Here is a 126,135-nt window from a genome sequence, read left to right as displayed (position 1 = left end):
ACTAGCAAAAGTATAGTCCTTGTGTATTTTGTCAATTTGATTCATTGTACAATGTTATAAGCAAAGCATCTCCATAATCAGGTCCTAAAAATGTAAGTATTTCCTTAAACAATATCCTGTATTCAAGCAGTTTTTCGACAAATTTACTTACAATTTGTTTCGATTTTATACATTTGTATTCTGATTATCCAGCTCTGACACTCTACAAGTGTCAATTTTAATTTGTCTTACCGTTTTAGAGCTTCGCATTTATGGAAGTTGTCATTTTTCTTATATTAAGATTAAGTATTTTAACCTAATGTATATATGTTAACTTATTTAACAAATTTATTATTATTTAAAATTATCTTATTATCGCTTATATTTAAGCTAATATCTCTACAAAACAATGAGTTTGTGTAGGCCAGTTTTCTGTGTTTATGAAAGTTGGTTGGTTGTATTTTAGCTGGTCGCAAAAGAGGTATGAAGTGAACCCTGACAATATAGTCAGAAATACAGGTTTAGGTAAAAGTAAAAAAAAGTCCGTACTTCCATTTTAAAAATATTGGTCTTTTTGGAGAAAGCCCAATCTGTCCTGATTTTGTATCTTTGTAACTTTGAAAAGTGCGATTCCAGTTACCTCATATATGTTTAATGGGGGTTATTAATCTAAAATCCTCATTCAACATATTTGTCTATTTATAGTATAAGATTACTATTATGAAGAAAAGCTTCGCTTTTACTATTGGTGATTTAAAAACATTGTCAGCTTGATAGAATATTATTTATAGCTATATATTTAGTATAATATAGTACAGTATTATTTTTATAAAAATACATTTTACAAAATAAAAAAAATAATTTAAATGTCGTAAATGAAGGCTTATATGTATATTAATTTATTAAAATCTTTTAAAATTTGAAGTAAATACGTATTAAACCTATACTCTTATGTTAGGTTGGGTTAAAAAAGATTACTCAGCAATAATTTTTTTGAATAAGAATAAGTCCATCAAATTCAGTGTCCGATTTTGTACAGTAAATATTCTGTACATGTGGATTTTTCGAGTTTTAAACATGTACAAAACAAAGATATTTTTAAAGCTATATATTAAAGCAGTGGTTATTTGCATTTGTACTTTTAAAAATTGAGTACATGTTTTAACTACTGTATATCCGTCATCGGTTAGGGGTATTTTGGAAAATAATATAGAATTTACTCCAAATTTTAAATGAGAAAAATTACAAGAAAGTTTGGTTTGTATTCTGCAAGCGGTTAAAATATTTTCATATATTTCATACGGCTTCATTGTTCAATTAATACCCACTGGAATAGAACCGGTTCTAAGCCATACTGAAAATACATGCATCGTATCGTATTATAGCAAGTTTTCTACGAATAAAAACTAAAATTAGTTTTGATAGTCCGGGTCTTCGGCCCCTCAGGGCTAACAAAACTGGTTTTAACTTATAATTATTAATCTTAATTTAAGCTGTATATAATATGATGCGATCAATAACTATTACATCAAAACTATACTTGAACCCTGCGGGAGACCTAAAACAAACTTACTTGAAAAATTGCTTGCGTATTAGCTAAAGAAAAATACATGTTTACAAATTTTCACCCTTCATTTTATAAAAAAAACATCTCTCGACACATAATCGTTTGGATAAAACATTTACAATTTAAATTATGTTGAACATAAAAAAGTTGAATTTTGAAAAAGAGCTTTATGAAAATTTTATTTTTACTATGTAATTGTAGTTTGTATTGATACAGTGATATATGTTTAAAATAAATGTTGTAAATTAATTATTAATAAAAAATGTAAAAAAATGATTTTGTTTTATTATTTGTTGTAGTTACTCTTTTTTTAGTTAACAGCAGTATATTTCTAAATTCTTTTTAGAGGGTAAAAGAAAGAAAGCCTGACAAACAAACTGACGAACCAAGTAAATTATTTAATTGATGAGCATTTGAAAGAGACATCTAAACTGAAAAATCAACAGTTTACCTTAAATAGCAGCCGAATAAATCAATGCGTTACGGACGGACAGAAAGACCAAATGAACTATATTTTTGTAAAAAACATATTTATACAACATTATTATTAAACAATTATTGATGTATTAGATTTCATGTGAAAGGTAAAATTGGAAAACAGCTCTGCAATGTTTTTTTTAATTTCATAGATAAAAGTTACCAATATTGGTTGTACTTGTTACACCTGTCCAAGGTTTAGGAGAGGCTTACATCTTTCAGTTGCTACACGTGGAGTCGTGGCCATTGTCTTCCAATTTAATTAAGTTTAAACATAAAAGCGAAGCACTGAAACGGTAGGACAAACGGACATTAACACTTGTATAGTGTCAGAACAGAATAATCATAATATATGTAAATGTATAAGAGTCAAAGCAAAATTGTAAGTAAATTTGTTGAAAAACTGCTTGATTCAGGATAATGTTTATGGACATACTTACATTTTTAGGACTTGATTATAGAGTTGCTGCGCTTATTACATTGTACTTTGTTTTCCCAGGAATCAATAAACCAAAAATGAGATCAATCGGATGATGAGATGACATAAAATTTGGTGTTAAAAAAGGAAAAAAAATCAATATGTTTAAAATATGCATTGCGACCCAAAAAATGGTCTGGAACTGTGTTGTTATCAATACAATGCAATGGAATGTTGGCTGCTAATTTATTGAAAAAGCAAGAAGTAAATATTTTTAAAAGCGAAGCTTTTCTATAATTAGGGTCGGTCCGTCCGTCCGTAGGTCCGTACGTCAGAACGTCCGTGCGTCCGTACGTCCGTAACGGATAGCTTTTTTCGTTAATTTAGGCATGTTAAAATTGTCCTATCGATTTCAAACTTTGCATGGTGATTCCTGTAGTAGTTAGGTACGATTTAGAAAGCATAGCAACTCTATAATAATTACCAAAATGTCCGTACGTCCATTTTAAACATGTTGATTTTTGTGTGATCTAATTATCCGATTGATCTGATTTTTTGTATACTGATTCCTGGGACAACAAAGAACAATATTATCAATATTATAAGCGAAGCAACTCTATAATTAAGTCTTAAAAATTCTGAATAATTCTGATAATTTAGTTGTTACACTATACAAGTGTTAATGTCCGTTTGACCTACCGTTTCATCGCTTCGCTTTTATGGATGTTGTCATATTTAAATGAACTAAAAGGTTTACTCATATAACTATTTTTGTATTAATCGACCCAAAATTTTAAGATATTTGTTTATTGACGTATATAACATATTTGCACTTTTTAGAAGCGAAGCTACTCTATAAAATTTATCTGTACGCCAGTCCGTAACACTATGTAGTAAAATTATAAGTATTAAATATAATATGAACATTTCTTTGTTCGCTTATCCATCAGTAATTTTTTTGTGCTTCGCTACTTATGGATGTTGTTTGGTTTAAGTTTCTCTCATGGATCTTAAGAAATAAAATAGAGGCTGATAAATTGATGTGCATATCTAATGATGATACACAAAATTACCTCTTTTGTATAATTAATGGTTAAAACGTTTAGACTTTCAACTTAATGAACCAACCAATCAAAACTAAAATAAAAGTCCCCAAAGTTGTTGAGCCAATGAATAAAAAATGTTATTATAAAACTTTGGGGACTAGTGTAATAAACAGTCCAATGTCCCCTCCCTCCCTGAGTTTATCTACCTTTCTGCGTCAATATCTTGCAAGGATCAATCAGCGCTGATTTCTTGTTTAATAAATCAAGCATATCTTTTAGCACATCTTAATTTCTCTGTTTAGAAATAATTTTTTTTTCATAGAAAAAGGAATAAGAAATGGATATAGAATATACGTAGATATTATTATGCGAAAATTGCAATTAATTAATGTTGCTAACATGGATCTGATTTATTGATCCGTTCGTTCATCCAGAAGAAGGATAGGGAATGGGGCAAAAGAGCCAGCTGCAAGTTTCAATTTATTAAAGTATAAGCCAAAAATTATTTAATCATTTTCATTACTAATTTATCTATGTTATATAATACAATTTATTTCAGCTATTTTTCATTAGTTTATCAATCTATAATTCTGTAGTGAAGTTACTCTATAATTTACTTTGGATTTTAGTCCGTCTGTAACGCTGGGTATATGTGATTCTTTGAAACCATATCTATTGTATAGATGTATATAGATAACAACATGTCCCATTTTTCAAGGACTTTTTTCGTCTTTTAGCAAATTGTTTTCTGCTATAAGGTCCATGAGATGGGGACATACAGTTATTCAACCCCTTCCCTCCCCTAGTGTTTTACTCTAATTTTTCGACTGTTATTAAGATAACCCTTACTAAAGAACATCCAGTAAATAACCTACTTTTCAGTAAGTCAACAAAAAATGAATTAGCAAGGTTTTATGATTTTATATTTTCATTTTATAATCATACATTATTTCTCTCTTTTTTTATCACTAAACATCCCCTCTACAAACCATTTTGAAGTTTTGTTATTATGTTTTTTCAACTTATGAATATTATCATCCTTTTTGTTTAATTAATAGTATATTCAGTGCATATATAGATAAATAAACAAGAATAAGAAACTACGTTGTGCGCAGCTATTACTCTAAATAAATGTATAAAGTATAGATGTTTAATCCAGACAACTACCTTGTCCAAGTGGTGGGGTTCTTTCTCGTCTGCTAGCAAATTGGTATCTGCTCTTTTGTAACGACTCGGCTGTGTTTATGTTTCAACGCTATTGGCTGATATTTAAAGACCAAATTGAAAGTCATCATAGGGTCCCCAACCTGTGGGTAAAGTTACATAAAGCTCGTGCCCACTCTATTTTTTTTACTTTTATACTCTAAAACTATGTAGATAGACACTTTTTCGTAACGCAGTATTTTTATGGCAAATATACTTTCTCCTAAGTTTTTATAAGATTGTTTTTTCAGTGCATACTGAAATAAATAAACATTTTTTGGTAGTAAGAATTCTTTATAATTCAAATTGTCATCCTGTCCAAAACGTTTTTCGTTGAAACGTGACTTTTAAGGCTACAAAACTGGTATTAATTTTATGATAGGATATACAAACAATTACAGAGATAGTTTACGAAACGTATTATAAACAGTTTTCTGCGGGTAGTAAAAAGAAAAAAATTGTGAAGTTAAATCCATCTTTGTTAGTTACTAGGGGCTGAAGGCCTGGATAACAAAACTGGTGGTAATTTCATGATTTTTTTTACTATTCGTGGAAAATTGTCTATAATGCGATGTTAAACAATATTTTTTAGTATGACTGAGAATCGGTTCTAATCCAGCGGTATGAACTAGGTTCGAACTAATGCAGATATATCACATATAATCATCTTTTTCTTATTTTTTGTACTGTGTCATAAAGTATTTTCTGTACAATATTATTGCATTTTTTCAAGAACAGGGAAAAATATTTCCAGTATGGCTTCGAAACCGATTAATATCCGCTGTAATTAATCTTCATTTTTCATGTTAATATCCGTGGAAAGCTGTCTATAATACGATGCGATAAATAACTATTATCTATCCCAAATTACGTTTGCTCATGTTTGAAATCAACTTTCTTCTCTTCCCTTTTTATTACTTTTAAACAAAAATTTAATGTAAAATAATTACAAAATTGCTGATGTTGAATCTTAAAAGTTTAGCTAGATTGTATCAGCACCTTGTTAAGATATAGTGAAAGATATCACATGCCAAAAATAATCCTTCATACTGTCAATAGGGGTGCTGCCACTTTTACCACTAGCAAAAGTATAGTCCTTGTGTATTTTGTCAATTTGATTCATTGTACAATGTTATAAGCAAAGCATCTCCATAATCAGGTCCTAAAAATGTAAGTATTTCCTTAAACAATATCCTGTATTCAAGCAGTTTTTCGACAAATTTACTTACAATTTGTTTCGATTTTATACATTTGTATTCTGATGATCCAGCTCTGACACTCTACAAGTGTCAATTTTAATTTGTCTTACCGTTTTAGAGCTTCGCATTTATGGAAGTTGTCATCTTTCTTATATTAAAATTAAGTATTTTAACCAAATGTATATATGTTAACTTATTTAACAAATTTATTATTATTTAAAATTATCTTATCATCGCTTATATTTAAGCCAATAATCTACAAAACAATGAGTTTGTGTAGGCCAGTTTTCTGTGTTTATGAAAGTTGGTTGGTTGTATTTTAGCTGGTCGCAAAAGAGGTATGAAGTGAACCCTGACAATATAGTTAGAAATGCAGGTATAGGTAAAAGAAAAATAGAGTCCGTACTTTCTTTAAAAAAATATCTTTAAAGTTTTCAATAGCAAAGCCTTTATGTAATAGACAGTGGCCAAATTAACGATGAAAGCTATCCGTTATGTACATACATATGAAATGATGTCCGTCCATTTAGAGTAAAACACTAGAGGTGGAAGGGGCATAGACGTCTAAGGGGGGGGGGTAATGGGGCGATTACCCCCCCATTTAAAATTTACCCCTACCCTGGGAGTGCCGTAGGCACCCCCAACCATTTAGGAGGGGGTATTTACCCCCCCCAAAACAATTTTTGGGGGGTAAATACCCACCCAAAACAATTTTTGGGGGGTAAATACCCACCCAAAACAATTTTTGGGGGATAAATACCCCCCCTAAATAAAAAAATCTCTAATAAAAAAAAATATTGCGCGCTTCGCGCGCATTTTTAATACTATATATTTAATAAAATTTAAATTACCCTCCCCAAAAATTTTACCCCGGGGATAAATTTTAGGGGAGGTAAACTAAATTTACCCCTGCCAACAGATTTCAGGGGGGGTAATTACCACCCCCAAGCAAATTTTACCCCCGGGGTAAAAATTTTGGGGGGGGTAAAAAAAATTTGCGGCGCGCTTCGCGCGCCATTTTACCCCCCCCCCTTCAAAAATTTTTATCCCCCAAAAATAAAAGGGAAGGGGTTAAATAACCTTATTTCAATGTCCCAATGACCTTTTGCCGATTCTTAATTGGCACTTTGAAAATCAACTAATGGTATCGGGAATATTAAGGCAGCCAAGTAGCAGACAACAATTTGCTTAGTTAGTTATCTGTATCTACATCTTTACTATAGATCTATTTTCAGGCCTACCCAAATTGTAGAAATATGACGTCGAATACCCTATGAATTAAATGTATATTAAACGTTAAAAGACGAGCCAAAGATCGTCTTTTTACAATTGTAAGTATTTTGGTTTGTTTTGAAAAATTTTTTTTCTTTGAATTTTATCCTTTATTTAGCAGCTCATAAAGTACACAATGATTTAACCCTGACATTAGATAAACATACAATTGATTATCCATTTTTTCCCTAATTTCCGAAGTTGTACGACAGATAACCCAACTATTGCAAAAGCTATTTTCAGCTACTCTGGTTAAAGGGAAAGGCGAAGTTTTGGGAAAGCGCTTTATACATTATAAATTGAAAATTTTAATTTTTCAAATTTAGATTTTTTTTTGGAAGTCTGAAGCTTTTTTAGCTCGTAATAAATATTGAGTTAGGATGAGGTTGAAATGTACAAAATCGGAAACTCAAATTCAGCTGACCTGACATTAGTTCGAGGAATTGAGATAATCTAGAGACATAATCTCTAAATCAGCCAATAGAACAACAGTAGAGGTACATTCCAGACATGTCATTGGTTGAAATTGTGTACAGATTTTTGAGGTATATTTTACAAATTTTGTTCACATAATTAGTCGCCTATAAATAGTCGCATTTCTTAAGATAAAGTTTTTCTTAGGTAAATTATATCGTGTTAAAATGTATTTTATAGTATGACGTGAAGCTCACGACAAAACCTAGGATAAGTTAACTATGAATAGTTGAAGCCTCAAAAAATTTCATCACTTGTTTAACTTAAATGCAAAAAATAAACAAAGGTGTTTGTCTGCTATGAAATCCCTCTTTTAAGTTTAAAGAATTTTGGGGTCAGATGGACCATCTAGAATATTATTTCTATTGTGTAAGGCAAATTCATCATAAATAGACACTAGTATAGTGTGATTAATTCAGCCCATTGATTCTTATTTAAAAGTAACAGGATGTCTTAAAGTCTATCTGTACCAAATAGTCTCACTAATCGCTGAACCAAAATGGTTCCTCTTCACAATTTAGCTTTTCATATGTCTTGGAAAGGTTTATATATATATTTTTTGGAGGTTACTACCACCCTTCAGGTTAAATAGACTCCCCCCCCCCCCCAACTAGCATAGCCGCTATAAAAATATAAATGGAGGTGCTTTTTGACTGGAGAAATTTTATAAATCTGTCAGAACAACATTATAATAAGTTTTTGAGGAGATGCCTACAGATCCGAGGAATCTCCACAGAAAAAAATATCAGTTATAACTTCTTTTTAGCAGCCAAATTATACAAATATCCAGGTTGATAGACTTTAGGAATCATAGAATAGTTTCACTACTAAAAAACTATTTATTAATTCAAATATCATAGTAATGGAATTTGAAGGAAGGGGACAATAAGCTGTTAATTACACTAGTCTCCAAAGTTTTATGATAATGTTTCTTATTTGTTGGCCCTACGACTTTTGAGACTGTTATTGAAATTTGATTGGTTGATTTATCAAGTTGAGTGTCCAAACGATTCAACCACTAATTGTAATCTACAGAAGGGGTCATTTTGTGTATTATCATTGTAAATACACATCAATTTATCGACCATTGTCTTATCCCTTTAGATCTCTAAGTATTCAGTAAACAAAAACTGAATAAACTATGAAGTTTTGGTTACTAAAATGTTATTTGTAAAATTTGTCAGATAAATCATCTAAAATGTTAAACCAACCAATTAAATATATTTTTTGAAGGTCATTAAAGGTAGCCCCTTCAAAAAAACATACATTACTTTAAATGGAAAAATAACAACAAAGTGTTATGCAGGCGATTAAAAACTGATTTTAGGATGGTTTCAGGCTATTTTCTGTTCTCTTTTAAGTCCTTTCCATACAGAGTCCCTAAATGCTAAGATCGAAGCCACTAGGGTGATATACGTCATGGAAGAATTTTAGAATCATTTCTCCATCCCTTTATCTCATAACCAGCGGCTACGCCCCTAGAGCTCTAGGGGCTCTTAAGGTAGGAGGGGGAAGAGTGGACCTCATCCCATTCTAAATTTGAGTTTCAATAGAGTAAAACTAATTTTTTTTTTTGGGGGGGGATGGGGTGAAGACACCCTCCTCAAAAATAGTTTAAACCCTTCCCAGGATCTATAAGAAGCTTCACTGTAAAGGAGAACAATATCGGTTCAGCGGTTAGCGAGATCCTTAGGGACAGACAAAAAACGCTTACTATTTTATACAATAGGATAGGATATACGAATTATGAACTATTCACAATTTTAAAAAGGTCAAAATTAATCTATAATTTTTAAGATAAAATGCTTCTTTTATACAGTTTGAAATGTTTATCTTTTTTAATTCAACAGTTATGTTAAACTACATAGAGGCTCTGTATTCAAAAGGGAAGGCGAAAAAAAGCATAAAACTATATAAAGATACTAGCGGCTTCGCCCCTAGCCTCTAGGGGCTTTGCCCCAAGAAAAAAAATTAAGGTGAAATTCGTAAAAAAAAACCAAGGAAATCTTCTACAAAAAAAATAGAGGGGATTTTTTTTTGGGGGGTGTCCCACCCCCCCAAGAAAATAGCCTAAAACCACCACAGGAGCAGTAGGTATATTCCCTGAAGAGTAGAATCCGATCGGTTCAGTGGTTACCGAGATCTTAAGCTTCAGACGGACGGACGGACAGACAGACATCAAGCTACTTTGTATTATTGATAAATCCAAAAACAAAATAGCCTAAAAACATCACTGGGAACTATGTCAAGCTTCCCTTATACAGATAACTCAATCATTTCAGTTGTTATTGAAATCTTAAGCTACAGACAAAAAATCTTACCTAAATATATAATAGGATATTTGGATATTTATCGGAGCTTAGTAGCGTCTGAACTAAGTTTCATTTAGTATAAAACTGTATTAGTATTTTTGTAAAATTTAAAGCAGTTCTAATAATGGCAGCAGTCTTTGGGTATACAACATTTTTTATGCACATACCCAATGATGATAAATAAATTAACACCTTCTGAAGATTAATGCTGCTAACTGTAAAGTTTGAATACTTTTATTTTAAATCAACCAATCAATATTTACTAAAAGTACCCATATTTTTGAGCCAACGAATTAGAAAGAATGTTTATAAAACTTTGGGTACCAGTATAATTTATAGTCCAATATTTTAAAATATCCTTCAGAAGTGGTAAATTTGTTCATCATTACTGTATGTACATCAATTTATCGTCCATTGTCTTACCCCTTAAGACCCCTGTATAAATTGAATAAAACTAGTGTAAACTGAAAAAAAATCAGAAATGTGTTATAGAGTAGTTTCAGCTCCTACAACATACAGGATGAAAAATTGACTAACTAGCAAAATAATTTTGTATTTCATTGAAAATTTTCATTTGACATTTAGCATTTATGTGTGTGCTTTACTTACTGTTTGTTTATTTAAATAACTTAAACGGATATATTTTTCACTTTAACCTTTTTAATAATTATATTTAGCGTTGATTTTAATTATAGGATTCCGGATTTATGTTATTATTTGCTAAGGATACTATTTGAGTGGGAATTTTACGTACAAGTAAACTTATATCCAAAGATGCGGAATTTAGCTAAAATAAAATATGATACTAGTATAATATTAACAGGATGTCTGTCCGTCAATGATCTCGATAACCTCTAAACCGATTTGTTTATCCATTACAGTGTAGCTCTACATAGGTCCTGGAATACTACCACCCTCCTAAAAGGAATCACCACTAGAAAACTTCTCTTTTTTACTCTTTTTTTTGAAAACTAATATTGAAAAGGAGGTACCGGGGGAGGGTAGACATTCCCTCCACCTACCTTAAGTGCCCCTAGTGGCCTTTAGCTTTGAATACAGTGCCCTTAGATGCTAGGGGTGCATATGCTATCCTTTAGTATAAAATATTAAGGTTTACCTGTCTGGGGCTAAAGATCCCGGAAATGGTCTGTCCGATTAGTTTGTGAAGCTCCGAAATCCTATGTATATGCTTTTGGATGGTTTAAGGCTATTTTCCTAACCTCCCCCAGCCTGCCCAGGAGGCTAAGTTCGCATAAACTAACTGACTAATAAGGTGTGGTTGTACTTACAGCATATTAAAAAACATATTAAAAACAAATGCAAATATAATTGTACAAAACGGTGAAGTCCCTTCCAAATCCGTTATAACTTTTAAGTATGTCTAGGATTTCTGAAAATAAAAATATTAAATGCATGTAAAGGGATAGGTGAATTTTAAATTATTTTAAATTTAGACATATCCTATCTATTCTAGTGTACATAAAAAATATTAGAAAGAAAACTAATCATCATTACTTAAATGTTTCGACTATCAAGGAAAAAAGAGGCACTTTACCTTATTGGATTTGCCTGGATTTTGGATGGATCGATCCTGTGGCCGCCAACGAAGTATATATATTTGTGTAATTTGATTTTCAATCACATTTCATGCATATAAAGGGGGGAGGGTCAGGATCAAAGTTTAGGTCCCTGTTTGATTGCATTACATGGCCTTGTATGAAATTTGGACTTTTTGGTATGTCTAATGTATATTGCATATAAATAAGTATAGGTGTAAAATCCAGCCAATTACCTGGCCCAAGTGTCGGAGACCCTTTTTGTCTGCTAGTAAATTGATTTTAAGAAAACAAGTCTGTGCCCGTGAAAGGGGTGTTTTCAATGTGATGTGTTGGCACTGCATGTCGTGCATAATTATTATCCAATTAATATTCAGGAAATCCCATCCATTTAAAAATCTTTGCTCAGGGTTTCCCCCATAATTTGTGGCATAATAATGTGGCAGGTCTTCATGTAAAAATTTAAATACTCCTATTTTTAGATGTATAAGTAAACAGTATCTTTGAGCAAAAAAAGTTTATACTACAAAATAGTTTTAGGCTCTTTGAAATATTCTTTTCTAAATAAATTGATTGAATGTGTTTATCTCGAATTGGCAATGCAAATATTTTTCTGTAGCTTAAGATCTCACTAACAGCCTAATTGATATAGCTCTCCTTTGCCGTAAATTTTCTTATTATTTTTTCTTACACGACTAGCAAAGTTTTATAACTATTTTGTGAAATGTTATCTCAACTAACCCAATAATAATCGCCCCTAAACCCCATACCCTCAAACTTTTTTTCCTTTTCCTCTTGAAAACTAAGATTAAAAAGGAGGTAGTGAGTATGGATGTCCTTGTTTTGTTACTGCTTACATTACCCTGCTGGGTTGCATATTAATTTTGGTAAAACCAAAGATTTGACTTTTAAATAAATTTTTAATCTAGTGTCGGTAGTATATGTACATTTAATATTATTTTTTTAAGTAGTTATTCTAATATGCTCTTAAAAAGTTTTGTTTTGAACATTTTATAATTAATTTTATGTTCAATATAATTATTAAAATTCTAAAGCAGCTATCATTACTGTCTGAATTAGTAACTTGATTGAAGGCGCGCTAAGCGGCTAAACATGGTGTTATGAGATGATTCTTATTTAAAACGAAGCTTTTCTATAATCAGGCTCGGTCCGTTCGTCTGTAACGATAAGCTCTTTTCGTTAATTTAGGCATGTTAGAATTGTCCTTTCGATTTCAAACTTTGTATGATGATTCCTATAACATCAGTAAGGCACAATTAGAAGATTTAACATCTGTATAATCGTTACCAGAAAGTCCGTTTAAAACATTATGATTTTTAACTTATTTTTGACAATATTTTTTTGTATGATAATCGTTACCAGAAAGTACATTTAAAACATGCTGTTTTTTTAACATTTTATGTATGATATTATTATCCTATTCATCAAAATAATTTTTAATAATGATTTTTAGGACAAAAAGGTAAAGTATTTCAAGCGAGGAAACTCTATAATCAAATCTAAAAATGAAAGTATGTCCTGAAACTTTACAAGAGTTATTGTTCGTTTGTCCTTCCTTCTGATTCTAGAGCTTCCATTTATGGATGTTGTCATCCTTGTTTTCCTAATAATTGTGCAATGTATTTATGCTGGAAAGCTAGCTATGATTGTATGGCTTGATATGGTGCAATGTTAGTATGATCAAACTACTATTTAAGCAATCCTATGAATTAAAACAGCTTCAGTCTTATGTGACTACACCTTGAAGAACATCTAATTGGACACTGACAGCCTTATTCACGCATATGGGCAGCAGAGGTTACAAAAATGTAAACAAGAACAAGCGTTCCCATAAATTATACTAATCTTTCTACTAACCAATTTAAGTGTTTCAAGTAATAAATACATATTCAATTATTAATATAAGTATGGGGAAACTGCTTGACTTTAAAAAGGCTAAAAATAATAAGCATGCATGTAGTTAGGACTTCCAGAGAAGAATTGGTAAATTAAAGGGTTCGATGTCTTCAAAATAAATGTAAAAATGGTGCCTAGATCCTACTAATCTGACCGTAAAAATTATTATCTCAGTTATTAGTTAGACATTATAGAAAAAATATCCAATTTTAATGAACAATTTTTCAAGTAAAATATTAGAAGCTTTTCTGAAAATTACATCTTCAACAATACCGCTGTTTAGATATATTATATAACATACTAAAAAATATAAAATAGATATAGTATACGTGGATATATTGACAAGGGAAAATTTGTCGTCAATTTAAGGTATTAATAAAGAACTCATTTATTGGTCAGTTCGTTTGTCCAGTGGGAGGTGCGGGGCTGTGGTGGAGGAGGTTGACTGACGGTTTCATTATTTTAGCCAGCTGCGAGTACAATTCTATTAAAGTACATACAATTCTGGTGCACCATCCAATTATTATATCGATTTGTATAAACTAAACATAAAGCAATGCTAATATTTTATGTTTTACAAGATGATGCAATTAAGCCGGTAAAATAATCATAAAACGTAAATCAAAATCAATTATGTAGAAGTTGGTGTGTTCACCGAAATTAGCAAAAAACATATTTAGAAAAGTAAAACAAATCATGTTGGTGAACTTATTTAAAAGAATCTACTCTGTAAATATTATTTTCCATTATGGCTTTATAACAGATTAATATCCGCTGGATTAGAACTTATTTTCAGCCATTCTGGAAAATCATGTAGTACAGATAATTTTCCACGAAAATTAAAAATAAAAATTACAAAAATATAGTACCACAGTTTGTTAGCCCCCGTTTAACAAAACTGGTTTGATTCTAATATTTTTTATTTTAATATCCGCTGAATGCTGTTTATAATACGATACGATTAATAACTATTAGTACGTTATTCTCGAAGGTCTTAATAGTTTTTGAATCTGATTAAATCAATTATTCAACTTCATAAAAATACATTACATTAAAAAACTTTAAATTGATATAATTTACTTCAATTTAGATTTTAGATAATCCCATATTTGCTATTTTTGAAATAAGACTGCAATAAAGAAACGTCATATTAAGATATATATGATCTTAAACAAACACACCTTAGAATTCTATGATACTCTAGAATTTGTACCTCTCATAAATCATACTTCAACCTAACTCTTTTTTTGAATAAAGTAATCGGGTGTTTGTCTGTCTCTGTGTGTTTGTCTATAGTTTAAGATCCTGTAACCCACTTGACCTATATGGTTCTCCTTTATAGTGAAGCTTCTTATAGGTATAAGTAAGGTTTATAACTATTTTTGGGGGAGGGGGGTACCTTAACCCTCCTAAGAGAAATTACCCGTAAAAAAAACAACCCTGCCTTATCTTTCTTTACTTCTTTACTTTAAGGATGAAATTAATCCCCTCCTATAGGCCTTTAGGGAGGTAGCCCATAGTTTAATAACATTAAAAGATATTGCAAGTTTGATATTGTTGCGCTACGTATGTTCATTTTGTCCTTATTAATTTACTGCTGTCTAATGACGTGTCGTAAATTAGGCTAATAGCTTTATTACTGGTTATGATTCATAGAGCTATTTGCAATTTGATATTTAGCAAAATTAATATAAATTAAATTTGATTGAGATTAAAAAACAAAATTTTGATTTTAATTAAAATTAATTATATTAATATTATGTTTGTTAAATCAGATTCTTTTAGGGTTGGGCCGGATATCCGGCCATTTTCAATATCCGGCCGGATATCCGGCAATATAATCTTTTATATTTTACAACAAAAATCTCTGTTTTTTTAAATCTTAAATGGCTGTAATTTTCTTATTATTGAAGATAGAAGAACAATTTTTTCTGAATATGTTTAGAAATCTCAAAACATAAATTTTGGCGGTGGCAGCAGTACTTGGTTTTCAGGTAAACGGCAACGGATTTTATGAAATTGTAATATGTCATGAAGATATATAAAAAAGCCTAAGTTTAAAATTTGAAATCTTCAAGTAAAAATTTGCGGTCACAGGAACCGTTTAAAGATTTCTGGAGACCTGGAGGTTCAGGACTTGCAAGATTATACCTGGAACCTGAAATCAACTTGAACACCTATATTACATATGAGGATGTACGACTATAGGATATTTTAGTATTAGATAACATGAAATGCTTTGTTTAAGTAAAAAAATATTTTTACTTTTTACCTGAATGACCTTACCAGATTTGCTGGCATCCTGTGCCCGCCAAGAAGGAGGTATTAAAAAAATTTCAACTCTCAGTTATGTGTCGTACCCATATTTCGAAAGTCACTTAGTTATAGCCCTCTACCTTTTATACACAGAAAATGTGATAGAAAAAAGCAGAGGGGGGGGGGGGGGGGGCCGGGGGGTTAGGCATTCAACGCCACATCCCCGCCCATCCTCCAACCGTTAGGGGTTGATATTACAGATTGAGGAAAGTAATAGTTCATTAGATATATTTGCTAAGAAGAAAGATCATTTAATACTTACTTAATTTTTAAGTTTTAATCTTAATTTTATCCTATTATACAAAGTAGTAAGCTTTTTTTGTCTGTAGCGAAGGATCTCGCTAACTGCTGAACTGATATGTTCTCCTTTAGAGTGAAGCTTCTTATAGGTCCCAGGGTGGTTTTAGGCTGTTTCATTTTTATAAAAAAAAGTCGTTGTAAGGTTTTAAATTATTTCTCTGCACTTTCATGTCCCTTCTAATATCCCTAGATACTATTGTCGCAGCCGCTAGTATAATATAAAACACCTGTTTATGAAGAAATTTTTTTGCGGGTATAGTCCTCTTTGTGGCAACGACCCTTAAGGAGCGATTATTCGTATTTTCACAGTAGCTTTCCTCCTATTTCTAGCCCCTTGCGGGGGACTCTAACCTTGCGGGGCCAATTGCCTAACCCTGCGGGGCAATCACCCAACCAAATATAACCTAACCTAACCTAAAATAACCTAATAAAAGCAATTTTAAAAATACAACAAATCGCCCCTTAAGGTGCGTTGCCACAAAAGGGACTATATCCTTTTTTGATACTTTAATATGTAGTAATTTGGCCGGTTATCCGGCTGGATATCCGGTAATTTGCCGGATATCCGGCCGGTTACCGGATATCCGGCATTTGGAATCAGCCGGATATCCGGTATCCGGTATCCGGCCAAAAAAATATCCGGCCCAACCCTAATTCTTATAAAGATATAACAGTAAAAAGTAAAACACTAGAGGGAGAAAGGGTTAAATAATCTCCCCATCGCAACCGCCTTGTGCAACCAATGGTGTTGCTCATATTAACACAGCCAAGTAGCTGAAAATAATTTAAAAGCAAACGAAAGAGGTCTTTAAAAAAGGAAGGGAGGTAGTTGTGTATATACATCTATACTATAGATCTGTTAATATAACTACTTTTTTGTTTGTGTGTGTGTGTGTGGGGGGGGGGGTCCTAACCCAATATAAGTTATAGCAAAATTTCAGTCTTCTAAGATAAAGAACATTAATATTTTGTTAACTAGTGGCTACGCCCTAGGGGAACTTGAGGACTGAGAGTGTTGTGTTTCCCGGGACCTATGAGAAGCTACCCTGGTAATGATATTTTGTTAAAATTTTGCCTAACCAATTAATTAAGCAATATTATGTAGTTATATTGAGGACAAGTGAGTCACAAGAAAACAAGGATGACAACTTCAAAGCGAAACTCTAAAACGGTAGCACACAAACGAATATTAACAATTGCAGTGTGACATTACTATATAAGCAGAATATAAATTTCTGAGTTTAAAAAATGGCCTAAATACAGAATACTGTTTAATGACATACTTACATTTTAAGACTTTAATATTATAGAGATGCTTTGCTTTGTAGTCCTAAAAATTAGTATTCTAAAAACAAAAAAGATGATAATATCACATAAAAATTTGTTTCCAACAAAGTTAAAAATGAGCATGTTTAAAATGGAGGTACGGTCTTTCTGGTAACGATTATAGAATTGCTACTCATTCAAAATCGTATCTAACTGTGTAAGAAATCATGCATCATTCAACGATAAAAGATATACTTTACGGAAGGACGGACAGACCCTCATTATAGAAAAGCTTCGCTACTAAAAATGCAGAGTATTTTGAGACGGATACAGTTTTTAAAAAAAAATATTGGACATCTTAAAAACTTGTCTCATCTCATTGTAGACAACTGAAACTAATGGGGCCTTCTTCATAAACGATAATGGATATAGATTAAGTGGATATATTGACAGGGGAAAATTAGTTTTAGTTGCTTATATGGACCTCATTTATTGGTCATATAAATGTAGGGAAGGCAAGTATCACTTTATGAAGCACATGAAAATCAGGTGCAACATCCAGTTGATAATATATCGATTGGAATGAGTAATATATGCAACGACCAAATGAATAGGAAAGATGAAAAATTAAAAGATCAATAAAAATATATTTGTTAGAAATGCATAGCTATTACATGATTGGTAATTTCCCACAAAAGTGTCTGTCTGGCACTAACACCACACATCTTATTTTTTAAATAAATTGAAAACAAGAAGGGGTAGTTTTATTTCTATGCATAACTCTTGAGCAGGGCCTATTTAAACATGTTGGGGTAGCCACTACTCGATAGTGGACAAAATAATGCCACTGTCGTAGCGGACATGCGTCTTGCGTCATATTGGATGAGTGACGCAAATTTCAGATCTCAGTTTTCGCTATTTGAATTACTATTTTTCTCTATAAGCTAAAAGCGTTGCTTGCTAGATTATCTAATTCGCTATACTATAAAGATACATTTTTCTCAAATCGCCAAATCTGGGGTCTGAAATTTGCGTGTCACTTCGAACCTGACGCAGGACACATAACCGCTACGACCCTGGCATTATTTAGTCCACTATCCAACTAACCATTATAAACTAGTCCAACATGAAATTTGTAGGGTATAAAAGTTAATTGCAAACACCTCCCCCCCCTCTTTAAATTTATTTTAAAAATAAGAGGAGAGGGTTAAGGTTCTGTGCTCAACAATTGGAACTTGAGAGAGAGATTTGTTGGATTTAAATTTACAGTTTATATACTTGATTAATTTATTTATAAGCACTAGCGGTTTCGCCCCTAGCTTCTAGGGGCTTTGCCCCAAGAGGCTTGATCAAACAAATTTTTTCGTGTTTTAGATTTTAAAGAAAATAAAAAAAAAATTATGGGGGGAATTTTTTTTTTTTTTTTGGGGGGGTAGTCAACCCTACTATTTTAATTTTAGTTTTATAAAGAAAAAAACAAATTTCGGGGGGTATTTTTCATTTTTTGGGGGTGTTCGGGGTGTTCCACCCCCCAAGTAAATAGTTCCGGGACCTATGAGAAGCTACCCTGTAAAGGAGAACCCGATCGGTTCAGCGGTTAGCGAGATCCTTCGCTACAAACAAACAGACAGACAGACAAACAGACAGACAGACAAACAGACAGACAGACAGACAGTGATCGTTCTACTTTGTATTATAGATTACAATGTGATATATGAAGAACTATTTTTTACAGTCCACTCCTCTTTTCGCCGTATTATAGACAGTTTTGCGTGGAGATTGATTTTTTTGAGTATGGCTAAGAACTGGTTTTAATCCAGCGCACATACGGGCAACCAGGGGATTTTATTCACCACCCCCAAATCAAGTTTTAATCATTCTATGAGTATTATTATATCCATATTACATCAGATTTTAAAGGAATCGTAAAATTACGCTTTTTAAGTAAGCTTTCTAATGCCTGGAAGTTAGGAAATGCAGAAAATTTCTTATAGAAAAAGGCGTATTTTGTGTGTTTCACCAACAATTTTAAAAGTACTATAACATCTCTGAGAATTAACGTAATTAGACAAAATAACTTTTGTTGAGTCATGCATTACATGTATATTGAGAATATAAAAGAAAAAAGCACAAATTGAAGATATTAGTCCTACATAATTCTAGTTGAAGTCAAGATTTTAGTTTATTTTTGTTTGTTTTAAAATCAACATTTAAGTAGACAGTATCAGGAAACATGTTTTCACCGGGTGCCACCGGCTAAAAAAGCGATATTTGATTACCCAAAGACATATTATAATCGCCAGTACTGGTTTCATTTACCCCCCCGCGCCCCCGTAGGGGTTTTTTGCCTGTTTTCTGAAGGTGAGTGCACAAAAACTTTGTAAGAAAATGCTTTTAAAGGCGCTTTTAAAGTCAAAATCTAATAACATAGTTGTTTTATTTTATTAAATCCCTGCTTTATTTTACCTCTAAAATATATGGGTTTTTTCAAGTTTGATATTGCTGCGCTAATTTATTAGATAATTCTTCCTGTCAATATTGTAACAACCCGAAATTAGAATCTTAATAAGGGATATATAATTACTTGCATGTTGCACCATATTTTCTCCAACTAAAATAAAATGGTCTTTCCAGCATGCTAATATAACGATATCCCCTCCCCTCATACTGGACGTAAGAATTGACCAATAAATGAGGACTAAATTAGCAACCTAAATTGACAACAAAATTTACCCAGTTATAATATCCACGTATATTATGTCTATTATTTTAGAGTGTTTAGATAAATTGGAAACACTATAAAAGCTATTCAGTATGTAATTTACTATTAAATTTAAGCATTTGCTCTTTAATTGACTATATTCGCAATTTATCACAGTAGATTTTTTGTGTTTCGTTACTTATGAATTGTATCATCCTTATTGTTTTCCTTAGAGGTTGAGATAGATAGATAGTTGGATGATGGATAGATGGATAGATAGATAGATGGATTGATAGATGGATAAATAGATGGATAGATAGATGGATATATAAATGAATAGATAGATGGATAGATAGATTGATAGATAGATGGATTTTGCAATTTACCACACTAGATAGATGGATAGATGATAGATATTGGACTAAATGGTGGGGAGGGGCTATTTATGTTCGAAGTTTTAATGTAACTAAATAATTGTTTCTAAGGATTATTACCATTATCAATGATCTAAAGGGATAAGACAAAGGTCAATATAATTGATGTACAATTCCAATTATATATTATATATTTGTATAGATAAAAATTAGTATTCAAAACATTTTAACACACAACTGTAAATCTTTGGCGACTAGTGTTATAAACAGCCAAATGTCCCGAAGGTTAAGTTAATATCCAAATAAAGTGGTGTTATAATTAATTGAAATTGGAATTAGCAAGTGTTATGTGTCTGTCTATTGGTAATGCTTTGTTTTTTAAATTTTGTAATTACTTGGTCTTCATTTTAAAATCTGCAGTTTTATTTAGGAAGGGAGGGGACATTGGGCTGTTTATTACACTAGTCCCCAAAGTTTTAAAATAAATTTTTTATATTTTTTGGCCTAAAAACTTTAGGAAGTTTTATTGATTTTTTATTGCTTGGTTCATTAAGTAGAGTGTTGAAATATTTTAATCACTAATTGTCATCTACAGTAATCAATTTCGTAATATAATTTGATGTATCAATATTATGTAGGTATATACAATATACAAAGATACATATATTAATTGGTCATTGTTTTGTCCCTTAGATCCCTGTTTGTTAATTAACCCTTAACAGTTGGGCCCCTTGTCGCACATTTATCTGTCGGGGGGGAGGGGGTTCTTTTTGCAGGTCCCCTGATTGATAATGAATTTCCGACTACAAGTGATTCAAAGTCAATTTTCGCTTACTTCGCTCTTTTATTCAACAACCTTTGTTTTTAGGTCCTTTTTTACTTAAAAATTTCAAAAAGCTGTTATTTTCTTTTTTTTGAAGCTACAAATACAATTTTTTCAGAAAATGTTTATCTTTAAGTAAATTTTATATTATAAATCTCAAAACATAAATTTTGGCGGCTGCAGCTGTACTTGGCAGCTGCAAGCCGCCGCAGTCGGCGGGAAAACGGCGGCGGATCTTTAGGAAATTTTAATACGTTATGTAGACATACAAGAAAAGCTTAAATTTAAAATTTGAAGTCTCTAAGTCAAAAATTGCGGTCACAGGAGGCTTTTAAAGATTTCTAGAGGCCTGGAGGATCAAGACCTTCAAGATCATACCTGGAACCTAAAATTGACTTGAATACCTACATTTTACATAAGGGTTTATGATATTTTAGTAAGATAAAAGGCTTTGTTTAAGTCAGAAAAAAATGTTTTGCTTTTTATCTGGATGATATTCAAAAAATTACAACTCTCAGTTATGTGGCATAGCCATAGTTAAGAAGTTACTCATTTATAGCCCTCTATCTTTCACACACAGAAAATATGATAGAAAAAAATGGAGGGGGGGTGGGGAACGACCCCCTCCCCCTAACTGTTAAGGGTTAATATACAGATAAACAGTAAACAAGAATCATAATTTCATTATAAATATAGATATTAGATTATAAAAATTGATGTCAATCATGCCTACATTTATAATGGATTTATTATCACTGAACAAACTTGTAGCTGACTAAAATAAGGATTTCCCATCCACCCCCTTTACACCATCCCCTCCCCTTCTACCGAAATGAATTCCCAGGCCCCAACAACCCCTAATTTGACACTTTGAACACTAAAATCGGACTACAATTGACATAGATACACTTTAAAGGGCCCAAAAATCTAGTGATAGAGTAGCTGCGCTACTGAAAAATTTTCATACTACTCTGATAAGTTAAGAAATGCATTCCCTGGCCACAAACATTCTAATTTGACATTTTGAACAAGAAATTCGGGCTCTAAATAATTAAATCCCCTTTTTGGCTGATATGCCCCAATGTGCAGCGTTAATTGATCGGATTCAAAGTTTAACTAGATGATTTTATGAATTGTTTCAATCGAGTTTACCAGTTCTTTACGTAAATTTAATCATAGCCGGTCGTAGTTTTGTTAATAGTTATTTCTCGCATCGTATTATAAACAGCTTTCCGCGGATATAAAATGTACAATAATAAGATTTAAACCAGTTTTTTAGCACCGATATTTCTTAGGCACGGGTAAAAAAAACTGGTTTTAATCTTAGGATTGTACATTTCAATATTCGTAGAAAACTGAATATAATAGGATGCTAGATATTGTTTTTTTCGTATGGATGAGAACCGGTTCTAATCCACCGGATACTAATCGGTTTCAAATGAATACAAGAATAGTTATTTCTTTCATCGTATTATAAACCGCTTTCCGCAACTGCTTTTTATGTTAAACCTTGGAAATATTAACAAAATGTGTTGGTTTTTGTGTATAAAAAAAAAAAATATTGACCAATTAGAAAATTATCCGACAGCATAGTGATGTGTGGAGGACCAATAAGAGAGCTCCGTAATGTGTGGTGGACCAATAAGAGAGCTCTGTGGTGTGAGGTGGACCAATAGGAGAGCTCTAGCGATGCTTTTCTTCATTTAACATTACAAAATCGGAATAAATATAATATTATTAAATGAGATTATGATAATAATTTGATTTAAAAAGAGCAATGAACCCCCCTAAGGTCTACACCTAGGTCTGCTGATACACCCCCATAGGGTTCCAATCCCTATAACACTCTACATCACTCTTATTAAGGGGTCTGTACACCCCTCATACAACCCTCTTGGCTCTTTTTTAATATAAAGAAGCTTGATGTCTGTCCATCTGTCCGTCTGTTCCTTAAGATATCGGTAACCACTGAACCAATTAGATTCTACTCTTTAGGGAATATACCTACTGGTCCTGTGTTGGTTTTAGGCAACTTTTTGGGGGGTGGGACTCCTCCACCCCCCCCCCCCCCAAAAAAAAAATACCCCTCATTAAAAAAAATCAATTTGAAATTAGTTATTGCAGCAATAGAGGTACTTATTTTTTTTTTAAATTACCTCTTGTGGCGAAGCCGCTAGTATAAATATTGTATAATTAGTGGCACCCTTCAGTGCAAAACACTTTGTATGCTTATCTTAAAAAACAGAATATCTGTTTAGACTCAAAATTCAATGCTCCCAGAACAATAGATTTAAGAATAAACTTATTAAAGATTAAACAATTCATCCGAATCCGGGCTTTCCGTGTAAAAAAAATAACTAAATATATACCCTACCTTAGTAGATCAGTTGGTTCGATGAACACATCTTTCTTTAAATTAAATCAAAATTACCTAATAAAATTGTTAAAATATATATGACTGTTTTTAAAATCCTAATTTGTACCTAAGGGAGGGGGAATTCAAGCTGTTCCAAATCTTTTAGGTTTTCAAAAAATGCCAAGAAATAGAGCGAAGAAGCAAAACATGGTATGCAAAATCTTAATAAACAAGTTTAGGGGAAGTTAACCAATTGAAAACCAATATAACCATCTGCACAACTATATGTATGTTATGGTTATTTTCTTTTTATAAATTTCTTTATTTACCATCAGTTTTATAAGGTTATTAAACATGGAAGGTTTATACAGGTAAAAGAAAGAGTTATGGTTAATATGTATTTGTTATATGCTCTTTTAAAAAATGTGGCATGTTTAAAAGCCGACCGTCCGTCAGTACATGAATTTAAAACATGATGATTTTTTACTTTTCTATGGTATAACTATCATTATATTTTTTGGATAATGATTCCTAGAACATTAAGGTACAATATTGTAAGCGAGGAATTTCCTGCTTATTAAGTCCCAACACTCTCAGGAGTTATTGTTCGATTGTTCTTCCTTCGTTTTTGTGGATGTTGTCATCCTTGTTACATAAATATATTTTAGGTCAGTTGAATTTAGGTTACATTATACATACTTTAGGAAGTTTGAGGCTCTTTTAGATAGTAGTAAATATTGAGATAGGATGAGGAAACAGCGAGGATACTGTGTACACAATCGGCAACTCAAATTCAGCTGACCATATTTTATTTTATTCATAAAAATATTGTTTATTTCATAATGATCACTAAAATCTACTATTAGACAGTTAGGGAGTTGAATCCATTTTTATAGAAGCAGAAATATAATCTATGATTATGGTTTGGATCATCTCTTGTTGAAGATATCTTCACCAAGAGAGTCAAAAGTGGAATCTTAAATTTCAAAAATCGTATCGGCTTTGAAGATATCTTCACCAAGAGAGGGGAAAGTGGAATCTTACATTTCAAAAATCGTATCGGCGTTGAAGATATCTTCACCAAGAGAAAGGAAAGTAGAATCTTACATTTCAAAAATCGTATTGGCGTTGAAGATATCTTCACCAAGAGAGGGGAAAGTGGAAAGGTAGATTACAGTTTTAGAGGGTCCAAACCATAATCATAGATTATGCTTCTGCTTCTATAAAAATGGATTCAACTCCCTAACTGTTAGAAGATTCAAAATTTTAAAATTAAAATAAAAGCATTGAGCAATTTTATTTATGTAATACATAATACATAAAATTTCTTAAAGCAAGGCAAAAAATTGATAATTGTTTACTATGCCATATTCGTGTTCCTTATCCTTGCACTAAAGGTAATGTGGTAAGCCGAAGCGTTTCAGCTCACCGGTTGCGAGTTCGAATCCAACGAGCCCTAGCCTTGAAGTATTCTACCAAAACAAACTAGCAGGATTTAGTCATACAGAAATTATATATTTAACTGAATACATTTACAATGGATGTTTACTATATATATACAAATAGATTATAACAATAGGTTAGGTTTGAAGGGGGTGTGGAGACAAGGGCGTAGCCCCCGGCGGTAGACAGTCTGTGGGGGTAGCTGTGGTAAAAGGGGAGGCATCGCCTCCCGGTTGTATAGTTGCGTGAGGGGCGCGTGATAGCTGCGTGTCCGTGCCCCTCCCCTATTTAGCCAGTCCAGTTTGACCGCTGCGCAACGGGGTCATCTGCGGTCATGAGGTAAATGGTGATATAATAGGATTAGTGCAGAAGGCTTGTCATGATAAGCCACTGCGTAGCAATTCTGTAAACTACCCGTCCGTCTGTTGCCGTATTACCACAACCTCCCCTTCAAGGGCTGCGGGGCTCCCGAGCCACCAGGCCTTGAACCTGGGGATACGGCAGCCTCTGTCTGCGCACGACAACATCTTCCTGGGGCACAGCTCGGTGTAGGACAGCTCTGGCTATACAGGCTCCGCGGGACACTCGCTGCTCGGTCTGGCTGTGGTTGGATATCAGCATTGTCAACTCCCGGTTGGCTTCCAGCCGCGGGTTGGCAACAGCCAGGCCCCGTCATTGGAAGTTTTGCCTTGTTTGCAGGACTAGTTCTGTCTCGGCTGGTAACTGGACACGGAGGCCTAGGCTCACTCTGGAGGCTCCCAAGGGGGGAATAACGATGGAGGAAGGCGCGTAGAATTCCATGGGGGCGCCTGCCTGGTCCAGGTTGCTTGGCCTCTTAGCTCCCACTCGGATGGGGACGGCTGTCATCAGCAGGGGACACATCGCTTCAGCTTCACCCTCTGGGGCCGCCACTTCCATCTCAGTGGCTGCTTCTCCTCCTGCAGGCTCGCTGCTGGCCGGCAGGGGCTCCATGTCAGCATCAGGATTCCAGATTGCATCCCTAGGTGGCTCTGGGGCTGGCAGCGGCGGCGGTGGTTCGTTGGGTTGGTGCTGCAGGTTCTCTTCTACAGGGTCGCGATCCTGGCCGCTAGGTGGTGGGGCGGCGGCTGCCGGCTGGTACACTGGGAACTGTCCTGGGTCACTAGCTGGCAGCGCCGCAGCTCCGGCGGGCAGCTCAGTGGCGTCCTCGTCGCCGTCCAGGTCGCCTTGGATGTCTGTTGGAATCTGCTGGGCAGTTACATCTCCAGTGTATTTGCGCAGTCGGCCTACATGTGCGGTGATTTCCGAGATCTTGGCTGTTGGAGAGGCAGGTTTGATGACATAATGGACGTCTGTGGCTTGTCTCACTATCTTCCAAGGGCCAGTCCATCTCTTGGTAATCTTGGCTGACTTCCCTGGCACCAGGCGGGGGGCCAGATACCAGACCAGGTCTCCAAGGAACAGCCGCATGCCTGTGTTGAGCGTCCGATGGAACCTCTCCACCCGGTTGGACTGCGGGTTGTAGGGCTGTGGATGTGTCAGGCCAATCTCGAGCTTGGAGGCCAGTTCCTTGAATACCTGGCCAGTAAACTCCATCCCATTGTCGGAGTGGATCTTCAGGGGACATCCAAATGTGGCCAGGTGGCGGTGCAGTAGGGCTTCAGCCACCGTGAGAGTGCGCTTGTTGGGGATGGCGTAGAGGCTGACAAACTGGCTGAACCCATCCTGACAGGTGAGGATGTAGCGGTTCCCGGCTGGTGTCTCTGGCAGGGGCCCCACCAGGTCAATAAACAGGACTTGCTGTGGATACCCCTGGCAGGAGGGCACGTGTATCCCTAACTTCAACCTTTCCTTGGTGACCCTCTGTACACACTCAGGGCAAGTCTGAACCATCAGGCGGACGTCACGGGACAGGTTGGGCCACCAGAAATGCATGGCGACGCGGGCAATAGTAGCGTCCATCCCAAAGTGCCCGGCCATGGGGGTCCCATGGGCCAGGAAAAACGCGTCCTGCTGGAGGGCCGAAGGCAGCAGGTATCTTGTCCTCTCTCCTGTCAGGGTCTGGTCGGTGGTGGTGAGGCAGCCATGCTCGTCGAGTCCCAGGGCTGCGAAGCGGCTGGCATACTGCTGCTCGTCCCGTTCCTTGCCTCGCAGCTCAGCCTTAGTTGGGGCTTTGCCGTCGGCCACCCACTTGCGGACACGGAGCAAGAGGGGATCCTGTGTCTGTGCCTCTAAAACTCTGGCCGGGTCCAGCCGTGCTGCAGAGGGCCTGCCAGCTGCGGGCTCCCCTAGCTGGCAAAGGGTGTGAATGTACTCGGCCTGCTCTGCTAATTCTTCGGCGGTGGCTGTCGGCATATTATCGTCCTCCCGGCGGCTGAGGGCGTCAGCATTGGTGTTCTGTGTGCCAGGACGATGGCAGACAGTGAAATCTAGGGCCGCTAGCTCCTCCTGCCAGCGGGCCACCATCCCTGTGGATGTGTTCAGCGACTTCATCTGTAGCAAGACTGAGGAATCAGTGTTGATCTGGAAACTACGGTAGGACAAGATGCCGTGAAATTTCCGAATTCCATACATGATGGCGGCCATCTCTCCCTTCCAGGACGGGTAGCGAGTTTCGGGGTCGGTTGTCTTGCGCCCCACGGCGGCAATAAGCCTCTCCTTGCCGTCCTGGCATTGGCTGAGTATGGCAGAGATGGCGCGGCTGCTGAAGTCTGTGGTGAGCTGGAACACGGCCGGTAAGTCAAACCTGGGTGGCGCTCGGATGGGGGCTTGGCGAAACTTGTCCTTGAGCTGTATCAGCTGGGCTTCCATCTCAGCCGTCCAGGTCAGTGTCTTGGCCGTTTTCTGCCGATTCATCTCGTAGGTGAGGTCGGCATACTCTGGGATGAACAGGCGGTAGTAGCCAAAGAACCCCAGGAGCGCCAGCAGGTCCTTGGGGGTGATGGGGGCCGGCCAGTCAAGGATGCGGTCAATATAATCCTCTTGCATGGCTATCCCCTCACGGCTGAGGGTGTGGCCCAGGTAGTCCACTTTGGCTCGAAACAGCTTGGTCTTGGCTGGCTTGAGGCGGATTCCTCCCCTGCGGTGGGCTTCCAAGACTTCCCGGAGCCTAGCCAGGTGGGCCCAGGTATCTTGGTGAAAGGTCAGGACGTCATCAAGATATGACTGGAGGTTGGCCGTGCCTAATGGGTTCAGGACTCCTGCAATAAATCTGGAGTAGACAGATGGTGCTGTAGCTAGGCCAAAGGGCATCCTTTTCCACTGGTACAAGCCTCTGGGGGTGGTGAAGGCGGTGCAGGGCCGGCTGTCCTCGGACACTCGGATGGTGTAGTACGCAGCCACCGCGTCTAAGGCACTGTAGACTCGGTGTCCCCCCGCTTGTTCTACCAGCTGCTGGATCCTGGGCAAGGGGTAGCTGTCCAGCTCAAGGCACTTGTTGAGGGCCCTGTAGTCGACGGCCCAGCGGGTGCTCCCGTCCTTCTTCTTGATGGGCACCAGGGGGCTGCTCCAGGCGGAGTCTGAAGGCTCTATGACTCCCTCTTGCAGCCAGGTGTCCAGTTGCTTCTCCAGCTCAGCCTCCTGCCGCGGGTTCAGATCCCTAAATCTCTGGCAGATTGGCTGGGTCCCTGGCTTGAGGCGCAGCTGTAACTCTACTACATCAGTGCAGCCGGGGGTAGAGTTTGAGAAGACGTCTCTGTACTCTGACAACATGGTCCAGACCTCCTTCTTGAGCAGGGGGTCCTTGCGCAGAAATTCGTTCTCCTCCATCTCAAGGGCTGCCCACAGCTCCTGCATATCTGGGGGCTCAACAGGCTCTTGGAACGAATGGATACGAGGGGGAGGCTTGTCAGAAACCTCCAAAATGTTGGGCTTGACCAGCTCCCCAGCCACGGGGAGGCCGGCGTTCAGCAGGAGAGGCATCTCCCCCTCATTTACCACCAGCACTCGGAACACGCTGGCGGAGCCAGGCCTGTGTGCATACAGGCCTTCTGGGATGACAAGATACTCCCCAAACCTCTGTTCTGGGGCAGATAGTTGGATGGCATCCTTGGTACGGTGTCCCACTAGTTCAACAGGGACAGCCATGACACCGCGGCCAGGCAAGACCACCCTCTTGGCCGTACGGAGTTGGGGTGGTTGGCCATCTGTTGGAGTGACAGCGCTTAGCCTGTACGTGGCTGGCACGGGGTCAGCTTCAGCTCCGGGAGCCACCGGCCGCGATTTGACGGGCTCGGCGCCGGGAGGGGCTGAGGTGTCGGAGCCATGCGTGGCTCCCAGGGCGTCCGGCCACGATTTGACGGGCTCGGCGCTGGGAGAGGCCGGGGTGCCGGGACCAGCCTTGGCTCCGTGGGCGTTCGGCCGCGACTTGACGGGCTCGGCGCTGGGAGAGGCTGAGGCATCGGAGCCATGCGTGGCTCCGGGGGCGTCCGGCCACGACTTGACGGGCACGGCGCCGGGAGAGGCTGATTCCTGGGGGTTGAGCGTGGCTCCGGGTGCATCAGACCGCGACTTGACGGGCCTGGACTCGGACTTGGCCGGTTGGATTGCTGGGGGCCCCAGGTAGAGGGGGCCAGGTGGACACGGCTGGCCGTTGATGAAGGTGTCGGCAGAGAAGATAGGCTCTGGAGGGCTGGAAATCTCAGGAAACGTCGTTGGCAGGTTCTCCAGAGGCACCTTGGGCACTGGGGGCAACCCCATGGCTAGCAGGTTGGTCCCCCTGTGGGCGTTCAGCGCAGCATCCACCCAGTGCGTGCCTTTCTCAACTACACGCGGCTGCTCTGGCAGTGGGCCTGGCAGAGGCCCCTCGTAGCTCAACTCTCTCTCGGCTGTCTCCCGGTCGATGGGGACGCCACGGAGTGGGATAAACTCCCCACGCACCCACAAGCAGGGGGGTTGCATGTCGAAACAGAGCCTAGTTCCGAACTCCTTGAGAAAATACCCTCCTAGGTTCAGAGGGTGTGAGAGATTCCGTACCACAGTCACGTGGTACAGATGGAGTATAAGAGTGTGTGAAACTGCCATATATAATTCATATAATTTTCCAATTACCTGAAGGGGCTGCCCTTCCTCATTAGCAGTCAGGATTTGGGTGTTGTCTGGAACCAACATGCGCTGCACGCCCATTGCGTGCATGAGGTGTTCAGAAATGACGGCAGACCCTGGTACATGGTTGCCAGAATCTACCATGGCATCAACCTGTACGTGCTGGGCAGGGTCAGGAGTAGGAAACCTCACCCTGATGTGGCAGGGGAAGTGGAGGTCCTGTCCTTGAGACAGGGGGGCCTCCCGCTCGGCTGGGGTCGGCAGAAACTTCGGCGGTGGCCGAACCGCAGCTATGGTAGTATCGCTTACCATGGTGTGTGTGTGTAGACCGCTGGTGGTGACTTATACTGTAGCTTCGAATCACTAGAGCTTATCAATTATCAACTGGGTTCGAATCCTGGGAGGCAGCGGCAGGGAATGTCCCGTCCTGCCGTGCCTTTGGCTCAAATTCTGCTATCCGTCGCAGTGGTAGGCCTTACTTGTGTGCTGAAGCTTCGCAGCCACACATTGCCTTCTCAGGGAGACCAGCACTTAGCTGTCTGTCTCGTAGGTTTGGCCTGGGTGTCCTGGGGCTTGTCCCAGCTACACTTGCCAATTTAGACTCAGTTTTGTAGCCGTCTGAGCTAAATTATCCGATTACCATGGCTGCGCACCTAGCGCTACTCCTACACGGTACGGAAAAACGCCGTAAACTGGCGCTTTTAGCAGGCTAAATCTGCTTGCCGTAGGCCAGAGGCCTACATAATGCGTTCAATTGATGGAAAATCGACCTAAAAAGGCCGTCTCACGGGTCAGTTGGCTTCTCAGTTGGCAGCTGACTGTCCCCTTACTTGCAAAAGGGTCCAATCAGAGGTAGAATAGGCTAATTTCTGTAGGGCTCGATTGAAACACGCTGAAACCAAGATGTGGTAAGCCGAAGCATTTCAGCTCACCGGTTGCGAGTTCGAATCCAACAAGCCCTAGCCTTGAAGTATTCTACCAAAACAAACTAGCAGGATTTACTCATACAGAAATTATATTTAACTGAATACATTTACAATGGATGTTTACTATATATATACAAATAGATTATAACAATAGGTTAGGTTTGAAGGGGGTGTGGAGACAAGGGCGTAGCCCCCGGCGGTAGACAGTCTGTGGGGGTAGCTGTGGTAAAAGGGGAGGCATCGCCTCCCGGTTGTATAGTTGCGTGAGGGGCGCGTGATAGCTGCGTGTCCGTGTCCCTCCCCTATTTAGCCAGTCCAGTTTGACCGCTGCGCAACGGGGTCATCTGCGGTCATGAGGTAAATGGTGATATAATAGGATTAGTGCAGAAGGCTTGTCATGATAAGCCACTGCGTAGCAATTCTGTAAACTACCCGTCCGTCTGTTGCCGTATTACCACAGTAACAGGATGTCTTTCTGTCTCTCTGTGTATACTGAAGAATGCCACTAACCGCTGGATCGATAGGGGTCACCTTTACAACGTAGCTTCTAATGGGTCCTGGGAAGGTTTACAACTTTTTTGGGAGAGGGTGCCACCACACTCCCAAGATATATCACCCCTAGAAAGGTGCCATATAATATAAAAAATAAATTTAAAGTGGCACTAAAGGATTCTAGGGGCGTAGTCGCTAGGACATATATATGTATATATATTATGAACATGCAATGAACTAATTTTGCTGAAAGTTGCATTGCTAATTCATATTAGGAAAATTTAGTCTAACCTAGATTATCTTATGAAAAAGTACATTGCACACTAAAATCAGATCAAATATAAAAAATCTGCTAAAATTTGACATTAGAAAGAAAAGTAAAATTGAATGCTATACAGCAGTAGGCGATTTTGTAAGGCCAGCATATTTTGTAAATGCAATGCCAGAAAACCAAACAACTTTCGTTTTATGAATAATTTAAATCTTTAAGTTAATTTTTCATATGCATTTGTAGTGCAAGCTAATTGCAATTTTGTAGACAATTTCCAGTATGGCTTCGAAACCGAGTAGTATCCGTTGGATTAGTACTGTACTACTCAGACATACTGTATAGCATCGTACTACACGTTTAATAACCGCAGAAAGCTGTCTATAATACTATGCAATAAATAACTATTATTTAACTTTTATACTTTTTGTTCAGTAGAACACAGTTATATTACAGGAGATATGGATCATTGGTTTTTATTTTATAGGGGAAACGATAAACAAAATAAAGTTTTTTTTTGCATGCTACTTAGATACGCATTAATTTTTATATAGCAAGGGAAATTTGAAACCATCCAACTTTGAAAGATTAAAGCTGCGCCCCTAGTATTTAGTTGGTCTGTTTTTGATGGTGGTGGGGGGGGGGGGGGCAAATAATAACCTTAAGTCATCTCAAAACTGCTTTATACATTGGGATGTACTATTTGAATCGGGCCAAATTAAATTTCTATTCCATTGATAAATCTCTTTTTACCTGATTTTTAAGTAGTATGGAAGTGAGACACTCCTATATTGCACTTTTTTGCGTCTTAATCAGAGAAAAATTAGAACATCACTAAATAAAGATGGTAGCATTCCTAAAAATGAACATTAATACTTGCAGTGTGTCGGAACTAGGCAGAATATGAACTTATATGAATAAAAACAAATCTTTGGATTTTTTTGTTAAAATAGCTAAGATACATAATTATTGTGTAAAGTTTATATTCAACAAGTTTAAATGGGTATATGCTACACTTTCAAAAACGCACCTTACTGTCGTTTATGTACATCATTATGACAAGTTTTAAATTGATCTGACAATAGGAAAACATATGCCAATTATAACATGCCTAAATTAGCAGACGGACGGACGGACGAACCGATTTTAACAACAAAAAAGCTTCGCTACATCCTTAGTTGAGTAATATTATAACTAGAGTGTATTTAACAGTATGATTTATGGCTTTTTTTTTGATTACATAATGCCATTAGTCTATTACTGTACTATCTGAATCTAGAATTCTCATACTATCACTAGACACAGCTCTCCTGAATTAAATCAAGATTAAGTAGAATATCAATTTAATACTTTTTTTTATTTATAGATTTTTAATATTATTTTTGCACAGACTAAATCAATCAAATTTAAATAACAGTGTTTATAATTCATAAGCGTAGATTTTCTATAATTAGGGTTGGTCAATCCGCAAGTCCATCAGTCCGTAATGGTTAGTTCTTTTGGTACATTTAGGCATGTTAGAATTGTCCTATCGATTCTTTGCATGCTGGTTTCTATAACAATTAAGTACGATTAAGAAAGCGAAGCAAATCTATAATTGTTACAAAAAAGTGCGTTCGTCCATTTAAAACATTAATTAGAATCATCTTGATCCGATTCAAGACATCTGTGAAAAATATATAATGTATAGAAAATTAAGTGATTTCCCACAAATTGCCTGTCAAGCAATGCACCCCCCACCCACCCTCCACCATATAATTTTATAAAGAATGGGAAATTGATGTGGATGGGGTAGTTAACCAGTAGACTTTTGATTGGTTATTTTCGGTTATATTAGGGTTAGGTGATTGCCTTGCAGGGTTAGGCAATCGGCCCCGCAGGATAAGAGCCTCCCGCAGGGGCTAGAAATAGGAGAAAAGCTACTGTAAAAAAACGAAGAAACGCCCCTTGAGGGGCGTTGCCACTAATGGGACTATACCCAAACTTTTTTTTAAGTAGGAGAGGGTAATTGTCTAACTAGATACTTTAAGGGAAACACCGACGAAAACTAATTTAAAATTTTACAATTTTAACGTAGACCGTAACATTTTGGTAATTTTAGTTTTCTTATGTTTTTGAATCCATGAATACAGAAAAAAATATGGCAAGCTAAACAATTGTAATGGATTTATAATATTCATTCATAATATTCATAATATCCACATGTCGTATATTCTGCATTCATTACACTTGTTGTTTTAGCTGCAGCTTTTTCCTCAGTTAGTTCAGAGTGGTAAATAATAATGAATATGTCAGTTGCCAATGGCTAACGGGTAATGTTAATGTAATTTTTTATTAATATTCGTAGTTATCCTTATATAAACGCAACAGTAAGTTTGTTTTTTTGCACCGAGGACTAGTAAACCGATATGGTTCTCCTTTACAGTGAAAATTATGATCGTTTCAGGAAATGGTTTATAACTATTTTAGGGGATTGTAAGGCTACCCCCACCCACCCCCCCAGGGAAATCACCTCTAAAAAAAACTAAAATGAAATGGGGAGGGTCGACTTCTGACTCCTTCCTTTAATACCCCTAAAGGCCTCTAGGGGCGCAGTCGATATTATGTTAAATAGTAGCAAAAATTCCAATATCAATAACTAACCGCCAATAAGATCAACCAATTATGCATCGTAAAAATAGTTTTTCTAGCAGTTTCCCTCGAAGTAAAGTGCCTAGAAGAACACAAAAAACCTGCTTGAACCATATTTTAAAATAAATTAAAAGTATGGGTTGGGTAGCTTTTCGTGTGTTTTTGTTTTACTTAAGCGCCCCTCCCCCGCCCCCCTCCTTAAAAATCTCTCTTTTTCAAACAAAAAATTAAATTTATAATTTACAAATTACAATAGACGTTAAAATGGCCTAAATTTTAAAAATTGAATATCGTTATATAAATAAAATTATAGATTGCATAAATAATTGATATATAAAGAAAGAGGTGATGCGAATAATTGATAGCATATCTCTGACATAAATATAATTATACAGGTGCTATGGCACATTTTCACCAGTCAAACAACCCTTCATTCATCCTTGAAAATTAAAATCAAGGCTGCTTTCATATCATCAAGTTTTATCAATAGGAGGGAGAGAGGGGCCACTGGACTGTAAATTGCGCTGGTACCCAAACTTTTATAACTTTGGATTTCTTATTCCTTGATACAAAAACGTTGGGGAGGGCCATTATTGATTCAATTTTAGACATCATTTTTTTCTTATGGTACATGTTATAGGTAGGATGCATATGACAACCAGGTATACAAATTGGGATTTTCCAATGTATAATAATCTGTTGCAAGATCCAAGTAATAATGAATCCATTACTAAATTTTAGAATTTAAATGAGAGTAGGAGAAGGGTTAATAGACAAAGACCAAAGTGTGACAAAAATCAGCATGTGACGTCATAAAAATTAGGGATTATCAATCTCTCTTTTAGGGGTTTTCTTTCCCACTTCTCCTCTCAACTCCCTCATTTCATGACATCACATGTTGATTTTTGACTCACTTTGGTCAATATCGGTTAGTAACTATCACTTTGTTAATAAGTTACGGGCGCAGCTGCCAGTGAACGAAAAGTGAAAAAGGTGAATCCCAATAAATATAAAAGAAAATCCTTCTTGTCTGAAGAGTTGTCGGCATGACCTTTAAAAAAAATACAGGGAAAAGGTGACTTTTAAGTTAAACAAAAAATAGCTTAAAACCACCACAGGACCAATAGGTATATACCCTGAAGAGTAGAATCCGATCGGTTCAGTGGTTACCGAGATCTTAAGGGACAGACAGACAGACAGACAGACAGACAGACGGACAGACAGGCATCATTCTACTTTGTATTATATATAGATATATCTAAACAATCTTTGCCTAAGATGAATTACCTGTTTTATAGTTGCACAGAATCTGTCTGACACATGTCTGTTGAATGGACCTTAATCATCATTTTGATGTGCTGAAAATGGATTGCCTATTTCTTCCCTTATTTCCAAAGTTGTACAGCAGATAACCCAATTATTGCAAAAGCTATTTTCAGCTACTCCGGTCAAAGGAAAAAGCGACAAAATATATAAACGATTTATACATTACACATTCAAAATTTTAATTTTTAAATTTTGATTATTTTGGAAGTTTGAACCATTTTTAGCTAGTAGTAAATATTGAGATAGGACGCGGGAGCTAGGTACACTTTCGGAAACTAAAATTCAGTACATCATGATGATGTGCTGAAAATTGATTGCCTATTTATATATACAGTGTTTTTATAAACAGTTTTTTATAGTTTTATTGGTGTTTAGCACTTACGCCTTAATAGGTATCTAGGGGTTTTTGAATATGGGGATGAGGGGAACTTAACCACTTTGCATTATAAATTAAAAGAAAATATCAAAAAATTTGGAAGTATATTTTTCTATAGGTATGTTTTTTATTAGTTATTTTTAACTTTGTTATAAATATTCCAAGGACCTATGAAATCAATTGAGCCAAGCAGTAAGAGGGATCTTTTAGTACAGACAGAGAGAATGACAACGATTTCAAAATGTCAAAAATAAGTTAAAGAAACGAACAGTACAAAAAAAAGTATGTTATTATCTTAATTATAATCTTAATGAAAGTAAACTAAAGTAACTTTTGAAAATCAAAAAATATTTTATTTTCTGAACTTAAATAAAGTTTGTTTGGCAACTGTCGCATTTTTTTGTTTCGTTGGTTAGTAGACTAACTTTTAAATTCATTCAAGATTTAACAAATAGTTTATCCAATGGAAAGGTGAAAATTTGCCATTTTGAAATAAATTTGAATGCCAAAAAATCTGCTCAATTATCAAAAGTTCAGTTTTTATAGGATATTTTTTTTATTTGATTATTATCAGTTAGGCTAGACTATGCCTAGCATCGTATTATATCCAGTTTTCTACGAATATAGAAATGTACAATCATAAGATTAAAACTAGTTTTTTTAGCCGGTGCCTTCGGCACCACGGGGCTAAAAAAACTAGTTTTAATCTTATAATTGTACATTCTATATCCGCGGAAAGCCGTTTATAATACGATGCGAGAAATAACTATTCTCGTATTCATTTGAATCCGGTGGATAGGAACCGGTTCTCATCCATACGAAAAAACTATGTCTAGCATCGTATTATATCCAGTTTTCTACGAATATAGAAATGTACAATCATAAGATTAAAACCAGTTTTTTTAGCCGGTGCCTTCGGCACCACGGGGCTAAAAAAACTAGTTTTAATCTTATAATTGTACATTCTATATCCGCGGAAAGCCGTTTATAATACGACACGAGAAATAACTATTAAAAGTTTTATTTGTCGTTAGCGCCTACGCCTCAAGAGGTATCTAGAGGCTTTTGAGGGAAGGAGGATTGGATTGGTTTGGGGGGAACTTCCATTTTGCACTTTACATTTTAGATTTAAAGAAAAGTAAAATAAATGGAGGTATATTTTTATTGAGAGGGTGGAGGGTATCTCCAGGACCTATAAAAAAACTTCACTTTAGAGGAGAACCATATTGGTTATCTTGGGATAATGGCTAAAGTCTCACCATTTGTTTTGTTGGTTTGCAGACAAACTTTTAAATATTTGTACTATTCTCAGGGATAGAGGGGACAATCAACTGTTTATTAAACATATCCCCAAAGTTTTATAATTACGTTTTCTTATTCATTAGCATAAAAACTGAACCCCAAACTGTCCCAGTTTTGAGCAAGACAATTCCAGTTACGTCATATACGTTTCGGGAAAGAAAAAGGGAAGGAGGGAAGAAAATCTCTTCAAAAGAAAGAGAAAAGGGAACAGAATTTTTTCCCCCCTTCCCTTTTTATATGACGTCACAGGAATCGTCTTGCTCAAAACTGGGACAGTTTGGGGTTCGTCTTTGAGAACTTTGTTTGAATTTTGACTGGTTGGTTCTTTAAGTTAAGTGTTAAAACATCTGAACCACTAACTGTAATCTACATAATTTTCAGTATTTGGGAAAGTCTTCATTTTGTTGGCTATTGTCTTATTCCTTTAGATGCCTGAAGTTTTTAAGATTAGCTGCTTAACGCTTGTCAGATTGGCTTAACGTTCTGGTTATAAGGGATATGCATATTGCATATGGCAAAGAAATTAAAAAGTTTCTTAGATATTGACAAAGATTTTAATTTAGTTGGAAACAGTTTTTTTTGGTATAGTCCCTTGCGTGGCAACGCACCTTAAGGGGCGATTCTTCGTATTTTCCACAGCTTTTCTCCTATTTCTAGCCCCTGCGGGGCCAATTGTCAAACCCTGTGGGGCAATCACCTAACCCAATATAACCTGACCTAACCTACATTTTAAAAATACAACGAATCGCCCTTTAAGGTGCATTGCCACGAAAGGGACTATTCCCAGATTTTATGTGTCCCGGCATCCCTGAGAGTGACACCGTAGACATAATCCATTGATAGATACGTATTGTTTGACTTATGGTCGTATTGTGGCGATGGGTAATAAAATGCGGTTATACACAATATTGAAAGGGTGACGCAAATTTTAGATATCAGTTTTCATAGTTTGAGAAAAATGTATCTTTATATCCTAACGAATGAAAAAAAAACTTGCATGCATTGCTTTTATCTTATAGAGAAAAAAAAATATTTTTCCGAGAAAATTGAGGTATGAAATTTGCGTCACCCTAAGATATTGCGTATGACGGCGTACGAATCTGATAAACGGCATTTTCCTACCTGTCATCGTATTGTAACGTATTGTAACAAGGTGAAAAAAAGTTGACCTTAGATAGCCACTAAACACCAATACGTATATTTTAACCTTTGGTCATCGCGACGCGTCGTATTGTAACAAGGATGACAAAATCCATAAACACGAAACTCTGGCAAATGACAAACAAACAATAAATCTTGTACATAAAGTGTCAGAACTTAATAAGCATAATATTAATGTGTAAGTCAATAAAAATTGTAAAGACTTTGTTGCAAAATTGCTTAAATACAAGATATATATTTTAGGATTTGATTTTAGAGAACCTTGGCTTGTACCTTATTGTCCTATGAATCAGTATTTCAAAAATCAAAAGTTTTAAGTGTAACGATTAAGTTTGAAATGAATAGGACAATTTTAACATATATCAATTTATTAAAAGAGCTATTGATTACGGACGGACGGAAGGACATGCCCAAATTATAGATAAGCTTCGCTCTTGAACAAAAGATAGGCATCAATCATTATACAATGATACAACACAAAAAAACAGTTTTAGTTCCAAGAGTACAAATACCAACCAGTTTTTGGTTTTCAAACTTTTTGTTAATTCATTTTTCTATTTTTTACATTTACAAGCGGCCACGCCCTTAGAAGTCTCTAGGGGTACTTAGGTTGCTATGCGCCCCCCCACCTTAAATTTCAATTTAGGTTCTAAAAAGAAAAAGTAAAAAAATACTTTGGGGGGTAATTTTTTATTGGGAGGGTGAAGATATCCACCCCCAATATAATCAAGAACCTTCCCTAAACATAGAAGAAACTTTACCATAAAGGAGAACCATATCAGTTCAGCGGTTAGCGAGATCCTTCGCTACAGACAATAAAGTTATCTATAATACAAAGTAGAACGATGTTTGTTTGTCTGTCTGTCTGTCTATTTGTTTGTAGCGAAGGATCTCGCTAACCGCTGAACCGATCGGGTTCTCCTTTACAGGGTAGCTTCTCATAGGTCCCGGGAAGGTTTATAACTATTTTCTTGGGGGGGGGGGGGACACCCTTAACCCCCCCAAAAATGAAAAATATCCCCTCCCCTCAAATTTAAAAAAAAATTTTCTTTAAAATCTAAAACACGAAAAAAAAGTTTGATGAAACCTCTTGGGGCAAAGCCTCTAGAGGCTAGTGGCGAAACCGCTAGTTCTATTATATAAACCAGTAAAGTTTCTTGTCTGTAACATAATTTTATAACTGATCAACCGTTTATGTTCTCCTATTTATCTAGAGAAGGTTTAAAAATGTTCTGGGATGGTTTTAGGCTATTCTATTTTTTAGATTTCAGTATTGGGTTGGTTTTAGGCTATTATTCTTCTTTTCTCATCCCCTTTGCATTGATTAAAAAGCCCATTGATGCAAGGGGTACAGCTAATAGTTACTTTATGTAATAGGACTATCGGCTACGCCCTTAGAAGCCTCTAGTGGCACTTTAAATGTTGCTACGATACCTAGCTATGTTGTGTAGGAGTCTCTAAACGTAAAAAAATCGATTGTATGTGATTTATCTTGGGAGGGTGGTGGTACTCTCTCCCAAAATGGTTATGGACCTATGAGAAGCTACCTTGTTAAGGAGAACCCGATCGGTTCAGCGGATAGCAAGATCCTTCGGTGCAAACAAACAGACAGACAGATAGACATCGTTCTAATTTTCATTATAGATAGAAATAACTCTTTTTATATAAACGCAAAACCCGAGAAAAAATAAAATTTTTAAAATATGTACTGTACAAAATCACACCCTGAATTTACTCCCTCCTAAGAGACAAAAATATCATGATGACTAGTAATAAAATGCCGTTTCTCGCGGTCATACGCAATGTTGGAAGGGTGACACAAATTTCAGATCTTAGTTTTCGCTATTTGGTTTACTTTTTTTCTCTATAAGATAAAAGTGATGCTTGTAAAGTTATTTAATTCGCTATGGTATAAAGATGAATTTTTCCCAAATTGCCAATACTTTGATCTGAAATTTCAAACATTGCGTATGACTGCGTACGACCACGATACACGAAATTTTAATACTAGTCATCGAATATCATAGAAGATCCATTTGGCCCTAATCAAGTTTAAGATTATTGAGATGTGAGAGGCTGCGAAAGCTATTGCAGATTATTGACGTAAACAAAACAAGGATGACAACATCCATAAAAGTGAAGCTCTAAAACCAGAAGGTAGGTAAAACAAATATCAATGCGTAGATTGTCAGAAACTTATCGTCAGAATATCAATTTATAAGTCTAAACCAAATTGAATATGAATTTAATGCAATAATGCTACTACTATAAAGGATACTGTTTACATTTTTTAGGACTTGATTACAGAGATGCTTCGCTCTAATTATAATACTTTGTTGTCCTATTAATCATTATTTAAAAAATCAGATGAATAGGATGATTATATCATACATATTTGTTGTAAAAAAAAAGTTAAACATCAGCAATTTTAAAAATTTATTAGTAATAGTTGCTCCGCTTTCTAAGTTATATCTAATTGTTTCAAGAATCATAATGCAAAGTTTAAAAAACAATAAGACAGTTCTAATATGTCCAATCTATCGACAAGAGCTATCCGTTTCAGATGTACAGACGTACGTAAATAGTGTGATTATAGAAAAGCTTCGCTTTAAGTTAGCAATATTTTCCTGTTTGCTTGTTATTCAAGACAGGAAGGTAGTTTTATGGTCTTTTTTAGTAGCGAAGCCACTCTATAATTAACTTTGTCCGTCAATCCGTCAGTCCGCCCGTAAGGCTATGGAAGAAAATGTGATTTTCTCGGCTCCTATACAAGATAGAATTAGACAGCTGAAATTTTTAGTGAAGATTCCTATGACATATGCCCATCTAATCTATACATTGTTTTGTCCATCTGTCTGTTATTTGGGGTGCAAGGTCGATTCCTAGATTTTCAAGTTTTCGCGATTTTCTCTATTTCTTTACAAGATAGAGAGCTAAAATTTTCAGGGAATAAACTATATACTTATTTCCACAAAGTTTTGAAGACTTGTCTAATAAGTGGGGTGCTAGATCGATTAATAGATTTTTAAGTTTTTTATTTTAAAGGTTTCGTGATTTCGCTTTTTTATCAATTTTAATGTTTATTGTATGACACTGTTCTATAGTAAATTTTTTCCGATATCCATTCATAATTTTGGAGCTTCGCTACTTATGGATGTTGTCATCCTTGTTTGTTTTTTACGCGTCTTGGGATCATGCTCAATTAACCCTTGCAAGTTGCTGCCATGCATATTCTAATTTTCTTACTTTATTGCCTGTAATTTACAAATTATAAAAAAATTCAGAGAGAGAGAGAGAGGGGAAAATGGGCTGTTTATTACAGTAGTCCCCAAAGTTATATAATAAAATTTTCTTATTCGTTAGCTTGACAGCTTTAGGGACTTTTATTGAATTTAATTTTGTTGGCTGATTAACTTGAGTGTCTAAACGTTTCACTTTCAACCCCTAATTTTAATCTACAGAAGGGGTAATTTTGTGCATCATCATTGGGAATGTACGTACATCAATTTATCGGCAATTCTCTTATCCCTTCAGATCCCTAATTTACAACACTGTTTTAATATTGTACTAGCGGCTTCACGACTAGCCTCTAGGGGCTACGCCCCTGGAGGTTTAATCAAGGGATGTTATTTAGATTTAAAAAGAAAAAGTAAAAAAAAAATTTTTTGGGGGGGGGGTTGGGGTGTTCCTCTCCCCCCCCCCCAAGAAATAGCTTTAAATCATCCATAGACCAGTAGGTATATTCCCTGAAGAGTAGAGCCCAATCGGTTCAGTGGTTACTGAGATCTTGAGCTTCAGACAGACATCGTACTACTTTGTATCATAGATTACGTTTTAAATTCCAGAAAAGTAGTTATTGAATGATTTATTATCAATTGGATCTTACACCAGATTATCATGTACTTTTAAAAAGTTAAATTTATAGCCCGCTAATATAATGACCCTTTCCCCAACCAACCTTCAACCCCTTCACCCCATCCCCTCCCCTCCTACTGGATACAAGAACTGACCAATTAATAGCAACCTTGATTGACGACAATTTTTCCCCTGTCATAATATCTATTTATGTATAATTGTCAATCCTTCCTACTGTTTATAGTGTTTAAAAACCATTAAGTAATGCGTCATAAAAGTGCAGTTCAAATGTTCCAGTATAGCTTCAAAACTGATCAATATCCATTGGATTAGAACCGGTTCTAAGCCATACTGAAGAATAATGTATTGTATCGTATTACAGATAATACTCTACGAATAAGAAAACAAAAATCGTTCGGTCTCTCAGAGCTAACAAAACTGGAATTAATATCTTATTTTTAGTTTTACTAACCGCGGAAAGCTGTTTATAATACGATGTAAAAAATAATTAGTATGATTTTTTTCTTCAAAAATGCAGATTTTATCTGTTTTAAAAGCAACTTTCATTATGATCATAAAATTGTAGTTCAGAAATTTTTTCTACCATTTAAATTGATGCATATTAGACGTGTAACTCAAAATTCACTTTTTAGAATTTAATTCTTCTGCTGACCTAGACGTTAGGGGCCTAGAAATACAAAATTTCATCTCTCTATCTCTACTGGCTACCTAGCGCCAGGCCTCTAAAAAAGACAATTTTTGAGATCCCGTTATTTCATACAAAAATATCATGGCGATGTTTTTAAAAAAAAACATTTTTCAGCAATTTTTTAGAAAACGGACCGGCGCTAATTGTAGAGTAGACTTTGACAAAAGATTTTTGGATATCATATATTTGGCCTTATATGTTTAAGTTGAAATATGCAGAAGAGCTAAAAAGCTGCACTGCACATTGCTGAAAAATTGTTAAAATCGCTGTGCTACCGTTATCTGTTGATTTTTTAGAGGCCTTGCGCTCGGTAGCCATTAGAGATAGAGAGATGAAATTCTGTACATTTATTTCTAGGCCCCTAAAGTAACTTTTTAATTCAGCAGAAGAATTAAATTCGAAAAAGTGTATTTTGAGTAACAGGTCTAATGCATAACTAAGCCATTTAAAAATGCGAGAAGTTGAGTGATTAAAATCATATTATCTTAATTATCTAGTTCTTTTCAGACATTATATACAGCAGTAAAGTATTGGCTGGTTAAACTATCGCAAACAACAGAACTGATGAATTCATATTAAAAGGGCTTACATAGGTCACAATATGGTTTTAGGCTATCTCCTTCTCTCTTTCAAATAGATCTAATGGAACACAGTAAAAGTGTCGGACTGATTATGACGTAAAAAAATTAGCCAATGAGAGGCCATTATTATTGACCAATGGTAAAATTTATAGAAGCCTCTTATTGGCTTATTTTTTTTACGTCATAATCAGTCCGACACTTTTACTGTGTTCGATCTAATGCCTAGGAGCGAAGCAGTCCATATATCCTATAGTAACTAATTATTGATATGCATAATTGTATTTGAGTAAGTATATGTGCATGCGTAGCTAATTAGATCTCGTAAACGGTTAAAATCTCAAAGAAGATATTGTTTATAGAGGGTATGATAATCCCCATCCCGTAGAGGCAAGAGTAGCCATTCATGTTAAAAAAACTAATAGTAATACTATGTGCAAGTTTATTCTTTTAAAACTGCAATTTAAAATTAACAAGTACATGATTCTTAATTATCTTAGTTGCATAATAACTGTACTATTATAGTGAAAAAGGACTTTTTTTTCAAGCGTAGCGCAGCCATAACACTATCTTTGTTATCTAAAATACAAAGTTGAATGATGTCTGTCCGTCTGCCCGTCCGTACGTCCGTCCGTCCCTTAAGATCTCGGTAACCACTAAACCGATCGGATTCTACTCTTGAGGGAAGACACCTACTGGTCCTGTGTCTAGGCTATTTTCTTGGGGGGTGGGACACACCCAACCCTCCCCCCCCCCAAAAAAAAAATCCACCCCCCATTTTTAAAAAAAATATTTGAAATTAGTGGTGGCAGCTCCAGTAGTACTTATTTTTTTCTTTTAAATTACCTCTTGGGGCGAAGCCGCTAGTGTTAAAAAAACTATCAATAATACTATGGGCAAGTTTATGAGCCGATAATAAATTCTTTTAAAACTGCAATTTAAAATCAACAAGTTATATGATTTTTATTTATCTCAGTTGCATAATAATATTATTATGGTGAAAAAGGACTTTTTTCAAGCGTAGCGCAGCCATAACACTATTTTTGTTATTATACAAATCGTAGCGATAGAAAAGACCGGGAATAGTCCTTTTCGTGACATCGCTTCTTATGGGGCGATTTGTCGTATTTTTAAAATGGCTTTTTTTAGGTTATTTTAGGTTAGGTTAGGTTATATTGGGTTAGGTAATTGCCCCACAGGGTTAGGTAATTGGCCCCGCAGGGTTAGAGCCCCCCGCAGGGGCTAGAAATAGGAGAAAATCTACTGTGAAAAATACGACAAATCGCCCCATAAGAAGCGATGTCACGAAAGGGACTATACCCAAAAGACCTTATTAAAGGAAAAATATAATCTTTCATAAACAAGAAATGTTGATATTAATGATATAAGTATATATTAAGTAGGTATTACCAATAAATCATCTTATGATTTTAAGCAAATCTTTATGATCTCTATAGACAGACAAAATACGGACAATGTCTATTTATAAAGTATCTACAATATCATATCACAGGTAGGGAGGGGACATTGGACTGTTTATTGCACTAGTCCCCAAAGCTTTATATCAATGTTTTCTTATTCGTTGGCTTATCAACTTTTTATATTTCTATGGAATTTTGATTGGTTGGTTCATTAGGTTGAGTTTCCAAACGTTTTAACCACTAATAGTTATCTACAGAAGGGGTAATTTTATTTATCATCATTGTGGATGTACATCAATCTATCGGCTTTTGTCTTATCCCTTTAGATCCCTGATAATATCGTCTATAAAATTTAAATTTTTATTGGAGTGCAATAAAATCTAAAACAATAAAAATAATGATTTCTTAGAGTTTCGTCATTGATAATAATGCACAAACATAATCAAAATGTTTGTTTCAAATCAGGGATCTAAAGGGATAAGACAATGGCCGATAAAATAAAGTACATACCTTATGATGATACACAAAATTACCCCTTCTGTAGATTAAAATTATTTGTTGAAACGTTTGAAGTGAACACTCAACTTAATGAATGAATCAATCAAAATTCACAAAAGTTATTAAGAAAACGTTATCATAAACTTTTGAGGACTAGAATTATCAGCCCATTGTCCCCTCCCTCCCTGGTTTCAAATTATGTTAAATACTTATAAACAAGAAGCAGAACTTTTGAAACAAGGATGACAACAGCCATAAATAGCGAAGCACAAATAAATCATTAATGGGAATACAGACAAAAAGCATTTGTTAATATCAAGAATCGAGAAACCAGCTTTCTATCTTAAAAACAGATCTATAGTATAGATGTACATATATACAGACAACTACCTCCCCTCCTTTTTCAATGACCCTCTTCGTCTGCTTCTAAATTATTTTCTTCTACTTGGCTGTGTTAATATAAGCCACACCATATTGGTTGATTTTTAATGACCCAATAGAAAGGTTGCACAAGGTGGTTGCGATGGGAAAGCACAGTTTCTTCCTTTGTGTTTAACTCTAATATCTTGAACAACAGTTTGAAAAATCTTATTTCACTTATAGCGTTAGGAACGGACATACAAAGTGAATTATAGAAATGTTATATCCATAAACACAAATATCCAATGTATTTAATATTTTAAGCATGAATATGTTATTGTTCAAAATATTGTGTTTTGATAAGGTTTTGTAAGGGGGCCCAAAATTGCTTTTGGCTTGTAACTCACAAAAGTCTTTTTGGGTTTTCCACAGGTAAACAGGAATCGGGAACTGAACTATACAATAATCTTCCCACTAATACTTATTGCTATTTGTAGTTTGTAAATTAATGGGTTGAAGATAAATTTTTCTGCCATTATCCTACCCGTCCAAAAATATTGTTTAAGTCAGTACACTAAAAGGAAACCACATTATTTGAACTAAACTGTAAAATTTCTAAAATTGTTTGGTGATGCCTATCTTTTTTTTAAAGCAAAGCTTTTCTATAAGTAGGGTCGGTCTGTACGTTCGCATCGGATATCTTTTAATTTTATGTTTGTTTAAATTGTCCTATAAATTTTAAATTTGACATGATGATTCCTGTAATAGTTAGGCACTATTTAGTAAGCGTAGCAACGCAATTTGTATGCGATGCATCTTTATAATCAAATTATGTGAGTAAGTACGTCCTTAAACAGTGTTAATGTTCATTTGTCCTACCGTATGAGTTGAGAGCTTCGCTTTTAAAAATTTTGTTATTCTTGTTTTTCAACTATTAGATGTTGTTCCAGGATATAAAGAGGTCTAACCCTTCCAACATGACGCATGACGGCGCACGACCGCGAGAAATGGCATTATTTGGTCCACTATCGAATAAATAGGCCACCCACCCTTACTTTTACTTAAAATGAAAAGGGTATTCCCCATTCATTCTCCCCTAGGGTCACGACATCTGGTTACTAGGGGTTATTAGCGCATCCGCCCGTCGTCGTAAACGTGATAGGTCCGAACCTCGGCTTAACACCGCGCTGTAACTAAAAATGTTTAAAATGGTTCTTACTGCTGCTATATCAGGTGCACGACATTTATAGTTAAGATAAAGGGGGGGGGGTGCCTTGGCCCAAAACAGGTTCTACTCAGCAACACATTTTTGAATAACTATCATTCTTGTTTATTTTTTTCATAATACCATTCTAAAAGAAAATTTAAAAAACCGCATAAATTTTTTAAATACTTTCCTCTTCTGTACCTACTATACCTTCCCATTTTGGGTTATTTCAGCTTCGCCACTCACTTGCCGTTCTCCTTATCTTTTTTTGCCGGCCCTGCCCACCTCTCTCTCTTTGACAGCCAGAACAACGGATTGACGTCACTAAATAGTAAAAGAGATACTATATACATAAAGAACAACATATATTCTGAATATAATTTTGTCTTGTAAATTACTGAAAATCTACCATAGGATATAACATAGGAGTAAGCCAGTGACTTGACTCAGTTTCTTATTTCAACTCTCAAAGCAAAGTTTTAACATATAACAAAGTTTTAAACTTATTTTGAATAATCTTAGTGCTATTTTGTTAAATATTCAGGTATTTTTTTTACACATTATATTTATTGCATTTCTTTTTTTGGTCAAACCTAAAGTCTCCTTATATAACTAAATAAGTTTTTAATTTTTGGTTATTTGATTAAAAAGTTCTTTATTTTTATGTCTATAGAGGTGTTTAAAGTCAATACCCAAAGTGAAATATTTAATTAACGCCAGGCATAACTTGTCTTAATACTGAAATGAAAATTTCAATGTCGTTTTGTGTGTGTATCATCAAGCGAAAAAAATCTAAACTTATCTATTTTACCGGGGGGTTTATAAAACTACTAAAAAATAATAGCTATTTTTTAAATTATTTTTATGGGACCATAATATTAAAAATAGATATTTAAATCTGCAATTTAACTATTTGATTTTTTTATATTTTTAGAATTAAAATATTATCTTTTTGCTGCATTTATAAAACATTTGAACCAAGGCATATTTTTATATTTTATAACCTTTCTTAAATCTTGGCCGCTTAACATATTTTTCTAATCTTAAATATGCCCTTCCCATTCTTATCAGGGCTCGGCAGCTGCGCGGCAGTCGCCTGCAAGCCTCACAAAAATTAATCTTTTACAATTAAAAAAAAATCCGCTGCAAAAGTAAAAAAAAGGATCCAAATACGGCAATCCTTCTTTTAAATTTTTTTTTCAAAACATCTTTAAATTTAAAGCTTAGTCGTGGCTGATGCGTTGCTTCCGAGCCCTCAATCTTATGCAATAAATATCAGAAAACACAAATAATACAAACTTTACAAAGTCAAGCCTCTCATTAGCTTGATATTTGCCTTAGAATTTTATCTTTTATTTGTTTTTAATTTCGGACTAAAATCTTAAAATTGACGGATACATTTTTACATTTTATATAACTTTTTTTCTGCTACATCCTTATAATGAATAGCTATTACTCGCATCGTATTATAAACAGTTTCCGCGGATATAAAATGTACAATTATAAAATTTAAACCAGTTTTTTAGCCCCGAGACGCCGAAGGCAAGGACTAAAAAACTGATTTTAATCTTATAATTGTACATTTCTATATTCGTAGAAAACTGGATATAATACGATGCTAGTCATAGTTTTTTCGTATGGATGAGAACCGGTTCCTATCCACTGGATTCAAATGAATACGAGAAAATACTGTATTAAATAATATTTTATTTTAGTTTTCAACACTGCAGTCCAGAAATTTGTGAAGCTTACAGTTCTTAAAGTTTCTAGCTGATTGTTCTTTGGTTCTGTCATCCTTGTTTAAAAATTCTCCATCATTAACAAACCTTAACATAGACCTACAAATAGCTAAAAGATTAGAAAGAAAGATTCCAATCTTGCGAGGAAAAGTTAATTGATCTTGAGAAACCAAACTTCAACACTCCTTCATTGTTCATCTAAGTTAAAGGTAATAAAAAAAATATTTTTATCCTATTATATAAAGAAGTAAGCGTTTTTTGTATGTCCCGAATGATCTCGCTAACCGCTGAACCGGTATTGTTCTCCTTTACAGTGAAGCTTCTTATAGGTCCTGGGGAGGTTTAAACTGTTTTTGGGAGGGTGTCTTCACCCCCCTTCCCCCCCAAAAAATATTTTTTTACTCTTTTGAACTTCAAATTTAAAATGGGATTAGGTCGACTTTTACCCCTTCTACCTTAAGTGCCCCTAGAGGCTTCTAGGGGGCGTAGCCGCTAGTATATTATAATGCATAGTTAGAAAATATCTCAAAAGTGATTTTTAAAAACCTTATATTAAACTTAAACTTCTCATTCCAACAAACTAATAATTGGCTTTCTATTATATATGTTTTTACATTCAATGATTTTATCTATCTATCTATCAATTTATCAATTCTGCATATATTTTTTATTCTATCTAGCTACCTTTTTTTTACATATACATATTTTCTGTAAAAATAGGCATGTATCTAAATAAATATTCAACAATTTAACTGTCAAATTATTCATTTGACTTTTGACACAAAATCAAATCTGCCGCTCTACCTAACTTTTAATCTATTTGATAATCTATCAATCTATCTAATAAATATCTTACTATCTATCTAATAAATATCTTAGTATCTATCTAATAGATATCTTACTATCCATGTAATAAATATCTTATTATCTATCTAATAGATATCTTACTATCTATCTAATAAATATCTTACTATTTTTCTAATAAATATCTTGTTATCTATCTAACAAATATCTTACTATCTATCTAATAAATATCTTATATATCTAATAGATATCTTACTGTCTATCTAATGAGTAACTTTTTATCTACAATCTAGGTATCTTACTATTTATCTATTTCAGCTGGATACTATGGGCAATTTCAGTAGTGTCCGTAACGACCTGGGCCAGGACTGCTGGCTCCACATCTGTGCCATCCAGTCTTCTAACTATCTTAACTCTAAATCAGGTAATTAGGAATCGGCGTTTTCCAGAGGTAGGGAGGACATTGGGCTGTTCACACTAGTCCCTAGTTCTATTATAACGTTTTCGTATTCGTTGGCTTAGCAACTTTGGGGACTTATATAGAGTTTTTATTGGTTCATTTAGTTGAGTGACCAAACGTTTAAAATCGTTTTAAATGAAAATAAGAATTGAGTAGTTGCCCTTAACAGGAACCTAGAGGAAAGCATCTTGGATTTTTTTTCTTTATTTCACTGTATATTGATTATTTGTTATTTTCATTACTATTCTTTTTCTATCTCCTATTCTATTCTCCTTTTTTTCAATAAAAACTTTAACCTTTTAGCTTTAGCTTCAAATTTTCTCAATGCTTATCTGAAAACCACGAATTCCATGTTTGATCTGCTGTCAAAAATCTTTTTTATCTTTTTTTATCTTCCTATTTCTTTTTTCATGTATCAATGGAGTATACATTTATTTTTTCAAACAACTTTCTGCGATTGTCAAAATGAAAAAAAATATTAAAACCAGACGGCAAACAAAACTGGTATTAATTTTATGGTTTTTATTTTAACATTCGTGGAAAATTGTGTGTGATACGATGAAATACATAATTTGTCAGTATGACTGAGAACCAGTTCTTGTCCAGCAGATATTAATCGGTTTGGAAGCCATACTTGAAATCACTTAATTCAATTTCACATTGTGTTTTGTTGTTTTATGATATATTTCTTTTTTTTGTAACATTTTTTATATTTTTAGATCTTGTAGGGTTAGTGCAGAAATGTCGTGATATGGGCCTCCACTCTGTCAATGACATTGTTTCAAAACTTAGAAACACAAAATCTTTTAACAATGGGTAATACATTTTTTACTTCTAAAAATCTCCAAAAAAAATATCTTTTAAGAATTTTTTTTAAAAATCCTCTGCTAAAAGATATGTTCATTGTAAAAATTTATTACTTTGTTAATAACATTAACAGCAAAATATATTACGACAATATGCAGTAGAAGAAAATAATGTTTTGCCTCAATTTGCCTTTTTTTCTGAAACAAATTTTTTAAGGAAGTTTCGATCGAATCATATTACTTTATAAATGTAGTTCTAAATTTAACACTTTTATAAATGATTTGTTTTATGACAGGTTTTCAAATGGCTGGAGCCCGGAGCAAAACAGTTCTTTTGGAGGATTTAAAAGCTTCAGCCAAAAACCCGGCAAAGGAGATGAATTTACTTTAGATGAAATCAAAGAAATGCTTGGTTACTTCATCAAGGTAAAACTTAAATCTAACTCTGAACCGCTCATCTCCTCAATGCTGAATAACAGGGAAAGAAGAATGTGATTCTGACAAACAATTCTAAGTGAAAATTTCCCCACAACCCCCTTCTCTTTTTTCTCCCCTTCAGTTACATAAGAAAAAAACTAAAATTTAACTCTATTTCTGTTTATTTTATTCCTGTATAGTTTGTATGAGTTTAGGAATTTTAGGAAAGGAGGTTTTGATTTTTTCTTCAAGATTCAAAAGTTTGCCTATAGCACTTTAAAAATAATAGTTTTACCCACTTAAGATCTAAGCTCTTGTATTATAGGAATATTATTATTTTTCATGTTTAGGTTGAAGTTGGTCGTGAGGTGAGGATCAACACAAGATTCCCGGACCCCGTGGTGCACATCCTGACCAACGACGGCAGATACCTCGTCAAGTCCATGCATGATCTGGTCGTGGAGGAGGGGTACAACGGGGAGACAACCCTGCGGGCGTCAGCCATCACAATGTATTAACTTCATACCTTCTTTCTTTCATAAACCATATAAGTTGAATTACATAATAATAGCATACCTAAATATCTTTAAGAAAGGTATGTCTATCAACAATATAAGATATGTTAGCATATTTTATGCCTAATTGTTATGTGATTCACCCTCATTTTTGTAATAATGCATTATTATCAAAGATTTATATTAGCCCTGTACCTCTATTTTATCATTCTAAAATTCTCTAAGTATTGTCTAATATAATTTTTAAAGTTAAAAACGAGATTGAATCAAAATTTAGTGTACATAGATAACTTGACAAAGTTATAAAAAATACTGTAGATAATGTATCATTTTTGGGGGATATAGGAAATAATAATTGAAGATAGATGTACATTCCCAAAAATTTAAGCACCAAAAATATGTAGTTTAGTTTAGATTTAAATTTATAATCTATCTTTGAATTATTCCTGTATTTTCTAAAAAAAAACTCATTGATGTATCCATATGTCTTGCCATTGTATACTGTATACATATACAGTATACTGTTTACTGTATGAAATAATTTATTCCTATTCATATTGTATAAAATCTCACCAATAAAAATTAATCATTCAAAACAGATTTTTTCTTTTATCAGATTAACAATAAATATCCTATTATATAAAGTAGTAAGGGTTTTTTTTTGTCTGTAGCCTAAGATTTTGACAACAACTGAACTGATTGAATACTCCATTTTATGAAAGGTTTTAGGATACTTAATTCTTATTTCTATGTTTGGTTTTAGCGTATTTTCCTACTTTCCCTACTCCTTCGATTACATAGCTCATAGATGCTACTACATAATAAAGGAAAGTACGTTCGTTCGTCTGCTTTTATCAGTAAAAATCTAGCTATGTCAAACTTCTGCTTTTAACATTAGGCATAGAGGGGGCATAAACAATATATAACTCTGCCCACAGGGCGGGGACCCTGTCCGTATTTTGTATTGGTTTTTAAAATCAGCTAATAGCGTCGGAAACATAAACACAGCCGAGTCCCCACAAAAGAACAGAAAGTATTTTTTTTCGCAGATGAAAAGGTTCTCCACCACTTGGGCTATATAGTTGTCTGTATTTTACATCTACACTTTTAATGCTTTATAAAATGTATGTGAGCTCTTAACAATTTAAACAACAAATTTTGTATAAAATATTTGTCTAGCATCTACAATTCAGATACATGTTGTCCCGCGTAAAAAGCTACAGGGATCTTGAGGGATAAGACAATGGCCGATAAATTGATATACATCCCCATTAATTATACTCAAAATTACACCTGCTGTACAGGGAGTAAGGGAGGGGACAATGGATCGAATATTCAATCTTTAGGAGTCTCAGACTTTGGGTACTGGCTTAAAGGGAATGTGCAAGAATTTAGCAGTTTCTGACTGAGTTTGGGTACTGCCTGCTGTAGATTACAATTAGTGGTTTAAAACTCAACCTTATTACCCAACCAATCAAAATTCATTAAGAGTCCCCAAAATTGTAAATCTTACGAATAAAATAACGTTATTGTAAAACTTTAATGACTAGTGTAATAAACATCCCACTGTCCCCTCCCTCCCTGTAAAAGCTTTCATTTTATTTTACAGCCCCTCTCATTCAACTTGGTGTTTTCAAAATAATGTTAATCTTATCCCAGAACGGCTTCGAAACCGATCAATAAACACTGGATTAAAATTGGTTCTCAGCCATATTGAAGAATCATGCAAAGCATCGTATTACAGACATTTTCCCACAAATTTAAGATAAAGATCATAAAATCAATACCAGTTTTTTTCTTTTTTTCATTTTAATATCCGTGGAAAGCTGTCAGTATTAAGATGCATTAAATAACTATTGAATATTCATATTTACATATTTAGAATTATTAATTTAGACTTTTATAATCTCATCCCCTTTGCTTGGACAAATTCATATGCATAGCAGACTTAATGAACTTTACTGTCAATTTAATTTCTAACACAAATTATCAGCAAAATTTTTGATAAGTTAGTTTCTTAATAGCTTCAGTATTAAAAGTTTTACTGGCGTTATCCTCTTAGATTTTTTTTTAGATTTTTTAAAATTTGAGTACCTCCCTCCCCGACAGAGAACAACTATTTTAGGCGGGCCGAGCGCTGAAAATTTAAAAAAAATTCAATTTTTATTCAAATCCTTTACTAACTTTATGATTGGATTTTATTCAAGGGACATGAACTCAAAGACTCCACAATCAATATGAAAGTGTGGATATGTCTGACTTATTTATCAATGATTTTGGTCAACCTATAAACAGAATTGCAACAAGATCAAGATCATCACAAAAATCCATCACATAATGTTTTTTATTTTATCCTGACAAATATATTATATTTTAAATCTTATACAAGTGTGTTGTTTTCTTATTACATTTAATTTCTACGGATAGATAAATGCCAGTGTTGGATGTATTTATGACATATAATTGAAAAAGTATGGATGTTTAAATGCCAGATGCCAGTGTCAGATGTATTTTTTTTACATATGTATGGAAATATTGGATATATTTTTGCCAGTGTTGGATGTATTTATGGCACGAGAATTGATTTTACTGTCATTTATACATTAAAAATTCAGTTTGTCATGAAAACATCCATTGCACTGGCGAAAACACATCCACTGTAAATTTGCTGGATGTGTAAATGGCAGTCCACATGTTATAATCCTTGTTTTTTGAACTTGTGAATTTATTAGTTGTTTGGTAAGAATATTTTGGTTAAATGTTTATTTCATAAGGAACATGTTACATGTATATTTTAAATTCGCATTAACTTAATAAAATACAAATTTGTTTGTCTCGTGCAAAATCTCTTCATTTTCCTTTTCCGTACTCTATATCTAAAATTCCTTCAAAACCCTTAACAGTGGGAGCCCCTACAGGAACTTTATTTGGGGAGTGGGGGGGGTGATCTTTTTTAATCCTAATGGTTTGCTGCCATCCTGTGCCTACCAGGGTGGTGATATTTAAAAGAAATCATAATTTTCACGTTTATCTAATTAACCCATTAAAAAAAGTCGGATAGTTTAGTTTAGCATTCTATCTGTTACGTACAGAAAATGAGACAAAAATGGAGGGGGGGGGGGGGAGTAGTGTTGAACCCCCGAGTTTTATGCATTTTAGATTTATATGGCTGACCATAACAAAATACAAATTCTGTAATTTTAGGCATTCATAATTGTCCTATCGGTTTAAACCCTTGTAAGACCAACGAGTGTATCTTTTAGCTTTGGGCATGACAAATTAAATATACAAAAAAAGAATGAAGACATCCATTAGTAGCGAAGCACAAAAAAACGGACAAAAGGAAATAAAGAACAGATGTAAAGTGAACATAATAAAAAGAAAATTTGAAAAGAAAGCCAAATTAATAATAATTTTTTTGAAAAGCACGAAACCTTCATATTTGACTAGTTGCTTTACTCCTAGCATCTTGAAGATGGTGAGGTTGATCAGAAAAATAGGCTTAAACCATCAAAAGACATTTATAAAGCTTCTATGAAAAAAAACCTATTGGAACATAATTTTTCGAGATCGTTCGCTTCAGACACCTACTACTTTATTATTAGGATTAGCGGCTACGTCCCTGTAAAATTGTTTTTGTTAATATATGTTAAAATCAGCTATTCACCAAAAATATTTTTTTCTCCGCTAGTACCAAAAATTTTAGGGCGGCGTTTTTTTTTATTTTTTTTTATTTTTAGCGATTTTTCTTGGTAGGGTGGTGGTACCCTCCCCTAAAATAGCTATAAACCTTCCAAGGACCTTTGAGAAGCTACTCTGTGAAGGAAAACCATATCGGTTCAGCGGTTAGCGATATCCTTCGGTACAAACAGACACACAGACAAACAAACAAACATCGACAGATCGACGGACGGATAAAATAAATTACACAATGGTTGCTCATTTATTTGTATGGGAAATCTTTACACAATTATTTTTAGTGCCTCTAATCAAAGTATACTGCTGAGAAAACGGATGAAAGTTTTTATGTAAAGTTCAATTTAGGTCCACACTGTAATTTACACTTTTATTAAAGTGGGAAGTAATATATTTAACCTTTTTTAAAATAAACACATATTCAACGGCTTTGGTTTTTCCTACAGGGTGTTTTTTTGTGTTTCAGTTATTTGGTAAAATACATTAAATTTAATTTAACCAATATCATAAGAATATGTTTAATCTATATTACAAAGTATAATGATGTTTGCCCGTCCGTCTGTCTGACGCTTAAGATCACGGTAACTGCTTAACCCATTAAATTCTACTCTTCAAATGATATACCTACTGGTCCTATTGTGGTTTTAGGCTATTTTTTAGGGAAGGGGCACCCCAAACTCCCCAAAACAAAAAAAATCCTCCCCATAATTTTTTTTTGGTATTTTAAATTTTTTTTTTGTAAACAATGTGTTTACAAAATATTATTTAAAATGCAACTTAATTTCGGAATTTCCTACAAAAAAACTGATCAAATCCAGTTGATTACCTCTTGGGACAAAGCCTCTAGGCGAATCCATTAGCATAAAATAAAATAGACGAAAACGCACATTGAACCAAAATAAAGCTTCTATGAATTGAAAAACTAACGGTTTGTAGTTTATAGGATCTTTACGAACAGACAAAAAATCCTCACTACTGTACATTATAGATACTAGTGGCTTCACCCTTACAAGCCTCAATTGGTACTTTAAAATTAACATTCCGGATCTAAAAGAATCCTCAATGTAATGGAGACCTATATCGGACCGACAGCCAACTATTTTATTAGCTACAGATGGACTCTTAACATCCTCCTACTTTTATATAAGGACTAGCGGCTATGCCCCTAGAGGCCTCTAGTGGCACTTTAAATGTTTTTTATTATATTTAAAAATAATTTCGATTTTTTGTGATTTCTCTTGGGAGGGTGGTGGTATCCTTTCGCAAAATAGTTAAAAACCTTTCCGGGACCTATGAGAACCCAGGTTCTACGAAGTACCACAAAATTTCACCCTTTTTACCGGAAAAGTGGTAAAGCTGGTCAAGCTGGTAAAATTTACCAGTTTCGTGGTAAATTTTACCAGCAAAAATTTTAGCCAAAAAATTAGTAAAATTTTACCATTTTTTTTGTAAAATTTGACGAAACAAAAAAACCCGTTTTTTGTGTTTTAAATTAAAAACAGCTCTTCATAATCAGTTGTAGTACTTTAAAATAATGACTTCTATACAATGAAGCCTAAATTTAAAATTTTTTTTTTTTTTTAAATTTTACCACATTTGGAAGTTTTACCAAAAATGTGGTCAATTTTACAACTCTATTTTTCAGGTTAAGTCTGAATTTTCGGACTTAGACAAAAAAACGCAATTTGGTCAATTTTTACCAAAAAGTTGGTAAAATTTGACAAGGTATTTTTTTAGGCCAGATTTTTGGACTTTGACAAAAAAAATGAACTTGGTAAAATTTGACCAACTTTTTGGTAAAAATTGACAAGGTAAATTTTTAGGCTAAGTCCAGATTTTTGGACTTTGACAAAAAAAAAACTTGGTAAAATTTGACCAACTTTTTGGTAAAAATTGACAAGGTCAATTTTTAGGCTAAGTCCAGATTTTTGGACTTTGACAAAAAAAAAAAAATTGGTAAAATTTGACCAACTTTTTGGTAAAAATTGACAAGGTCAATTTTTAGGCTAAGTCCAGATTTTTGGACTTTGACAAAAAAAAAAACTTGGTAAAATTTGACCAACTTTTTGGTAAAAATTGACAAGGTCAATTTTTAGGCTAAGTCCAGATTTTTCAGACCTAATACTTTCCAAACAAACATCCTTCTACTTAATGATAAAAATCGCAAATAAAATATAATGAGGAAATATTCAGACCTAATACTTTCCAAACAAACATCCTTTTACTCAGCACTATTTGCTTTCGTTATGGAATATGAAATTAATAAAATATACATACTTATAGTTTATTTTACTTCATAATTTTATAAAATATGATGACAATGATTTTAATTAGAATTTATTTCATATTATAACATAACAGGTCATTAAATATAGATATTATCCAGGTCAATACTGAAACTACAAAACTTACTAGTATCGTTTCTGTAAATAACATACCATACACCTGTCAAATGTGTAATAAAGTCAATATTTTGTAGAATTTTAGCTTGTGGAATGTTTGGAGCTCTCGAGTAGAACTTAATTAACTGACTAACAAATTTTCTCGGTTCTACATTGTCGTCATAATAAACACTGAATGTAATCAATACGCTTTATTTGTTAATTTTAACTGACTAACAAATTTTCTCGGTTCAACATTGTCGTCATAATAAACACTGAATGTAATCAATACGCTTTATTTGTTAATTAAGTGTGTGAATGCTGGCATGACTTGAGATGGTTGAGATGGAACTCAAGTTATTCTCCATGGAACTGCAAAGCTCCACACTTCAAAACTGGTTCATCTCCAAAATCCTGAAAAAGAATATTCATTTTTAAATTAAGCAAAGGATTAACAAATCAAAAAGGCCTTACAAAAAGGAAAGTTAACTGTTTTGGGAAAATTTCATGGAGAAAGTAGATACAGCTTGTGTACATGCCTGCTTATTAGAGAAAGTTTAATTCAGTTATCAATACATAACCAGACTGAGAGAAACTAAGAATGTCTTATAACGGGAATTTGGAGTTATGGTATGAATTAAATAGTCGTATGTTAGTTTTAAGAGAGAGTCTAGAGATTAGAGCCAGAACTGACAATGTCAAGATCCAGAGGGAGGTTTGTAAGAGGTTATATCAGCATGGATGGATTACTACACATCTTAATCGCTGCCGTCCTTCCCCTCTGCTGCCCGCCGCTGCCCAGGCTGCCGAACTGGCAGCTGTTCTTCACGAAGTAAACATGCACGAGGATGAATGTAATGCTGTTTAGATTTTAATAATATCCTGAATGTACTGTTTGAATAATATAAAGTAGTAAAATCTAATTTTAAATAGCTACCTATCTAGTACGTTATTTTTATGTATTAACCTTTGTCTAACCAGTTTAATATCTATCTAATAAATTTAATAATAGCTTAATTGTTAATATAATTTAGTATACAGTTTCATGAAGGTAGTTCGATGTGTGTCTGTGTATATTAACTTCATATTTGTTACGCTTGTATACATGGAAAATACCTTTTGGGGGCGAGGTGTTGCCGTAGTTGCGTGTAGGATTATTCCAACTATCTTTTATTACAAATAATTAAACACTTACTTTTAACTGATGAATTTCTGATGGCAACAGCTTCATGTTGGTGCAAGAAATGTTCCACGATCGAATTGCGGTCAGCTTATAATCAGAGAATACACCCAGCTGTGTGCGAAGCTAAACCTGAAAAAGAATATTAATTGAAATATAATTTATATATATTTTCAATATTATTTTACATAAAACACATCTTATAATATCTTTCTATTAAGGGTATAAAAATTCGTTACGCTTAAAACAATCATAAACCTTAAAGGGCGAATATAGGTTGGATATAATATGAGCTTATTTCAAAGGTGCTATTATATAGATTATAATAAATAACTTAAAGATAATGACATATCTAATTGTATCAGTCTGTTTACAGCTTATATAGATTATAATAAATAACTATTATATAGATTATAATAAATAACTTAAAGATAATGACATATCTAATTGTATCAGTCTGTTTACAGCTTATAAAACCTGTCTAACTCAAGATAATATTATGTAATTAATGAACTCAAACACCCTACCATCACACAAGGCTTCGTAGCAAGGTTGAACTAAAAAGCTTTCGTTAAAGGATAGTCTTAATAACATCCTAAAATATCCATGTTCTTATTAAAATTATTTTAACACTTACTTCTATGTAAACCATTCACTAATTGCAGTGCCCATATATTTTCTCACGAATCTGATTCCTGGCTAAGTCTGAAAAACAATATTAATTGAAATATAATTTGTTAATATTTCTATTATTATTTATATATATTAAACCCCTAGTAGAATACTTTAAATATTAAGAATAGGATAAAAAGTCGTTCTTATATCATATCAAAAAGGTTTAAAAAATTATAAAACAAACAGTTTATCGAAGCAGCTTAAAACCATGCGTAAGGTCCTATATTATATTGATTTTTTTATTACATTATTTAAACACTTACTTCTATGTGAGCCAATCGTTGATTGCAGCGCCCAAATAGTTATTTTTGATGAATCTGATGCTGCTGAACCTGAAAAACAATATTCAATTTAAATATAATTTATTAATATTTCTTTTAATATTTATATATATTAAACCCCTTAGAATTATTTAATATTAAGAATAGGATAAAAAGTGTTTCTTAGATCAAATCAAAAAGGCTTAAAACAATTATCCTATTATATAAATATATTAATATTGTTCTCTTTTACAATAAAGCTTTTTATCTATTTTAATCTATAGCTGAAACTCAAATTAAAAATAGGATGAGGCCTCGACTTTTCTCTTCCTACTTTAAGTGCCCCTAGAGGCTTCTAAGGGGCATAGCCGCTAGTAAAACTTAAACCGTTAATCGAAGGCAGCCTAAAACCGTATGCTCAAGGTCCTATATTATTAATGTTTTTATATTAAAATTATTTAAACACTTACTTTTACGCAAACCACTCTTTGATTGCAGGGTCCATATACTAACAGCCAAGACTGGTAGACAAGTACTTTTTTAAACTTCTGAATATCAGCTCTCTAGCGTTCTTAAATGACATTCATATAAATCTTGTGAGATGGACCATCTCCTGTCAATCATACTTGGATATAACACGTATTTTCTCTAAGAGACTTGAAATAACACTCATTGTTTTCAATAGTTTTCAATCGGTATAGCGGCATTCATGCACATGCTCTGTACAGGTATACAACTTTATATTGAAATATTTCTTTTATATCCATTGCAATATATTTTTTTATATTTTATCGATGATATTTCATTTAAGTCATTGCAAAAATATATTACATTCACATTAAAAAAAATTAACATTAATTTAAACTTTCGTAACCCTGTTTTCACAAGATCAAATCAGCGTGCTCGACAAAGTTGCCAAACTTTAAAAAACACCTTATGTATATAATATCATTTTAATATTTTACCGGTTAATTAATTAAAACTGCATAACTTATATAATTCATCAAATGTTATTATTCGTTGCATTTTTACGCTTCAATCTTAATTCATATTCAGCAGCTCACGGGTTTCCGCTTCAATCTCTCCCAGATAGTCTATCATTCCGTCCAGACTGGCACTATCAGAGTTTGGGTCATTAAATTCGCTTGGCTCGATATAAGACCAATTAGATTCAGCCCATGCCAGGTGATAGTTGTGCTTTCCGAGTTCTCGCAAAAGTTCAGCGTTTTCGCACTGGTTAATTTTCGCACTAACTTCATCCGAAAGTTCTTCGATTTTCCACTGAAGTATGGCCCATCTTATCCAGTTATTCTCGAACGTTGCAGCCATGATTACTTATTCACTAAAAACTTGCGCTAACACAATTTTGTAAGATATAAGATTCAATGAACATGTGTATTCAGTTCCCAGGATAGGGTGTTTTTTGAATATTTCCCAAAAAAGGTTATTGAATAAGGTTAATATCTTATTTTTTTTTTACAAAATATTTCGTTTTTCTATTTTATTTGTTTAATACCGCAGTTTTTTCCTTCAAAATATACAGGAATTATAATAGATAGATTTTTTAATTTAGCAAATTTTAGTTGTTTTATCATACAGCCTAGGATCCCCCCCCGTCGGGTTTCTGGGAGAAAAATTCGTCCTTCTGAATAAAAAACACGTTATTTAATACATAACACTTTTTTTAAACAATGGATCAGGTCCCATTTGTGCAGTTATTCCAAGCACGTACAATTAAACAAAATAATAAACAAGGACCTTTACATAATACTAATACACATTTCACGCAAATATATATTAAATTTTAGGGAATTAAAATTTCTGTTTTTAAAAGGGGGAGGGCACTTTTCTTACCTCCCGCGCGCCGCAGCCTTTAGAGCAAAGTCACTTTTAAAACTTGAATGGAGCTTATAATACATATATATATGATCCTTCCACAACTTATGATAAATATGATAAAAATTATGATAAAACTCACTTATTTTTAGTAACACATATCTTTTCTTAATTTAGATTAACCTGCCCGGCTGCTAATATTCAAGACCATGAGTTCTTCAGATTCTGACGAGCAGGAAAGAATAAGGAAAGGTAAAAACTACGAAATTATTGCAGGGGTGTATATTCTGCTCCGGGGGGGGGGGGGGGAGGGGGAAATAAGAAATAAGTGGATCAATGATGGAAGTTGCTTAAAATCACCTGCTCTTGTTCATGGCTAGTTGTCTTTTGTAGCAGGGGAAAAAATTGTTTTTAACCAAAGAATGTTTCAGAATTCTTTGAGTTTCTTCATTAAAAAACGCTTTAGTTTTCTCATTTTTAATTAAATGTTCTTTCCTTTCAGGGAAGAGAAAGGAGAAGCTAGGAGAAGCCGAGCTCGCCGCTTTCAAGCCGGCGATTTCATCCAGCCTCCGGATATCCATGCTGAAAGCGAATTGTAATTGTAATTTGTGGCGTTATCCTCTTAGAAAATTTTGTTTCTATTATTTAACTCCCCATCCCCCCCCCCCCCCCAAACTAAATTGCTGGGTTAGGTTAGGCTAGGTTAAGTTATACGGCTAGGTAGAGGCCAGGGGCCGTTTTTCTAGGGGGGGGGGGGGGGGTATTTCCTAAGAGGATAACATCAATTTGTTCTTTCAGAACATTTACGTTAACCTCTCTTTGATTGCAGCGCCCATATATTTTATAATTAAGTACCCATGGTGACAGAGCTTGAGCCCCACTGGTCGTGCAGATATATAATTTCCTGCATATAAACATTAATAAACATTATTTACCCCTAAAGCCGACGATTACGTATGCACGTGTACAGTTTTTTAAGCTTCTGGCTATAGCTCTCTAGGAGATCTTAATTGATATGTTTTATTTTTTGTTTTTTTTATAATATTTCTGTTATGATGTTTTTGTTTTTTTACATTATTTATTTTATAGCAAATTAGCAAATTTTCTGGGTTCAACACTGTCGTTATAATAAAACTCCATGCAACTGCATAATTCTGCACAAAAGTCACGACCAGTGGGGCTCGAATATATATGCGTTCGTCGGCTTTTCAGGGAAGGCAGGAAATTTATATAGGTATTATCCAGGTCAGGACTGGAACAAACAAAATTTTATGTATATTGTATATTGTATATTGTATATAGTTATTTTTTTCAAAGTAACAAAATGTCAGACCAACGCTGGATGTATGTAATTGGATCACAATTTTGATAGGTAAGTAAATTAATTTTATAGACAATCAAAGGATAAATAAGGGTATTTTCTTATGTTTGTAACTCTAACTCTTTATTTTGTGAGTTCCTTTGACATTTAATTTTGGTTTCAAAAAGTGTCACTTCCCCCCCCCCCTTTTTTTTTTTACTTTCTCCTTCTTTCGTTATATGTAAACAATTAATAACCTTATTATTATAACATATACTTCTTATTTCAGGAGTTACCTATACACCCCTGTTAGACGTAATTAAAATGGGAGACAATTTGATTGGTACACTCTCTAAAGCTCTACTGAAGCGTATAAGAAGTGGAGATAAGAGGAAAAATGTACAGGTGACTTTTTACAACTAATTATTTCTACATATTTAGGATGAGACCTTACTTTTCATTACTGTACTTAAAGTATAATCTATGCTCGACTTTAATTTCTATTTTTCACTTGCAGTCAGCGCACTATAAACATGCTTGCTCTTACACCAGTATAGTCATATGTACTATAATCAATTGACACGTGTAGCTTGCCCAAATAACGATCCATAACAACTCCCCTATATTATTTTAAATAAGTAATTCACTAATTATGTAATCTTTTTCCAGTTGCAGCATAAACTGAGGACCATAAGAACACTCTTCTGTAATGCAAAGAGAGCCAGAAGTAAATACTGGCGCAAGAAACATCACCAAAGTGAAGACAGTCAGCCATTACTAGAAGAAGAACAGCAGGAGGATTTGATGGATGTGGAATATGAGAACGAAACTGCATCGTCAAAAGGTAACCTACAATATCTGTAATATAAAGTAGAACGATGTCTGTCTGTCTGTTTGTTGTTTGTTTGTCCAAATTCCCACAAACATTGTCTCCCAATTTTTTTTTTATTTTCCTTTCAATCTAAATTTCAAACAATTGGTTTGATCAAACGTTAGTTAAGTTTGTCTCAAGATATCCTTGTTCCAGGGGTGTATATTCTACATGGGATCCCTTAACCTAACCCACCTTCACCCACTCTCTACATTTTTCTACTTTTTCTGGAATTTTTCATTTTTTAACTTTCTAATTTGAATAGCTTTTCTTTACGGCATTATCCTTATACTAAAGTAACAGGATGTCTGTGTGTCTGTTCAAAAGGATCTTGCTAACCGCTGAACCAATCAGGTTCTCCTTTACAGGGTAGCTTCACATAGGTCCCGGGAAGGTTTATAACTATAAAACATCATGTTTAACATCATATTTTTTTAGGTAAAGTTTGTACAGGCTGCAATACCAACTTCACAAAGGAAACCGAAAGTTTATGTTATCAATGTTACGCAAACCAAGTTTTGGAGGGATTAAATAACAATCCTGAAGAAACTGACTACATTAATATTGTTGTAGACAATATTAACAACAATAATACCAGTCAGGATAATAATGATACAGACAATGACAGCATTCAAGATGCCGAGGACTGGGAACACGTCGAATTGTTTGATATACCTGAAGATGATTTTGACCCAGATGATGACGATGACCCTGATGACGAACCTGATGGCGATCATGACGGGGATCCCTTCCAACATCTTACAGAACTTGAGAAAGAAATTGTTAATGATTTCAGAAGCGTTTGTGTTCTAGACAACCCCATCTCTCACTACAAAGTTAGAATCATCCTGAGGATTCTGAAACGCTTGTGTATTTTCAAATTTCCGTCATATAATAAATTATTCAAACCCAAATACAAAGTTGAAATCAAAGAAAACAAATATAATCCTACAAATGCTCCTGGTTCACTGATTGAGTGCAGGTATGTTTATATACGATTTAGAAAGCGTAGCATTTCTATAATCATTACCAGAATTTCCGTACGTCCATTTTAAACATGTCGATTTTTCTCCTTTTTTAACAACAAACTTTCAAGTGTTCTAATTATCAGTTTGATCATTCTTTGGTATATTGCTTCCTGCGACAACTTAAGAACAATATTATAAGCGAAGCCACTCTATAATTAAGTCCTTAAAATTTAAGTATGTGCATAAACCTTATCCTCCTTCAAGCATTTTTTTTTAACAAATTTACTTACATACAATTTTGGTTCGACTTTAATATTTTTAAATTCAGTTCAGATACTTCACAATTGTTAATGTCCGTTTGTTGTACCGTTTCAGTGCTTTGGTTTTTATGGATGTTGTCATCCTTGTTCCATTACTTTTCATCGTAATATTATTTGGAGCCCGATGGTGCAAAATTTCTTTGAATTATGCAAGTTTTAGTTAAAAATATATTTCTTTTTCCAGATTCCCTACCGATGAGATCCTCCAAGACGCCATCACAGACTATAAACGGTTGAATGGACAACAGGCCGTTGATGATCATATAACTTTTGACATCTCGGGCGACGGAGTGAAAGCAGCTCAGGGATCTCATATCTCCTATTATACTGTCTGGATTAGGTAAGTAATTAATATATTGTGGATTTGAAAGGGTTGGGATAAAGTTCTTTTCATATACAGCATGACCCTCGAAAAGGTATTTTTTAGGATTGGCAGCCTATATTTCAAAGGATATCAAAATATTTGTTTTACATCAATTGACAGCCCAGATTTTTAAAGCCAAAGTTTAGGAAACCATTCAATATACAAATAAGAAAGAAAACTAAGTTTACAATTGATACTTTTTTCTATTGCATTCATATATAAAAATCTGTCTTACTGTATACCAGGACTTAATTAATACCATAAATAAACCTAGTTTTTACCACTTTTACGGTAAAATTTTACCAGCCTTTACGTTTTATAAATCAGTGACTACAATTTTAAGTCTAAAGTATTAAATGCTATTATTATTAATTCTTCTTTATTATTTCAGGTTATTCTTCAACAAAGATTTCAATGTTATATTGCCAGTCAGCATATTTGAGAAGACGAGGAAGCGTCCCTACAGTTACAACTTTCTGGATAATGTTACACGATTCATCAACAAACTAATTCAAGAAGGATTACCTGGACATACCTTTGAATGTATAACCATCATCCACGATGCCGTTGCCAGATGCGATGCATTCGGCCTTCTTGGCCATGGATCAAAAAATGGATGCCCACACTGTGACCTTCCAGGGATGGCTTTTTCACAGACTTATCTCCATCAAAAGAACTTGGTATTGTTCGAATCATTGAATGTATTTTACCCCAGTGACAGTCAAAATATGGGTACGCCGAGGTCTGACGAGAAATTCCGCAAGTTTGAGGAAAATAATCAGAACACAAAAACCAGTTTTTCTGACCTTGACCCGAGCTTGGATCTAATAGAAGATTGCCCCAGTGATCCAATGCACGCGTTGCACCTGGGCTATGTAAAGAAAGTGATGACGTACCTGAAGAAAGGACGTAATTGTTATCCAGAATTGGAAGAAGAAGACTTAGTTCAAATGGAGAGAATTACAGGGATGTACTGCATTTGACTAAAGAAATGACGCGTAAAATAGGTGTTTTCTTCGCGCATTTCTCGGCACTGCGATAAAATTCTGCAGTTTTGGATTTATGTCTATTACACATTATTTGTACGCCTTGTTATGCCGCTTAAAAGAGTGTTAGTTTGAAAAGTTTAAAGAACTTAAATTTTGAAAATTTTCTCCTTATCAGCCATATTTTACCATGAACTGCAGTAACTCCAATGATAGATGACATCAACGATCAATTGAAACTTGTTGGCGATTTTGATCGCGTTCCCCGTACGTCCATCATGCGCCTGACAGAGAAGAAGCTAGCCCTCAATTTGAAAAGTTCTGAATTCAAAGTACTGGGCTTCTACCATATGATATTTTATGCAGAGGTAGGTTTTTACCATATTATAATCTTTTTAGAATTTAAAGCTTATTTCAGTTTCATTATATTTGTATAGCAATAACATTTTTTTAAAATTTGCGCACGTGTGCTATATTATATATATATATTTCTATTGAGGAGGGTGGACTTCCAATAAGTATATAGGGCGAAGCCCCTAGAGGCTAGGGGCGAAACAGCTAGTTTTACCTTAAATTATTACAATGTTTTTTTTTTCCAGTTGGCAAATCTTAAAGATGAACAACGTCTGATATGCAAGTTTTTATTTCACATATTGCGCAGTCTCGAACAGCATATAACAACTGAACGTGTGGCTGAGCTCAAGACCATGATAATGGTCCTGAACTCAAAATTGGCGGAGATGTACGGCGAATCGTGCTTGAGTTACAATACTCACATGCTTTACCATATGTCCGCCGATTTGGACCATCCATGTCGTTCAGTTGTTATAGTTTCGAAAGTGCCAATCATGTGATATCAACTTACATCCGAGGATATAATTTTGGCCTTAAAGAGGTTTCAAACAGGTAATACTATTTTTTTTTAGTTGAGTTCCTTTGACTTTTAGTTTTGGTTTCAAGAAGTGTCACTTCTCCCCCCCCCCCTCTTTACAAATTTTAATGTAATTTTTAAAAATGTAACATAACTTTCTTTCCGTGTATTTCTTCAAACACTTAAGCTATAACGATTTCACCAGCAACATACCTTTCCGTTTAACAGCCATTAATGACATAAATGACATATTTAGATTGTTGATGTTTCACACAGTGAAACCGTACATAAATCCGAAGCTGGCTGTCAGGGGTATTAGGACTGCCAAACGAAAGTTCGAGAGTGATCAATTCTATACAGACTGCCAAGACCTCTACTTTGTCCCAGACTGCCGTCGTGATAAAACAGTATGGTTGGTCCACAAAGTGAGGACATTTTTTCTGGCATACACCTTTCCTGAAGATTCCAGAATAATAGGTAGGGGTGTATATTTTGCACATGATTAATTGTTGTATAGAAATATTTCATGAACTATATATTTAATCTAATTCCTTTTTCCTACCACAATTTATTTGTAATTCTCTTATCATGACAGGAGGAGAGTGTGGTAAAGGGGGGGTCTAGGAAATATGAATTAAGTTTTATGGTTTTAAACACTGAAAATATACACCCCTGGTATTAGGAGTAGGCAAGACTGACGATCCCGAAGACTATAGCCATCCTCCAACACAACTAGCCTCCAACCTACTGAAGTACAGAGTAGCATGTATCACTGTACACCTGTTGCATCAAGATGTGTCCATCGTAATTCCTATCGGAATTTAATTTTGTACATTGAAAGCAGAGAAAGGGGGGGGGGGAAGTGACACTTTTTAAAACCAAAACTAAAAGTTCCATATTGTACCCCTATAAAACAACTGCCATGCAAAATGTCAGATCTGTAACTGTTTCTTTAGTTCAGTTCCTTTGACTTTTAGTTTTGGTTTCAAAAAGTGTCACTTCCCCCCCCCCCTTTTGTTATAATATATATGTAAAATGTTGTAAAATTCAACTGAAGGCCCTTCCCTCTTTTTTTGGAATTTATGTGAAATGTACTTTAAAATATTTTTTTCATTAAAATTATTTTTTACAGCTAATTTTAAAAAAGTCATTTCAACTTAATTTAGTAAAACCCTACCTTTTTGGCCATCGATGGGTATGAAGTTAAAGTATTAAGTCTAGTCTGTAATTTGAAAGAGTGCATGTTTGCAAAATGAGAATCTTTACTAAACTAAGTTACAATGCATTTTACATTTAAATTTAAATTTAATTTTACATAAAATTTTAATTTCTGTCTACACATTTCAGATTTAAAAATATGTAAAATTGCCCATGCCAACGACCTGGATTGAACAGCGAAATTTTGACTGGGAATTGACCAAGCTAGATCCCAAAATGACGAGGACTGGAAAGAGTGCTAGTTCTGGAAAGGTAAAAATTATATTTAAGGCCTAATTTACTATTGTACAAATTGCTGCTACCCTTCGCCCTTAAAACTTATAAATTTGCATGTTACCGGATCGAAAGGAAAACCTTATCGGTTCATGCTTAACAGACCACAAAAGATTATTTACCAAGTATAATTATTTATTAATTTTCCACAGTGTGTTTAACATTTGATATTAGTAATTAAAATTCTAGGGGCGTAGCCACTGCTATCTAATATCTTATTATGCATTATAAATACAACAATTATTTCTTGTTTTAGAACAACAAGCCTACTGGAGGTGGCAAACCTAATGGAAGTGCCAGAGGTGGAAGTGCTAAAGCTGGAAGTGCCAAACCTGGAAGTGCCAAACCTGGAAGTACCAAATCTACTGGAGGTGGCAAAGGTACAACAGCAAAGGTAGGATTTTAAGTTTTATTGGTATCGGTTTTTGGTTTGTTGGTGTTTTGTTGTTATACTAAACTTACTAACATGATGTCTGTTTGTGGGTTTGTACCAACAAATCTCGTTAACCGTTGAACAAATTTGGTCCCCCTAACCATATAACTTAACCTAGCCTAACCTAACACAGTCATTTTGTCGGGAGAGGGGGGGGGGAGGGGTAAAGTTTTAAAAAATAGAAGAAAAAAATTCCTAACAGGATAATGCCGGTGTTGTTTAAAACTATAATCCTCGCTAAGTAATGCTTTACAATAATTATCTATATTATTTTAGAAGACAACTAGAACCGCAACATCTCCAATAAGGATTACCCCACCTCCAACTCCACGGCCACGGCCCCCCTCCGCGAGTCAACGGACCGAGAGAGATGTAGTTCCTCCTGCAACATCATCACGACCCCAGGGATCATCTGCCCCTTCTGGTAGAACCGTAGAGATGGTAGAAAGCGAGGTATTATTTTTATTTCATTTTGTCATCCAGAGGATACAAATTACAATTATTTAGGATATATATCGACTTAGCCTGGAAAAAATAACTTGTAAGATTTGACTAAATTTTTGGTAAACATTGACCAATAAAAATTTACCTTGTAAATTTTTACAAAGAAGTTGGTCAAATTTTACCAAGTTGATTTTTTTTTTGTCAAAGTCCAAAAACATTCGCGATATATTGCACCAAACAATGCTTAACATTTCAAATTCATTTTCATATAAAACCATGGTGAAACCTAACTTTTTAATCGATAAAGCAAATATTAAACATAAACCTAGTACATTTACTTAAAAAAATACTATTGATTGCAATGCTGGAAGATGCTTAGGATCACTTGCTCTTGTTTGTGGATAGTCCTCTTTTCTACCACGTAGTTTTTAAAATACCAAGACTTGAAAATATGTGGTTTAATATGTTTAATTTTAAGGATTTGGTGACCGGGGCCGTTATGAACCAAATTCAGAACCAATTTCAGCAGCTACGTAGTTACTTCGCCTCACACCTAAGAAATCAAATAGAGCCCATTAATGCGTCCATCAGAAACTTGGCAAACAAATCGGCGACAAACCATGAATTATTAAAGAATGACATCAAAGACCTGCAAGAAAGTGTATCAAGAGAAATGGCTGAAAATACTGTTACGCTGACAACAGAAATTAATAAAACCGGAAATATAGTGGAAACCTTGGTGACTGATCTAAGAAGACTGACCAATGTGGATGAGCAACTTGAGGAGGCGAATAAAGGGCCTAGTGAGAATCAGGATGTTGTCGTGGACCGTATTTTATCACCAGAATTTTACAAAGACAGAATAAAGAACCATGACCCCTTGATAAAAGATGGTTATATGCGAAGAGAAGAAATTGTCTTTTTCATCCAAAATTTCAATGACCCACATAAAGTGCATAAAGACTGGCTAAACTTACTGAAGATATGCAGAGACCCAATCACCTATTTATGGGTCGTGTTCGAGCAGTTCACATTTGACGCCCGCATCACCGCTGGTTTTTGGACTGATCCGGAACTTATTGATGACAAAACTGGTAAGTAAATATTATTTTGTAAATTTGACATGATGAGAAAACGTGTAAAACGGGGAGAAGGGAGGTGGGGGCAAGGGAAATAAACCGAATAAAAGGGGCATTCCTATTCTTGCTAGCAGCTGACCATGTACAATAATCTTTTTATATATATATTTTATTGGTGAAAATAAATCTTGTGCAGAATATACACCCCTGGTACAATAATAAACATGTACCTATGCATAGTTAATTCAAAATTTCATTATTATTTCAGTGGAATGTTTCTTGGACCATTGTAAGTTAGTGCTTAAGACCACCTACCTACATGAAGCTATCCCTCCAAATTTGTGGAGAACAGGAACCTATGTGGCTTCAAGCGACATCTCTAGAGTGCGGAACCACGTACAAGCTTGTAGGTAATTCAATTATTTATCGCATCTTATTATAAACAGTTTTCCGCGTCTATTAAATGTGAAAGTGGTAGTTTCACAAAATGCATTTCAATGTTCTTTAGTTAAAAAAGTAGTTTCACGAAATGTTAACTGCATATTTTATTCTTGTTAAATTGTTAAACTACATTTCTATGGCATATGTTTCAAAGAATTTCAATTTTGTACCATGTAATTTTTTTATGTGGCAAGACTTTTAGTTCATCTTTTCTTGATATATGTTATATATTGAGACTGTTTTGATATAAACCCTTTTTTTATCTAGGTTCAAGCGCAATTTCGAACACACTTTTACCACGGACACGAATGGTTGTTGTGAAAATATGAAGAAAGCCCAAGATTACATGATAGATAATGAAGATCCAATTATCTGGAGGTTGTTCAGAGTGCTGGTAACGCAAAAACAAGAACGCGTATTGACATCCACCTACAATTTCGAAGATGTTGTTGAAGTCAAGCCAAGCAAGAAGACAAGCAAGAAGAAAGGCAAGAAGGAAAAGCCACAGAAACGATCAGCGAGAGAGATGTGTGGATTGTATCTGGCCCCTGCAGAGATAAAAAGAATTAAGCGGCGTATTAAACCAAGGACAATCACAACTTCAACACCAGGTGTTACAGCCGAAGACAAGAAATTTTTCTACATGTTAGGTAGCTACTCAATGGGTTGCTTACCCCACGAAGTTCAAGGAAAGAACAAGATTTACTTGAAAAGAAACAATGACAGGTTGAGTAATTCATATCAGATCAAAAATTATGCTGACATAGAGAAAGCAAAGAACCCCAAGCACTTTTTCAAGACAGTCCATAGTGATTCGAAGATTATATCAACAGCTGTAATGTATTATAAGTACGCCACCGGAAATTTGAAACCAGAAATGAGTGAAGAACAGACAAAGATTCACAATGCCAGTTAGAAAGCAGCAGTAATTTCCAGAAATAGAAAGATCGGAAGAAAGAACACCACTGCTGATGAATCCACTGCTGATGATTCCACTGCTGATGATTCCACTGCTGATGAATCCACTGCTGATGAATCCACTGATGGTGAAGACAATGATGGTGAAGGCAATGCTGTTGAAGACAATGATGGTGAAGGCAATGCTGTTGAAGACAATGATGGTGAAGGCAATGCTGTTGAAGAAAATGGTATGGAAAACATTGCTGATGAAGAAAGCAACAATGGTGAGCTTGTTGATGAAAGAGGCAATGACGTTGAAGTGAATTCAAATGATGATCAGATTGGGAATGAGTATGGCATACCACCGGAGAATCCAGCAGTGACTCCAGAACCAGTAAAGCAACCAGTAAAGCCACGTAGATTATATGATCCAATGGTCAACAGCCAGTCCAATAATAAATCGGACTATGTAGATATACTTGAAAACCTCAGAAGCTCAAAAAGGAAGAAGCATGGAAAAGGAAAGTGCCCGAAAAAGTCGAAGAAGATAATTATTTGTGAAACAGACGATGAGGCCCAAAATCTGGAAAATCTTGATGACACCGTGCCAATGGAAGATGATGAACCAGCACCAAACTTGCCACCACTGCAAAGACAGAAAGAATTTTCTGGACGAAATAATTCAATCACAGGTACATATTTGTTGAACATTAATTATTATTTATAAGTTATATCTTTCCTCGTATTGTGTATATACTGCACAAGATTTTTTTTTCCTCTGCTACTAATTTTTTAAAATTTTTCTTCCCCCCCTAGTTTTTTTTCACCAAGTAGGGGGAAAATGGAAAAATATTTAAAGAACTCTATGATTTATTTATTTTATCCCTCCTACAACACATTTCCTTCTAAAAGTTTTTTTCACCAAGTAGGGGGGGGGGGGGGGATGGAAAAAATGTTTTCAGTTTGCTTTTTGTTTGGAAACGTATAAAATTAATGTATAAATTAATTATTTACAGGCAACAGTAAAGAGAGACAGGTGACTGGAAAGGCAACAAGTTTCGTCGAAAGCAGCAATGATGAGAAGGATGAGGATTCCGAAGGTATTGTTATTTATAGTTTGAAAAACGTAGGAACTGTATCACCTAAAATTAAGTTTATTAATATTTTAGTTGAGAAGTAGTCTTAGATAAAAACCCTGTGCATTAATTTTGTTTTAAGGGAAACTTCGTACAGGCCCTGACAGGGTTTTAGGCTAAAATTTGTATGGGCGCAGCCGCTATCTATAATACTAAGTAGCTTAATGTCTGTCCGGCCGTCAGAAGCTTAAGATCTCAGTAACCACTGAATCGATCGGATTCTACTCTTCTGTGTATTGGTCCTGCGGTGATTTTAAGCTATTTTCTTGGAGGGGGGGGGGGGGTAACATTTATACTATTTGAAATAATGACTATAATAATTATTTAGATGATGTGCCGATCATTCCACAGAAGAACCGGGAGAGAAGGCAAACCGCATTGGAAGCCGAAGCAAAAACCAAGAGAAGTTTACAGCTAAATTCAAATGAACCATCATTCGAGGTGGATAACGAAGATGACAGAAACGAGAGTGATGAAATTTTGGAGATTGAGGGCAAGAATGACGGAAACGAAAGTAAGCAAATTCGGATACATATTGTGGAATAATATTACCCAAACTTGGCATTATACTTGAAAACAACCTAGGGCATCATGAGGTTATTGCAGTAGGCTCAAATGTTTCTATACGCAACCAAAGGGAAATTTTAGAACTCATCAACATTGTAGGTAAGTTACAGGTCTTAATGGAAGAAATGGGGGGGGGGGGGGGTGGGCGAAAGTGACACTTTTTGAAACCAAAACTAAAACCAGCCGAATTTTTTTTTTGGCTTTTCTTGGCGGTTCTCGGCGGTGGCGACGCCGTTTCTTCACAGTTCCATATTGTACCCCTATAAAGCAACTGCCAATGCAAAATTCCCCCTTTTATCTTTGATTGGCATATAAATATAGGGTAAAAAATATTGCTTGTTTTCATTTGAATCTGATCAATAGTAACTAATGTTCATATATGTATGGAAATAATATTGAAGCTACAATTATGTCCATTTGCTTTAACATTTTTTATTTCTTTGTAGGAGAAAAAGCATCGTGGCGGAAAGATGGAGAAGTAGAAGTACCTAAAGAAGGTGAATTAATTTCTGACATCAAAGAAGAAGCACCAGATGCAGAAACTGATGATACAGATCAAGGTCATGAATCAGACCCAGACACTGGAACTGGCAGTAGTAGTGAAGAAGGTGAAGAAGATGAAGAAGGTGAAGAAGAAGAAGAAAATCAGGTGGGAAAAATTGAAGGAAACGGAAACGGCGCTTCTGTACAGACAAAAGATAAATGAACTCACAGAAAATATGGAGAGAAATGAGATGGCCGAAACAACAAAATACAGAGAGATAATGGAGATAGTGACTAAAGCAGCTAAAGAAGTTTGTGGAGAGTCAGAGAGAAGGATTGAAAATCCCTGGATGGTCGGTAAGGAGGAGGAGCTACAGCGCATGAAAAGCAGGATTGCTGGCGCTGTAACCGAGCGTAACAGGATTGCAGAAACAGCCAGACGGAATGGAGAAGAAATGGACGGAGAAATGGAGCGTGCCAGAGAAACGCTACGAGAGGCAAGACGCGAAATGAAGAGAGAGACAAGGAGGTGGGAGACAGAATGGTGGGAAGACAGAATCAGAGAATGCCAAGAAGCTGAAGGCAGAGGTGACTCAGGCAAAATGTATAAAGTGCTAAAAGACCTGGGGAGACGTGATTGGAAGGGCCCGACAGACTCTACAACAATTACCAAAGAAGAATTCAGAGAACATTTCAAAAAAGTTTCTGAAGAAAGATTTGAAAACACACCAGATGAAATTGAGAGAGCCGTAAACAGAGTAACTGACATAAGCAACACAGACAGAGCCAGAGAATGGAGTGAAATGCTAGAGGCCACTCCAGAAAGAGAGGAAATCCTGACAGAGATGAGAAAGATGAGAGACTCAGCGCCAGGAGAAGATGGAGTTAGACTTATTATGCTGATGAAAGGAGGAGAGGAGGTGACAGAGAGGATTATAAGACTGGTCCAGTTTATGTTTGAAAATGATGCTGACAAGTGGGAGGAGGAGTTGAAGGTTGGTATAGTTGTTCCACTACACAAGAAAGGTGATAGAAATCTGAGAGACAATTACAGAGGAGTGGTACTGCTGGCCATGGGCAGCAGAATTTTAGCAAGGATAATGGCGAACAGAATTAGAATATGGGCGGAGAAGTTGGAGCTGTTTGATGATGATCAGTCGGGTTTTAGGAAAGGAAGGTCAACAGCAGATGCAACTCAGGTGATGATAAGGATTCATGAGGATGCAACAGATTTGAGACGGAGGATGGAGGCGCAAGGACAGAGACAGGATCCAGAGACAGTTCCAGTGGCGAGGCTCCTGGACTTGAGAAAGGCCTACCCCAGGGTAAATAAACCTGCCCTGTGGGGAATCCTGACCAAGTATGGCATGGGACCAAAAGCACTGAGGGTTCTGAAAGGACTTCACGAATGTACAGAGTACAAAGTCAGAGGCAGAGAGGGTATGAGTGACCCATGGGTGCCAGCCAGAGGGCTCCGAGAGGGAGATCCATCATCTCCGGTGCTCTTTAATGTTTACCATCAGGTAGTTATGAGAGTAGCTGCGGACAACAGAAAGAGGAAAGCAGAGGAGGCAGGTTTAGAGGTAGGGATTGCATACAAATGGGTCCCAGGATCATTAATCCCATCAGATAAGATCTGGGAGAAACCTAACTCGGAGGCCAAGAGGATTCGTATTGACAAGGAGCTGTTTGCAGATGATACGTCAGTTATAGGATGCAGAAAGGAGATGGAGATCGGATTACCAGCTATTAAGGAGGTGATGGGTTGGTATGAAGAAAGGAACAATGATGACAAGGAGGAGGAGGTGTTATTTGGGACGGAGGAGGGAGGAAAGATAAGGATGTTGGGAACCTGGCTAGGACCAGACAACGATATCAAGCAGTGGAAGAAACGGGCAGGAGCAGCGTGGTTTAAGGTCAAAGGACAGCTTAGAGGCTCAAAACTGTCCAAAAAGGCCCAGGCCCAGATCACGCAGGCTTGTGTTGAGAGCACGATGCTCTTTGACTGCCATGTACGTACCTGGCAGTTAAGAGATATCAAGAAACTTCAGAGCTGTGTTGACCGCATGTACAGATACATCTGGAGCAGGAAGAATAAACCACCCCTGATCCAGATGCAGGAGGAGGGAGTGAACATGCAGGATGTCAGGTCGGAGCTAGGGGTCAAATCCATTAGACTTAAGGTGGAGAAGAGATGCTTGGAGAGACTAGGTCACCTGATGAGGATGGAGGATGACAGGATTGTCAAATCTGTCACCTTGGGATGGATGGAGCAGTTGGAGGATCTACCCAAGGTTCCAGGTAAGAAAAGAAAGACCGTTCTTTTCTATAAGAAGCTAGTCAAAGAAGCAGGGTGGGACTATACCAAGATAAGTACACTCACTGAAAGAAAGACGTGGAAGAGGCTAGTCAAGGCAAGGATGAAGCACCTAGACAAGTGGGAGAAACAATTGGGGAACAAGAACCAGGAGGAGAGGATTGAAAGAAACATCACAAGAACAGAGGATGAATCCCTAATATGCGACTTTGAAGGGTGTGGCAAAGTCTGTCTAAGCAAGGCAGGCCTGGCCGTCCATGCCAAAAGATTGCATTATATATCTAGTCAGAAAGTAACTTTCACCTGTGATAAATGCAACCAAGTCTTCCAACAAGAGGCGAACCTATGGAATCACAAAAAAAGTTGTGATGGAATAATACCTGACAGAGATAACCAAAGAAAATGCAACTACTGTGATAAATATATTAGTAAGGCGAACTTAGCAAGACACAAGAGAACTTGCAGGGAGAGGGAGGGACAAGAAACTCAACAAGAACAAAGACAAGCAAGGGTCTATGTAGCGAAAAATGGCCCCTGTAACAGATGCGGACGAATACTTTCACTCACAAATATGGCCAGACACCAGAAGAAATGTCAATAACAAGGGGAGGCGGAGCTTCAAGAAGCTGAAAGCCTTATCAAGATCAAGATCAAGATCAAGTTGGACGCAGGCCAAAAGCAAAAATGGCCCAAAAGCCAAAGCCTACCAAAGAAGTTACTAAACGTCCCAGAAAACAAAAAACATATCCATCTGAGAAACAAATTGATGCGGTGTTGTACAGAAACACGAGCAGAGCAAGCACGAGCAGAGCACAAAATTCAAGCCGGGATTATGCTGAAAGTGCAGCCACATCAAATCCTGATGAAGACGTAAACCCAGAGCAAGGTTGTAGTTATAGTCAACTCAGTGAGCAACCTAACCAAATTAGGATGCAGCAAATGTTGAACAGAACAAATTCACATTTGCCCGATTTCGGCCAGCGTGGTGAGGCTCGGACAAAAAAAGATGCCAACAAACGAGTAAAGGCCAACATGAAGCAACAAAGATTGTGGGAACAGGGATATAGGCCTGAAGATGCTGAGTTCGAGAAGAAGGAAAGATCAAGCTCCAGACCACCACAGAGAGCAAGTTCTCAAAGATGTGCACAGAACATGAGCAATTACAGTTTGTTTGGCAGCTACATTGATTCGGAGAAGGGGTGTATATTCTGCACAAGAAATATTGTTTGTCCACGGCTAAAAATTTTTAAAATTTACAAATGTTTTCAGTTTTCTTAATTATTACCTTTTTTTCCTTCCTCCATCCATTTATATTTAATCCCCCCCCCCCCATATCCAGGTTATCCAGAAGATCCCATGTAAAATATACATCCCTGCGCAGAATGGTAACAAATATTACACATCCGAGGAAACATCTGAAAACGAAGAACAAGACGAAGAACTGATAGGTCCCAGTCAATCCCAATAATTCCAGGACTTTACGTATATATATATTTATATGTAATTTTTTTTTATATTTCATATAAGTTTCATCTTAAACTTTTTTTATAATATCTAGAAAGGAGTAGTTTCCCAAAATGCATTTGAAGTTAATTTAGTGAACCGTATATTTTAACCTGTTTAAATGTGTTTAAACTCTATTTATATGGCATAAATTTGAAGAAAGTTAAATTTTCTACCACGTACTTTTACCATCTTAACTAAGAAAAATATGCAATTCACAAAATTAAGTTCAAATGCATTTTGTGAAACTACCCCTTTCCACCAATTAAGTTTAATGAGCTTAAACTGAAAATATTTTGTTGTCTAATCTGTCGCATTTTTTGTAATTCAGTATATAGCAGTTGTAGTTTACCCCCTAAACTAAGGAAAAAAAACTATTCACAAGGCTTTTGTTAATTTTATATATTTGTTTAATTTTGTAAATATTATATATAACAGTTATCGTAGGGAATGTTTTAATTAATAGGGTGGTAGATTTCCATGGTAAAATCCGTAAGGTTTATGTGCTGTAATTAAAAAAGAGAACGTTTCAAATTTGTATTAACTTTTTGTAAATGAAATTTGTCTATACTTGTTTACAATATAAGATATACCAATATGTGATCTTGCTGGACCCTATTATATTAAAATTCCCTACGTCAGTTTTTTGGACATTTATTCATGAAAATTTAAACCAGTGATAATTTGTTTCTTTTCAAATTTAATAAGAATGACCGACATGTCAGCCGCAGCAGCCGACTTAGAGAGAGACGAACAGCACGAAGAACAGAAGCCGGAAACCACAAGTGGGTGAGTAATATTTTAATATGTATAAAACGAAGTAGAATGATGTCTGTCTGTCTGTCCGTCCGTCCCTAGCTATATTTTGGTAACCATTCATCGAATCGGATTCGACAATCCATCACAACATAATTACATAAATACATATTACATATTTTTTTGTAATTACTTCTTTGGGCAAAGGTCCGATTACCTGGGATATATAATATATATTTATATATTTCAGTGATAGCGAAAAAGAGAAGAACGAAATGAGTGTGTCTGAGCCTGAGCTGCCTGATAGCCCTCCTAAATCGTCTGATACAGAAGATTTGAACCTACATTTGGATTGCACTACGTAAGTTTATTTATTTTTGTTACCATTCTATTTCTGTTCGGAAGGTGGTAGTAGCCGGATTGAAAAGAGTAGGATAAACATTATTGTTATGGCGAATAATTATAGTTTCATTCAGGGGTGTACATTACGCACAAGATTTATTTTGTTCCCGTGCTACAAAATTTTGTATTTTTTTCCCACCTATTTTTATCTCACCAAGTAGGGACGGAAATGGAGAAATATTTAAAGAACTAAAATTTTTTGGTTTAATACCTCCTACCACACATATTTTAGTTATTTTCCCCCCACCACCTGAACAGGGGATCCCATATAGGATATACACCCCTGATATTTCAAATTAGCAGCTACACTAAACCCTCTAATATGAAGTATATCCCTTAAAGTTTTTTTTGCCACTCCCTTCCCTTGCCGGTACCTATCAGAAGAACCCGATCGGTTCAGTGGTTAGCGAGATCCTTCGGTACATAAACACGGACATCCTGTTACTTTAGTATTATTTTTTTTTATTTTTCAGGGACGACAAAAGAGAAGAGAGAGCTGATGGATGGGATACCATTATCGTCAAGCCAAGGACCGTACTGCAGAAAATAAAAGAAGACCTTGGGGCAGCAAAGCAAAGAATTGCGTCTTTGGAAGAAGAGATCGCTTGTTTGGAAACACAAACAAAGTAAGAAATTTTTTTCACTTCTTTTTTTCTATTTAATCCGGGCGACTGTGTTGTAAATGATTTTCGGTACAGACAAATTCACCTTTATATATTACAAGAACTAGCAAGTATGCCTCTAGGGGTAAGGTGGGAGGGGTAAATGTGGACCAAAAAAAGTTTACTACTTAATTTAAATAATAAGATTGCTTAATTCAGGGAGGAATCAGAGAGCTGTCCGGCAAAACAGTATGACAACAAGGTCGGACAAGACTCTATTATGGAAGGAGAAGCAAAGTAAGATATTTCTTTTAATATTCTTTTTTTATACTTTATCCGGGCGACAGTGTTGTAAATGATTTTTCTGTAAAGACAAATTCAACGTGTTCCTTTATTTATTAAAAGAACTAGCAAGTATGCCTCTAGGGGTAAGGTGGGAGGGGTAAATGTGGACCAAAAAAAGTTTACTATTTAATTTAAATAATATGATTGCTTAATTCAGGGAGGAATCAGAGAGCTGTCCGGCAAAACAGGATGACAACAAGGTCGGACAAGACTCTGTTATGAAAGGAGAAGCAAAGTAAGATATTTCTTTTAATATTCTTTTTTCATACTTTATCCGGGCGACAGTGTTGTAAATGATTTTTCTGTAAAGACAAATTCAACGTGTTCCTTTATTTATTAAAAGAACTAGCAAGTATGCCTCTAGGGGTAAGGTGGGAGGGGTAAATGTGGACCAAAAAAAGTTTACTATTTAATTTAAATAATATGATTGCTTAATTCAGGGAGGAATCAGAGAGCTGTCCGGCAAAACAGGATGACAACAAGGTCGGACAAGACTCTGTTATGAAAGGAGAAGCAAAGTAAGATATTTCTCTTAATATTCTTTTTTCATACTTTATCCGGGCGACAGTGTTGTAAATGATTTTTCTGTAAAGACAAATTCAACGTGTTCCTTTATTTATTAAAAGAACTAGCAAGTACGCCTCTAGCTGGGTAAGGTGGAAGGGGTAAATGTTAACCAAAAAGTTTACTACTTAATTTAAATAGATTATTATATATATATTGTTTAATTCAGGCACAAAACAGCTGGCTCTCCAGGAAAACAGGATGAGAACGAGGTTAAGGAAATCACTGTTATGGAAACACCAGCAAAGTAAGATTTTTTAAAAATTGTTTTTACTACTTTATCCTGGCGACTGTGTTGTAAATGATTTTTCTGTACAGACACACAACGTAATCCTTTATTTATTACAAGAACTAGAGTAAACGCCCCAAGACGCCTCTAGGGGTACCTAAGGTGGGAGGGGTAAAAGTCGACCTCATCTCATTTCGCTACAGACCAAAAAGTTTCCGTGACATGAGAATCTTCCCTGTAAAGGAAGAACCCGATCGGTTCAGCGGTTAGCAAGATCCTTCGCTACATACAAACAAAAATCGTTTTACTTTGTAGTATAGATTGTTTAATTTCAGGGATATGGAAATACCCAAACCTGATTTTGATATTGTTTATGAGAACATAAAGAATCCAGGACCAGTGTCCCCAGGTATAGTACAATATTTATACTAGCGACTGTGCCCAAAGCATATAGTGAAACATTTCTGTACTAGGCACTAAGAAAATACCGTAATACATTGTATTATTACACTAGGTTAGGTTAGGTTAGGTTAAGTTAGGTTAAGTTAGGTTAGGTAGGCTAGGTTAGGCTAAAACTAGAAATATTACTCTTTCTATTAATACACTAGGTTAGGTTAGGTTAGGTTAGGCTAGAAAAAAAAACTATTGTAAAATTGAACTATTTTTTTGTACAAAAAAATAATTTTAAAAAATATTTTAATTTCAGTGTATCGAGTGTCAGATGATGAGCAGCAGATGTATGAACCACCCCCTCCTACAATCCCGCCAGCATCAAAACTGAGCAGGCGAAAGAGAACATCAACACCGGGGAAAATCCAGACCTGCGCCCAATTACGCAGTCCCCGAAGCGAGCTGCCAACGAACACAAGACTGATAGAATGCACTTGGTTGTGTGATGCGTGCCGCGTATTTTTTCACAAGAGGCAAAAGGAGAGGAAAGAAGGACAAAAGTAAGCTGATATATAATAGTATCCTTCCTTCCAGTCAGATCATATGCATACGCGTTAAAACTATTTGTGATAAAAAAGTGATATATATCAAGAGTCAAAAATATGTTTAACCACCTTTAATTTGTACGTACATTAATCTATATGACAGTTTTGACAGTTTTGTTCTGACGATGAGAATATTCATAATATTATTTGAAACCGCTATTCCTATAGCAAATTTTTGAAAATTGAAAATATTAGAAAGTAACTTCGTAATATATTTATTTCTTGTGTATAAAAATGTTCTAGTATAAAGTACAATTAGAATCCAGATCTCAGCTTAAACCTCCATTAAACAAACAGTTATAGTATATCTTAATAAACCTATGTATAATTTGAGTTAATTTCTCAGCTTAAACCGATTAAACATGCAGTTATAGTATCTTAATAAAACTATGTAATATTTTGGTCATTTAAACCACGTCTAATTAGACTAATTTAGAAAATTTCTGTGAATATATACCTATATAGTAGTATCGTACCTATGTAAATCATTATGTAAAAAAATATGTTTAAGATGTTGTTTCAATCAATAAAGATAAAAATGAAAACAATTTTTTTTTAATTTTTGCGATTTATACAAGCGATGTTTTTCTATAATTAGGGTCAGTCGTTTTTTACCACTCTCTCATGATTTTTACCACCCGTTTTTACCACAATTTTTGGTCAATTTTTGGTCAATTTTTACCCTATTTCCGGTAAAATTTTACCAATTTAGGGCAAAAATATTACCAGGTGTTGAACAGTTTTACCACTTTTTCGGTAAAATCTTACAGAAATTTGCGGTAAGATTTTACCAAAAAAGTGGTAAAAATTGGTCAAAATCTGGTATAAATTTGCGTCCTAAAATGGTAATATTTTACCGGAAATCTGGTAAAATTTTACCGATAATTGTGGTAAAAAAAGCTGGTAAAAACCGTGAGAAAATACCACAAAAAGTGTTTTTACCGTAAAAGTGGTAAAAACTAGGTTTTTTTATGGTATTAATTAAAAGCTGGGAAGCTACCATGTAAAGGAGAACCCGATCGGTTCAGCGGTTAGCGAGATCCCTCGCTACAAACAAACAGACAGACAAACAATCTAACAGACATCGTTCTACTTTGTATTATAGATATGATTATAATCCTTATACTAAAGTAACAGGATGTTTGTCTGTCTGTGTGTCTGTACCGAAGGATCTCGCTAACCGCTGAACCGATCGGGTTCTCCTTAACAGGGTAGATTCTCATATGTCCTGGGAAGGTTTTTAACTATTTTGGGGGAGGGTACTACCACCCTCCCAAAAGAAATGACAAAAAAATTTAAAATTTTCTTAAAATCTGGGAGACTTCAACGTAACATTAAACTGTTTTTAACCTATTTTTAAAACATATATCAAAAATATACTATGACACCAGTAGAATTAAACTGCAGAGCCTAAATTTGAATTAAGTCCCCAATAAACTTTTTTGAGGGGATTTAAAAATTAATTTTACTGTTGCTGTGGTCTTTTTTGATCAGAGCAAAAGGTCTTTTTTTATTTGGGTAAAATTCGTAGCTTTTAGAGTGTTTTGCTTCATATATATAGTATTCTGGTATAGAGTAAAATTAGGCCTTTTGATTTCATCTAAATTAATTCATTAAAAACTTAATTCTTTACAATATATCAATGAATTAACTTTATCGTGCTTGTTTTCCATCACTTATTTAAAACACAAAAAAATTGGCTGTAAAGGGTTGAATAGTGAAAGATGATGACAACAAACGTTTACGCAATACAACAAATTTTTTTTTGTCACATATACAAATATGATAAAATATAAGATTATTCAAACTTATTTTTTTAAATATTTTTAAAAAGCATGTATCTTTTATGTGTATAGTTTTCATTCTTTTCATTTTAATTAAATAAAAATTATTTAACTACATTGGAAATAAGTCACTTTGTGAAAACACTCTTTTTTGAATTATAAAAAACTGAAATGAAACAAGGCTTCTAATTGGTTCAGACTTCAGAATAATATGTTTTATTTTAATGTTAAATTTCTTCTATCTAAATTATTGTTTTAGAAAAAAATTATTTGCATCGAACAGAGTAGAGTTTTTATTATTGTATTGATATAGTCTGAATCACATCAAATTGTTCTGTAAGAAACAATTTAACCCCAAACTAAAAAATGCTTTTGCTTCCATCAAAATGATCACAGCAACATATAAAATTGATTTTTAAATCCCCCAAAAAAAGTTTATTGGGGACTTATTTCAAATTTGGGCTCTGCAGTCTGATTCTACTGGTGTCATAGTATATTTTTGATATATGATAAAAAAATAGGTTAAAAACAGTTTAAGAGGTATCCGTAAAATAAAGAATTATCGTAAACTTAAACAAACAAAAACATTTAAAGTGCCACTAGAGGCCTCTAGGGGCGAAACCGCTAGTCATAGATAAAATAACTAAGCAATATGATTAATGTGATATTTTAATTTTATTATTTTTTTGCATATAAATATTGATAGATCAGATACAAAAAAATAATCACGTTTAAATTAAAAACATAAAATTTGGTTGTTACATGAAATGTATAAAATAATCTTTTTTTAGTCAATAATAAAGATAATGATCGATTTCAGGTAGATTTGTGCATATTGATTATATTAAAGAAAATGACATTTTGACCCCTCTATGATATATTTGAAAATATGGCAAACTGGCCAAATAACTGGATTGGAAAAGAAAAATGTTGGAAATAAAAAAAAATCTCGTATTTATTCGAATCCGGTGGATCGGAACCGGTTCTCATCAATACAAAAAAAAAACATGTCTAGCATCGTATTATATCCAGCTTTCTACGAATATAAAAATGTACATTCTATATCCGCGGAAAGCCGTTTATAATACGATGCGAGAAATAACTATTAAATATTTAATTATAAACTTTTATATTTAAGAATCCGGAGCTTTCCCACAAGTGAACGGTTGAGCACTGGTACCCCCCTCCTTCTTAATTTTTTAAATGAAAATATTATACCCAACACCTGCGGGGGGCTCTAACCCTGCGGAGTGTTCCAGTGACCAATATAACATAACCTAACCTAAAGTAATAAGCAAGGAAATACCCATTACAAATTATTTTCGACATATTTCAAAATAAGAGGGGGGGTGGGTGGGTTGTTCAAGATGGTATTTTGTGGGATAGCGCTATGAATCCTTTTAATAGAATCATAGGTATATTATTTTTCCAGTATGGCTTTGAAACCGATTAATATCCGTTGGATTTGAACCGATTTTTAGCTATACTTAAAAATCATGTATAGCATCATATTACAGACAATTTCCACGAATTCTAATATAAAAATCATTAAATCATAACCAGTTTTATTAAGCCCGAGCCTTTTGTCCCTAAGGGCTAATATTCATTTTATTATCCGCGGAAATTCGACTATAATACGAAGCTATAAATAAATATTTAATCAGGAAGAACATCTCCAGATGAAGACAGCCGTGGTGCCAGCAAAATATAAGGTCATCATACTCTCCAAATCATACGTACAATTTACCTGAAGTAAGAAAAAGTATATAACATAGCTCAGCTTTGACTATCAACGAAATTAATTTGAAAAATCACGAAACCTATACGCGATTTTCAGCTGTAATTGGGAGGTAACACTTAATAGAATTTATTTATCTGCTCCCCAAATATTATTTCAGTTTTATTTCGCTTGTGGCTATAATTTATTCCTGAGCAAAGCTATGCCGTAGTTCGAAAAAAACGTCTGCATGTCTGCCCGTCTGTCTAAAACATTTGGGATAAAACGTGATTTTCTGAGCTCCTATATACAATTCACTAGCGGCTTCGCCCCTAGTCTCTAGGGGATTTGCCCCATAAGGTATAATTACATCTTTTACTACCTGGAGATCTTCCACTCCACCACTATTCAAATAATTTAAAAAAATGGCGGGGGGATTTTTGTTTTTTTTGGGGAAAGAAAATAGCCTAAAACCACCAGTATAATCTGATCGGTTCAGTGGTTACCGAGATCTTAAGGGACAGACGGACAGACAGACAGACAGACGGACAGACAGACGGACAGACAGACGGACAGACAGACAGACAGACAGACAGACGGACAGACGGACAGACGGACAGACAGACGGACAGACAGACGGACAGACATACAGACGGACAGACAGACGGACAGACAGACGGACAGACAGACGGACAGACAGACGGACAGACAGACGGACGGATAGACATCATTCTACTTTGTATTATAGAAGAACATTTTCTATACTCATGCTGAGTAATGAGTACGTTAGGGTGGGTCGATTTTGGACATTTTTTTTCTGAGACCATTTCAAAAAATCTCGTTTCTAGCCTGAGAAAACCTTATAAAACCTCTACAAATTGGAAATTCTCAATAAACCTTTAAAAATGGTGTGTTTTTTTTTAGTAATTTCTAAGGCTAGGAACGAGATATTTTGAAACGTACAAAAGTTCCTGATTCTACTACTCAAGGCCTTTTATAGGAGCACCATGAAGCAATAGTTCTCATTCAATAATTTTTTTACTCTCATTTACAAATAGCTCTACAATTGTACTTCTGGTCGTTGGTAAAAGGTTGGTAAATAAAGGGTAAGGAAGCGAAATATGACTTTGACTGATTTATAGTCGGAAATTCATTATTAAATTCAGGAAATGCACAAAAATATTTAGCCCTCTAGCACTAAAAGCAACTGAGATAATAAGTGGAAAGGACTTGAATGTCGTCTTTGCATATTTTTTATTAATGAAATACATTTTTAAGTGGTCGCATTTTAAATCTCCATGAAATAATTGTTTTATTTGAATAAAAGTTGCATATTTGTGTTTTACCACTTTTTTTGCTATATTTTTAAATTGAAAAAATACATAAAAGTGGTCTATTAAAAAAGCATACATTTTTTCTCACGCTTATTTAGTTACAATAATTGTTTTATTTGACTAAAACTTGCATATTTGTGTTTTACCACTTTTTTTGCAATATTTTCTGATTGTAAAGTACAAATTTTTCAAGGAAGGAAGTAAAAGGGAAATTAAGTTTTTAATCATTATTGACAGACACATTTTTTTCTTTAAACATTAAAATGCGCAGTACGTACGTATTAGGAAGCAGGATAAAAACTTCCATATGTTGCGAAGCAAAACAAATTAACTGTCGTACAAGCGGTCAAGTGAATATTAGAGCAGATATCAGGGAAAAGGGAATGTAATTCTGACAAACAATTCCCTCCCCCCCCCCCTTCTTACCTACTTCTCTTTCAAGTTACACCAAATATCAAGTTTCACTTCTACTTTACTCCAAGAAAATATTTAATTTTCGGCAATTTCAAATGGAATTAATTGGCTGACACCTGATTTGAATAAGTATGGATAATAATAGCGAAACATTTACAAATGAATATAAAAATGTAGAACTCCATATGTGTATCTACCTATATCATAATACCTCAAATCCTTCACCAACGACGACATTCCAGAAACCATCTCCTCCAAATTTTTTGTCAAGAGTTTCTTTTATCACTTTTGCACACTAAAATAGTAAAAATTATAAAATATTTTTTTTATATTAGCTTGTAATTAGGGTTGTGCCGGATAGTTTCAATTTCCGGCCAGATAATAAAAATGGCCGGATATCCGGTCCAACCCTACTTGTAATACAGTTCATTTCTGCTGGCTTAGAAAAGGATCAGCAGAGCAACACTTGAATATCATGTTTCGTATTTTCCACGAATAATAAAATAAAAATGATAAATAAACCCCTGTTTTGTGGCTTGGCCCAAAGAATTAAATTTTTCTTTAGGTTCGGAAAGCTGTCTATAATACGAAGCTTCATTTAAGTTTAGTTATATAATACTTTAAAATATACAAATCCTTATAAAAAAGTAACAGAATCTTTGTCTGTATGTCTGTCTGTCTGTACCCAAGGATCTCGCTAACCGCTGAAAAGATGAAGTTCTTCTTTACAGGGTAGCTTCTCATAGGTCCTGGGAAGATATAAAACTATTTTGAGGGAGGGTACTATTCGCCCCAGAGCAATTGCCTCTAAAAAAGTCCCAACCTTTTTTTTACTTTTTTTTTGTACATCTAAAATAAAAAATTTTCGAATTCAACTTCCCCCTCCACAAGTGCCTCTGGAGGCCTAGGAGCGTGGCCGCTGGTATTATACTCTGGAGGCCTAGGAGCGTGGCTGCTAGTATTATACTCTGGAGGCCTAGGAGCGTGGCCGCTAGTATTATACTCAGGACTAAATAAAAACCAAAGTACAAATAGTGTAAAAAATACACATAAAAATGAATAGATTACATTGCTAAAATTAATCATCGTCAAAAAGAAAATTAAATTATATTGAATTAATTATCCAACCAACATGAAATATGTTATTATTAATAAAAAGAAAATGAATGAAAAGCACTTATAATACAAATTGCAAAGTATTTATGCAACAAAGCAAAATTATTAAATCTAAATAATAAACAATGTATATTTATAACCTAAAGTATGCATTTTTTTTTGTCTGAAGCTTAAAAGATCTAAATAACATGCAGAGTGGCGTCGTTAATAAAGAATTTTGAAAGTTAACTTGAAAATTTTTATAGTAAACTAAATTAAACAAATATATTTTTATTGAAGTTTGAAATTTACATGAAGATTCCCTAAAGAAGAGAATTAAAACGCTCCACCATCATTAAAACATGTAAAATTTCAAACTTCAATACATCATCAAAAATAGTTTCTTCACTTTAAATTCTACTTTAACAGTTTTCAAATTGCATTTCAAAATTGTTTACAATTTATCTGAAAATTGGTTATTTTGTGTTAATACCAGCATATAAAGAAGATAATAGAATATTTTTCTCTGGCTAAATAAAAAGAATTTTTTTCATTAACCATTTCTTTTCTTTCAGGGGTAAACAGATAAGAAAATTTACCAGTTTGAAATGCCTTCAAGAAGATAGATTCGCCGGGAATTGTCAAATGTGACGTCATAAAAATACGTTTAATCCATCTCTTTTTTTGGGGGGGGTGGTTTCCTTTCCCACTTCTTCTCTCATCCCACCTAATTAGACAGAATATTAATAAAAAAGACGCGTACCAACTATCCCGTTACCCCAAGAAGGCTAAATACTATAAAAAACATGTAACCGTTTGAGACGCATTTTCATGACGTCACACTTGAAACTTTCCAGCACTTCTTAACTTTAAAAACGTTAGATTGGACATTATAGTTCAGGTACATTTTATCATTTTAATCTCATTTTTTAGTCACTGATTGTAAATACTTGAAATAATATATTTTAAAAAAATATTGGTGATTTATCTTGTGAGGGTGTTGATATCCTCCCCCAAAATAGTTATAAAAATTTTCAGGACCAATGAGAAGCTACATAGTAAAGTATAACCATATCGGTTGAGCGGTTAACAAGATCCTTCAGGACACAAAATTCACAATATTTATCCTTATCCCTCTATCTTATCATTTTCTTTTCCTTATATTGTATGAATGAAGGTTATTAATATTTGATATGATAATAGCTAGACACAGTTATTAGACATATTGTTCCTTATCTAATACCTATATTTGCTACAACTTTCATTTATTAGAATCTTCCAATTTCTAACATTTACAAAACGGCCTGCCTTATTGCTTCAAGATCTATGTCAGATCTATATAGGTAATAAATGTCAATAAAAGCTCAAGTTTTCAAAGCGATAAAGGTTTAAAACGCATAGTGCTCCAATAATCCATAATAAACTCTCATTGACCAGAACAATAAGACCCATTATTTTACTTTATTAAGAATAAATTCATTATTTTTATATTCAATATAAGCGGCTCAGTCCCTAGCATCTAATTATTTGGGTCTTTGATTAATGGGAATAGGGTAAAACTTTTGTAAAAATGCACAAGATTGTAATAAAAAAATTATCAAAATTTTTAAAAATCATAAAAGACAAGATTGATAAAAAAGTTGCTTAAAAGAAACATTTACTATTATATATATATGCGCCCCTAGCATCTAGGGACTATGTACTCAAATGGAAGGGATGAAAATAGCCTAAAACCATACCCTTATCTTAAAAATAAAATAACCTAAAACTATCTCAGGAGCCTTTTAAAGCCTAAAACCATACCCAGACTTATCTCAAAAATGAAATATCCTAAAACCATCTCAGGAGCTATTTAAAGCTTCACTGTTAAGGAGAACCATGTCGAGATCCTTCGCTACAGACAAAAATAGGACTTCTATTTTATATAATAGGATGATTAGCGCATTAGAGAATCTTTAATTTTTTAAAGATGGGTGGGAGGGGGGGGGGGTTCTTCAAGAAGACATAAAGACAGTCAAACATTCTCTAAATATGCCACTTTTATAAAAGGCTTAATGACACAAATCGGGTATAGTCCACTTAAGGTTCGTTTCTTCATTTTTTCACAGTAGCTTTTCTCCTATTTCTAGCCACTGCAGAGGGCTGTAACCCTGCGGGGCAATCACTTAACCTAATATAACCTAACATAACCTAAAATAACTTATCAAAAGCCATTTTGAAAATACGACAAATCGCCCCTTAAGAGGGGCTATACCTTAAAAATCATTTATGTTGCAGACTGACCTATTTACAACCTCGGTTATTGTTCATTTTGTGGCCACTTTGGGGAAAAATAAAATTGAGTGGGATATTTGATATAAAATTTACCTCTGCGTTATTGGAATGTTTTTCCAGGTTACTCACACAAATTTCTTGAATATCCTAAATAACAAGGACAATTATCAGTCCATATAGGCAGTGCAGCTATCCTTTTTAAAAACACAGTTTTATTGCCTTTTTTTGCTCAAAGCACGAAGTAACATTGAAGGGGTTAACTACATTTCTGTTTGTCCAAAGGGTGGGGACCCTCTGCCGACTTTTATTTAAGTCTTTCAATATCAGACAATAGCCATGTTGCTACAAAAGAGCTGAAATCAATTTGCTAGCTGACGAAAAAGGCCCGCGCCCCTGGAAACAAGTAGATGTCTGGATTATACATATTTCCTTATACATTTATTAAAGCCACGCTTCCTAGAATTTCATAATATTCTTCTAAAAATTCGATAAATAGATAAAATAGTTGCTAAATTGAAAATACGCAAAAAAATTATTTAAATGGAATAGTTGTAAAACCGAAAATTTAAATTAAAATAATAACTTAATGAAAACCAGGGAGTAAGGGAGGGGACAATGGATCGAATATTCAATCTTTAGGAGTCTCAGACTTTGGGGACTGGCTTAAAGGGAATGTGCAAGAATTTAGCCCCCCTCCCATACTATATTTCACTCCCTTCATCCCCACCTCCTTTTTAAAAGTAGACGCGAAAAGGAAATGGAGAAGGGAGGTGGGGGAAATAAACAGGATAAAAAGGGGCAGGAAGGCGTGCGGGTCATATACTTGCCCATCCAGCTACACGCCTGCCTGCCCCTTTTTTCCGTGTTCACATCACTTGCCCCCAAATCTCTTTTCTCTTTCCCTGTCATCTGAAGAGATCCAGGGAGATATTTCTAGTAATTAATTACAGAATGTTATGTCAGTCTGTAATACTGGTAATCTTATTTTCAAATGATTGCTTTTTTTCTTGGATCTTTTCATGGCCTTTCTTCAAAAACTCTTAAATTGAATTAATTGCCCATTGTCCCCTCTCTTACTCCCTGATGAAAACTCTAAATTATCATCAATGGATAGCAGCAATTTAGAGTATTGAATGTGCTATCTCCTAAGTTACCTGGCAGCACCTAATAAACATTAATATTATTATCATTAATCTTTAAGGGTCGGGGAAGGGGAGAGTAGAGGTCCTTAAACGCCCCCCAACCCCAGCCCGTTCTACTTAGTGCAAAAAGTAGACTTATCAAATGAAACACATTTATGAGAATTGAAATTTTTTGAATATCATTATCTTGGTGGGGACAGATAGCCAGTAACATAATATGGCCATCCAGGTAAAATTTATTTTTACTTAAAAATGGCTGAAGTGCAAAAATAAAAATAAAATATCCTACAGGTCCTGATCTTTCAGGTCCTTATATTTTTACTTAGATTTTCATTTGTCTTTTAAATTTATTTATAGGTAAATTAAGCGACCACAATATTAGAAAACCCTTCAATAAATTATTTTTAGATTCGATTTCTTCTGTTTTTGATGACAAGAAAATGAGAAAAGTTTATTTAGTGTGTGAGTGAGTGAGTGAGTTTGGAGCTGGGATTAAGGGAACATTGGGCTGTTTATTGCTCTAGTCCTTTTTTAACCCCTTACAGTCGGGGCCCTTGTTGCACCTTAATCAGTCGGGGGGGGGGGGGGGGGGGGCGTTCAACGCCCCCCCTTATTATCTCAGTTCCTATTAGAGCTAGAGGGCTAAAAAATTTTGTGCAAGTCCCCTGTGTTATGATGAATATCCGACCTTAAGTAAGTCAAGGTCAATTTTCGCTTCCTTTACCCTTTTACTTAACAACCTTTGTTTTTAGGTCCGTTTTTACTTATAAATTTCAAACGGCTGTAATTTTTTTATTTTTGAAGCTAGAATAAAATTTTTTTGCAGAAAATGCTTATCTTTATGTAAATTTTATATTTGAAATATCAAAATATAATTTCAGCGGCCGCAGCTGTACTTGGCAGCTGCCAGCCGCCGCAGTCGGCGGGAAAACGGCGGTGGATCTTTATGAAATTTTAATACATTATGTAGACATGTCAGAAAGGCTTAAGGTTAAAATTTGAAGTCTCTAAGTCAAAAATTGCGGCCACAGGAGCCTTTTAAAGATTTCTGGAGACCTGGAGGATATGAGGATGTACTACTAGAGGATATTTTAGTATTTTGGTAAGATAAAATGCTTTGTTTAAGTCAAAAAATAGTTTTGCTCTTTTCCTGGATGACCCTGCCAGGTTTGCTGGCATCCTATGCCCGTCAGGATGGAGATATTCAAAACAATCAAAGTGATCAAACTCTCAGTTATGTATCATAACCACACTTAAAAAGTCAAGCAGTTTGGGCTCTTTATCTTTCACATACAGACCGTTAAGGGTTAATGCCATTTTCTTATTCGTTGGCTTGAGTTCTTTGAGGACTTTTATTGAATTTTGATTGGTATGTTTAATAAGTTGAGTGTCCAAGAGTTTCAAATCTGATTGTAATCTAAAGATAGGTCATAGGGTAATTTTGTGTTTCATCAATTTTTCGGCCATTGTCTTATCCCTTTAGCTCCCTGGTTTGGAGATAATTAATGAGAATCTCTTCATTTACAAATTCTTAATTAGTTACATTCTTTCTCTTTATACAGTTTTAACAGAAAACCAGGGATAAATGTATGTACACCTCCAATTACAATTGACAAAATTACCCCTTCTGTTGGTGGAACTATTGGTGGAAAAGTTTGGACTCTCTTTGTCTGTACCAACCTTTGTATTTTGTCGTATAACGCCTTTTTTTAAGGATTAGGTCTTTTGAAGCAACGGTCTAAAACTGTAATCTATAATCCAATGTACCCAGGGATAAGGGATGGGAAACCTGACCGAAAATTAGGTCTCAGCCTCCTTTTAAAAGTGATGGGGCAACTTTTCTTTTTTGCCTATAAAATCAACTCATTTCCCCCAGTTCCTCATTGGCTGTAGGCCAATATCCAATAGCCTGAAACTTGCTTTTAGCATTAACCAATTAATTAATAACAAACGCGTTCCCCAGTTCATTATTGGCTAAATTAATTCAACCAAACATAAATTTCTGCTATTAGAAAGACAATAATGGAAACTTTCTGCTATCAGATTGACAACAATATATATGACGTTCAATCACATCAACTTATTATTAAATTTACACATTAATAAATGTCCATATAGCAAAACATAAATTGAGAGATCGTTTTTTGAAGACTGAGTAGGATTCAACATTTTATACTTTAGAACAATGTGAAAAACTCATGTCTTTAGACAATTTAAAAGTTACATTCCATGTGGAATTGATAACCCATCTAAATGATCACAAATACAAAACTAGTTAATTCAATATGTAAATAAAAGTGTACTGTGTTTTGTTAAAAAAAAAATTTCATTAATTTTGGTAAAAATTATTGCACACTTAATTGAACTTTTCTGTTAATATTTAACGTAAAATAAATCTTTTTTTTAAATTCTTAATTTATATGTTTGCTATGGAACAATTAGTTGATAGAATGTTACCCATGTACTTATTCAATTCTACTTAATTTATTTATTAAAGCTGGGGAGCTAAAGCGGTGTTTATTTCTATATACAAATTTTGGGGTGAAGTAGATCCCCCCTTAAAATGTTTGAAAATAAATCAGATTTAACCATCTCAAAAAAAACTTTTTTTAAATGGGGGGGGGGGGGTTGGCGAAGTAATAACGGGATTCTACTTAAAGCCACTAACATATTGGTTCTTTGAAAAGTTTTTATTATATTTTATGATAGGTGAAATCAACTACCTGAATTCTATTCTATACTTTTTTTCTTTGCGTTCATATAATAGCTATTTCATCATTGTTCATGGTTTTCAAATCTAACTACTGCGTCATCCCAAAACTAGTTTTTTAGGCCTAGTTGGAAAATAGGCCTGGAATAATATTTTCTTACGTTTCCCATCCCTTATCCCTGAATGTACCAACCCCCCCCCCCCTCCCTGAAAAAGTAATATGTATACCTAACCTTTTTGATAGGTTAACCTATGTGATAGAAAGATTATCTATAAAAAAGATAGTTTAGGTTAGGTATGATTTCATCAAATGTTTGGAGACTTAAAACTTGAATTTAGAAGGTTCTAGGTGGTCAACTATTTTTTTTTTTTTTTTTGGGGGGGAGGGGTGGGGGATTGAAACAAAATCTTAATGGAGGGGTAATTAAATTTTTTGGGGAAACACCCTAGCACCCTCCACCCCCTGCCTCTTTGTCGTCATTGAGGATGGTTTCCATATCTTCTCCTAGCTTAAATCATCTTGGAAGTAATTAGTTATTTAGTTATTTAGAAATAAAAAATACTAGATGTCAAGCAAATGATCCATTTTATTTCAATGAAAAATTAGATAAGAATATTAATCCTATTTTATCTAGAATTATTGAATCATATATAATATTTTCAAATTCATTTTGGCTAAACCATGATAATATAAAAGATATGAGAATTTTTAAAAATAATTTCTTTTGTAATAGTGAAAAACAAATTGTAAGCAGGGCAATTTTTACAGAAACAACATGGGTACGCTATAAAAATTATATTAAGTCAATTTGTTTTGGAGACCTGTTAAATATTGATAATATATGTCTAGATTATAGAAACTTTAACATCAAATCAAAGGTCAACTTCAATTACATGGAATTTTTAAGACTTCGAGGATTTGTTCAGCACAATATTGCTTTATATAGGTGTAAACTTTCAAAACCCCAAACTAAAATCAGTTCACTTTTTTTAAAGCCAAAAGTAAAGTCAAAACATTTTCGTTACTTCTTATCAAATGATGATCAGAGGATAGAAAAGTGTAAGTCTTACTTAAATAGGTATAACTGGGCGAAAATAAGAGAATTTGACATAGAGAGAGAGCGTAAATGGCATAAAGTATGGACTTTTTCCTTCTTACCAATAAATATCCGAGAATTTGCATTTAGGTCCATAAACAATTATAACTATTTTAACGCTAATATCTCAAATTTTAGGCTAGAATCTCCAGAATGTACACTTTGTAAGCTTGACCGGAATCTACCCGCACCGAGAGAAACAACACAACACTTTTTTCTGGACTGTCCCGTCACCACAAACTTTACAACAAACTACTTCACAGAATTTCTACAGAATATGGAATTTAATTTCGACTCAAGCTGGCTGTTATTAGGAGTCCCAAAAACGCTCACCAGTAATATTATTAATGTAGTTAATATTGAAATTACACTTGTGTTATTTTTTATCTTTCAGTCAAGACTGAAAAAAAAGCTTCCATTAAATTCAAATCTACTTGAATTTATTTCCTTTCAAAGAAAATTTTTGTTTAAAAACAAAAATTATAAATTAGGATATGAAAAATTAACAACATTTCAATTTGACCCGGGATAAATGTCATGTTTTGAGTATAGAAAGAAAACTACCTGCAAATGAGGGCATTTTTAAAAAGTGTTTGTTTATTTAAATTCGTATGTAATATATATATACTATACTCTACACTTACAACAAACACACCAAATCGTTAGACACACTTAAGTATTTCACCTCAACTTCATCTCACCTGTAAAATCTACAGGTGGGTATTGATAAATAAAGTGTAGTAAAAAAAGAATGATCCCGAGGATAATTATTTCTTGTGATTCTTAACTTTAACCATATGAATTTAAGCCTGTTTTTCATATGGTGACGTTTAGACCTTCAAGAAAAATTACCTCATCCAATAGAGGGTCAGTATACAACCTTAACAATAATCTTGAGGTGGAGCTTTTGGTGATCTGCCCATTAAAGCATTCTGCAGTTTTCATTTAACAGGCCACACTTATTTATCCCTCCTTAGCAATTTTAAGTTCAGCTGTGTATCCATTATACACATTTTTATATTAAGGATTAGTACCTATTGACCTAATATTTTTATCATGAATATTATATTTTACTTCTCGATGACGATTATTTTTCTTTCTGGAACTTACTGAAGTTTTATTTTTTTTGTATAAATTGGACATATTTTGAGAAGATATTATGTTGAATTAGTATTGACCTAATTTAAATGTACACTTTTTATGTTAAACGGCAAAATTTCTTTCTTTGTATTGCTTACTTCTGCTTTACAATGAACTTACACTTTCTATAAGAGAATATCTTGGATTAGTCCTTATTTAATATTGTTATAATAACTCTTATAATTCATATGTTAACTTTTTATGTATATAGTTAAGACAAATAAAGAATCAAATAATAATAATAGTAATTAGTTATTACTAGCGGCTACGCCCCTAATTACCAAAAATATTTTTTTCGCCGATAGATGGTGTTAGTTATGTTCTTAGCTAATTGCAAAAAATGTCTGCAGGGCGGTGTTTATTTTTTTATATTTTTATTTTTGTCGATTTCTCTGGGGAGGGTACCCGGTACCCTCCCCCAAAATAGTTATAAACCATCCCGGGACCTATGATGAGAAGCAGTAAGCGAGATCCTTCGGTACAAACATACAAACGCACACAGAAACACACAGACAAACACACAATTACACATAGACATCCTGTTACTTTATTATAAGGATTTTATAATATTCCAATTACTTTAGTTCCTGAATCTAGATGAAGGTTAGAAAGAGTTTTGTCTCAACTCAGACTAATTTTATCTTCAAAATAATCATTTTTTTCTCTCGTAGGACTAGAGTTTGATTTATCTCCGCTATTTTAATCTAAGTAATATTTCTTTTGCCTATCCGTAGACAAAAGTATGTGACCTAACACCCGATTAGCAGATAATAATAACATTTTCAATTAAAATTTTTTTTCTTTCTTTACTTTTAAACTTTTGTTTTTCGATCCTTTTTTACTTACAAAATTAAGGTCTTTTATACCGGAAAAGAACCACGCCCACTTCCCTCTTCCACCATGGAAGATAAAAATACTTTTAACATAGCAAACCTTTTTCATTTTTACAGGCATGTCTGATCTTCGTATAAACCTAGAAAATAAAAAAAGTTCAAATGAATTACAAAATATTTATTATCCTTATAATAAAGTAACAGGATCTAAGTACATATATCTGTCTGTCTGCAGAGAGTATCTTGCTAACCGCTGAACCGATAGGGTTCTCCTTTTCAGTGTAGCTTCTCATAGATCCTTGGAAGTTTCATACTTATTTTGGGGGAGAGTACCACCACCATCCAAAAATAAATATTTTAAATGTTTATAACTTACCCATAAGAGTAAACAATCTTTCGACCTAAAAAATAAAACAGTTTAAATTGCTTATCAAATATTTTCGTAGATTTATTTTTAGTTAATACGAGGTTGCGTGTATTAAAAAAATATATTCAGAAAAATACAAAATTTACTTAAAGAACAATTTAAATTAGGGATCTAAAAAATCAATTATAAACAAAATTATTCCTTATGCAGACTAGAATTAAAGCTATTAGTCCATTCATAGATATGTAGCATGAGTGTAAATTTGTTAAAAATCTCAAAAATAGGTGTGTTTTTTTTTGACAAATATTAATTTTTAAAATTTAATTTTTAACTTTATTTTGGTCCCTCTTTTCTAAGAAGCAATGCATTTTTACAATTTATTCGATAAAAAATAAACATTTAATGTCTAACTAATATATCAAAAATCTTTTGAATGTACTAATTACTGTTATTTTTCCTTTACATAACGTTTGAGAACGAAAACCTTAGTTTTAAAAAAAATATATATTTTTGGCCTGTGCAAAGATGTTAGTTTGATAAAGTAGCCCTGGGTTGAGGTAGATCAATAGCTTTTAAAACTATATTAATGAAAAAATTTGGACATTGTTACTTTGTACAACCAAATCAGGATTCAATTTGAATTATCAAGTTTTAACTAACGAATCGTAGAACAAGTTTATAGACTTTAGTTCTAACCTTGATCTTCTTCGCGCTTGTTTGGGTCATCTGACATCTTTAGTATTCAAATCTGAAATTTAATTTTATACCCCAAAATAAAAATGTTCAATAATACATCATAAGCAGGTGCGCCTTCCTTTGCAATGAACCCATCTCCCAAATAAAGTGAATGTTTACACCCTACATAATTAATATAAATAAAGGTAAATTTAGAAACCCTTTAAGGGGGTGTATTAGGGGGTGTAGAACCTTGTTAATTAGGGTGTATGTGAGTGTAGGGGGTTGTACACCTAGTGGGATATATCTACCTCCTTGCTTTTACCATGGGGGGTGGATTATCCCCCTACACCCACCTTCTGCACTCCACTGATTTAAACTTAAGACCTAAATCTACAAAATTACATTAACATTAAGAAGTTGATGTTTATGATGGTAATCCAGTGTTGACCTAATAATTTTCACTTACTGTCTGTCTTTCATTTCTATTTAGATCATGTCCCTCCAAGTGACAGCGTTATGGAGCCTGAGCCATGTTCTATGTCCTTAAAGCTTATTTTTTAAAGAATTTATCATTATTTTAAATTCATTTGACTTCAACTAATGATAAAAGGAACCCTAACAATTTTAGAAGGTAAAAATGCATTGACTATTTCTTAAAATAGTCTCTAGTTAATAGGAAAATTTAACCACAAAAACTTACTAAAATTTTAGGAGACATCCCTGTAAGTTAATATATTCCTTTGAAAGAGGTTTGCTGTTCCCAATTAGTTTCTATAGTAGAATCAGGGTGGGAGGAGTCACTGGACTGTAAATTATACAGTTACCCAAAGTTTATTAACCATATTATCTTAATTGCTAGCTTAAAAGTTTGGGTACTTTTGTTGAATTGTTATTGGTTGTTTCCAAACTAAGTGGTCTCCAAACTTTTCATTAATAATCACAGAAGGGGTAATTTTGTTTATACCCATTGAGGATTAACATCAATAAATCATCCAATGTCTTATCCCTTAAGATCTCTGCATAAATTTTTATTTTTCTATTTTCTATTTTTGGAGTTGTCAAATGCGTTGCTAATGTCTTGATAACAGAGATATTAAATTTTCATAGAGGTTCCGCTTTGAGAAAGAAAGAATAGTTATTTCTTTCATCGTACTATAAACGGCTTTCCGCGGATATATAATGTACAATTATAAGATTAAAACCAGTTTTTTAGCCCCGAGGTGCCGACGGCACGGGCTAAAAAAACTGGTTTTAATCTTATGATTGTACATTTTTATATTTGGAGAAAGCTGGGTATAATACGATGCTAGACATAGTTTTTTCGTATGGATGAGAACTGGTTCCTATCCACCAGATTCGAATGATACGAGAATAGTTATTTCTCGCATCGTATTATAAACGGCTTTCCGCGGATATAGAATGTACAATTATAAGATTAAAACTAGTTTTTTTAGCCCCGAGGTGCCGGAGGCACCGGCTAAAAAAACTGGTTTTAATCTTATGATTGTACATTTCTATATTCGTAGAAAACTGGATATAATTCGATGCTAGACATAGTTTTTTCGTATTGCTGAGAACCGGTTCCTGTCCACCGGATTCGAATGAATACGAGAAAAAAATTTAAATTCTTAACCTATCAGTCTTTTAATATTTGAATATTAATGGCAGAAATAGTGAGGCTCGCTAAACATTTTTGAGAAAAATCCTCAAAAATCGCATTAAAAATGTACAAAATTAATCAAAATCTTATGTTAATGACCCTTTTATAATTTTATTTAATTTTTGTAGATATTTTTGCGATTTTGGAGGATTTTTCACGACATTTTAACGAGCCTCACTAATTTTAATGAAGCAGTGAGCCAAAAAGATTTTAAGAAACCATCTCTTGACGGATTCTTGTCTTCCTCTAAAATGTTTTAATTGAATCGCCTCGTTTTTTTAGTATTCCTCCAGTTAAAACTATTTTACAAATCCTTGTTGAAGTCAGATAATTGTCAGGGGATTACTAGGACAATATGTACTTAGCCTCTGCTGTTTCTAGGACTATTAAACAACATAGCATAACAGTTCAGTTGCTAATGCTAAAGTCAATCATCATCCTGTGATTTATACTTTATAGATAACTTTAGGCACCTTAAAGAAATAGTAACATGGATAACTGCAACCATAAATGCTCAGCTCAAAATATAAAAAGATCATGATAAAAGCTTCAAAATAATTCCAAATTTTCTTGTTCTATTAATAACTGTTTTTATACAGATTTTATTTTCATCAATATTTTCAACAAGTTTAAAATATAAATTGAGTAAACATAGAATAAATTTGAAACATGAAAGATTTTAAAACAACAACATAGATATTATGCAACAAAATCTAATTTTAGATTCAGTTTGTAAAGTATAAAGCAAACTTTAATCATTTATTTATAAGGTATTTAATTAAATGTCTGTAAAATTTAAAAAGATATCCAATCCACCTAAATTCTTTTAAAAACAAACATTTCTGAATAGGTTACAGCCGTTTAGAATATGCTAGCAGTTACGCCTCTGTAGACCTCTAGGGGCACTTCAGGAGGAAGGAGGGAAAGTGGGGGTGTAAGTTGACCACTCTTCATTCTAATTTAGATTTAAAAAGAAAAGGTAAACAATTTGGGAATAGTTCTTTTCGTTGCAACGCCCCTTAAGGGGCGACTCGTCGTATTTTTGAAATGGCTTTTTATAGGTTATTTTAGGTTATATTGGGTTAGGTGATTGCCCAACAGTGTTAGACAATTGGCCCCGTAGGGTTAGAGCCCCCCGCAGGGGCTAGAAATAGGAGAAAGGCTACTGTGAAAAATACGAAGAAACGCCCCTTAAGGTGCCTTGCCACGAAAGGGACTACACCCCAATTTTCTTTGAAAGGTTGTCGTATATTCTAGGAACAATTTCTCTTGGAATAAAAACTTCCAAGCAAATATTAGCAGGGATAAATATTAGAAGCCACATTGTAACTTCCTGTTGCTTTTATAAAAGGATTACATACTACATCTTTTAAATATATATTCAAATATACAGTTTATGACTTAGATTATAATCATTTCCATAGCAAGGTTTTCTGTTGAAGTATTCCACTAGATCCTCAATTGGTTCACTCTTTGTAGCATCCTTTGAGTGCAGTTTATCACAAATCATACAGCCTATTTAGTTTTGATGGCTCTTTTACATTTCAATTTATAAAAGTAACAGTGTTTGTGTGTCTGTTTGTCTGTCTGTGTGTGTGTACCAAAAGATTGCTGTACCGATATGGTACAAATTACACTACATATATCCTGGGAAGGTTTACAACTATTTTGGTGGATTGTTACCCCACCCTTCCACAAGAAATCTTCCCTAGGAAATAATGACTGCCTTCCCCCTCTATATGTTTTTTTTTTCTATTTAAAACTAAATGAAGGTGAAGAATTTGCTCTACTTTCACCCTCTACCTAAAATGCCCCTGGAGGCCAAGTGGCGTAGCCCCTATTAAGAGTTAAGACTCTAGGGGGCTAGGTGTCGCTTCGGGTACTAGACCTCTCTCCACGCACCTTGAAACACACATACAATACTTTTGGTTGCGGTGTAAAGTGTCCATTCACCCATCAGACAACCAACTCTCTGAGATGCACGACCTTTGTCTGAGAAGTCCCAACTCTGCATGGTAGCGAGTTGCGCCCACTCTAACTATTTACGTCGCGCATCTGACATAGTAGCAGTGGGAACCATTTTTAACATCTTTAGGTATGACGCGGTGTCGAGATTCGAACCTATCACCTTCCCGACGACGGCGAATGCGCTAGTGTTGAGGCACGGTCGCGGGTAAGGCGTAGCCCCTATTACAAGCATAGGACAATGAAATGAAAATGAATTTTATCAATATTTATACAGAATAGCCACCATTCCTAATATTTCATTTTTGTCTACATGTGTTTCATTAATTCTTGTAGATTTTTCTAATTTATAGTACTTTTTCCATTGCAGGTACTCAAGATATTTATCTAGAACAAAAAAAATAAGTTTATTTTGGAATTACAATGAGTAGATATAGCTGGTTGTCCAATATCATAGTTAGATAGCTGAGGTGAATTCTTAAAAAAATTTGCATCATTAAAATCAGTTTGACCCACTAAAATCAGTGAGGCTCGCTAAAAATTTAGAGAGGATAATTTTGCCTCACTAAAATTTTAGTGGGGCAAACTGATTTTATTGAGGCAAAAGTTTTTTAAGAACTCACCTCTGAATAGAATATGTCTGTAGCTTTAGAACAGGATACTTTTTATAATGAGATCCAATTTTAGGCACCTTGTACAATCCAGGAGAAGTTAAGCAGTTCTTACCTTTATATTTGAATATCCCCCCCTTACCCCCCTCAATTATATTTTAGTTAAAAAGGAAAAAGTAAGAAAACAATTATATTAGGGATGTTCATTTTTTAATGGGCATTCCCATAAACAAGAACTACGAGAAACTAGATTGTAAAGGAGAAACATATCGGTTCAGCAGTTCAAGAGATCCTTTAGGACATATAGACACAGATTCTGTACCATTTATGTAAGGCTTATACCTGGTATAAAATAGTTTGAAACCTTTTACAGGAACTAGGAGAAACTGGATTGTAAATGAGAAACATATTGGTTCAGCAGTTAGAGAGACAGACACACACAGATGCTTTTACTTTTATATAAGTATATATACCTGGATTTTCAATAAGATATTTGAGATACACGGCTAATTGAAACGGAGAATCAAAGTCACTGATGTGTATGTAGGAATTTGGAGGAGCATATGCATCATAATCACTCCTACGAAACAAAGCATATAAGAAGGATGAAAACATCCATAAAAGCGAAGCTCTGAAACGGTAGGACAAACAAACATTAACACTTGTAGAGTGTCAGAACTTAATAATAAGAATATAAATGCATAAAAATCAAAAAAATATTTTAAGTAAAATTGTTGAAAAACTGCTGAAATACAGGATGATGTTTAAGGACATACTTACATTTTTAGGAATTAATTACATAGATGCTTTATTGTCCTAGGAACCAGTATCCAAAAATCAAAGCTGGATCTTTAAATCATTTCAATGGTGTGCCAATCGGGGTGAGTCAACTTTCCACCAATGAGAGCACAGAATTTAACAAAATGCCGCGCTGTGATTGGCTGAAATTCGGCGCACCCCGATTTGGCGCACCATTGAAGTGATTTATTAAAGATCCAGCTCAGATCAATCAGATAAAAATAACACATAAAAATTTTACTTACATAAAGTTGAAAATCAACTTTTTTCAAATGAACGTACGGACATTCTGGTAACGATTATAGAGTTGCTACGCTTTCTAAATCGTACCTAACTACTACAGGAATCAGCATACAAAGTTTGAAATCTATAGGACAATTCTAACCTGCCTAAAAGGTTACTTACCGATCCTAATTATAGAAATGCTTCACCTTTAACTATAGAAAGATTGCAATTAAATTTAATAAGTTTATATCAATTATGTAATAAATTAAGGCCATTTAATGGATACACTTGTTACGAAAATATTTGCTCATTTCAATTAAATTTAAATCTTCATCAATTTCTAAACAATTATAACAAGGATGACAACATCCATAAGTAGCGAAGTTCAAAAATTATGGATGGACATCAGAAAACATTAAACTAAAACACAAACATTTTAAATTTTATAATGGGAAAATATAGGAAGTTCTAGCAAGAAAATCTTAATGAAACTTTGTGTTAATATGCAAAATGTGAACTTATTTAATCCCTGAATATCTCAGCCGTTGAGTTGAGAAAATTATGAAAACTTAAAAATCTAGGAATCGAACTAGCACCCCAACCAATAAGCATATCTCAATGAAACTTGATAGAAGTATTCAGAATTTGCATGTATTTAATCCCTGAATAATCTACCTTGAATATAATTTAAAAATCATGAAAACTAAACAATCTAGGAATCGATCTAGCACCCCAATTAAGAGACAAATCTTAATGAAACTTGGTGAAAACAAGATGAATAGAAAATTATTAAATCCTTGAAAATTTCAGGCGTCTATCTAAGAAAATCATGTTTCCCCTCAAACATTTCAGACGGACAGGCGGACAATACAAATAATAGAGTAGCTTCGCTACCAACAATACATATTAACAGTCAAGTGTTTTTCTGAATCATTAGTCATTAATTTAAAGCTTTTTACTGTAAATCTAACTAAATTAATCTATCTTTCTAAAAAGTTAATTTTTTACCTTTTAGGTCCCATAACAATAGGCACTGTATTTTTCATTAACACTCTAAAAAACTTTTCAGTAATATACTCATCGCATAGAGAATTTTCAAAGCTGAGGTAAAAGTAAAATCTGTCCATGTCATCAAATGGATTTGCTTCTGTTTTATTGTTGCAGCGTCCTCTTATTACAACTTAAAAGTGTTAGAATAAGAGTTTTGTATTACACTTGTATAAAATAATTAGAGATGTGATTTGAATTAAACTATTATCAATTTCACTAAAATAATAAAGGAAGCGTGCAAGAAATACACCGCATTAACTGCATTAGACTGCCAGACCCAAAACCTCAAATTAATTTTTCATTGAAATATTGAAGTTTCTATCTTGAACAATCGAAAATTTTTATAAATCTAAAAGTGCATTCTCAAAAGCATATAACTTTTTTTGTTATTGAAGCTGAAGGCTTCAAATTTGGGTCTACTTGTCTTTCAGCAGTTGGTGAATTTCTTGCAGGATTACTTTGAGTCACCAACTAACGCAATTGTTTAATAAAAATCTTTTTCTTCCTTTCATATAGGTTTCCAATTCTTTCACATAATCTTCTCTTCTACAGTTTAAAGAGATGTTCAATAGGAATAATATATTATAAATAAAGAGGACTATCCACGAACAAGAGCAAGTGATTCTAAGCATCTTTCAGCATTGACCCATAGTATTTTTTTAGTATATATACTAGGTTTATGTTTAATATTTGCTTTATCGACTAAAAAGTTAAGTTTCACCATGGTTTTATATGAAGAAAAAATTGAAATGTTAAGCATTGTTTGGTGCAATATCATCAAATGTTTTGATGAGTTCAAACTGTTGTTTAAAAGCTTTGACACAAAAGTATATTATTTTGATTAAAAATGTATATTTAGAAAAAGGGTTGGTAACTTGTAAACAGTTTAATTAATGTACTTTTGCAACTTACAACATTTGATGCTTTTCTGCAGTGTTATTTTATTTTGTCCTTTGAACTCAACAAAGCATTTGATGATATTGCTTTCTTTTCAAAGTTTTTTTCATATAAAACCATGGTGAAACCTAACTTTTTAGTCGATAAAGCAAATATTAAACATAAACCTAGTACATTCACTAAAAAAAATACTATGGGTCAATGCTGGAAGATGCTTAGAATAACTTGCTCTGGTTCGTGGATAGTCCCTTTTTATCAACTATTTGAGTTTACCATAGAGGACTCTTTAGGTGGGATGGGGGAAAGTTGTCGCCCTTCCCTTTAAATTTTAGCATAAGAATAAAAAGCTTTTGTGGAAATAATTTTTTTCTAGGGCCATTATCATTGGAGGTTGGTGGTACCTATTTAAAGCTACATTGTAAATGATAGTGATATTGGTTCAGCGGTTAGAAAGTTCTTTTGGTACAAACAAATACAAGCTGACATCCAGTTACTTTTATTTATCAATAAACATAACCATATATCTCTTCTTCCTGCCTGCTTGCTGTTGCACAATTTGAAACAACCCAAAGAGCAGCAAAAGACTTTTTTTGCAATAATGTCTGTATTATTCAATTCTGTTTCATCTTCTCTTTCAACAACCATATAATTTAATGTGTAAGGTTTCACAAAAGTAGCATCAGATCTGTAGGTAACTGTCCAGTCAAAAATACCATTCCAGCTCTTTTTGATAAAATAATTGTTATATTTATCTACTAAGATAAAACCTCTAAAGGATTAAGATTAATTTGTTGTCTGTATAATGTCAGGTTTTTTTTATATAGGGAAAGTGTGGATTAAAATTTGTTGATTATTAATACAATACTATAATTATTTACTTTGTTTAATTTTTATTCTATCCATAACAACTGAAACATCCCTGTAGATATGGCTTCAACATTAAACCATGTTGTTTCCTAAACCATTGTGGAGACTCTCTCCATAATGCAATCCATTTCTGTGTTTTCATTCTTGTAAAGTTCTGTGGAATTAATTTATATGATGCTATAGAGTCCTAATTATGTTGAATATTTATATAGCACTTGAAAATTCAAGATTCTTCAAATTAATTATCATCACTTTCACCCCATCCAGTAATTATGTGACCCTGGCATATTATGAATTGTTAAGGTAAGTTATGTTTTTGGATTGCCTCAGAATTTGCAATGGTTTAATTCTAAGCATGACTAAGGATTAGCAAAGAAGTGTGTCAGCAGTAACATAAATCTCTTGAAAATTGATCATGAGTTGAGGATTAAAGTAACCTAATGAAACTTTATGACAGCATCCCAAGAAAATTATCAGCATAGACGTCCAAGGGGGGGGGTAATGGGGCGATTACCCCCCCCATTTAAAATTTACCCCAACCATTTAGGGGGGGGGGGGGTAAATACACCCCCCAAAATAAAAAATCTCTGATAAAAAAAATTTTAGCGCGCTTCACGCGCATTTTTAATACTAAATATTTGATAAAATTTAAATTACCCCCCCAAAAATTTTTACCAAATTTTGGGGGGGTAAACTAATTTAACCCCCCCCCCCCCAACATACTTCAGGGGGGGTAATTACCCCCAAATCAAATTTTACCCCCGGGGTAAAAATTTTGAGTAATGAGTTGTGCCCTTTATGGGACTAGTTATTCCCCCTACTCTAACTATTTATGTCATGCACCTGACCAAGCAGCAGTTCAAACCATTTTTAACTTCTTTAGTTATTAAGCGGTGTCTGCCCTAGATTTGAACCTATCACCTATAATTTGCGATGAGCTGAGGCACTACATGTTTAGCCATGATCGGGGGTTATCAGTATTCAACATACCCAAGGTAAAAGTGAAACAAGAACTGCTGATGAGTTTGATATATCTGCATGATCAAAAGATATTTGACAGGTATTACCAGATCTACATGAGAATGGAGATGCTGAAAAGTATCTTTTTATCCATTCACTATATTTGTTCATCCTCATAGCATTCAATATCAGAATAGTCTAGATAATATGTTATTAGTGAATATATTTGCTGATAGAAAACTATGTCAGAAATTAATAAATGTTTTTCAATATATTTTGTAAGGCTCAAGTGGTCATCCCTATGATTTTTACTTTTTATTTTTTTTTTAAATCAGAAGAAAATTAAAAAACCTAAAAGCTTATTACATGTCTAAATAATCAATTAAATACCTTTAAGTCTTTTCTTGAGGTATCTTTAAACAAGTCTTTAAACTCATAGTATTCTGGAATGGGGCAATATTTTGATTCTTCCCTCTGGTAGATTGATATCATTTCAATATTGACTTTGATTGCAATATCCAATTTGTTTGACTAAATATTTAGCAGTTATAACGATCTTGAACGGGGCCTTGTCATTATACTTCACTAGCGGCTACGCCCCTAGAGGCCTCTAGTGGCACTTTAAATGTTTGGTTTAAAAAAAATACAATACCTTGCAATGTTGCGAAGGAGTCTCTACCAATATTCTACGATACTTTGCAATGTTACGTGGGAGTCTCTATTCAAGAAAAAAAAATTCGATTTATTGTGATTTCTCTTGAAAGGGTGGTGGTAACCTCCCCCATAATAGTTAAAAACCTTCCCGGGAACTATGAGAAGGTACACTGTTAAGAAGAACCCGATCGGTTCAGCGGCTATCAAGATCCTTTGGTACAGACACACAAAAACACAGAGACATCCTGTTACTTTAGTATAAGTATTGATTTAAAATGATATCAACCTGGTTTGACAAGTCTGTGTTTCCATAATCATTTAAATATGAATCACTGTCTAAACTAAAGATTATATTTTAGGATTGTATTTATAAAAATAAGATATATATGTAATGTTTTAATGTTTCTTTATTAGGATTTCACTACCTTCTGAAATAACTGAGTTAATTTCAATAAAGCCACCAATAAGTCTAAGCAGTTTTAATATATTTTTGCATGAATAAAAGAGGCCCATGGAGGCTAGGGCTCCACTTCAATCCTAAATATACAATACCTAATAGTTGTGCTATAAATATAAAGCATTAACATTATGGAAAATGAAGCTAAGATCTTCATTGTATTAAAACTTGCTACAAACTGTAGTTAAAAATTATTTGCTATTATTTTTGCACCTTTTGCAATTAAAGACTAATAAGCGTATAATAAGTTATTTATTTTTCAGCGAGCAACATAGAATTCTATCGGAATAAAGTTAAAATACTAGAACTTTTACAAATATAAATTAAACGTATAACTTTTGCAATCTTTACATATTATTTTTTGTAATCTCTGAAATAGACAGATATTGTATTTCTAATTAAAGTCAGCCTTTTCCTTTTCTTGATAGGTTTGCTAATTTGTTGCATAACATTGTAAATTTTAAAAACAATGGTGTTCTTAAGAAATTTTGTTATGGAAAATAAAGGGAAAGTTGAATAAAGTACATTTAACAAGTTTGGGTTTCATTAGTAAACCTTTTAATGAGTTTGTAAAATTTGATATATATGTAGGTTAGCTATGAAGATAATTGAAACGAAAAAATAACTTTTGTGAAAATAAAAAAGTCATATAAGTTGCATATATCACAAGATAGCGAATTTTAAGTCTTGATAATTTAAGAACTACATGGTAGAAAATTGAAAATCAAATATATGCCCTATAGATGAGATGTAGTTTAAATAGGAAAAAATATGGAGTTCACTAAATGCAAGTTTAAGTAAATTTCATGCAACTGCCCCTTTATATTTTTGAATTTATCATATATCCTAAAAGTTATTTTGGATTTAATTATTTTGGCTTTGACATATAAGCTGATTGTGAGACCATTAAGTTTAGAAATATATGAAAATGTCCTCATTAATTGAACTATAATTTGATTTCCCCAAAACTTGCTCTAAAAATAAAGATCATCAACATAAGAATAAGTGATTTTATATTTTCTGATGTCTTCATTCTGTTTGCACTTGTTGTAAACTGCAGTTTATTTAATTATAACTGCAGGTGCATTATTCGTTTATAAATTTATGTACACCTAATAAAATATTAAATGAATATAATGATGTAAAGCAGTTTTTTAATTAGCTCTATTACAGCTCTAACTTAGCAAAAACTAATAAAATCTGATTTCAGCAAAACAAATGTTTAAAAATATTAAGCCATTAATGAACGTACTATGATGTTGGTGTCAAAAAGTGTAAAATTTTATTTTATATTTATAATACACAGTAGAACGATGTCTGTTTGTTTGTCTGTCTGTCTGTTTGTAGCGAAGGATCTTGCTAACCGCTGAACCGATCGGGTTCTCCTTCAAATCAAGTAGTTACTAGTTTGATTAAATTTAGGGAAAAGGGAAAGTGATTCTGACAAACAATTCTAAGTGAAAATTAACCCTCAACCCCTTTCCTTCCTTCTCCCCCTTATTACCCACTTCCCTTTCAGCTACGACAAAAAAAACAAGTTTTACTCCAAATTTAATCCAACAAAATATTTAATTTTCGGTAATTTCAAATGGAATTGATAGGCTGAAAAGCAGCTGAATACATTTCTTAAAAATTAATTGTAAATTATTATTGGCTTTAATATATTCATTTATTTAAATACAGTGGAGTAAAAGTTTTAATTTTCTTTTCTAAAATCTAAATTTTAAAGAAATGTTAGTTAAATGTGGTTTGATTTTAGAAATCTTTTACCTAAAATCACATTCAACCAATTTTCTATCAACAAGGTTTAACATTTTTTGTAGAACACTGTACAACATATATATGCATGATAAATTGATTTATGATAATTAATATAAAACATATGTTTTTATGTCCAATAAAAATTTTAATGAAAATGTCCTTCCTTATGTATTTGTTAAACTTTGATAACTTTGTAAATAAAGTTCTTTAATTCACCCTAAACATTTTTAAAACTAAAGAAGGTCAATTTGAAATAAGTCAAAAATAAAAAGTCTTTTTATTTGGGTCTTTATTTTAAGAAAATGAAATGGTTAAACTGTATTAAAATCTTATGTTTATAGCTAAAGAATATAAATGGTAAATTCCAATTGCTTTATCAATAATGGTATTGGCTAATAATGTAATTGGATGTTTTTTTAAATAGTTTTTATATGATTTAGTCTAACATTTTATAGGGGTGTGATACAGCAAATCAATTTCATTAAAAATTGCCCTATATTTTAGAATAAAACTTGTTTTAGATCTAACTTATTGAAGTAGGTGAGAAGGGGAGAAATAAAGGAAGTGGGTTGGGGGGAAATTTTCACTTAAAATTATTTGTCAGAATCCTTGTCCCTGCTCTTTTAAATTGTAAATTTCACAGGTCACTTTTTGATCATTTCAATTTTTTTTTATTATAACTATGTATGAAAGAGTTTATTGGCCAATAATAAAATGATTATTAAGTTTTATTATTTGAGTCAAACTCAACTGCATAAAAGTACTTTGAATTGATGGTCAGGGTGAATTTATATTTTTTAAGGTCCCAAATATTTGTGCTTTTTAAAATTGGTCAAAACTTTCTTTTTACTATGAATTATCTTTAATTTGACACTATAAGCTGCTTAATTCATAAACAACAAGGGAACATTTATTTTCAGATAAAAAGTACATTATAGGCAATATTTTCTTTAAATTTGACAGTCGAATGTTCTGTTTTAATCATCTGTAACATTAATGAACGTACTATGTTGTTGGTGTCAAAAAGTGTAAAATTTTATTTCTTTTTTATTTGCTAGGCATAAGTTTAAATTCAAATCGAGTAGTTACTAGTTTGATTAAATTTATGGAAAAGGGAAAGTGATTCTGACAAACAATTCTAATTAAAAATTTCCCCTCAATTTCCTTCCCTTTTTCTCCCCCTTCTTACCCACTTCCCTTTCAGTAACCCCAGAAAAACAGGTTTTACTCCAACTTTACTCCAACAAAATATTGAATTTTCGGCAATTTCAAATTGAATTAGCTGGATGAATAGCAGCCCCTGGATTAAATTATTTCTTTATACTTTATCATTTAAAAGTAAACTTGTTTTTGGATTGGAAGGACTGATCGAAAATCAATAAATGAAACAGTTGAATAATGAAAGTAATTTTGATTAATCAGTTAATAATATTATACAAGTTGTCCAAATAAAATCAAAAAGAACATTTGGAATTAATTCATTCCCGTATTTTACAAGTAGAAGACCCATTTCTCTGATCAATTTGATTTAAATTCTTATCTGGTAAGCCGAGCGTTCTCGGCCCACGGGGTAACGAGTTCGGATTCAACGAGCCCTAGCCTTTAAGTATTCTACCAAACAAACAAGCAGGATTCAATCATACAGAAATTATATATTTAAACTGAATAATATTTACAAGTTATGTTTACTATATATATACAACAAAATATAACAATGGTTAGGTTTGAAGGGGGTGTGGGGCGCTAGGGCTTAGCGCCCGACGGTAGACAGGCTGTGGGGGCAACGGTGGTAAAAGGGGAGGCAGTGCCTCCCGATTATATAAGCGCATGAGGGACTCGTGATAGTTGCATGTTCAAGTCCCCTCCCCACATTTAGGCAGGCTAGTTTGACCGCTGGGTGCGGGGTTAACAGCGGTCATGAGATGGATAGTGATATAATAGGATTAGTGCGGGGGGTTTGTTATCATAAGTCACAGCGAAGCAACTCTGTAAACGGCCTGTCCGTATGGTTGTCGTATTACCACAACCTCCCCTTCAAGGGTTGCGTGGCTCCTGAGCCACCAGGCCTTGAACCTGGGGATACGACAGCCGGCTCATGCGCCGGACAGGCAGTTCTTGGGGCACAGCTCGATGGAGGACAGCTCGGGCTACACAGGCTCCCTGGGACACTCGTTGCTCGGTCTGACTGTGGTTGGTGATCAGCATTGTCAGCTCCTGGTTGGCTTCTAGGCGTGGGTTGGCAACGGCCAGGCCTCGCCGCTGGAAATTTTGCCTCGTCTGCAGGATCAGTTCTGTCGCGGCTGGTAGCTGGACACGGAGGCCTAGGCAGACTCTGGTGGTTCCTAAGGGTGGAATGGTGATGGCAAAGGGCGCATAGAATTCCATGGGGGCGCCTGCTTGATTCAGGTTGCTTGGCCTCCTAGCTCCTACCCGGATGGGGATGGCTGTCATCAGCAGGGGGCACATGGCTTCTTCTTCTTCTTCTGGGGCGGCCTCTTCCATCGCAGTGGCTGGCTCTTCTCCTACAGGCTCGCTGCTGGCTGGCAGGTTCTCCATGTCTGCGTCAGGGTTCCAGATGGCATCTCTGAGTGGCTCTGGAGCGGGCGGTGGCGGCGGTGGTTCGTTGGGCTGCTCCTGCAGGTTTTCCTCCACTGGGTCACGATCTTGGCCGCTAGGCTGTGGGGCGGCTGCGGCTGGCTGGTGCACTGGGAACTCTCCTGGGTTGCTAGCTGCGGGCGCCGCCGCTCCAACTGGCAGCTCGGTGGCATCCTCGTCGCCGTCCACGTCAACCTGGATGTCTTCTGGGATCTGGTGGGCAGTCACATCTCCAGTGTATTTGCGCAGTCGGCCTACATGCGCGGTAACTTCTGAGATCCTGGCTACTGGAGAGGCAGGTTTAATGACGTAGTGGACTTCTGTAGCTTTCCTCACTACTTTCCAGGGGCCAGTCCATCTCTTGGTAATCTTGGCTGCCTTCCCTGGCACCAGGCGGGGGGCCAGGTACCAGACCAAGTCTCCAACCTCATACTTGGCCGTGCCTTCGTAAGCTGCCGCGCTCCTCCTGATGGCTCCCTCCTCCTTCTGCTGGATGGCATCATAAACTGCATAGTAGCGCTGCAACAGAGCTTGGACGTTGGCTGGAACTGAAGCATATTCGGTCTCTGGCAGCCGTAGCACCATGTCCACCGGAAGTTTGGCCTCTCTCCCAAAGAAGGCCAGGAACGGGGTCACACCAGTGGATCTGCAGGCCTTGGTGTTGTAGGCAAAGGCGATGGCAGGCAGGTGTGGCTCCCAGTTGTTATCGTCTCTGTCTAGGAACAGGCGCATGCCTGTGTTGAGCGTCCTATGAAACCTCTCCACTCGGTTGGACTGCGGGTTGTAGGGTGGTGGATGTGTCAGGCCAATCTCGAGCCGGGAGGCCAGTTCCTGGAATACCTGGCCGGTAAATTCCATTCCATTGTCGGAATGGATCTTCAGGGGGCATCCGAACGTGGCCAGGTGGCGGTGCAACAGGGCTTCAGCCACCGTGAGGGTGCGCTTGTTGGGGATGGCGTAGAGGCTGACAAACCGGCTGAATCCATCTTGGCAGGTGAGGATGTAGCGGTTCCCAGCCGGGGTCTCTGGCAGTGGCCCCACCAGGTCGATGAATAGGACTTGCTGTGGATACCCCTGGCGGGAGGGCACGTGGATCCCCTGCTTCAGCCTCTCCTTGGTAACTTTCTGGACACACTCAGGGCAGGTTTGTACCATCAGGCGGACGTCACGGGCCAGGTTGGGCCACCAGAAGTGCATGGCAACGCGGGCGATAGTTGCGTCCATCCCAAAGTGCCCAGCCATGGGGGTCCCATGGGCTAGAAAGAACGCGTCCTGCTGGAGGGCCGAAGGCAGCAGGTATCTTGTCCTCTCTCCTGTCAGAGTCTGGTCAGTGGTGGTGAGGCAGCCGTGCTCGTCAAGCCCCAGGGCTGGGAAGCGGCTGGCGTACTGCTGCTCGTCTCGTTCCTTGCCACGCAGCTCAGCCTTGGTTGGGGCCTTGCCATCAGCCACCCATTGGCGGACACGGAGCAGGAGGGGGTCCTGTGTCTGGGCTTCCAATACTCTAGCTGAATCCAGTCGGGCGGCAGGAGGCCGGCTAGCTGCGGCCTCCCCTAGCTGGCCAAGGTTGTGGATATACTCAGCCTGCTCTGCTAATTCTTCGGCGCTAGCCGTTGGCATGTTGGCATCTTCCCGGCGGCTGAGGGCGTCGGCGTTGGTATTCTGGGTGCCAGGCCTGTGGCAGACGGTAAAGTCTAAGGCCGCTAGCTCCTCCTGCCAGCGGGCCACCATCCCTGTGGATGTGTTCAGTGATTTCATCTGTAGCAGGGCAGAGGAATCAGTGTTGATCTGGAAGCTGCGGTAGGACAAGATGCCGTGGAATTTTCGGATCCCATAGATAATGGCGGCCATCTCTCCCTTCCAGGACGGGTAGCGCGTCTCAGGGTCGGTTGTCTTGCGCCCCACGGCGGCAATCAGCCTCTCCTTGCCCTCCTGGCATTGACTCAGTATGGCAGAGATGGCGCGGCTGCTGAAATCTGTGGTGAGCTGGAACACTGCTGGTAAATCAAACCTGGGCGGCGCTCGGATGGGGGCCTGGCGGAACTTGTCCTTGAGTTGCAGCAGCTGGGCTTCCATCTCAGGCGTCCAGGTTAGGGCCTTGGCCGTCTTCTGCCGATTCATCTCGTAGGTGAGGTCTGCATACTCTGGGATGAACAGGCGGTAGTATCCAAAGAAGCCCAGCAACGCCAGCAAATCCTTGGGGGTGCTAGGGGCTGGCCAGTCCAAGATGCGGTCAATATAGTCCTCCTGCATGGCTATCCCCTCACGGCTGAGGGTGTGTCCCAGATAATCCACCTTGGATCGGAACAACTTGGTCTTGGCTGGCTTGAGGCGGATCCCTCCCCTACAGTGGGCTTCCAAGACCTCTCGGAGCCGGGCCAGGTGGGCCCAGGTATCCTGATGGAAGGTCAGGACGTCGTCAAGGTATGACTGGAGGTTGGCTGTGCCTAGTGGATTTAGGACCCCTGCAATAAACCTGGAATAGACAGACGGTGCCGTCGCCAGGCCAAAGGGCATCCTTTTCCATTGATACAGGCCCCTGGGGGTGGTGAAGGCGGTGCAGGGCCGGCTATCCTCAGACACACGGATGGTGTAGTATGCGGCCACCGCGTCTAAAGCACTGTAGACACGGTGCCCGCCCGCTCGTTCCACCAACTGCTGGATCCTAGGCAGGGGGTAGCTGTCCAGCTCCAGACACTTGTTGAGGGCTCTGTAGTCGACGGCCCAGCGGGTGCTCCCGTCCTTCTTCTTGATGGGCACCAGGGGGCTGCTCCAGGCGGAGTCCGACGGCTCTATAACTCCTTCCTGTAGCCAGGTGTCCAGTTGTTTCTCCAGTTCAGCCTCTTGCCGCGGGTTCAGATCCCTAAATCTCTGGCGGATCGGCTGGGTCCCTGGCTTGAGGCGCAGCTGCAACTCAACCACATCTGTGCAGCCGGGGGTAGAATTGGAGAAGACGTCCCTGTACTCTGACAACGTAGTCCAGACCTCCTTCTTGAGCAAGGGGTCCTTGCGTAGGAACTCATTGTCTTCCATCTCCAGGGCCTCCCACAACTCCTGCATGTCTATAGGCTCAGCAGGTTCTTGGAACGAGTGGAGACGTGGGGGAGGCGTATCAGAGACCTCCAAAATGTCAGGTTTGACCAGCTCCCCTGCCACTGGGAGGCCAGCATCCAGCAAGAGGGGCACCTCACCCTCATTGACCACCAGTACTCTAAACACAGTGGCAGAGCCAGGCCTGTGGGCATACAGGCCCTCTGGAATAACAAGGTCCTCCCCAAACCTCTGTTCTGGGGCAGCTAGTTGAATGGCATCCTTGGTGCGATGGCCTACTAGCTCAACAGGGACCGCCATAACCCCGCGGCCAGGCAGGACCACCCGCTTGGCTGTGCGGAGCTGGGGTGGTTGACCGTCAGTTGGAGTGACAGCGCTTAGCCTATACGTGGCTGGTGCGGGGTCAGCCTTGGCTCCGGGACCCACCGGCCGCGACTTGACGGGCTCGGCTTCTGGAGGGGCTGACGTGTCGGAGCCAGGCGTGGCTCCGGGGGCGTCCGGCCACGATTTGACGGGCTCGGCGCGGGGAGAGGCAAAAGTGCTGGGTCCAGCTTTGGCTCCGTGGGCGTCCGGCCGCGACTTGACGGGCACGGCGCCGGGAGAGGCTGGGGCCTGAGAGTTGAGTGTGGCTCCGGGTACATCAGACCGCGACTTGACGGGTCTGGACTCGGGCTTGGCTGGTGGACTGGCTGGAGGTCCCAGGTAGAGGGGGCCAGGTGGACACGGCTGGCCGTTGATAAAAATGTCGGCGGAGAAGATTGGTTCTGGAGGGCTGGCAATCTCAGGAAACGTTGTTGGCAGGCTCTCCCTTGGCACCTTGGGCACTGGGGGCAACCCCATGGCTAGCAGGTTAGCTCCCTTGTGTGCGTTGAGCTCAGCGTCCACCCAGTGTGTGCCTTTCTCAACCACACGCGGCTGCTCAGGCAGGGGGCCTGGCAGAGGCCCCTCATAGCTTAGCTCTCTCTCGGCTGTCTCCCGGTCAATGGGGACGCCACGGAGTGGGATAAACTCCCCACGCACCCACAAGCAAGGTGGTTGCATGTCGAAACAGAGCCTAGTTCCGAACTCCTTGAGAAAATACCCTCCTAGGTTCAGAGGGTGTGAGAGATTCCGGACCACAGTCACGTGGTATAGATGGAGTATAAGAGTGTGTGAAACTGCCATATATAACTCTTTTAATTTTCCGATTACCTGGAGGGGCTGGCCTTCCTCATTAGCAGTCAGGATCTGGGTGTTGTCCGGAATCAACATGCGTTGCACGCCCATCGCGTGCATGAGATGCTCAGAAATTACAGCAGACCCTGGTACACGGTTGCCAGAATCAATCATGGCATCAACCTGTACATGCTGGGCAGGGTCAGGAGTAGGAAACCTCACCCTGACATGGCAGGGGAAGTGGAGGTCCTGCCCTTGAGACAAGGGGGCCTCTCGTTCGGCTGGGGTTGGCAGAAACTTTGGTGGTGGCCGCACCGCAGCTATGGTGGTATCGCTTACCATGGTGGCTTAGACTGTAGCTTCGAATCACTAGAGCTTATTAATTATCACTTGGTCAACAATTTTATATTTATTTTTATCACTTGGTTGACATTTATACACACTGATGTGTTGTTATCACTAGGAGCTCTAGGTGTGATTCTGGAAGCACTGGCAGCAGGGAATGTCCGTCCTGCAAGGTTCAGAGGGGTGACGGCGGTAGGGAATGACCCGTCCTACAGCGCCGCTGGTTCGAATCCCGACAAATGGCGGCAGGGAATGGCCCGTCCTGCAGCGCCTCGGGTTCGAATCCTGGGAGGCAGCGGCAGGGAATGTCCCGTCCTGCCGTGCCTGTGGCTCAAAATCTGCTATCCGTCGCAGTGGTAGGGCTTACTTGTGTGCTGAAGCTTCGCAGCCACACATTGCCTTCTTAGGGAGACCAGCACACAGCTGTCTGTCTCGTAGGTTTGGCCTGGGTGTCCTGGGGCTTGTCCCAGCTACACTTGCCAATTTAGACTCAGTTCTGTAGCCGTCTGAGCTAAATTATCCGATTGCCGTGGCTGCGCACCTAGCGCTACTCCTACACGACACGGAAAAAGCGTCTTAACTGGCGCTTTTAGCAGGCTAAATCTGCTTGCTGTAGGCCAGAGGCCCACATATTGCGTTCAAAATGATGGAAATTCGACCTAAAAAGGCCGTCTCACGGGTCAGTTGGCGGCTGATTGTCCCCTTACTTGCCAAAGGGTCCAATCAGAGGTAGAATAGGCTAGTTTCTGTAAGGCTCGATCTCACAGCTGACACCAAGTTCTGGTAAGCCGAGCGTTCTCGGCCCACGGGGTAACGAGTTCGGATTCAACGAGCCCTAGCCTTTAAGTATTCTACCAAACAAACAAGCAGGATTCAATCATACAGAAATTATATATTTAAACTGAATAATATTTACAAGTTATGTTTACTATATATATACAACAAAATATAACAATGGTTAGGTTTGAAGGGGGTGTGGGGCGCTAGGGCTTAGCGCCCGACGGTAGACAGGCTGTGGGGGCAACGGTGGTAAAAGGGGAGGCAGTGCCTCCCGATTATATAAGCGCATGAGGGACTCGTGATAGTTGCATGTTCAAGTCCCCTCCCCACATTTAGGCAGGCTAGTTTGACCGCTGGGTGCGGGGTTAACAGCGGTCATGAGATGGATAGTGATATAATAGGATTAGTGCGGGGGGTTTGTTATCATAAGTCACAGCGAAGCAACTCTGTAAACGGCCTGTCCGTATGGTTGTCGTATTACCACACTTAAACAATTTTATTGCAATGATTTTGTATTTTTTGCGAAATAAATTGTAGGTAATGAAGTTTGAGAAGGGGGGGGGGGAATTTTTGTGTTATACTTACAAAATGTGAGGTTCTCAGGGAGGGAGGGAGCAATGGAAATAATATTAATGTACAAACCTTTATTTACATCCTACTAAAGGTATAATTTTCAATATTATCATCATGGAAAATATTAAATTTTTGTCCATGACATGGCCTGAGTAAAAGTGTTATATTTAACCAATGTTCATAACATATTATGAATTTACTAAGTTAATAACATTAATATGCAATAATTCACTTGTACCTTAAATCAATTCAGTTCAATATAATGCATATGAATATGTAGGTCTATTTGTTTGTCTGTTTGAAGGTATGGAATATTGTGATTTTCTGAGAAGCTTCATGTATACTTGTGAATTTTTAAAATTACATTATGAAGGAAGATGAATTTTTTAGTTTGCCAGTAAAATGGTTTGGATCAAGTGCAGTTCACGGTAAATATTCCTGGAACCCATATCTCCAAAAATGAATTTCAAAGGCTGCTATCTGCCAAACGGCTGAACGTACATATCATACTTGCACCGTTTCAAGCGGCATAAGGAGGCCTACAAATAATCTGGAATAACCAAGATCGAATGATGCATTGGAGGAAAAGATTCACTGAAGAAAAAACACCTATAATAAGTCTTTTTTTTGCACATTTATGTGCACTGCTAGATAAATGTGCATTATTGATTAATGACTATTCAAGATTATTTGTAGACCTTCTTTTGGCGGTTAAAATTTTTTGCAAGCATAATCTATATATTCCAGCCTTTAAAACTCATATATTTTTGGAGATAATCATTACCAGGAACATTTTACCGTGAATGCTGTGCCAAAATAATTAAGAAACATCTCTATTTTTAGCTGGAGATACTATGAGTAATATAAGCTATGAACCCATGTTCTAGAAATTCTAGAAACTATTGTAAGCTTAGTATATAGTCTCCATATAATCTCTTGACATTTCTGGGACTTTTGTATAGAGATATAAAAATTTTGAATAGAGAAATACTTAGTATCTAGAAGTTAACAAACATTAAATATAGAATGTTCTTTAGTTAATCTAGCCTATCTTAAAATTTATAAAGTCAAAGTAGATTTATACTTGGACTTTTTGAGAAAAGTTACACACTTAACACACACTAAAAAATGCAATTAATTATGGCCTAAATCATAGAAAATTACATAGGTTAGATAAGAGTTAAGCTTTCATTAGTCTTAAATAAATACATATAAAGGAATTAAATATAAAACTTAGAAACTATACTATTGTAATTGTTAATTACATACTTTTTATCATGATCTTAACAAAGGTTTTGTAGATTTTTTTCTTTTTTTTGTGGTTTCAATGAACTAGAAACACATTTGAAACATGGGTATTTCTATTAATGGGTACCTTTCTATGATCTAATCATATGAGCAAAAAGTTTTGATTACAAATGTTTTCACTGTATTAAATAATACTTCTGTTATGAAGACATTTTAAAAGCATTGGACAATTCTATAAATTGTGTAATGAAATATAAAAGAAGACAAGGGTAACTAACTGCAAAATATCATGGACAAGGGACAACTATTCACCATTACAAAGTAATTATCCAAATATATTTTTTATCCCCTTGCCACCCAATTTTAGTAAGACCTTCCTGGTGGCCTTGAAATTGGATTATAGGATTTTGTTAAGAATTTATTTAGATAAAACAGATAATATATAATCATATTTAGAATCATGTCAAGAAAATTTGCTCAAGTAATATATATTAAGTTTATTCCTTCTTCCAAAATGATAAAAAAAAACAAGTGGACAGACAATTAAATTCTGCAGGCTACAATGTTGGAAGTGTTTTAAACAGTCTTCTACACTGTTTTTGTTTATAAAATATTTGTATAATTAAATGAATTTTGTATTTATTTTTTCACATGTCTAAATCAATTGTATTAATTATATATTTTTTTCAGAAAAAAATGGATTTCTTTTTAGCACATTTATGGAAACACCAAGTATTCTTGCACATTTTTCAGCAAGTGTTTAATTTATTTGCACGGATAGTAATGTCCAAGCTTTTTAATCAATCAAGACAGCTGGTAAAAATGGAGAATGTGAAAATACATCATAATTTATTTATATTTTCAATTGTCATGATGGTTTTCATCTACAAAGCTACTTTAAGGAATATTTGACGTTTTTAGATTACTTTCAAGTCATAGAGGAAAAGATTTTTCATTAGGATAAGTTAAATTTGAATAATCTATCTTTATTGATTTAAAGAATATCAAATAATATAGTTTTAGTGATGCAACAGTTGTTTCACCTTACAAGGTAAATGATTATTATTGGATCTTTATAATCTAAATAATATGTTAATGTTTATGGGTGAGTTGCACCTGAACTGCACATTCAATTTTTAAACTCAAGACTAGATTTTTAGTCCTTCACCTCATGCACATAGCTCAGTACATAGTAGACAACCAACCCATTGATTGCACGATCTTTGTCTGGAGATCCTCACTGTACATGGTAATGAATTGTGCCTGTTTGGGGCCATGGCATACTCCTACTCAAACTTTTTAAAGTCTTGTGACAAACAAAGCAGGTAAGTACCATTTCTCATGCTTTGGTATGACACAGATTTTAGTTTGCATCCTTCCCATCAATTGCCTTGACACTTAGATTAGGACTTGTGGGTAATTTACACATCAACCTTATGGGTGGTGAGTTAAGGTTTTGTGATTTTTGCCAAAGCATAAGACAGAATAGTGCACCATGCCAAGGAACACACATGCATAACTGATTTAGGGCTAAGGCTCCCCCCCCCCTTCTAAAACTAAATCTCAAACATCTGAAAGAGCAGCAGTAGAAAAATTATTTAGTATTGATGCAGTCAGGGACTCAAACTCCACATGTCCCCAACAGATAAGCGTAAGTTAAACCAATTAGCCATATCTGCTGGTTCTAATTTAAATAATAATAAATATTTAATTGTTGCAGATTATAGAAGAACAATATTCTCCTCCTGATGATTATCTAGAGTACAAAGACATGTTTAAGGATACAGCAAAAAAAGATCTAAAGGAATAGAAATATGATAAATTTATAGAAATGTAATGATAATAATTTATAAACATTAGCTTTTTTGATCTATATTTTTATTTTTATTCCAAAAATTAAGATGACATCAACTCATGTTGATATTTTTGTTAAAAATCATGTTTAATTTTGTGTAGACAATACTGATACTGAATGCACTGAGAAGAGCCAGCTACACAGGGTGGATAGGACAATTCTTTCCTGAGTCTCCATTCTCTTGTAATTCTGGCAACACTTGTCAAGTATCATTTGATCATGCAGATATATCAGAAGCATCAGCTGTTCTAGTTTCACTTTTACAATGGGTATGTTGAATATTATTTATGCTACTAGCTTTTTTTATCTAATCAAGCAAGATCAAATTTTTATAATATTTTAATATTCTGATAATGATTTAAATAGATTATGTAAGGTAATATTTAGTCAAACCTAAAGGTTAGATATGATGTCAACTTAAAAGGATGTACATTGTCCATATCTTTTTAAGTTAAGTAGATGACATCAGGTGACACTTTATATGTCTAGTATCTAATAATCTTTTATATTATACAACAAAAATCCCTACCTTAATTTTCTTATTTTTGAAGCTAGAAGAACATTTTTTACAGAAAATGTTTAATTATATGAAAATTTTAAATTAGAAATCTCAAAACATAAATTTTGGCTGTGGCAGCTGGCACTCAGTGGCTGAATAGGTGCAAATTTTTATGTAGAAACTTTTTTTCCTACCTATATATCTGGTTTTCCAGCCACAATATCCAGTAATTTGCTGGATATCTGGTGTTGGCCATATAACAGATATCCGGTGTTGGCTGCATAACATTTAAAATCAGCTGGATATCCGGTATCCAGCCAAATAAGTATCAGGTTCAACCCTAGTTTGAATGAAGTTTTTTTGCTTTTAACCCTAATATTCTTCATAACAAAAGGGCTCAATACATACATCCAGAATAATTCCACCAAATTTTGCAAGAAAAAAGAGTCAGAAATGGATTGCACTTTGGAGAGAATCACCTCAGTGGTTTAAGAATCATCATGGTACCCTTGCCAAACCTTACCTTCAGGAATGTTTATTTTACTTAGGTAAAAATATTGTTACCAAAAAAAAACCAAAATGTATTATGTATTGGAAAAAAATGATTTTTAAACATTGTATTCTAATAAATGTTAGTTATGCTCCTAGAGGCTGCTAGGGCCACTTTATATGGGGGGTTGGAAAAGAAAGTTGATCACTCCTTTATTTTCAATTTTTTTTTTTAAGTAGGTAAAGGACAAATTTTATGTTGGTCTTTTCTAGGAACTCTCCCCATAAATAGTAATAACCATCCTGAGACTTATGAGACGCTAAATTTTAAAGGAGAACCATATTGTTTCAGGAAGACAGTTACAAATCTTGTTACTTTTATAATAGAACTAGCGGCTTCGCCCCTAGCTTCTAGGGGCTTGGCCCCAAGAGGTATAATTACATCTTCTATTACTTACCCAGCAGGATCGCAAATTTTCACACCTACCCAGCAGAAAAACATTTTCTCGATTAAATAACGAATTCGCAAAATTCGTAAAAAAAAAAAAAAAATAGCGATTAAATTACGAATTTGCAAAAATCGTAAAAAAAATGGGGGGGAGGATTTTTTTGTTTTGGGGGGGGATGGGGGTGTCCCACCCCCAAGAAAATAGCTTAAAACCACCGCAGGACCAATAGGTATATACCCTGAAGAGTAGAATCCGATTGGTTCAGTGGTTACCGAGATCTTAAGCTTCAGACGGACGGACAGACGGACAGACAGACAGACATCAAGCTACTTTGTATTATAGATAACATGCACAAGTAAAATTTCACAAAATCTCTAAGAGCAGAGTTGGAATGGAAAATTCAATTGGACCTACAACTACAGATTTGATGCTACTTTCCATAGACCATATGATCTGGACTGTAAATACAGAAAAAGAAAAGAACAAGCATCAATAAATGAAACAGGAATATTAGCCAAGAAGATAGCTTCAGCATTGTGGGTTGTTTCTGATTGTACTACTTCAAACAAAAGAGAAGATTATGTCAAAGATATGGAGAGTTACATTCAAGGCATAGTATAATGGAATGATATTCTATAAATGCTGAAAATAATGTTCCAACAATATAGAACTAAATGTTTATAAACATATATAAAAAAATGCAAGTAATTCTTCATGTTACACTATGCAGATTTTTCAAATATTTGCTGTTGTAGTTTTTTCTTTATTTTGTTTATAAAAATTGTTCATATTATCTTTTTATTCAGTGACAACCAGAGGTCATTGTGCAGACGACCATAAAGTTTGGACTGATCCTTTTCATGATATGGACACTTTTTACTTTTATCTCAGCTTTGAGAATTCTCTTTGTGATGAGTATATTACTGAAAAGTTTTTCAGAGTTTTACAAACAAATACAGTGCCTGTTGTTATGGGACCTAAGAGGTATTTGTTATTTACCTGTATATTAATCAAATGCATCTCATACTGAACATCTTATTTAAACCATTTTAATGCCATTCCTATTTTGATAGCTTCAATTTTACTGGATTACATTTCAAACAATATCATCACATTAGGTTTTTTGATTTTTTTAAACAAAAGTTTTTATTTTAGAAGTGATTATGATGCAAATGCACCTCCAAATTCTTATATCCACATAAGTGACTTTGATTCTCCTAAAGAATTAGCTGAATATTTGATCCATCTTCAAGAGAATCCAGGTTAATAATCTTATTATACGTCTCTATTAAAGGAAGAGTGCAGGAAATTAACTTTTTTGTTATTGAAGCTGAAGGCTTCAATTTTATAACATTGCAATTTATTATGACAATCTTTCAGTATTAAAAGCGGTGAATTTTCCGCAGGCTTCCTTTAACAAAATCTATGGATCATTAACAATTTTTAAATTTGATGCAGTCACAACAAATAATGAAGCTAACTATATAAAAAAGCTTCTCTGGTACTATAGATTTGGATTTTAATTTTTTGTTCTATTATTAATATACTATCTACTATTATTAAGGTCTCTATTGGCAATTTGAATGTCTTTTTTTTATTTGAGAAAAAATTGTCCATTTTAAGATCAGCTGTAATTCATGTTTATTTATGGTTCTCTTGAGTGGATGCTGGTAACCTCCCCCAAAATAAACCTTTCCAGGAACTATGAGAAGCTACCATTTACAGGAGAACCATATCAGTTTAGTGTTTCGCGAGATCCTTCAATACACACAGACACATAGATCCTGTTAGTTTCTTGTAGAGATTTCAATATTTTAGATGAATATCTTGAATATCTGAGCTGGAAGAAAGATTATCAGCCTGAATTTGTTAACAGAATAAATGGAACAAATCAACTGGACAGAATAGAAATATTAGGAATGGTGGCATTTTAAATTGAAATATAATCAGAATCTTTAAGGTTTTCAGTATTTTAATAGATAATAGTAGCTGCACTCCTTGCATCTAGAGGCTTTGTATTAATAGGGATAAAATAGCTTAAAAGGAGAACTAATTTTAATCAGTAATTATTGTAATCTTATCGCTTTGGTCAATGAGAGTTTAATGAGGATTATTGGAGCACTATGAGTTTTAAACACTTTACCATTGGAAGACTCGAGCTCATTTATAGACGTTTATTTCCTATACAGATCTGTCATGGATCTTGATGCAATAATGCAGGCTGTTTTGTAAATGTTAAAAATTGGAAGATTTCATTAAATAAAAGTAATCGCAAATATACTTAGTAAGTAAGGTTACTCAATAATCTAATTGTACAGACAAACATCATTAAAACTAAATTA

General features: G+C 35.3%; 5 protein-coding genes across 6 annotated transcripts; 2 read left to right on the top strand and 3 right to left on the bottom strand.

Moving 5' to 3' along the window:
• The first annotated feature begins 13,246 nt into the window (after positions 1-13,246).
• LOC145328860 (uncharacterized) lies at positions 13,247-52,516 on the top strand. 2 transcript variants are annotated; one of them, XM_080172769.1, is made up of 6 exons: positions 13,247-13,321; positions 48,847-49,079; positions 49,993-50,098; positions 50,854-50,950; positions 51,237-51,366; positions 51,708-52,510. In XM_080172769.1, the coding sequence occupies exons 3-6, from the start codon at positions 50,002-50,004 to the stop codon at positions 51,873-51,875; spliced, it is 492 nt and encodes a 163-aa protein (XP_080028895.1). In that variant the 5' UTR covers positions 13,247-13,321; positions 48,847-49,079; positions 49,993-50,001; the 3' UTR covers positions 51,876-52,510. The 2 variants fall into 2 exon arrangements, with proteins under 2 accessions (XP_080028895.1, XP_080028894.1); XM_080172768.1 differs by lacking the exon at positions 13,247-13,321 and adding an exon at positions 47,553-47,675 and having other exon boundaries at positions 51,708-52,516.
• Positions 52,517-85,423: 32,907 nt separating this feature from the next.
• Positions 85,424-97,942, bottom strand: LOC145327865 (dynein axonemal light chain 4-like). The gene is made up of 4 exons (XM_080171401.1): positions 97,908-97,942; positions 90,979-91,032; positions 87,728-87,811; positions 85,424-85,798 (listed from the first exon to the last, which is right to left on the bottom strand). Exons 1-4 carry the CDS (start codon positions 97,926-97,928, stop codon positions 85,712-85,714), a joined length of 246 nt encoding a protein of 81 aa, XP_080027527.1. The 5' UTR covers positions 97,929-97,942; the 3' UTR covers positions 85,424-85,711.
• Positions 97,943-102,739: 4,797 nt separating this feature from the next.
• LOC145327527 (4-galactosyl-N-acetylglucosaminide 3-alpha-L-fucosyltransferase 9-like) lies at positions 102,740-105,402 on the bottom strand. Its single transcript, XM_080171072.1, has 3 exons — positions 105,120-105,402; positions 103,562-103,668; positions 102,740-102,864 (listed from the first exon to the last, which is right to left on the bottom strand). Exons 1-3 carry the CDS (start codon positions 105,236-105,238, stop codon positions 102,740-102,742), a joined length of 351 nt encoding a protein of 116 aa, XP_080027198.1. The 5' UTR covers positions 105,239-105,402.
• A 1,551-nt stretch (positions 105,403-106,953) lies between these two features.
• On the bottom strand, positions 106,954-109,362 carry LOC145327526 (uncharacterized). Its single transcript, XM_080171071.1, has 5 exons — positions 109,092-109,362; positions 108,826-108,880; positions 108,276-108,359; positions 107,916-108,083; positions 106,954-107,112 (listed from the first exon to the last, which is right to left on the bottom strand). Exons 1-5 carry the CDS (start codon positions 109,151-109,153, stop codon positions 106,954-106,956), a joined length of 528 nt encoding a protein of 175 aa, XP_080027197.1. The 5' UTR covers positions 109,154-109,362.
• A 15,022-nt stretch (positions 109,363-124,384) lies between these two features.
• Positions 124,385-125,727, top strand: LOC145327525 (4-galactosyl-N-acetylglucosaminide 3-alpha-L-fucosyltransferase 9-like). Its single transcript, XM_080171070.1, has 4 exons — positions 124,385-124,403; positions 124,600-124,777; positions 124,949-125,055; positions 125,612-125,727. The coding sequence occupies exons 1-4, from the start codon at positions 124,385-124,387 to the stop codon at positions 125,725-125,727; spliced, it is 420 nt and encodes a 139-aa protein (XP_080027196.1).
• The last annotated feature ends 408 nt before the right edge of the window (positions 125,728-126,135 follow it).

The sequence above is a fragment of the Acartia tonsa genome, chromosome 9 (assembly GCF_053477335.1).
Source record: "Acartia tonsa isolate MP-2025a chromosome 9, ASM5347733v1, whole genome shotgun sequence".
Taxonomy (NCBI): domain Eukaryota; kingdom Metazoa; phylum Arthropoda; class Copepoda; order Calanoida; family Acartiidae; genus Acartia; species Acartia tonsa.
Note: the sequence above shows the minus strand (reverse complement) of the source record. Positions and strands in the feature narration are given on the sequence as shown.

What these genes read in the sequence shown, in the direction of transcription:
- LOC145327526 (XM_080171071.1), bottom strand. Translation starts at nt 109,153, where the DNA reads ATGAAGATCTTAGCTTCATTTTCCATAATGTTAATGCTTTATATTTAT. An exon ending in ACACAGACTTGTCAAACCAG is followed by an intron (nt 108,360 to 108,825) that starts GTTGATATCATT and finishes TCAATCTACCAG; the next exon opens with AGGGAAGAATCAAAATATTG. An exon ending in CCTCAAGAAAAGACTTAAAG is followed by an intron (nt 108,084 to 108,275) that starts GTATTTAATTGA and finishes CATATTATCTAG; the next exon opens with ACTATTCTGATATTGAATGC.
- LOC145328860 (XM_080172768.1), top strand. Translation starts at nt 50,002, where the DNA reads ATGGGCAATTTCAGTAGTGTCCGTAACGACCTGGGCCAGGACTGCTGG. An exon ending in ACAAAATCTTTTAACAATGG is followed by an intron (nt 50,951 to 51,236) that starts GTAATACATTTT and finishes GTTTTATGACAG; the next exon opens with GTTTTCAAATGGCTGGAGCC. An exon ending in TGCTTGGTTACTTCATCAAG is followed by an intron (nt 51,367 to 51,707) that starts GTAAAACTTAAA and finishes TTTCATGTTTAG; the next exon opens with GTTGAAGTTGGTCGTGAGGT.
- LOC145327525 (XM_080171070.1), top strand. An exon ending in GTTGTTATGGGACCTAAGAG is followed by an intron (nt 124,778 to 124,948) that starts GTATTTGTTATT and finishes TTTTTATTTTAG; the next exon opens with AAGTGATTATGATGCAAATG. An exon ending in CCATCTTCAAGAGAATCCAG is followed by an intron (nt 125,056 to 125,611) that starts GTTAATAATCTT and finishes TCAATATTTTAG; the next exon opens with ATGAATATCTTGAATATCTG.
- LOC145327865 (XM_080171401.1), bottom strand. Translation starts at nt 97,928, where the DNA reads ATGCCTGTAAAAATGAAAAAG. An exon ending in AACATTCCAATAACGCAGAG is followed by an intron (nt 87,812 to 90,978) that starts GTAAATTTTATA and finishes TTACTATTTTAG; the next exon opens with TGTGCAAAAGTGATAAAAGA. An exon ending in TCGTTGGTGAAGGATTTGAG is followed by an intron (nt 85,799 to 87,727) that starts GTATTATGATAT and finishes TTCTTACTTCAG; the next exon opens with GTAAATTGTACGTATGATTT.
- LOC145327527 (XM_080171072.1), bottom strand. Translation starts at nt 105,238, where the DNA reads ATGGACAGATTTTACTTTTACCTCAGCTTTGAAAATTCTCTATGCGAT. An exon ending in ATTGTTATGGGACCTAAAAG is followed by an intron (nt 103,669 to 105,119) that starts GTAAAAAATTAA and finishes TTTGTTTCGTAG; the next exon opens with GAGTGATTATGATGCATATG. An exon ending in ATATCTTATTGAAAATCCAG is followed by an intron (nt 102,865 to 103,561) that starts GTATATATACTT and finishes TTTTTGTTCTAG; the next exon opens with ATAAATATCTTGAGTACCTG.